Raw genomic sequence first — 144,179 nt, 5'->3', positions numbered from 1 at the left:
ATAAATATTAGTCTGTTACACGACTGTAATGAATTCAGTGATGGTCATAAGACACTCACTATTATTAAAAAAACAACTTATACTCATGTGATGTGGCTTATTGATCATAGTTTGGTTGGTGTTGAGTGTTAAATTGCTGAAATGTCCTGCTTGAACACCAGATTCAAAGTTCTGATAAATTAAATAGTAAAACAGTGAATTTAAATATTCCTCGTCTTGCTTGCGGACCCCCTGGAGGCCTCCCCGGGGCCCCTGGACCCCACATTGCAAACCACTGATACGCTGTATATCACTCTACACAGGAGGAGAATTACTGCAAAGTGATCTTTTCCTCATTTAAAAAATAAAAACTAATCCAACAGAATGACTGGCAGCAAAAGGCTTTTTTAGAAAATGTCAATGTATTTTTGTAAATGATCAGTAATTTGGCCCCCGGTCTCCCAAAATGAGAATACTCTGATAGGCTTAATTCTCCAGTTTTTAGAGATACTGAATGATGGAGCTTCTACAAAAATAGCCCAAATATAGAGCGATGTTAAATGAAAACTCCTTGCGTATCAGCTCAGCATTTAGAGTGGTACGACCTTTATCTACCACAACTGGCAACCAGAAAGTCCAACAACACAGACAGAACTGATCTACAAGTTATTATGAATCGCAACACAGTTCTGGACAAGATATGCCCTCAAACGCTACGATATGTCAGAAAATTGCCCATTTTTCTGAAACAGCCTTGATATAACAGCCGCAAATCCCCTGACCCAACCGTAACCCCTTGTATCTCCTTCAAAACTGTTTGGGGATTCATAATAACAAGGGCTCTCCTACACCAACAATAAAGTCACATTTTCCCAACAGTGTGAAGCAAAGCAAGTTAATTAATTAGAGCGGAGAAATCCATCAGAAATATCATTAGCAGTAATATGTCACCACGCTGAATAGTGGAATATTGATACCGCCTTGTCGTTTGATTGGCTCTGAGTGCAGAACGAGGCTCTCTTTCCGCGGACTCGGAGGCTGAAATGTTTTGTGATGCCGGTCACACGGCCGTAGCTGTGCTCTCCATCAGCGGAGTCGAAAATGCCTGTTATTTCTGTTGGAAAACAGCGCGGGCCAGAAAGCAGGATGGCAACAACACAAATCTCAGCACATATCAGAGTAATCGTTGAGTAATTGGCGCTGATGAGGAACCCTTTCAGTATTACAGTCCTTTGCTGATATTGTGGCCATTTTGTGCTATGGGAAAGACTGCTGTGTGTGTGTGTTTCTGTGTGTGTGTGAGTGTGTGTGAGTCTGCTGACAAAATGATCTGTATTGCTCCCTCTCCCTCATCACACTGCCAGTCCCGCCTGGCCACATAACAGGCTGTGGTCACACACAATTTACACACCAGAGGCAAGAGCTCTCCTCTCTCTAGAGCAGAGCCCAAACAATTCACACACACACACACACACACACACACACACACACACACACAGTAATGTTTCCATCACTTCAGAGGACTTTACACTGACTTACATTCATTTCCTGGAGACTTATCCTAACCTTAACCCTAACCGCCACTTGCCTAACCCTAACCCTAACCCTAACCCTACTAACCCTTAACCCTAATCTTAACCCTTTCAGAATAAAATTTTAGAGACCTTTAATAATTCTTAAACTGGACCGAGACCAAATTAAACCCTAGACTTAACTTAACTATTTGGACACAAAATACAAAATAACTACCAGCAATATGTTTAGCTTATCGGACAGGACTTCGGGCCCTGATTTGTTGCAGCAGGTAAAGACGAAGAGGACGAGGCGATTCCATACGGACCAAGTCTGACAGCTCCTGCCACCCGGTCCCAGGAGTCAGGGGCGCCACATGGTTTCACGTTAACGTGTCGAGGCGTGTTGTCCTTCAGGGTTGTGGCAGCTAAGTCACCTTTTCTCTCCAAAACTCACCTCGCAAGCCGCCCATATTCCTGAAATTGGAAATGGGGCAGGTGTGAGATATCGACCGTAACCAAACCCTAAAGTTAGCCTACCTTTAAACCAAGTCTTCACCCTAAAATTACTGATTTCCACTAGGAGGATTTCCTTTTTGTGCCCATAAGGGAGGCGAGTGCCCACAACATGACTGTGTAGACAGATTTACATCCCCACAACATTAGTAATACCTGGTACACACACACACACACATACACAGAGACACACACACACACTAGTTCCAGTTTTGTGAGGATATTATATTGACTTCCATTCATTTTTGACAGCCGTCTACAGCCGTTCCCTAATCTTAACCTTAACCAACTCAAGCCAAGCCCTTACCCTTACCTTAACCTAAACCTAAATCTAACCTTAAGCTTAACCCCAACTAATAAGACAGAATGCCTTTGTAGTTGTGAGGAAAAAATGTCCTCACTTCCCAAAAATGTCCCCACCATGTCCTGGTCCTCACTAAGTACAGCAAACACACACACACACACACACACACACACACACAACATCACCTACTGCCTCCATTACTCTGTCCACCTCCTCACAAACAGAGCATTAAACTCTCCTCTGCAGCCTCGTGCAAAATTATCAAACCGATCGCCGAGCGCGCAGAAACAAATACCGCACCCCTCCTGTCAGATCCTGTCAAATTTATTTAGACTGTGCGCCTGTCACAACTTTCATAACAATCATATCAAGTAAATCATAAGGGAGGTCACACTCATAAATGGCATTCCTGGAGCTGTCAAAATCGTCAGGAGAGAATAATTCATCACTCCTACCCACCTTGTGGTTGGCGCTTGTTTCAAATGCCACGCCAAAAAAACTTCCTTTGTGGTTATGTCATCGATTTTAATTTGGTGAATTCCTTAACAATAAAATTCTCATGTTCCCGTTTTCTCGTCTTTGTCGCCCGTCTCTTGATGGCTTGAGGCTGATCTGAGCATTTTCTACAACCAAACGTTCAAGGACACTTATCTTGCATCAAAACAGCGGCGCGCTTTTGAATGAGGCAACGTCGCACAAGGCCGAGCGAATGAGCTCCAGCTTCAAACGGAGTCGATGAAACATTAAAGTCTCGTCGGGCCGGCCTTGTGGGACCAGAGCCTGAAGACGGAAAGCCAGATGGGTCATTACTGTAGATGTTTTTCACGTTTGACAACAACAATTACACATCAAGTGGCCACCGCTTTTCTTCCCACACGCAGAAGGAGAGAAGAGGATGACATCTAGGGTTTGGGACGTGTGCACGGTCAGAGTCTGCAGGTTGTTAGATCGATTGGTTGGTGCAAATAATCTTGTCCGATCCAAAGTCTCATTGTTCGTACAATCGCTGGTGTTACAAGATTCAAGATACTTTAACAAACAGAAGTGTATTTCATTTTCAGGGAGTCGGAAGGGATACAGCTGTCCCTCGCTATAACGCGGTTCACCTTTCGCGGTCTCGCAGTTTCGCGGATTTTTTTAGTGCAATTTTGCATGCTTTTTTTTTTTTTTTTTTTTTTTTAACAGCGCATTGTGTTCTGCGTCCTGATTGGCTAAGGGACTGTAGACCATTGTCAATCAATCTCCTCCGTGCCAGGAGGTTTTGATCTTTGGCTTCATTCTATAATACTGGACTTATTTTTCTACGAAGGTTTGAACTTTGAGAGTTTAAACAAGAGAGAAAAGTGAGAAAATGTTAACGCCTGTCTGAGAAAAGTGTATAAAGTGTGTAGTGAGGGGTTTTACAGCTTTAAAAGATCTATAATAATTGTAAAAAATAAAGCTGACTACTTCGCGGATTTCGCCTATTGCGGGTTATTTTTAGAACGTAACTCCCGCGATAAACAAGGGACCACTGTATACGCTAACCTGAAGTATTTTGGCGAGCCGCTCTCTTTAAGGTCGGAGCTGTTTTTAGATGATGTAATCGTTTTCAAGCCACATGACGGATGAAACACATCGTTTTGTGTCTTTTTGGCAGTGATCTTAGGTCGTTTGGGTTTAGCCTTAAGGCTTAAGGCTGTGGTAGAGCGGTTACCTTGAGGATGGAAAAAAATGAGAGAAGATTTAGACCCAGATTGAGATTAACATGCGATCGCTGACCTGCTAGCCAAGGCTCAGAAGGAGGAGGAGGAGGAAGAGGGGGAGGAGGAGGTGAGTTTGCTGAATTTCAAGAGGACTGGAAACAGAAAACCTAAACCCATGCTGTAGTATCACCAGAAACCAGGGGTGAATCATGTCAGTATGAAATAATCAGGTTAAAAATGGTTCAATACGTTACAGCTTCCTTATATTTGTTTGTAATTCATTTTAGGCTACCAGGTAAGCTAAAGAGGACTCAGTGCAAGATTTTCTTTGGTTGACCGCAGCCCTAGTTACTGCAGGTTGATCGGATTTACAGAGAAAACTGAAGGAGAGACACAACAAGGTGCAAAGGTGCAGTCACACACCACCTGTGCACGTCTGCTTGTCTCTTTGCTTTCCAGTAAACAGAGAGATGACATATCCTGCTGCAATTTCATCGGCCAAATCGGCTCATTGTCCTCTCTCACACTACGAGAGCAAAAAGAAAAACATGTTGGAAAATGGTCCGGACGTGATCCAGATTGTCCCGGACTGCTCTAGGAGCTCGGGGAGAGCCGTTTTTTACCCCGATCTTGACTTTTTGTTTGCAGTCGTTTAGCACTAAATCAGCTGTGATGTTGTATGGTGTGAACCTGGCCTTAACTGGCACCTGGGTATTTACTGACTTCAGCTCCAATCAGCCAAAGTGTGAGCAGCTCACCTGCTGATTTGCAGCTCGTATGGTAGGCAATCCCAACTTCAGTTTAAAACTGACCCATGAAACACAATAAATTACCATCTTGTGTACTGGACTCTGATTTCTATTCATGATGTGCGGAGAAAAAACACGGGGAAATGTCAGAAAAAACATTGTAATCTAGAGGTCAAATAACGTTGAGGACTTTTGTTCATTTAAATGAAGCCACATGCTTTTTTTAGTGTGTGGGTAAGAAAAAAAGAAACCCTGTGTAAAACCCGGCTGCTCGGTGTCATCTTAGCAAATTGAAGACGTTGGGCGTGGCAGCTCTCTTGACCTCATTATGACATGCTTAGCAGACCAAACCGTTTTCACAAAATGGCTAAAAAATTTAATTGTTGACCCCTTGCCCTATAATGGATAACTACGCTGTATGAAATTATCCACACGCATTACAATTTCTATCTAAATTTGGCCAGAAAGATATATTTTTGACAAGTTAATGGACCATTAGCGGGTCCTGGTTGTCCTCCCTGACAGTGGTCGTGCGGTGGGCCAGTAAAATCTCACTTAGTGTTAATATCTGCGCTCAACTGGAGGTTAACTGGAATTGCAGTGGCAGCTGTCTTCTGTGACGGAGTGTTGTGACTGTCTTTTGCCATGTCACTTTGCTTTTTCATCACAGCGTTGACCAAGGTCATCGTCGATCCAGGCAGATGACAGTCAGACATAAACCTGCAGCGCACTGGGGACTGAAAACCCGGCCAGACTGCTGATGACTGAGAGGACCTCAAATTACCTCAGCTCTGAACACTCGGCGGGCCCTGCCATAAAGCCGTGTGTAATCACACGATGGACCACATACTGGCTTTTCAAGGACTGCCTTTTGCTGTTGTTGGACGGCAACCAGCTATCTGCAAAAAAAAAGCCTGTTTTTTCTTTGTAGGAAGGAGGAATGGGCCTATTTCCTTCTTCATGCTCAGGCGCCTTTTCAGCAGCTGTGAAGGTCTGAAGGGATGTGAAACTTAATCTGAATCTTAACACAGGAATTCTCCATCATTTTAAAAGTATACAAAATTACCAGACTAAAAATGTATCATTATAGTTGCTTAATAATGACTGTCAACTAGGCCATATCCCTTTATAGGTGAAGATTTTTCTTATTTGTTCACAATAAATATCCATGTCAAACAACCTTTGCAACACACTTTTCCCAATTTTTATGATTTCAGATTTTTTTTTTTATGTTCATAGCTTTATTCAATTTTTACATAGTTGTGGCAACTACAATTAATAATTAATTGATTGAAAATATGTTTCCAAATACATTTTCCAGACCTTACAGACCTGTGTGGGAACGATCAAAATAATGACAGTGTGACAGTAACACCAACCTTGCAGTTATAGTTTTTTTTTTTCTTTGTGTCAGCAGCCATCTGTTTAAGTTCATTTGCCACATTTATAGTTTTCATCCAACATGCTTCCAGCTTTGAGGGAAACCTCGATAATCTCAGCGATTATTGAAAACGCGGATCGCTGGTGGCCACGGCGCTGCACTGTCACCGAGAGCCACGAGGGAAATCTCAGCACAGCAGAATGAACACGTGTAATATATCCACCATAGGCTAATACTTACAGAGGGCAAACACACACACACACACACACACACACATACACAGAAAACACTGTCGCCTCATCAACCGCGCAAGGAATCAAACCCAAAGATTTTAAAACTGTATATAAAACAGCAGACTGGACTTTTAGTTTTACACATATTTCTTTAGAGGCAGACATAATCTCATTGAACTCAATTTAAATGGGCGGAGCTTAACAGCCATAACTTTAATGAGACAAGTTTGGTAACTGGCATTAATTCTCATTCTTACTGAATAAAAGCACAGATGGGAGTGACTTCTGTCTTCAATCATTCGTGACTTTGAAAGGTCAGCAGACGCTCTCACCACTTGACTCACAGCAGATAGTTTGAAGTTACCTTTGGTGTCTTAACACAGGGCTCGGCACTTTATTGATTTTATATCAGCATCGTGATTGAAGACTAGATTTGGATTTTGTCTGGGGTTTTGGGTGTCGTGTCGTCATGATATGGAATGAGAGTTGTCATTTTCTGGTTTTAAAGGCCGCATTACAGTAAAGGGATGTAATCGTATGAACTTATTACACCGTTAGCTCTTCTGTTATCAGAATCAGAATCAGAGATACTTTATTGATCCTGAAGGGGAAACTGGGTCAGCTACAGTCGCCCAGATTCTCAAAATACATATATTTTATGTGTATGCACCTGCATGAGCATAAGTGAAATTATAAGAAATAGAAAGGAAAATAACACATAAAACTTTGTAAAAAAAAAATATGTGCAGTGTGAAAATACAAGCATTAATCCTACAATAATATCACATAAATATAAACGGAAATAAGAAACTGAGAATATATATATATATGTATTCCTATATACATCATATATGCACAGGGGTATTGCACTATTGAATTACTGTGCAGTTATACAGGTATGAAATTATTGCACAGTTAAATACCTGTTTGGTCACCACATCCATATTATTCATGGCTTTTTATTAAAATCTCTGGTGAGAATATTTTGTAAAGATATCTAAAGGCACCAATATTCATCCTCATAATATCATCACAATATCAATATGGAGATATTCAGAGATCAAAGATGCTGTAATACTTGATTTTTGACCAAATAAGCCAACATTGTCACACACACACATACACAAAAAAAAACAAACATCTTCTTTATTTCTTTTGATACAAACAGCTGTTTTAAACATTTCACAGTCACAGTCCAATCATCCTGCTGCCCATTTGGGAACAAACTGCGAGTCATCAAAACGTCCCGAGCGTTTATGCTGTAATTATCCTCCAGAAGTGAATGAAACAGCCCATGCAGCCTATTAATTAAATGGGTATAATGCCGTGTTTTGATGATTTGAGGCTCTCTTAGCACAGAGGATGGGTGTGGCAGCTCTCTTGACCTTGATAAAGCCAATCGTTTTTTATTGACCTATTACCCAATGACATAAAAAAAATTAAAACGTGTCTGGCTCTATGTGTTTTGTGAATAATATCTACATTTTCCACAAAGAGAGATTCTGAGAAAACGTCACACAAACTTTTTAAAACTCATAAACAAGAAGTAAAGAAGAAAAAGGGAAGGAGGCTACACATCGTCTTCCCGACCTCCACTCGCTCGCCCTCCAGCTCCCGACTCCTCCTCCCACATCAGTATTGTCTCCTGACTCTAATCCCCCGTCACATCAGCATCGCCTCCCCCTGCTCCCCTCCCAAGACGCATCAATATCACCTTCCTGCTGTCGGGTCCAGTTAAGTCGCATCCAGCACAAGTTTGAACTGCTTGTGACAGCTCGCTTCAGTCCCCGTACCCTTCATCTTACTCCCTCTGTGCATTTTCTCAGCTGGGTCATCAAGACTCGCTCGTGTGAAATGTGAGCAGGATCCAGAATTAACTTTTTGGCTCATCTGCTCATCTTCGGAAGGCAAAGTGAGAAAATTTACCAGCCAAGACAATTTGGCAAAGGCCATAAAACCGCATCGCGCATCATTTAAGTACTGAGCTTCATGTTTTCATCAGGATCTCAGGACACCTCTCGCAAGAAGGCCGACCTCTGAGACGTTTCTCTTTGCCTTCATTATTGCCTTGCCTTAATTTTTGGTGGTTTAAGGGAATTCTCCAATGTTTTGGCCAAAATACCCTTTTCCCGACTTGCCCAGACTAAGACAAGACGTTCAATACCATTTTCACCTCTGTACGTCCAGTGGTTTGGTTCCTGTGGGTAGCATTTTGTGTTAGCTTAGCATAAACACTTGAAGTCTATAGGAGTCATTAGCCTGGGCTCCATCAAAGTGAAAAAATAAACTTTGCAGCAGCCCTGCATCATGTGTCAGAAAGTTGTTTTTTTTACCAAAACATTGGAGTATTCCTTTAACACTGGAATATATATCACCACATCTCCCAGTTTCCTAAGCTTCTAAGCTTCTTCTTATCTCTGTTTCTTACAGCAAAAACAATGGCCAAATAGTAGCAAGCAGCTTTAATTTGATTGGCTGACATCATGATAGGTACGGTGGACGATGAGGGTCATGTTAGTCTCAGCTGGTACACAGCAATGATGTAAATGATGTAAATGATGTAAATTTGTATGATGTTGATTCCAAATGTATTTATCCAAAATTTACCCACGTTTGGTGGATAAATGGTGTTAAATTTACAACAATACTGTATGTAAGTTATAAAATCTCAAATATTTAAAGCGCTATGCACACAGATTTGAGCATCAACAATGTGCATGAGGAAGCCAAATTGACGGTCAACTCAAACTTGCAAATTTTTTTTACAATTTCATGTTATGCTCCTGCAAAATTTCATACTAACATTGCCCTGTAAGCTGTGAGTCTATCAGAAAAACACTGATTTAATTTAAACATTGTACATGTAGCAGTTGTGTACTGGCAGCATCTCAGCTTTCATTCGGGCGGTGTGTTGAGTTCACACACACACACACACACACACACGCTGAAATGTTGAGGTTGGTGTTTCAGCATCCATTCGGCAGAGCGTTATTGCTAACTTAAATAGTTGTCGGAGGGTTAACACGCAGGTTAATACACTGGAATAAGAGCGTTACAAATTGTTATCAAGATCAGATTAGACCCGATGCTCTCAAGAGATGAATCACCATGGCAACATGAAACAGCTTGTTGGCTTTGCTGTCAGATTATCATATCTGCTGATAACTGGCTCCCCGAACATCAGAGATATGGAGCGCAGATAAGAGGGAAGCCGGTCAGGCAGACAGCAGTCAAACCGAAATGTGAATTTGATTTTTTTTTTTTTTTTTTTTTTTTTTTACCTTTCTCTAGGGATGTTTCTCCGAGGACACACCGGCTCTCTGTAGATGCAGTCTGAAATAAATCAGTCAAAATCATTAAAAAAAAAAAAAAAAAAAAAAAACATTAATGGCATGACACAGACAGATGGAGAGACAGATAGATTCATCCATACGTACAAACACAGACAAAAAGGCGAGCAGACAGAAGACAAATATCCACTTAATTAAAAAGCCTCGTACTCCTACTTTATTTTCAAGAAATTGCTCTCTACAGCAAATCCCTTGTGCTGCAAAGGCCAGGGAAAACATAATAAGGTGCCAAACGGGTAAAGAACAAAAACAGCCCAATTAAAAAATAATTTAAGTATGTCTGGGGCCTGTAAACACTATTAGTCTGAAGACAAATAGCTGCTGCTGTACGGGCGACATTAAGCATATTATTACAGAGGGGGAAGTATCGGCCAAATAATGACCAATTGCGCCGCAGGACAGACGCGTAACTGAAATTTCAGACGTTTCCTTATCACTTCCAGGAGCTGAGAGTTTACATGGTCAGGGATTCATTACTAGTTTTACTGGAACCAGTGAGCAAATAAAGTTTCCCTTTTTTTTTTTTTTTTTTTTTTAACCGGTGCGCTTTTGAATTGATGTACTTTGGCAGGCTGTATGAGCCACCGGTCAAATAATAAATAAATCTTTTTCACACTTGCTTTTAATTTACAGTAATTAGGTGCCAGAGAAGGTGGATTTGGTGAATAGGATGACACCGGTGAGCGTGACAGGAGGTATTTGGGAGTTTTTGTGCTTTTCTGTGATGGATATTTTACCTGACATGACCCACCTTATGTTATGTTAATGCAAAATGTAAGTTTAATGGTATCTTGTGGTAATCAGGTCGCCTTCTATTTTTAATATGTCCTATTTTTGTAGAGATAAGTGCAAATTAGCATCTATTACGAAACACTATGATACTTGCATTAGACAGCTGTGCCCAGTTTGTCGATGTATTGGCCCCTATCATGTAAAACCATAAGAAATACAGAAATAAGCAAACACACAAGATCGTTGCAACCATCGTTTGGTGATGGTGCTGATGGATTTGAAACGATGTTAATCTGGATTACTTGTGCAAAGTGAATCATTGGTTTGAGAAAAAATAAAATAAAATTAGATAGTATGAAGTGAGATTGTATTGCTCATACTCATAGTTAAAGGAAAAATCCACTTTCTCATGCTCTCTGCTCCATCATCATCATCATCATCAAACAGCATGTTCAATGGACTCCAGGAGTTGAAAGTGTGGTTGTTGAATTTTTTTTTCTCCTCCTGTACTTCTGCCGGTCATTTCATGTATTTCCCTGCATGACTTCAGCCCTTCACTCAGAGCACAGCCTGTCCTGACACATTTTCTGCTGCACAGGTGCAAGTAGCTAATTACATTTATTCATGTTACTGTAATTAAATAGCTTTTTTTGTGCACTGGTACTTTTTTTAGTCAGTAATTTGACTTTTACTTATGTACATTTTTAAATCAGATCCAGATCCAGAGAAAAAAAAAGATCAATGACAGATTGTGGAACCTTTCACAATAAAAGCTCAGTCAGCAAAGGTGAGAAGAGGAACCTGCTTCTATTTTGTTAGTTCTACTTTTTGTCATTTGCAAATTTCACAGTAAAGTTGCACAACAAAGAACTGCAGATGGTCGATGGAGGCCATTTAGACTCAACTGGCAAAAAATGTAGAGTAAGGATGGTAAAAAAAAAAAGGAAAAATACTGAGAATCCTGAAAATTTAATCATCATATGATGTGCTTATTCCACATTGTCTCAGTTGAGTCTACAGGGTCCTCACTTCAGTTTTAGCGTAATGTCCCTTTAAAAGCATGCAGCGTGCAGCGTGTTCTCTCCTCCTTTTCTAACTGCATGGAAAAGATCCCAGCTAACACAGTTACTGTTTGGAAAAAGGAGCTCAGTCACTTTTACTGCCAGGACATTTGAAATGAGACACTTTGGACTTTTACTGCAGGAGATTTTTACTGCACGACTTCTACTTCTACTGCAGTCAGATACCAGCAGAGGAACAGTACTTCTACTTCTACTGCAGTCAAACACCAGCAGATGAACAGTACTTCTACTTCTACTGCAGTCAGATACTAGAAGAGGAACAGTACTTCTACTTCTACTGCAGTCAGATACCAGCAGAGGAACAGTACTTCTACTTCTACTGCAGTCAAACAACAGCAGATGAACAGTACTTCTACTTCTACTGCACTCAGATACCAGCAGAGGAACAGTACTTCTACTTCTACTGCAGTCAGATACCAGCAGAGTGACAGTACTTCTACTTCTACTGCAGTCAAATACCAGCAGAGGAACAGTACTTCTACTTCTACTGCAGTCAGATACTAGAAGAGGAACAGTACTTCTACTTCTACTGCAGTCAAATACCAGCAGAGGGACAGTACTTCTACTTCTACTGCAGTCAGATACCATCAGAGGAACAGTACTTCTACTTCTACTGCAGTAGCAGTTTGTAGTTACTCTCTCTGCTGGAAACATGCAGACATGATGTCACCTCGTCCACGATTGGCCCGTTTGCCACATGAATAATAAAAAGACGCTCAACATCAAAGCAATATGTACCCAGAAACGCACAGTGCATATTGTTTGTAGCATTTTCTAATCATTTCTTCCCATGGAAAAATGGAAATGTTTACAGCCCTGATATTAACTTTGCAAAACATGATTGGCGGCCCCGTGTTCGCAGCGTCGGATTAAAAGTCTGTGCGGTTGTTTTGGAATTTAATTGAGATTTGGCAAATGGATTTCATATCTTCAGTCACGGTGCATGCATGCAGAAACTGTCACAATTAGCAATGCAAAGATGGAAAAAAGAAGGAGAAGAAGCAAAAACTGGATTTTTCTTTTAAAGGTTTACTTTCTCAGGGCTTCCTGTAATTAGCCCACATCTACACTAGCATTAGAGGTTGGTTAATTGTTATTTAAACCGCTCTCTTGCTGGTTAAACAACAAACATCACGCTCTGTCCATCACCCAGAGCTGCTGGGAACAAAGAAAAATGAGTCAAAAATGACTGAAATAAATATATATATATATAATAATAAAAAAACGACATGAGTGAGGAAGGCGTGCAGATGGACAGAGGGGATGATTAATGCCAGATTGATGATTCTGAGAAATACGGGATTTATTACGGCCCTGAAGCAATGAATAAAGTGAAATTAACTTTGAATACATATTTATTGAGCTGTCAAAAAAACAAAAAAACAAAAAACAAAAACACAGCACACCTCCTGGCTGTTATTTCCTTATCTCGTATTTCTCTGTCACGCATAATCCTTGCAGAGTGGCAGGATGGTTTTGTTTCATCTTTTGTCAGGATGCTGGTTGCCAATAGTAAGGAGTGACACTAAAATAATAATAATAATAAAAAAAAGACATGACTAAGAAATACAGATGGGCATGAGAGATGACTAATAGCACATTGATGTAGATTCAGAGATATTCACGATTGCCCTGAAGCTCTGAACGGGTGAACACACATAATCTTTGTATATTTATTGGGTTGTTAAAAACTCAGTGAGCCGCTCTGCTCAGTTCTTATTTCTTTACTCGGCCTTTCTTTACTGGCCTTTACGTGATCATTTTGGAAACAAAGGCATATTGTGTTTTATTTGCTGTGTGGTTGCTGTTACCTCTAACCCATAACCCTCTGATTTATGCCCTGTTATTGTGGCGATCTGGGAGTTGAAGCTCATATTATTTTAATCTGATAAGTTAAATGCCTAAAGGGTGTCTTTTTTAATGTCTGTTACTGAGTTTGGATTTTGAAAATCAGAAAACCTGGCTCAACACACACTCTTAAGGCCTGAAAGAGAGCAAGACAGAAAAGCCAGGCGTAAAAAGAAAGACCAATACATTGCAGGCGTCTTTACTTTGACACATTAAAAAGCAGTGGAGGAAATGTAGCATTTTCTTAAAAAAAAAAAAAAAAAAAAAATCTAATTTTGCTTTCATATGCAATGAATAAAAAGGCCACTTTATCAGTAGAATGGGACAGCACACTCTGCCCGGCCGCACAATGTTAGCTCGTTTAAAACATACCTCCTGAATTCAAAATAGAGTATTTTGCAATCCACAAACGTACCACGAGGTCAAAGGATAATCGCACATACATTATCTCTGCAAATTGCATGCCATAAGAGGCTGTGGTGTTTGAATCCTTGCAGAAAGGAGAGTTGAATTCAGACACGTTTAGTTTGGAAAATTAGCAGCGGAGGATCTCAGAGTTGAAATGATTGAACTTTCACCTGTTTCTTTCCCGCCTTTGAGGTGGATAAAGTCAGAATGAGGACAAGAAGCTGTGTTTTTTTGACCAGCTGCAATGGATTTTTTCTCTCAGTGCAGACACATCATCCACAGCTAACACAGTTCATAACATCACACGTTACAGACGCAACAAGACCATATATATAATCCCATATATAATGCAAAGGGACAGTGCAGGACACGCAGAAAGAGTGTATTATAGACATTACTCTTACAAGACAGATATGACAACACAAGATGAACCTTCCCTGCTCCCAAGAGGAAACCGGGTCATTAATAATGAAACAGGGACAGAGTACAACAGGGAAGAAAAAGAAAAATAGAGGTACGGATCAAATAATAAATCCTTAAAACAATAAAAAGTATGTATAAAAGAAAGCAATAAAAGGAAGTGAATAGAATCCAACTGATTGTAAGGTTACATACATTCACACATTTCAGTCAACATATATAACTTAGACTTAGACTTGGACTTCCTTTTAGTTGTAATTTACCTTTAATTAGGAGGTAATGGTCATGGCTGGTGGCTGCTTTATCCATGTACATAGTGTTTAACTTATTAAGTAATAATTAATAACTTTGCAACTTCATTGTTACTTAATAACTTTATAACTTCACAACTTTATAACTAACGTTAAAATTTTACAACTTCATAACTACGTAATCTTACTTTACATAACAACTTATAACTAAGTAATGTTAGAATTTTATAACTTTATAACTTTAACTATAACAATTTTATAACTTTTACGAACTTTGTAACTACTTAATAACATTCCAACTTTCAACTTTGCGATTCTGTAACTACTTCCTCTATAACTAAATTGATACTTTTACAACTTTAAAGCTACTTGATAACTAAATAACTTTCAACTTTACAACTTTAGAACTACTTAATTACTTAATAACTTTACAACTTTATAACTTTATAACCACCTTATAACTTTATAATTACTTAATATCTTTGCAACTTTACAACTACTTAATAATTTTATAACTTTTAACTTTATAACTACATTATAGCTTTACAATTTTACAACTGCTTAATAACTTCATAACTGCGGGCTGCTGACCTGATTTGTTGACTCTATGTCGCTCTTGAACAGTGACTCATTCCCAGTTCAAACGGGCCAGAATCATCTTTTTCCTACAGAGAGACATGGCCTTGACCTTGGACTTGTTCACACTCCGGTCTAATCCAAATTGCTTCCCTCTTGGATGCAAACAGTCCCGGTGAATGCTGGAAGTCACAGCCTGCCGATGCCAACAGGACGGCGTCATCAGCGTAGAGAGGGGACGCCGTCCTGAGGTCACCGCTCTGGATGCCCTCCAGTCCGCAGCAGCGCCGTGAAATCCTGCATTCTCCTTCAGTTTATTTGGCCGCAATCTGATGCCACTTTTTTTTTCTGGTGGCCTTCTGCTCACCACTTGACACTTGTCCTGAATCGCTGGGGCACGGCAGCCAAGGTGTTGAAATGTGCTTTCTTTGCAATATTAAAGGGCTGTGAGTGCTAGCCTTATGCTCAAACAAGCAAAGCATGTCTTATTTAATTGGTTTTAAAGTGCTGTATTGAATTGAAAATGTAAAAAAAAAAAAAAAAAAAGGACTGGTTGGAATTTGCTGCAGTTTGGACTTTTCTGAAAGAGAAAAAAATTAAACGAATTGGGTGAAAACCTGTGGATTTTACACAATGCTCAAGGGTCAACAGCTTTGACCCAGAGTGTGTTGCCGCTTATTGAAACTCATGCTTCCCTGCATCTACTACAGCTATTTTACCTTCTCTGAATTCAGTGTAAATACTGTACATTAATAAAAAAAAAAGAAAAAGAAAAAAGAAAAGAGAAACTTGTATATCAGGGCTATTTGATTACAAAGTCAATTGGACTAGAAATGTTAGCTTTTGGTAATTACAAGCACAAATAAATGCAGTAAAAAATGGCACTTTTCTTTGTTTCACTTTTAAAATTAGGGATGAGCTGTATCTATCTATCTATCTGTATCTGTATCTGTATCTGCTTAACCATCTACATTATCCGTATCCGTATCCGTACTCAATAAAATCAAAATAATAATATACTTTGTGTGTTGAGCTAATGTATGTGTGTAAGTGGTGTGTGTGTGTTAAGACTGTGACTCTGCACCGCGTCCGGTATGAGCAAAGTTTTCCAACTTACTTTATATCAGAAACCAGCCGGTAAGAGGGAGCAGACGGTATAAAAAAAAACAAAAAAAAACGCTGTGTCGGCAGTGAGAGACGCCATGCCAGCCGCATTCAGCCCTAACCCCAACCCCTAACCCCTAACCCTAACTCTGCTCAAAAGCAGCGCGTCTGTTGTCAAGTTTAGCAGAAACTCTACTGACTATCAGTGATTACAGACCGAGAGAAGAGCGAGCTGAAAAAACCTGACCGCTACTGAAGAGAGCCGCGACGTGAGCTGTCAGACCTGAGTGAGTGACAGCCAAGACTGTCCCTGTGTGTGTGTGTGTGTGTGTGTGTGTGTGTGTGAGTGGGGCACTGCTGTACTGTGTGTGTAGGGGAGGGTCGCTGTGTGTGATTGGCCTATCACACACATATTTTTGGTCACATATCTGACCCAGACACATCACAATGTGCAGAAACAAAATTAAAAAAGAGCTACCAGTATCTCCCTGCCTCCCTCCCTCCTTCCTCTGTCTTCACGGTCTCACACACACACACACACACACACACACACACACACACATGCACACACTTCAGGCAGGCTTAAACTGATGATTTTCATTGTCAGTTCCACGTTTTTCTGGGTGGACAGAGACATATTTTTAGTAGAGCGCTTGCCTGCTTGTGACTGTCACTAGCCGGATGTTTTGAAAAGCGAGAACTCTGTCGCATCAGAAAATGTTGATTTGTGGAAGAAATCCTGATTGGCCAAATAGCTTTCTCATGCTGCTTTTCCTTCCTGACTGCTTTTAGATTTTAGACCACGCTCAAAGTGCTGTAACTATTCAGGCTTCACAATAACATTGCTATTGATTCTTTTTTTTTTTTTTTTATAAAATAATATTGCAATTAAAATTTACTACTGACATAAAGTCTAACTTAAAGGCTGACTTAAAGGCTATTTAATTCAAGCTCACTGGGCCTTAAGGAAATAGCTTCTTGGTCATATGTGGCCACCAGTTGAATGGGCCGGCCATATGTTTACATGTTCTGTCTCATCCTGTTCACTTGGTTGAATTTCCGTCCGCAGCACAAGAAGCTTCAATCACGTGCAAGGGCTTATTAGGTAGCATTAATGTAAAGTACAAAAAAGAAACCAATGAAATGACTTCCAACCAATGACTTCAGAGTTTACCATCAACCCCAATAATGGATGCAGCCACTCTCCAAACATTGTTTTTGAGATATTTGACTTTCAAATAAGAGTTTTGGAGATAAACCTTTAATGGCTAAACAACCAAGGCCACATCAAGTGAAACTGCATTTCAGGTGCTGGAAAACAAGACTAGTTTGAGTAAGGAGTTGAAAAAAAAGTTTCAACACACTGAATTTTACAGCTCACTCGCAGGCTTTGAATGGCTGTAACGAACCTCCTCAGGTAGAATTATTGTTCATGAATTTGATCAAGATGTCGGCGAAACACAGAGGCACAGAAACGCGGCTGGTTGCCGACCGTCAATGGCCGTGAAGCGATCAGGCATGACTAAATATTTTTGGCTGACAGGTTTTCTAAAGGTTGACACGTTGCTCGAATTTCCTGAGTTTACAATTTTCTGCATGACCACCTCTTTAGATCCTGGCTTACATGTAGGTATTAACAATACACTACCTGCGAAAAATTAAGCCGGGTATAGGTGTCTTTCAAACATCATAAAAATCGAAACACCGCTGCTCCTTCTACTTTGCAGCCTCACAGATTACACAGACGGCTTTATTTTCCCGCTACCAAAGCTAAATGCTTAAAAGTTGTGAGGTTCTGGAGAAAGTTGGCTTGATTGACTGTTCATGATATTGTGTTATATGGCCCATGAAATTTCTCAGTGGAACAATATTACCTGCCCCCCCTCCCCCCAATCCCCCAACCACCTTTGACAACACCATTATTTTTTGAGCCGGTATACCACAAGAATAATTATGACTCTATTTGGCTGAGACTGACTCTAAAAGCAAGGCAGTTGTTTGCTGTTTGTTTGCCGCTTGTTTTCCCGGAAGAGCCTACCGTATTTCACCAATTAATCGCCCGGCCGCAAATAGCCGCCTGGTTCTTATAAACGCCTGGGGTCTGCACGCATTTTGCGTATTAAACGCCCACCCGAATAACCGCCGGGGCGATTATTTGCATTATATGTAGGTAACCCAAAGTAAGGCTATTCACCTTATTTTTGCAGAAGTAAACAGTTAGCCGCACAATAACAGTGCGGCACCTCCGTTTTCTGTCAAAATAAGAGCGCTAGCTAACGTTAGAACAAAAGGGTGTACAGTAATATTAAATCGACCGACTGAAAATATGTTGGACAGTAGCTGTCATCACGATAATGACCTGGTGCAAAAATAAATAAAGGCCTGCAGCGAATAGCCGCCTGGTTCTTTTAAACGCCCGGGGTCCAAGTCGATTTTGCATATTAAACGCCCGGGCGATTAATTGGTGAAATACGGTACATCATCAATCAGCATAATCATTCTTTGTCTTTCTTTTGCAACAACAGAAGTGTTTTAAAACTACAAGCTCCTTTTTTTTTTTTTAGAGTTTGTGCTCTGTAAATATTTAATCTTGCCTTTACCTTTAACGCATCATTTTATCTTGTGAGTGTGATTAGCGAAGAGTCCCGCCCGAGTTTCTTTTATCTTGAATTTCAGTGATTTTGCTGAATGGTTTTAACTCGGGATGCCTTGTCACCAATGCTGCCCTCTAGATAAAGCCAACAGGCACACGGGTAAAGTTAAAGGAGCACTAAGCAATTCCCCACAAAGCCTCCTCTTTGCATTATGTTTGTGTATTTGTGCAGGGCCAGTCATGTTCATTTGATGCTGACAACGTCAATCATAATCTTTGAAGCTCAAGAACTGTCAGAGTCCAAGGTAAGTCATTTTTAAAGCAAATATGCTTTTCTCATTACCCCTGTGAGGGTCCTCTGATACACTCTGAGCTGTTAAAGCCAACATGGCGATGGACATGGCAAGAAACCTGCATTATGTACATTAAAATAGCTCATTCTAAAAGTACAAATCAATCTGAGTCTTTGATGTGAGATGTACATGATTTAAAACATGTTTATGGAAATGTAGGCCATAGTTTATATGGTAATTTTTAATGTTGTGAAAATCTATCCCATAAGGGTGTCATGCAACCTGGCACAGACATCTGATCTTGTGAGTTTATTCTGTTTTGACACACAAAATCATGCGGCCACTCTCCAGCCAAAGTGCTTGGGTGGACACAAAATCATTAATCCGCGTCTTTTGAAGGTCTACAGATGTGGCTTAGGTGATGACGACCAGAAGTGGCAGTGCACTGAATTGGAAAATTGAAACAGCATAGAAAGCCAGAGACTTTCTTTGCATAAAACAGGAAGAATCATGCACCAACATGCTAACAAGCGTGTGCCCACCAGTATGCTTTCTCACTTGCACCACAACAGTTGCTCCTGTTTGTTTAGCTCCGGTGTCGTGCCAAATGACATTTGTTTAATCGGGCGGTTACCTAATGATGGACAGATGGTTGAGCAGGTCGCATGCTATGTATTTTTGTCTTTTTTCAAAGCGGTTTGAACACAACGGACCTGTGAACAACTAATAAAAATGATTTGAGTGTGCCAGGCTACATATTAGCTGGCTCTTGGAGGACTGACTGACACAGTTACGTCTCAGTCCAACATTTAGCTGCACTAAATTTGGATCCAGCAGTGTTGTGCACACCGAACACTCCTCCTGCTCTGCCACTACATCTGAGCCTGCCTGGACGTTTAGTGAGAGGCTGAACCACTGCTCTCCTCCTCTTCCTCCCCTACATCCTGCAAGCCGCTCTGCTCCCCCAGATGACGGGGTCAGCCAGGCCCTCGCTGATCGCCCAAGTCTCCATGACAGCTCCATCTGGTTCCTCATTGGTCCAGCACATCTCCATGTGCCGCCTCAGGCCCGGGGATTTCTGCTTTCTCTCTGCTTCTGCTCTCTGCTCTTGGATTCCCCCCCCTCGCCTCCTCTGTTATTACACAGTTCACACAGTTCTGAGTGACATCAAGTTACAACAATTAAAAAAAAAAAAAAAAAGCTTCGAGATGATTTAAAGACCCCAATAAGCAATATTATGGATTCAAAACAATCGCATCATAATCACTGATGCTCATCGCTGTCCTCATTTTGGAAATATAAAATTCATGGCTCATTCATTCAGTCGCGTATCGACTGTAACAGCGGCTGTGATGGTTTGGGGATCCCGTATATGGACAGTTCCACCACTTTCCTGCTCAGAGGCCGCCTATTTAAGCAAGATGGAGCTCATCCAAATAAGTTCAGCTCTCATCTGTTGCCCATCAACATGGCCTCACTCTGCTGTCTTGTTAGTCACACTTTCCGCCTGCTGAACCTCCTGCTGTCTGATATTTGGCGAGTGTGATTCAAGATAGCCTTGATAATATCCGTGTTTCTGATATTTCTGATATTCCTAGTAAATTATAGACCCCATTATAGCTTTTCAAAGAACATTGCCACCAGGTTGCTAAGCAATCTAGCTGAGCTTCACACACCGGTGTATCAGCTCCTGCTCCTGGAAAAAAAAAAAATCTAAATCTGTAACTTCATCCAAGATCACCAGATTTAGCCTGTGGCATATGAGATCTTTGTCCAACAAAACTTTTATGGGTAATGACTTTATTTCTTCCCGCTGCATTGATTTTATGTTTTGGGATGAAATCATGAGTTTCCCTAGATAGCAGTCTGATTGAGGCTTGTTTCTATAATTTCATATTTCTAAATAAGCCTCGGTCTTTGAGTCAGGGCACATTGGCTGCTCTTGTTTTGCACAGCAATGTTAAATGAATTAAAAGACTCCAACTGTGAGCGAGTTTGACTTTGAGCTGCTCTCGTTCACGACTGTGAGCCATCCTTCTCTCTTCTGAGGACAGATTAATCATCCTCTAAAGCCTGATCACGATTTTAATCTCTAAATTATCTGACCTACTTTTTAGCGCGGCCGTGAAATATGAACAAAGTGACAAAGTGAGACGTTTGCACACACATTTCTGGATGTTATTGAACTTTTGACCGTAAACCATACGTATTTGGCTGGGGTGGGAGTAACTTTACAGTAAAGTTTGTGATCTAAATGTCAAAATTTTACCATTAAAAGAGAGGAGCTTGAACATCTTATTGGGAATGAGGAAGACCACAAGCAGCGACATTCTATTTTCTAACAAATTTACAAACAAGAGCTTTTTTTTCTCTTTTCTTTGACTTGAGTAGATTTTCTATGTAATTAAAATATCAGTAAAGTGACGATACTTGATCTGGACATTGCAGGACTTTGGTTACATGCAGCATCGTGGCCACACCCTCGATCTGGAAAAATCTTTTGGTTTTAGCTTCGACAGCAGAAAGACATGTGCACCGTATCTGTGGCTGCATCGTACCCGGGTTTAATTTCTTTTTTTTTTTCAATTCCTGGAAAATCTCTCAGGCGCCTCCAACGCTCTTGTTCTCATTACCTCTGAGGCTGCTGTCACATGCAGTCAAGTCAAGCTTGTGCTCCAACTTCACTGATCGGTGCTGCCCAGTGCAGGAACTGGTCACCAGTTTCAGTAACGTCTCAGACCCTGCAGCTCCTTGCAGACCCTTGACTAAGCTCTCTAAAAAAAACGTTCACATCAGATTGATGAACACACTCGTGTCATCGGGAGGGAATGGAGGCTGGCTGACTTGAGAGGATCTGTGCTCAGAGTTCATTTTGATTTCCTGGATCTTCTCATGAAGCAACAACACCAAAATTTTCACCAACTCACTCCAGAAGACAGTCCTATAGATTCATTTTTGCAAAGCAGTCGATTCCATTATTTGTTCTGGTCCCAGTGGACTCGCTGACTCTTCTTCTGCACATTGCAAAACATATTCGTCCCTCCTGAATAAAGGTCTGCACCGTTTGTTCCCAGATGTCCCCGTCTCCAGATGATATCAGCGCCGCCACAGCCGTCAGCTGAAAGGGCTGTATGAGCTGTTGGCATACATGGCATCCTCTTCTTCTCAATTTGATGTCATGACGACCAGATTCTTGAAAGAAGATGTCGCTTCCATTTTAGCTCGTGTCATTTTAGCAGACCGTTGTTCGGGCGTTTCTTAAAAAGTCTAATTTAGACATGGATATCACGAGCAAATATAGAGCAATTTCTGAGCTCCCATTTCTGTCTAATGTTTCTGAGGAAAATAGGCGACTGCTTTCTTAAATAACCATATGCACTAAAACATTTCAATCTGGTCTCCAAGTCCATTACGGCGCTGAAACTGCTCCGCTTAATGTTTCCAGTGACATTTGCTGAACTCTGATAGCGGGGAATGAATCTCGCGGGTATCTGAATGGGTTGTGTGTGTCTCACCAGCGATGCTATCAATCTGTCTGTATGCCTGTTCAAATTACAAGGTGATTAATTCTCACCATTTTACAACCTGTTGACCGTGGAGAGAACAAAAAATATCTAAATGCAAGCACGGCTGACATCATGACAGACTGACAGGAAACAAAACATCAAACCATTTAATGCTGGCTAATGTCCTACATTGATCACAATTATCTATTGCACATAACCACGTATGCTAATGAGGTCAAATAAGCTGGATGAGGCTAATTAATGAATTAATTAGCAATTAAATGTCAAGATACTTGTGTTTTCACAACACATGGTTGGCACTAATACACTCAGCATCTCAAAACAGTAAGGACTTCTTTTTTTCTTTTTCTTTTCTTTTTTTAAAAAATATGTTTTTTCTGCTTTAATTTGCAAATGCACACAGCAAAATGCTCCAAAATCCAATCAAATCATCCATTATATGGAGGGAGCCTGTGGAGCAAGTATGAAATTACTGTCATGTGTTTCCTTGAATTATTGTGTTCACAGGAGTGTGACTGCACACAGACATTTCGGGACCATGCCGGTGATTTTTCATGTTTTCTTTTCCAAAAGCAAGCAGTTGTATTTTAGACTCCCGCCATTGGATTCCATTCATTTAATCCAGAATCGTCACAGGCTAAAAAGTGACTTTCAAAAACACATCTTAACTTCTGATTAGTTATTTCTGGAGAGCATTCATAATGATAACCCGCCCAGATTTTTGTTTTTCTTGGGGTTTTTTTTGGCGACATCTTTGGTAAGAAGTGGCTGTTGTTTTGGCGTTTTGCATTCGGTGTAGCTGCTTGTCCTGCACAACAATTGAGACATCAGTGCAGACTGTTGCTTGTCATATTTCTTCTACTGTTTCATATTTATTACAAACAAGCTGCTGCTGTTGCTTCCATAAAAACATGAAACACATGGATTACACAGGATGTGCAGAGAAAAAGCCCCACAACTCTAATATGAGTTTATAACAGCAAATGAACGAGTACTGTATGGTCTCAATTGGCAATAAAGAACATCAAAATAGCATTAATTTATATGAAATAATTGTGGATTATTTAATTTCAAGAGCCGATGATGCTCGTAAAGCCTGGCCAGGATCTGCAGAAGTCTGGAGGAGAAACGAGATGGGATGAACGCTGTTTCTTCCCTGACAAACCGCAGTAATCTGAAGTTAAACCTGCTGCCTTGGACGTTTAATTTAAACCCTCTTTCACTGCAGGACTAACACTAATCTTTTCCCTGTAATTGAGATCATTTAAATCTAGATTAAGCTAAATCTAGGACTATTTCAATCCATGACACAGAAAGTGAATTAGAGCAGCTTAATCAGCTTAATCCCTGTGTGAGGAGGACAAATCTGTCCAAAGACAGATAGACGGACTGACACAGCTAAAGCGATAGACTGGGAATCCAACAGCTGAAATATTTCAGTAATTTGTGTTTCCTGCTTCCGTGGCCAAATTTATGCGCCTGCTGCAAGTGGAATTGGATCTCTTCTCTCTCCCCTTCAACACTTTTTTCACTCGACAAATGAAGAATTCAAAACAACACAACCGCACCTCAAAGTAGTGTTTAGATTGGGTTTACCTGTGATCTAAAAATACGGCTTGGTTGGCAATCCACGAGCGGGGCTGGGGTGCTACTGCAGTATTTTTCCCCCCCTTAATTTATTTCTTTATTTTTTCTCAGCCCCAACTCTGTGTGAGCACCCATTGAGCCCATCAAATAGCGCAGCCCAGAGATAAAAGTTGCCGGATCAAGGCGTATTTTCAGCTGGAAGCCGACTGCCATATCTTGACATTTAGTGTCCAGAATCTCAGGCTCGCTGCAATCAAACGGCAGCAGCTCTCCTGAGTGGAGCCGGCTAGATAAGCCAGAGGAGACACGCGGCTGAACCGGTCTTTATTCCAGGCCAAGAGCTGTGAAAGACCAAGGTGCCGCCATTGTGGAGCAATCGTGAATCACACAGGCGATATAAGGACCTTAAACAGCTAAGGAAATTGGTCCCTGAGGCTGTGAAGAAAAAAAAAATGCATGATTTTAAGAGTGACGGATGGGGAAAAAAAAGCCAGTATGCGGCTGATTGTTTTTCCCCCCTCCATCCAGTGACAGAAAAGGAGTTGCCGTGTAGATGTGTGTGGCTGAAACGCTCGGGCTCAATCAGCGATGTGGCGCCGGCGAGGACTCATTCAACACGCCGTTCTGCCGCCAATCCACAGCAAATGTTTTTCTCATATCAGAAACAGCACTGAGTAAACACTGTCATGACTGAATATCACCCCGGAGGTGTGAAATATGTCGGCAAAACAACATCAGATGTTGGGATCAAAGGCAAATTTGTATGTGAATTTTACTTCGGGCAGCTTGGAAGAAATGTCTCTGTGGGCCTTGCAGTTGTACAAACTTAAACTCCGAGTTACTTCACCATGTCGAGCACACAGGACATTAAAGGCTATTGACGTGTAATGCAAGGTGGATGAGTTGTGATTTATGCCATCAAAACCTTAATATTAATAATAATAAAAACCAGATTAATTCAGTCATGGGTGGTTGCCCATGAATTTTAATGTGTGAATTAGTGCAACCCGAATGATGTTATCTAATATGATATAATGTAAAAGTAGGACTCTAAAAGGTAACATAACCCCGTAATGCCAAAAGAGGCCTCTACATGATCAATGGGATGAAAATATTTTCCAGAAAAACCCAACGTACATAATCGGATACACGCCAAAGTGTACGCTGTCAGAAATTCACTTGTGGTTTTGCATGAATATTTTTATTTATGTATTTTTGTAAATTTTGAAAAAGTTATGGTGATGTGATGTAGCTTCAACACAGCAGATACAGAATATGTATGACACTGTTGTACAATAAGGAAATAAATGTCTTAGGTTTGACATTACTTGAAAATTTAAGGGAAGCTCAGAGTTTCAGGGGTTAAAAATGTTGTGTTCTGGATATTTTTGTAAAAAGAAAATTCTGTGCACAATAAATTGCAACAAATTCCAGATGTATGATATGAATTTTGGGTGCTAGCCCTGCGATCGGCATGCTGTGCCGTACGTACGTTTGCTCGGCTTAGCGTGTGGAAAATCCATCACTGGACAAGCCACTGGTTGCGTCCTGTGTGAAACATTAGCCTGTAAATGCTGCAACTCCTAACCCTGAAATCAAAATGAGTGCACATCATCATACACTCAGAGCATGGTGTGTACAGTGTGGTCAAGGATTTGCCTCATCCAGGTTAGATAGACCTCTCCAGCATGTTTTGTGTCCCATGCTTTGCTTAATTTTCTTATTAAATTGCACGCTTATTTTGTTTGTTTGTTTGTTTGTTTGTTTATTTGCACAATAAAAGCAACAAAAAAAGAGAAACAAAAAAAAGACCATTCGTGAGATTCAGGTTCACTCTCTGTAAATTCCTTTGAGATTTGCTTTTACATGCTATTTTGCCTGTAATTCAAAACCAAAAGACAAACAGTAAACATGGACGTCCTGCTGTGAAACAAGCTTTTTTAATGAATCTGGCTGGAACAAATCTTGGATGTGATGGTCACATGACAGGATGTATGTCACTCACGACAATTAAGTGACATAAAACCTGATTTTTCACCGTGTTAGGGAGATTTAAGATGTCATTATGTCGTAACTTGCAGACATGGGTAGCATTTTTTTTTTCTTTTTTTCAGATTCAGAAATATGTTTCAGAACAGAATTAAAGTGAGTTTCCAAGTAGGATATTCTTATTTTCGAATATATTCAGTAGCATATACATGCAGGGTAATTCTTCTAATACTGGCATTTTGACTGGCCTTTGTGGTATTTAAGATCTATCGTCTCCGTCATGAAACCCTCAGGAGCATTCTCTGCTGAAACACACTGGTTTTATTACCATCTTTCCCTGAATAAGTAGCTATTTCTCACATGCATTATGATTATTTTTTTGCATTGCTAGGTAAATAAAGGTAGAATACAACAACAGCAAAAACAAACAATGAATGCCGGTGTAATGCGCTCTCCAGGAAATGGAATAAACCTGTCTCGAGGACTTGACCCCTGCATTTCACTGAGTAGGCCTGGCAAGGGGCCACTGAAGTGTAACCTCAAAACCAATTTTGTCATTTTCATTATACACATGCTCTCATTTCCCTGCTTGCAACAGCGATCCCACACCCCACCCTCAGCCTGCAGCATACTGTGTGTTGTCTATCTAATAAGAAGCAGAATGAGGTCGTATCTGCAACATTATTCATATTCCACAGCCCCATTCATGTGGCGTAAGCGGACGACAATGCAAAGAAAATTACGCCCGACAGACTCAAACAAGTCATTCACTAAATGTTGCCGCTGGATGCCGGCGCCGTGAACGCAAAGAAATGCAACATGTTGAGGTATGCTTTGAATGAAAGGTGGGTCAAAAGGTCTAGTTTGTGACAAAGAGTCGTCTTTCAGGTTTACATCCAACATCGTCCGGTGAGAGCTTCACAGGCTGGTGAAACACATCCACTGAAAAGAATATCATTTGTCAATTGATCGATTTGTTCTGCGGAGGTTCACGTGGTAGAGCACGTACCTCGTATCAAGGCTGAGTCCTTGTGTGTGAATTAGGATCGGACCCTTTTGTTGCACATCATCCCCTCTCTCTATTGTCACCATTAAATAAAGCGGAAATGCCCAAATAATAATCTTTAATTCGTTTCATGCAGTCTCTCATTTATTCAGTGTTTTTACACACACCTCTGCCTGTTCAGGGTCACAGAAAGTTGGAGTCTATCCCAAGATACGCCGGGCTGAAAGCAGGCAAACACCGCACTAAGGTCGGCAATTCATCACAGGAGCTGTAAAAGCATATTATACAATCAATACCAAACACGTTGCATGAAAAACGCAGCAAAGGTAACAAGAAATCATCGCAAAACATACCACACAAGCATCAGTCGATGAGAGCCAGACAGGGAGTCAATAGCTCAGTAGAGTATAAAGTCGCTCATTAGTTCAAAACACAAATTCCTGTACGGGCAATGAGATGCGGTATCATTTCAAGTGCAAATTGAGCATTAAAACTGTAGCGGGCATAAAGGAGTCCCTGGTTGTTTTGCTGCTGAGTTCAGGTAGTGTAAAGCTGGAGATGCCCTCCAAAATGGGCCTGTGGGAGAGTCGGGCATGGCGCTGACCCCCCTCCTCTCACCGCAGGGCTCTCTCAGGCTTCGGTTATTTATGCCCTGTTCACACCGCTAACCTTACTGGCTATTTTCACCAAGCTCCTTGGCGTGTTGTTCTTGTTTAAGCTTGAGGGGTGAAACGAGGCTACTCTCCGAAAAGATTGAAGCCGACTGATAAAACAAGGTCGTCATTTCACCGCTCGTGTTACAAGAGTTCATTTTCTGTAGGAGCAACAAACACCGACCACATCTTCTTGGACGGCATCCGTTCCTGCCTCCGGGCAAAGTTCACTATCAACCTGAAATCTGTGACCATGTCCAAGCCACTCAACAGCCACTGACTTCCAGTAATGAGATTGCAAGTGATTCGGTGCTTCCGCCTTTGTTTTAAACAATGACAACTGCAGCTCAATCAGTGAAGCCTCATTAAACTCAAAGGGAAAACTCAGCCCCACTTTGAGACCTTCTTCTAGTTTTTAAAGTACGAGGCTCAACAGCGAGTGATTCAGTCCCAAATCTGTAGTTCAAGGGTTTCATTACAAAATGTTATCTCTACATTTGCTGCATCAAAATCCTCAGGTAGTATTTGAAAAAAACATAAGTGATTATGTCCTCAAACATAATGAACTTTTCTTTCAAGATGACGCATTGAGATTAATTCTAATTTCAACACTAGCCAATAAAATGCTTCACTTTCTTGCCGTCGGTCAATATGGGAATGCACCAGTGTCACCAAAACAAAGTCTTGCCAACAACTTTTTTGTGCGTGGTGAATGAAATGATTGATTGGGAACAGCATTACACCCACATGTCTCCAAAAACACTATAAAAACACTCTGCTATTAAGTGTGAATAAAAACAAAATGATAGCCTGTGTAAGGGAACAATTATACCGCTTTGGTTGTCGTCTCATATTGGCTTGATTTTTTTTTTTTTTTTTTTTTTTAGTCTTTTATCAATGCCACGCAGAGCGCCAGACTTGATTAAGCCTTTACACCAGGGAAAGTCTCTCTTCGACGGCTTCACAGCCAACCCTCCCGTCAATACTGTACTTTTAACCAGCCGTATAATTGTGAGGAATGAGGTGTGTTTGGCCGAGGACCTAAGTGGGCAAGCTGGGGGACTTGGCAGCCCCTGAAAGCTGATCCATACAATCCAAAAGGTGGCGGGGTGAGGGAACTGCTTCGTGGTGCCAGCCAACGACTTTTTCATCTCCTGCCTGTCCAGGGAAGGGCCGAGCTCTCTTTGCCTTTAAACACCTCGCACTCAGACGGCTGATGTCGGTCCATATGGAGTCTGTCTGCTCCATCCACAGGTTTCTACTGTCCTTCTACTGCTGGTCCTCTGAGCAGCCCTGCTGTGTAAGTGTAAAGTGATTAAACAGGCAATCACTGCCTGTACATGCACTTTACTAATCAGAATATTCGCCCCTTATAGACAGCTACAGATTTCTCAAACGCTGTGTAAACAAGAGAAGGTTTGCATAATTGGGTAAAGGATTAAGCAACCCTGTCTTCTAAAAATGATGCTCCTGTACAGCTAAACTGCATTCTTAATTATGTCTTAATTTTGTCACAGATTATGTTTTTTTTTTTGTTTTTTTTTTTGGATAGAAATATGTTTCTAATCAACATATCTTATAAGTCATGTTAGGTGGCATTTTAGCCAGTCTTGTTACCTTTAAAAACCTAACAGGACATCTTAATAAAAGAAGGAAGTTAATATAACCTAAGCTTGGAAAAAAAAATAAGTCACTAATTTCCCTGAATTTAACCAACTCAGACATTAATTGCTGAAGGAACAGCTGAGTTGTTTTGAGTGCACTGGAGCATTTCAAGTATTGGTGATATAATTCCAGTTTGTTCCATCGACTCATTTTCTTTTAAAAATTCTTTCAAACGTGTAAGCCCTGCTGATGGGCTGCTACATAGCCTCTAAAACTACTTGGTTAAGGTTAGGGAAAGGTTAGGTGCAGGCACAAAAATCACGTGGTTGCGTTAATGTAATGTGACGTAATGTATGTAACAAACGCAACAAACAAACACCGCTGTTGATTTATGCTGGACTCAAACTCGGGTTGGAAGTTCTTGTGACACATACCTAACATACTAACATAATCCAATTACAAAATAGGTTCCCCTTGAAACATACACTACTCACAAAAAGTTAGGGATATTTGGCTTTTGGGTGAAATTTATGGAAAATGTAAAATGTTCACACTACAGTGATATTATATCATGAAAGTAGGGCATTTAAGTAGAAGCATACACTGGTGATTTCCTCATCTCAAACAATTTCTTGAAACAAAAGCCAACAACAGTGGTGGATATACCACAACAAAAAATGTCAGTGTCAATAACTTGTCATGTGCCCTTGAGCATCAATTCCAGCTTGACAACGACGTCTCATGCTGTTCACAAGTCGACTTATTGTCTGCTGAGGCATGGCATCCCACTCTTCTTGAAGGGCGGCCCTCAGGACATTGAGGTTCTGGGGTACAGAGCTCCGAGCCTCTACACGGCCACTCAGCTGATCCCATAGGTTTTCTATGGGATGCAGGTCTGGAGAAAGTGCAGGCCACTCCATTTGAGGTACCCCAGTCTCCAGCAGCCGTTCCCTAATGATACGACCTCGATGAGCTGGAGCATCAAACACCTGATGTGAATTTTGTCGTTAAACTCCTTGTTAGAGAACAGCAACTTGTGCAAAAAGTACTGAAACATTGAACAGTTGGACATGTGCATTCAAAAGTTTACAGAAGGTCACGTTAAGTTCACCTGTAAAGGTTATAATGCATTTTAGGTTCATCCTGAAATTTCACCCGAAAGCCGAATATCCCTAACTTTTTGTGAGTAGTGTAATTAAGAATGCCGCCTAGCTGTTTGAGACAGGGCTCGATTAAGACAAATCAAGTTAAGACACGTGGATTTCTCCTGGACAAAACCTGATTACTGGGCTGTGTAAACCCTCATTTGGGTTTGTGAACAGCCATTTCGTGTGTGTGTGTGTATGTGCAGGAAAACAGAGCAGATAAGGAAAGTGAAATGATATGACTTCCCGTTCTACATATGTTGAAAAAAGCCTGATAACACTACGTCAGTGTTACTTCTGAAAACCTCTGAAAGCCTCTGAAAGGAAATGAAAACCATGTCTGCCTGCGTCCACCCTGCAGAGCAGCGGGGGGGCGGGGGGGGGCTAAGCTCGGGGAAATCCCCACAAGAGGTCGGCTGACGGGTGCTCTCCGCCAGCTGTGAGTTGATTACAGCACCACTGTCACCATGGTAACAGTCCAGAGAACATTGGGGTGTGTGTGTGTGTGTATAACTGGGGACATGCATGTGTACAGGGGTTGCACATGTAACTGATTTCTTCACAATAATCTGATTTCTGATGTGCATGTAAAATGGTATTTCTGGGGCAGTCAAGGGGCTGGACATGCTGGATTTGAAATATTAAGTGTGTGTGCATCAGATCAGATTCGGAGGCTAATATTGTGTGTGTGTGTTCATGTCACCATTCATTCGCAGGATCTGAAACTCCCTGTGCAACTATTTCCAGAGGTTTGCTGTTCTGTATCCTAACGCATTCTTAAATATTGGTCCTCTGATCCGTCTCAGATGATGATGTTTGAAGTTAATATCTGTTGTTGCTATGCGAGCACAGGCGACATATCCTATAAAACTCTCATTCATCCATCCATCCATCCTCCTGCTGGCATGACTCAGCTGTTTGCTAACCTGCCAGCTCGTTCACCTGGTAACCATGGTGTCCATTAGTGATGTTCTCTGTTTTCACGGATGACATGACGGGTTCTCTGATAGGTGATATTTGTTTGTGGCCTCTTTGCTTTGTTTGCTTGTTCCCTTACGACTTTTGCGATTTGATTTGTATTCTAGTTTGGTTCAGTTGGCTAATTTAATTTGATAATTTGCCCACTTGGGGGAGATTTTTTTTCTTGGATGTTAACGGTTAATTGCAAAGGGTTTAAATATTATGAGAGGAAGTGACATGCGTGATAATCTTTTGGTTAGGGGGAGTGAAATTAGCTCTCAGTGTGTGTACCTGAGACACATTTTAATGCCTAGACATGGGCATAGAAATAATCCAGGTACATCAGATCCAAAACACAGTCGAGACATGCATGTTAATGTCGGGTGCACAGCAGACCGCTCTGCACTCATGATGTTTTATTTTGCTGCCTGATTAGGAATCCACTCAATTATAGCCGTGCACCCCCCCCTCCCTCCTTACTGGTGTGTGTCATGTGACGAGAAAGCAGCAGGTGCTCTTGAACGAGTGCGCCCCGTTTCTCATTCACTTTCCCCGTCCTGATTCTTCCCAGTCAATCCAAAATTTGATGTGGCAGCCTTTCAGTCACAAGCCCATTTTGAGCTCCGGGCTGCCGTTGGCAACAACTTCAGCTTTGTTTGCCATGAGGACTGACATTGTTTTCCTGTATTATTACACCCACTCTGCAGCCTCGCTATGAAAAAGCAGCTGTACAGAGAGAGAGAGAGCGAGGAGCTGGAGGAGAAATCCCGCAGCCGCCCGGCCAGACAAGCAGTCCGTCGTGCACAACCCCTCTCCTGCTCCCTCCCTCGGCCCCTTTAGGAAACCTTTCTTTGAGCTGCAGAGGCAAATTGCCCCGACCACAATGCCATCAAACGACAGCTGCAGCAGCTCTTATGCAAAGAGGTTTTGTCATAGTTTGGCTGTGAGTCACGTATCGCTGCAGGAGCTGTGGGGGTCTCGTTTTTAAAGATAAACATGACTCCGCATCTGCCAATCGGTAGATACGTGAAGCGAAACAGCTGTGCGGCATGATTGGTTTTTCACAGAGTTGGGATTCAAACCCCCAAACCCTGCGTTGTGCAGTTTGTCGTCGTTTGCAGTTTGCAGTTTGTTAAGTTTTACCTCTGAACGTCCCCTCTCACCTCACAACCGTAACCTCTGATTTCGGCTGATTGACCCTGATGGGGCCCGGATGACCCCTTTCATCACTGTAGGTCTCTTTCCATCATACAGTTTTATAGCCAGTCTGTTATTTTTCCTGGTTTGACCTTTCTAAATTTCTGTTTTGGCTGATGCTGCTCTTCTTTTCCCCTCTCACCACCATCAACTTCATTTTTAGCTTCTCTGAAACCGCGCACTCTGCATGCATCCAAATTACATATAAATCGCCCAAGTGCCTCAGCCACTGCAGTCAGCGCTGCGGCAATGGAAACAGTTCACTGAAGGCAGCTTACCTTGTAGCTGAGAGTCAGCAGTTTCACCACATTTCAGAATTGAAAGTCCAAGAGAAATTAATAACGCTAACAGTGCAACTGGAGCCTCGAGAAAGTGAAATGTATTCCTGATTTCCATCCCAAAAAACACACTTAAGTTAATTTTGTAGAAGCCACTCCTTTCTATTTGCAAACTGTTTGTGCTCATGATACCCTCTAGTGGTCAGAAATCTCTTAACGCCAGATTTAATGTACGAATGAACTTTTCTAGGATAAATAATAATAATAATAATAATAATAATCAAAAGGCTTATTTCCTTTGTGGTCAACACAGACAGATTGAAAATAGCAATACATACATAAAAAATAGCACAACACTTTTGCTATTTAGGTTAATATAAACTAATTAGTATTTTGATTAAAGAATCATTGCTGCCTTTAGCCACTTGTCTGCCATATCTTTGCTGTGTTTTGAGGTAATTATCTTTGATATTTTCACATAAATAAACATCTTTTTTCTGGTAGCTGCAGCACAGGAAGCAATGCGCTTTACGTTTAGACTTTGTCAGCGATATTTTGAATAAACAGGATAAATCACCACATGAGCCACCGTGGCCAAACAGGAAAAATGGAAAAGCAGAAACTCGATCTTCAGTCAACAGAAAATCCAAGAGGACAGTCCCGCCCACACGTTTTGATTGACAGGTGAACAGGTGACACCACAGTGACGAGCACTTCGCAGCAAAGACGGAGACATAAATGAAGCAAACAAGGATCCTTTTGGATTCCCACGGTCATGTCAGCTGGTATTTTTTCAAGCAATAGTTGATAAAAAAAAAAAAAAAAAAAAAAAAAAAAAGCAGACAAAAAGGAGCATAACCCTGGCAGTGTTACAACCTTGTTCCAGCAGCTGAGCTTGACCACAATCCAAAATACAGGCAGAATACAAAATAACTCAAGACAGTGAAGGGCACCTCATGTAGTTTTTCAAGTGAGGAGGAGCAGTTTTTATCCACTTCCATCACCATGGTTTTCCAAGCCGGTCTGGGATTTGAGCCAACAACTCTTGGTCACAAGCTTTCCTCCAAGCCGACGCCGCCAGACTCTCTTTGATAAGCTTTTTTTTTTTTGCTTTACAAATGGACCCGTATCAAGAGAGAGCGCACTGATGCGGTCTGACCAGCTTTAACACTCTGACCGGCCTTCATTTTTTGTTTTTTTGTTTTTGCTCCCAGTGATTTCTCCGGTCCTGATCAATCATCGCTGCGATTCGGGCGCCAAGTGTGGATTTGCGCTGCACGTGGTAAAGAATTTATCACGATAATGCGTTTATCATGTACTCGCAGTTCATTTTTTTTTAGGTAAAGACAAAACCCACGTTAAATATGCATGGGCTTAGTCGTTTTTATCTCTCTGAAAAGTTGTGGCACTCATTTCAGCTGAGTACATCTCTGTCAGATGTTTGTGTTGCACAAAGTTTCCGGAACATTTCGTCTCTCTCAAAAACGAGTCTCAGTTCACCAGCTTCCAGACAATTGTGCAGAAAATACACTGTGATATTTTGCTTTTGTTTTAAGCAGCACAGTCTGGTTTGCTGAAATTTAATAGTGACCTTATTAAAAAACAAAAAAAAAAAAAAAAGATTTCCAGCCTTGACCTCATCTTTTCTGAAGATTTGGTTGTTTGATTTTTTTGATTCCTCATCAAATAATACTTGATTTGACCTCTTTTAAAAAAAAAATGAAGCACAAGCAAAATCATCAAGACGCCACAATAAGGACAACATGCCGGGCTTCCTGCCTTGTCTAGTAACTGAATTATTATTTTAATCATGGCGGTGTTAGCTTTTATAATGTCTTCTCTGTCTTCTCAAAGTAATGGCCTACAAAGACGGAAACTATTAAAGCCATTCATTATGCAGGCGCCGCAGCTACGTTGTTTGTTTTGTGGCTGACAATTTGCCTCTCTTTGCACCTGTGACATCTCCGCAAATGCGAGATAAAATATTCACGAGCCAAACAGGCGAGGCAGCCGCCGTGCCGTGTGGGAACACCGTGACCTTGTTTCCTAAAGTTCAAAACCCGCTCTTTATACACACATTTGATCAAAGGTGCTCAATGTTTACATTTTTTCATTTGAGGAGTTAAATGTAGATATTTTCTTAAACCTGTTCTTGTTTTACAAGTTTCACATAAAGTCCAGTAAGTGAGTTGCATCTGATTTTGGTGCTGATTCATTGAAATTATCCATCCAATCTGGCCAATCTGCAGCATTTTATTTTGAAAGAGCTGGTCAGTTTTATTGTTCAACATCTGGATGACATCTGTGCATCCTTTACTTACATTTGATTATGTTTATACACATGCATGAGGCCCACATGACCTGCACTGAAACAACTTTGTAGACTTTGATATGAAGTTAAAGAGCTGGTATTGTCAGCCAATCAGGATCCAGCACTGCGAAGGTGCTGCCTGTGAAATTCAAATCAAATCCACCAAATCCCCTCTTAATTAAACTACATTTATTTGCATTAATTTTCATCGTGAAGAACATTATTCTCGTCCCTGAGCTATATATGGAACCCTATTTCATCCTGACATTTTTGATCAAAATTCATAAAAGGTTGCTTTATAAATGCGTCTCTGGTTGAAGTTGCCTCTTTTTTTTTTCTTGGAGAATGTTTATGTAAGCGGGCAAAAATGCAAATTGAAAAAAATTCAATTAGTTTTACTCTATGGGTGTGAAAAATTGAATGCTTAACGGATCACAGATGCTGTGAGCGCAGATGATTCCCGGCTCCCAACGTGACAACAAATAGCAGACACCAAACTAAAGCAGGTTCACATTTTTTTCCCAACACACAGCATGAACCTGCGGCACGATGTTTAGTGGTAAGTTAACTCCTAAACTCCGGCGGCCCCTTCGGTGGCTTCATCATCAGGTGCACGCTGTGCGACCGAGCTTTGTTCAAACCCACGGAGCTTTATTTTAAATTCTAGCTGAGATCCTGAGGTTTCCCAAGATCCCAAACACATGGAGATATTTTCTATTTGATGTGATGCTGTGGCCAGAAAATCACAGCATCTTGGCTTTGGATATTTCACTCAGTATCAGTGTGCAAACAGCAGAGACACAACATGGATGTGATATTGGAATAAAATGTTTTACATTTCTAACTTTGAAGCCACTTAAGGGGAAATTTAAAGGAAATTCAGAGTCTGAGGGGTTGAATTGGTCCCACTTTACTTTAAGACTACACCTACCCACCTTTATGGTTAGTTTTTTAATTAGGCTGAAAGCAGGTTATAAATCATGAATAAATAAGTTACAACACAGTTTTCATCAAAGCAGGCTCACTATTTGGCAAGATCAAGTCACTGCAGCACTAAACATCTGTTCTGTTAAATCTGCTAATCACTGGTCTCACTTTACAATAAGACTATCTACATAGTGAACCTGCACTGATGTATGAAAACTATGTTATAACTGCTTTATAATGATTTACTAATGATTTTTAAAGTGGTTACAACCTAATTAATAACCCAATTTAAACCATTCATAAGTCCTTTATGAAGCGGTGTTAATTTTGTCAATGAAGACTTTAATGAAAAATGTTCGTCAGCAACCTTTTTTTTGCCACGATAAAGACGAGACAAGACGATAGATTATGGATAATAACTATGACGACGTGTGTTTGGTTTTCGTTGTTAAGATGAGACGGGACCAAAACGTTATTGGTCGACTGTCAGACAAAAAAATCCCCCCTCAGGTGTGTCTCTTGAAATATAATCTCACTGCTCATTGGTTAAAGTTCATTGTGCCGCCCTGTCATTGGCTGAATTGGTTGAATGAGGGCGGAGCCACAGCCACACAGCGCTCACTGTGATTCAAACACTCCAATCAAGAAAGAAAGAAGATCCATGTTCACACTTTCCTGATAAAGCTGCAGAAAATAAAAGACAAAGCCCAGCAGGAGCAGAGGAGCCGCCCTGTGCTGCTGTGGGACGGCCGTGTTGCTGTGATCATCTGTCGGGATTAAAATCACTGTATCATTGTATTTTGTAACATGAAGCAGCTAAATAAATCTAGACACAACAGTAAATGAAAGAAAGTTGATTTTGTTGATTTGCAGTGAAGCAGCAGTCGGTGCAGCTGCTGCTCTTCACGCTGGATCATTAAACGCATGGAGTTCAGACTGAAGTGCAGCTAAAATCATCTGTGTGCGCCTGATGAAAAGTCACTGTGCTGATTTCATTTGAAAAATCACAAAAAACACATCCGACTAAAATGAGACTAAAGCTAACAATAACTCAGATGGCTAAAATGTGACTAAAACTGATGCGCACTTTAAAAAGACTGAGACTAAATCAAAATCAGCTGCCAACCTGAACACCGTCATAAAGGTAGCCTGATTGTAAAGTGGTGCCATTAAATCGTTAAATCATTAAAGTTGCATGATTCGTATGGCTGTTGCACACACCAGTACATCCGAGGGGAGATTTTTTAATCCACGCAGACGCCGGCGCGCCCCTCACAGACGCATTAGGATTCCTGTACAAATAGGAGTGATATGTATAGGGGAGACGGGTACGCGTTGAATAATTCATCACGATAGCGCATTTATCATGTATTGGGAGTTCATCGCAGAGCTCATGACAAAACTCATGCAAAATTCAAGGCCAGGAGAGCATGCAGGTGGCGAGGGAGCAGTGCCGGGGAATGTGAATATGCTGAGTAACAGTTAGCATAGCTTAACAGTGTGTCTCTGACTCCAAACGCATTCCTCCCACTCGCTGCCAGACTCCCACTTTCCCCAGGATTTAGTTTTCTCCATCGAGGCTCACACTGTTTATTTCATTTTTGTTGTCTTTGTCACTTTACGGATCTTGTTGCTCTGTTTTCTTTCAAACAGTCTTGAATTCTGATGGTTTAGTTTCATCTTTTTTTGTTTTTGTTTTTGTTTGTTTGTTTGTTTGTTTGTTTGTTTTTGAGGGGTGGGCTTCCAAACCTCTTGATTATTTTTTTTCCCTTCTAATTCCTGTGAGTTTGTTTGGTCTTCTTCTGTGGGAAATGTAGGGTCTGTTCACTCCGACATGACAGGACAGCAGCAGCTTCTCGTAAAACCAGAGGCCCCAAAGTCACAAAGTACATTTTGTACAATTTTGAGCTACTGGCACTTGACTTGAGTATTCCCATTCTGCGAGACTTTATACTTTCACTGCACCACATTTCAGAGGGAAATCTTATACTTTTTTTTTTACTGCACTGCATTTATCTGATGGCTGCAGAATAAGGTTTTACATGCAAAATATTATCAGCTTGCAAATTATGACGCACCGTTAGAGTGTGAACCAGCCAACAGGATATGGAGCAGTTGGAGCTACAATATTAAAATACCATAAAAAACATTCTTCACAATGACTTCTCTTGCTTTTCATATTCATTTTACTGCTTATACCGCTACGCATAAAAATTCTGGACATTAAATTTGAATGAGGGACTTTTCCATCATATAGGATTGATACTTTTACTTAGGCAGCATTAACTCTGTCACACCAAATAAAAATACGTGTCTCAGTCCTCTTCTGTGAAAACCACTGTACAGTTCATTAAGTGGGAGAATGTAATCGGAGGCAGGTTCATTAAACGACGGTAAAATGCGAGGGATTGTGGGTAGAGGAAGATGGATGTTCCTCCTCACGCTCGGAAAGGCTGGCACAACAAAACGAAGCGTGGGCTGACGTTTAGCTGAAGTCACAGGGACGGGAAAGTTGGCTTTGTTTTGTTTTAAAGCACCAGGTGGCTTTTAAAGTCAGCGGTGTGGACCTACGCGAAGCAAATGAACATATGCAGCGGAGCAAACTTTTCCACTCGGGTTCAGAGCAAACAAGACCGGCGATAGGTGTGATTACACCTTTAATCACTTCAGCTGTTGGGTTTTTATCACTGCGCCAAGTAAATAAACCGATGTAGATCTCCAGCAGGGCAGATCTCATGCAGCACTTTAGCCGGGGAGGTTCACAGGTTCACAAGCCAGTCAAAGTGTCCTTGAGCAAGGCGCTGAGGCACCTGCCTGCTCTTTTCCTCGACATCACTCTTGATGAACGCATCAAAATTGCAAAATTGAAGTTCTTCAGGCTCATCTTCAGTGCTCAAATCTGGTTTTTCTTCAGTCAAGGTAAAACAAAATGTGCCAGTGGGATGAGATAATCCCTCTTGTTTCCGATGCAGTTTCACTTGTTTCAGTTTTTTTTTTTTTTTTTTCGGGGAACAAGTAAAATCAGGCAGAACTAGGCAGATCAGCTCACTAGAATCAATAAAATGAACCCGATTCAGGAAAATTATGGAAACAAGTCGATTAGCATTGGAAACAAGTGGGATTATCTCATCCCACAGGCAGATTTTTTTAAATCTTGTTTGAAGAAAAACAAAATTTGAACACTGGAGATTAGACTGAAGAACTAAAGAGGCAGATTCTTCGCTGTGGAGCTAAATGCCTCCAATGTAAATGTGAAGTGTTTCGCTGTTTGATCACTGTCACATGTGCTGTATGAGCGTGAAATATGAAGCTTTTGGCAACGAGTGGAACAAGGTCATTAAAGATGTTGTGCCGTTCTCAGAGAAACATTAAAAGGCAGCTGGTTGGAGGAGTAACGCACCAGAGGAACATCTCGGTTTAACAATTCCTCCGTGCCGTTTCTTTGGTCGGCGCGGCTAATATTTATGAACGTGAGCAAGTCTCTTTCAAGGCCAGGAACCGGAGAGCAGAACCTCACACTTGTGATTTCATCAAGAGGTGAAGATTTGCTGCCGATCCATTGAAAATAAACTTGGGAAGAAGGTATAAATGACAGGAAGAGGGTTTGGTGGGGATGTAGGAGGATATTTTCTGGCTTCAAACCAACAATTCCACTATAAAATAAAGTTCAAATGCATCTGAAAACTCTTGTGCACACAAAAAAAAGTCTGTGTATCCATGGTCTTAGATCTCCAGTTCCTGCTTTTGAAGGAGAGATGTTCACAAATTCGACAAACATCTCCAGACTATAGGAACGGCATTTCCAGAAAGTCTCCATTTTCTTCTAAATCACCCACAGCCTGGACTTTGCGAGGCCATCGGATTAGCATGTAGAGGTTCTCCTTTAACATGAATCAGAAACCGAGGCACACCGACGTGACATCTCCTCTCGGCCTTCATCTATATTCCAGACAATGTGTTTATTTGGCTTCTGTGGCATGACACATTTCCAGCAGAGCCGGTGTTGCCATGGTTTAGCAGAGCATCAAACCATGGAAACCATAATCAGGGGCCACAGTGGTCTGATCGATTTCAAAGGGAGCGAATGATATTAATTTTTGACAAAGGAATGAAAGACAATGGCGCAGTGTTTGCTTCCAATATCTCGAGATGTATTTCTCTAATGGGATGCCAAGGACATTTGACGAGTGCGTCTTTGTGTTGTCGTGCAACAATCGAGAAAATGGAGGCCAATTTCAACAGGCGAGATTTGACTTGTTATGTACTTTGAGTGCAAAATAAAATCTCCACCTTTTGAAAAAAAAAAAAAAAGATGACACCGAGCCTTACAAAAGCCTGGTGGCACAAAATTACCACGAATTATGTTTTTTTTTTTGTTTTTTTTTTGTTTTTTTTACTTTGAAAGGATCTGACTGAACGATGACATTTTGGTGCACTGCTCCCCGATATCTTTTTAGAAGATTTTTTTTTTTTTTTTTTTTTTGATATCCAAAGTGGATATTTTGTAGCAAAGCTCTTCATTTTTTAAAAGATTACACATCATACATATTCCCTAATGCAAAAGCAAAAAAAAAAAAAAAGGCTACAAGCTGTAAAACAGTGGCCAACCACTTCAGAGCAATGATAACCTCATTATACTGTATGCACATAAATATATAATCCCCTGTCCCATTTCAGAAACACGCATAAGAAATGTAGAGGAAGCGGGATGCATCTCATTAGGCTACAGTTTCAACAGCTCCCAGATCACGTCCTGCTTTGAAATCACTTATTTTCCCCCCATAGTTTCTTCCTTTTCTTTTTCTTTTTTTTTTTTCACTGATTAATTTTGGTTGGCAAGTTGCATACCTCTAATGCCATCAGCTCACATCTGTGAATTTCCAACGTTCGCAATGTTTTATCCCCTCAAAGCAGCAGAGGAGGCAGACAGGAGAGCAGATACCACAGCAGACTGCAATAATGATAAAAGAAATGTCACCACTCTCTTCGTGAAAATGTGCATGGGCATCAGCATCTTACATTAAACCAGCAATCTGTTGCTCATGTTAGTCTGCAGTGACAGCTGTAAATCAGGATTACATCACTGTAACAGAAAAATGAGTGATTAGTCTCCAGCCATAACTGTTCCCATCATCTCCAAGGAAAGTATCATAACCTCGTGATGCCATAGACCTTTTTATTAACTGTTTTTTTTTTCTTTTCTTTTCTTTTTTTCCTTTTTTTTTCAGTTTTCACAACAGCAGCAGTGCTTTGCTCTCCAATCGGGGCGGAGGACACTTGTTCCTGCAGAGCAAAGCGGTTACAGTGCATCACTTATGTGTTGCAGAAGCGTTGTACAGCAGAAGCTAATCTGGATGAAATGCGACTTCCATTGGATTGATACAGCCATCAGATGAGTTTCACATTGAGCTGATCAATACTGTACACAAAGAAGCTATTCATCACAGAACTGGAACAGGCAGAATGGGAACGTCCACTGAAATCAAGATTTGGCTCGAACGGTGAAGATGGCTGCCGGAGAGAGTTTGATAATGCTGACATGGAGGTGGAAAATTGGTTTTGGGAGCTGGCAGGTGAATAATCTGATTGAATAATCCCACAGCAGCTGTGGTAAGAGTTCAGGTTTCATGTGCCATCCACTGGGATTACACTGATTTATCAGTTTACCAGTACATTTGGCCAATATCTGCCCTTCTCTTCAGTATCAGACTGAGGAGTGACCATGTCTTCCCTCTCCAATATGACAGATTTTTTATATTTTTTGGGAGAATTTGTCTCATTTGCAATATGTTCTTTGTTGATTTGTTCACCCAAACCCATTCATTTTCATTTAAATGAGATTTACTTTTGTAATAGTGTTCCTGTTTTTTTGCATAGCGACTTTCATATTTAAAGACATGATTATCAGCAGAAAATACAGAATATCTGCATTTTCGCTTTTTTTTTTTTTTTTAAACTATAAGAATTGCTATCAGTGTCAATAAAACTCATACTGAAGAACTCTACTGTCTACATACCTCAGATGCTCATGGACATGACAAGATAAGACGAGATACTTCATCACCAAATTTCTCTGGCAGCCATCCTCCATGTATAGTGAGGGAAATAATTGCGATACACCAAGAAATGCCCCGGTTAATCTTTTATAATTCTGTCATTTCTCATTCCCTGTGCTCTGATTCCACAGCTCCTATCTGTGGCAGCCATTTTGTGTCCTCGCTAGATGAGTGCTCACTTATTTTAAGAGGACAGAGAACAATCAGAAGGTCAAAGTGGCCCTTTTGTGGTCACTTTTCCCACTTTTATTGTGCTGCTGAAGACCTGGGTTTAGCTCGTCAGCTCAGTTAAACTTCAAATTTTCAGGGTTCTTAATCATTTTTTAGATCGTTTTCTGAGTTGACCATTACTGTTACATGATATGTGCCATATGGTGCCGTTTATATGACCAGTCTGTCTATCTTTGTTCATGTTTATTGTAGGTTTCTGGGGTTTAATTTGAATGTCTAACGTCTTGTTGTGGTTGCATCAATCGCCTTGGGTCTGATTCAGCTAATAAATGTGTTACTTGGCTTATTTCTTTTGAGGGAGCAGCAGCAACCAAGCTTGACATTTAACGTGTGACTGCTTGAATAACAACAACAACAACAAAAAAAGATGATGGTCAGATAACTATAACATTTCCCAGTGACAGGATATGTCTCATCTTCAATAACTTTTCCAGGCATGGGAGGACAAAAATCCCAAATTTCACAATTTTTCCGGGACTGCCATGACCATAGGAGCCCTGCATGAGAAGGCCTGTTCAATTTTCCCAGTGGAAGTTAATAAATTTGAAGTGCTCTTTGTTCAGCCCGCGTGTAACATCAAAGCTCATGTTAACCTGATATGAAATGTAACATCAAAGCTAATGTTAACAAGTGAGAACACATCATTAACAAGCAGCCTGGTGGAGCAGATTGGTGTTTTACAGGCCCGGCTGTTGATTCTTTCAGTGATGATAACTTTGCGCTATTTTACAGTATTAATACCCATCAGGCCGCCATGTTTCGAATGAGCAAAGTGGAAGCTCATTGGAAATAAAAAGTGAAAAATCACACTGATGTTGGCATACAGATTCGCACATTTACACTCATTTTGGAGTCTTGTTGGGAGTAAACATCAGTCACAACGAGAAGAGAGAGGGGGAAAAGATTACATACACTGACCACAAGATAAAATAAAGTTTGTATCTCATGCTTATCTCCACCTGGGCCAGGCACATCTGAGGAACAAAACAAAACAGTTTTAGGCACCAGTATTTCCCCTTATTGAGTCAGGAAAAGAAAAAAAAAAAAAAGAAAAAGACAATTCCTATTCTTATTTTTTGCCCGCGGGGCGATGGCAGCTTAGTCCTAAGCTGTTTGTGCTTACCAGCCAACTGATGTTGACTGTTGAACTTGTATGGCAAAATGAGTCTGTAGGCCACAGTCCAGTGCAGCACGTACAGGCGGGGCCCCTGCATCGGGGGCTATGGGCTTTCTCCAAAGAACCAAGTCATTATATAGACTATCAATGGCAAACCAGTCACAGTGCTTCCTCCCTCGAGCTCCTAACTCCCCCTGCCATGTCTCCTTGCACCAGCAGCAGCAGCAGCAGCAGACTATCCAGAAACAGATCCAGTGGTTGTGAAATGACAGCCATTCATTAAGCAGTGTCAGAGATATTACAATGCAGACTAAACTGCACCCTTATGCAATAGCAGTGGCAGGTCAATACATTTTCACACTCATCTCCAGGACTCATCAGGCAGGAGCCCATCCTGCAGCGGCATTATCATAAACAAAATGGATTTGGACTGCTTGCCCTCTGGCATACTGGAGAATCGAAATATTTGTGCTGCACCTTGAGAGCAGGGAGGTTTGCATGGATTTGACTGATTTCTGGCATTAGAGCAGTCATTGACCAAAAGCTGCTGGGAGGCTGGGGATGCGGGGGATAGGGTAGGGTTTTATGGCTGGTAATCACAGTTCATGCCCTGCAGCATCTAAACCGTATCAGTTTGTGGAAAGCTTGCTTGAAGTCCTCGTTGGACATGGTGTAAATGATGGGGTTGATAAGCGAGTTGAGGTAACCTAACCAGGTGAAAATGTCAAATAACTCCGGGTGGAAGCAGGACTCGCAGACAGGCACTAGTAGAGTGTAAATGAAAAACGGGAGCCAGCATATGATGTAGGCTCCGAGGATTATTCCCAAAGTTTTAGTCGCCTTCCTCTCCCGGGCGGCGGAGATCCGCTTCTTCTCCAGCAGCGCGTCGGACACAGTGACTTTGACTTGGCTCACATTTGCGGACGAGATAGTGTCACAGGAGGAGGTGTCGTTCGTCCCGTAATTTAGCGACGTGTTGGACGCCACAGAACCGGGCGAGTTGGTGATCAAGTGCGCCGAGGTGAGTCTCTTCCCCGGTTTGCTGGGCGATTGCTTCAGGATGCGCTTCCTGGCTTCCACGTATATCCTCCCGTACAGGGCGATGAGGAGCAGCGTGGGGATGTAGAAAGCGCCGAAAGTGGAGTAGATAGTGTAGAAAATGTGATCGGTGTTCACGTTGCAGCTGGTCACCTCCTCCGCTTTCACCTGACGCCAAAAGAAAGGCGGTAGGGAGATGGAGATGGCGATCACCCAGGCGGTGGCGATCATGCCGGCTGCGCGCCCCGGAGTGCGCTTCTTGGAGTACTCCACCGCGTCCGTTATGGCCCAGTAGCGGTCCAGCGCAATTACGCACAGGTGAAGGATGGATGCGGTGCAACACGTTATATCCGACGAGAGCCAGATATCGCAAACGACCTGCCCTAAAGTCCAGGTTTGACTCACCGTGTACAGTGCGCTTATGGGCATCACCAAAATGGACACCAGGAGGTCCGTGACAGCCAGGGAGGCGATCAGAAAGTTGGCCGGAGTGTGTAATTTTCGGGACTGGTAAATGGTGGCGATGACAAAAGCGTTGGATAGTGTTGTGGCGAAAGTTATGAGCGATAAGGTCACGGCTAGACCCGCTTGGAAAGCCAGGTTAGTGTCCTTGGCCTCTCCTTTCGACGTGAAATTGGCATGGGTGTCGTTAGTGGAGATGTTCAACAGCTCTCCGTAGATGACAGGCGTTGGTTTGAGCTGGCTGGCATTCTCCATCCCTCCACCTTGCCCTATCATATCCCCCTGTCATTCAGCTCAAAAGCAAGCCCGGAGAAAACTCTAAAAAGATTCAAATACGCATCCATACCTTGCGCTTCTTCTCTTAATTTGTTTTTTACCCAAGATGTAAGCAGCTCCATCTCTACCGCTGTCCACCGAAAGCGCAGTAGCTCTCCAACATCAGACGAGACATGTTGCCATAATCACCATTTTTTTGCCTCCTCTTCTTCATCTTAGTCACCTCAGCAGCTACATTGCTATTAAATTAAGCAGTCATAAAAAATGGCACGCAAAACAGCATTCCCATCATCCGCCGTTCGTTTGAAGTGACTTGATTGTCATTTTCCCAATCAAATGGCCATCCAAGTGTGGAGAAAAAATGAAAATAGAACTTGTTCGTGCACACAGGCAGGTGTGTTAATCCGCTCTCAGAACCGGAGTGTGATGCGTGGCTCTTCACAAGTTCAGCCTGGTGGAGCCTGACTCTTGGTTTTATACTGGCAAGGCAGAGCACTGATACCAGTTCTCTCTCTCTCTCTCTCTCTCTCTCTCTCTCTCTCTCTCTCTCTCTCTGACACACATGCACAGGCCCTTACACACAAAAACACACACTCGCTCACTGTCTCTCCCTCCCTTTTTTCTTTTTCTCTCTGTACCTCCCCATACTACAAATATCTTCTCATTCAGCTCTTCTCTGTCGCTCTCTCTCTCTCTCTTCCTCTCTCTCCACGCACACTAGTATCTCTCTCTCTCTCTCTCTCTCTCTCTCTCTCTCTCTCTCTCTTTCTCTCTTTCAAACCCCTCTCTCAATCGAACTTCCCCTTACTCTCCCTCTCCCTTTGTTTTTTTTTTTTTACAACAACTCTCTCGCTCTCCCTCTCTCTCTCGCTCTCTCTTTCTCTCTCTCTCTCTCTCCCTCTCTCTCTCTCTCTCTTTACCTCCCCTACTGGAACCCCCCCTCTCTCTCCCTCCCCCTCTCTCTCTATCCATCTCTCCTCCACCTCCCCTACTGGAAACCTCTCTCTCTCTCTCTCTCTCTCTCTCTCTCTCTCTCTCTCTCTCTCTCTCTCTCTCTCTCTCTGAAGTACTTTCATAAAGGCCCACTGCTGGGTCATAATGCCCGAGGGGTTTTCGTCTGGCGAGAGGCTAACTAAGGCTATTATTTCTGACACAGACTAATGAATGAGGCCTGGTGTGCGGAGCGGCTTCAGCACCGCGGACAGCTCCCTGACCTGAAAAGAGCCGCGGCGGCCGGCCTCGTCGTGACAGGGAGCGCGGCGCGGAAGAGGCCGTGTTACGCACAAAAACAATCTAGTTTACCATCATAATTCTGCTGAGGGCTGTAGGTTAGAAACACAGCATCACAGCCAGAGTGCGACATTAGGAAATGCTGGTGTTTTTGATGCTTTTTTTCCTCCCACTGTGGCTGGTCGGTCTGCTCCCATACACCTGTGCCATATGTTAATATATTGGCGCAAATCAACAACCTGCTGTAAATAAGCGCTTGTTTTGGATTAATTTGGGATTCAGAGTTGCATAAAGACAGTCATTCTGGCTAATCCTGAACATTTTCAAACTAACAAAACAAAATACAAGAAAAAGTAAATAAAAGGGGGATGATTTAAAGGTGCACGGTGCAAAATTTCAGTGAAAACCTTATAAAACTAAATTGTCAAAAAATGTCCAGCTGGCCTGTTTCCACAGTTTCCCCATGCAATGTTAATATGGAGCCCCACCCAGGTATGTTAGCAATCTGCCAAAAATAAAGTGCTTGTTTTGGATGAATATCGGGTGCACTCTTGCATAAAGAAAGCGTTTCACTTCTTAAATATTTCATTTCAACAACAGAAGATTAAAGGTACACTAAGTTAAATTGCTGAGGGTTGATTTAAGTGAATACCTTAAGACTCAGTTAATAAAAAAATGTGTAATAAGCATTTTCTTTATCAACGAGTCAGCCCTATGAAAACCATTAGGACTCAACCATTAATTTATGTGCTTATTAAACATTTTTGACAGCTGACATCCATCATTATATAAATTAGACATCGTGCACCTTTAAAGCTACACTTGAAATCTAAAAAAATGAGAACTATATTGACTCAGGCGTGAGATAAATAAAAGACATGGGCCTATAGCCCATGAGACTTGGGCTGACTATGAGAACCATGTAGAGTCATTAATCTTATTAAATGCTGATTCCACACATTAGTCAGCAAAACTTGAAATTTGCTTTGGCAGGTTGATTATTGCAACTTTATGCAAAGGTATGCATGAGATATTGAATTATAATGACCATAATTCATCTGTTTTAATATAAACTGAATGGTGAGACCCTGTGCAATGAAACTTATGTAATCATATGGAAGCAGCCTATATCACATAACAATAAAGTGGCCTTAGCTTATACCAGAGACTTTAGTTTTTGCAAAAGTGTGACCTGTATGTCTTGAGGAGCCCCTTGATTTGGTTCAGGCAAACAAAAGTGAAGCTGTCAGACCTTCTCGCTGTACAGCAGGTGGTGGAAAGACTGAAACGCTCGTGGCAACATCACTTCTGACATGTTTACCTTTTTCAGTAAAGAAAAAAATATATAATAAACTTGACCAGGGAGGCAAAGATCCTCTTTGTGGCAGCAAGCAACGAGGATTAGAAGCACAAGGCGTGAGACAGAAGTTATACCATGGGCACATTTATTTACTGTAAATACATCAAGGTATTGCAATTATTCTGACAAAACTGACTTTAAATTTACCATTTAATTGTTGTTGATGTCTTCTTCTTCTTCTTTATTAATTGTTGTTGATGTGATAATAAGTTTGGGTTACATTGTTCATAATTTTAGTTGTAATTTTTTTGCTAACTCAGGTGATGGTCAGTGCTATACAAGTCAAATTATACTAAGACCTTTATTATTATTATTATTATTATTATTATTATTATTATTAATTTAATTTAATTCCTAGTTCTTTTTTTTCCCCCTTTTTTTTTCTTTGACAAAACCAAACTGTGTCATTTGGTTTTGCTTTAGGTTCAGAGTTCAGACTGAGTAATGTTGGAGTTATGGCCTGACTGTGAACATTTCTTAGCCTTTTATTTTTAAATAAAATCCAATTGTGGTAACATCATAATCACTGATATATATATATATATATATATATATATATATATATTTTTTTTTTTTTTTTTTTTTAATGTAGTTTTGTATTATATATAAAATTGCGGATATAAATATTTCAGATGTAGATTATTTTTATAAGTCACTTTGAACTACATTTTCTAAATGTATTGTTCGCTGTGGTTCATTTTCCTCCAAGGTGAAACAGCGGACTTTCTAAAAACCTCACTGTGAAGTTCTTGGAAACTCTTGTACGTTTAAAATACTGGCACATGTCATCAGGAAATAAGATGAGATCAGCCTTTATTAGTCCCACAATGGGGAAATTCACAGGAAATTTTCAAAATGTTAACAATTTCTACAAAGTCTGCCAGTTTTCAATTAATTAGGCTACCATCAGTTCAAACCATGAATAAAAATAAATGAATGCATACATAAACAAAAACAACAACAACAACAATAATAATAACAATAACAATAACAATAACAATTGTAATAAAAAAATAGCATCTTGGCTTTCTGCCCATCAGCTAGATAACTATAAAGGGGGGAAAAAATCACCATAATATTCTTGTAATACTCCTACACTCTGTGGTGCTCACTATTGAATTTATAGTGACCTTATCACACTTTATGGTATTTTATTTCTGCTATATCTGCTATTGTATCATCATTAAATTTCTATAGATAGTCCCATGTGGTAGACTGCTCAAATGTGAGTTTATGGAGACATTACCTACTGAGTGGTATTTTGTTAAATGTACTATGGTAATATAATTTGCTATGGTATTTATAGAAGCCAGTATCCTTCCAAAAGCCATTAAAATAGCTAATAGTATAGCTGAGTGTAAGCCTATCTGTACTGCTAAAATTACTTTTCCTAAGGGGTTAATTTCAACAAAATATCAAATGCTGTTTCCGTTAAATTGCCTATACCAAAGCCAGGTGTGAGTTGGTATTAATGTTAGTTATTATAAGTCCCACTGGAGTTCTGGACAAGAGATGCCTACAAGTGCTGTGACTGGTCAGAAAATCAGATGGCCTGTTGCCCATTTGCTGAAACAGAGTGAATATAAGCACTAGCCCATCCTGAATAAAAAAAAAAGGGTGTACCTAGTAAAGTTCTCACCTAGCTTTGCCATGGCTTCTTATTATACGCAACTTTGGATTCGTTTCACGGTGTTTTTCTACACCTGCTGTCCAGTTCCTATTTAAACCCATAAAAGCACAATCCCTTGCTCACACAGCGGCGCATACCGCACCCTCCCACACTCCAACTTCTGTCGCTTAACAGCTTGGCCACAGCTCTCATTACAGCCGATGGGAAAGATGCCACCAATGGGCAAAATACACATGAAAAAAATACCACAAAGACAGGGAAATAGAGGAAAAAACTGACTATACAATCTATTTCATAGAAATGTAAATAAATAATCATTCAGGACAGATGTGTAATATGTCCAACTGTTAATGAGGATGAGCAAGGCTATTTTTGGTTGTGCGTAGTCCTGGCAAAGTAAAACTTATACAGTATTAACGTTAGATGAAAGATTAATAGATCACAGTTCATTTTCCCATGAGGGCCGTGACTCCAGGAGACAGTGTTATGGTGCTGAAAAGGAAGAACGAAATCAGGCTCATTCAACTTTATTGTTGGCATTGCAAAGCACTAAGTGATGTATCTGTGGGTATCATATGATTTAGAGTTGCACAGGTGTTATGTTTTCTGTCTGTTTGCCAGCAGGAAATCTCATAAACTTATGAATGGATTTGCACAAAACTTTGTGGACAGGTTAGTCATCAACCAAGAAACAGGTGATTAATGTTTTATGCTGATTTCTCAAAAGCGGGTGTGGTAGTGGGCATTGCTGAGCACAAAAAGACATATATAACCTCCAAACTGACTCATGTAACATAGCAATATTTTATAGAAAGTTTGGTCATGGAGCAAGGAAGAGCTGAAGATGGGGCGTGGCTTTGGGATGGATGTGGGCGTGGTCGTCGTCATCTATCATGAAAAGGTGTAACTGAGGGGCCAATTCATCTCTCTCCTTTGACTTTGTGCGTTTCTCAATACTAAGTTCGTCAAGTTCACACTGGCAAACTTTTGAAGTTGGGACTTGGCGAGGTCGACTAAGGAGTACAGACTTGGAGGACGTTCGGTCATTCTGCAATTGGAACAGCAGCGACTTGATGACTTCTCCATCTCAACTGTCTTGACAATATTTAATTTAACCAGATATCTTGCAGTGTTTATAATAAAAAAAAAAGAGAAATGATATAAACACTACTCTGCCTCCTCCGTTTTCATAAATAAATTCCATTCCATTAATTTAGTTAATTTGATTTAAGTAAATTACAGCCTACAGCTCAGAGAGGTACCACTGATATTATAATAATTACTACAACTCTGCCGTTGGTTAGGGTTAGAACTCATAACTGTAAAATTTATCAATTTTATAGTTATGAGTTCTCTCCTCCGGTGTTGCTGAATTTGGACCGAACTTGGTTAGATGCGAACTTGAATTGGAACTTGGGTCGCGAGTGATGACGTTTCACAAGTACAGACAAGAACGCGAATTGAGAAACTCCATTTGTATTGTGTCAGAGAATCTCTAATATGGGGAGAAGTGCCACTCTCGTCTAACTTCCGGTTCTCGGAAACACGTCTCTGTCCATGTGAGGGTGCTCGCGGGCAAGTGCAGAATGAATGGGAGTCTATGGGGATACACCCCTAAAAATCCACTTTTCTCTGGAAATAATTTTTTGTCTAGTAATTTGAATACTGTTTGCAAAAGGGCGGGCTAAAAAATACACTCAGCTGAATACTGGATTTTTTAATTTCATCTATCTGTTCTAAAAAGCCGTTCAGAAAGTGTGATGACGTCACACATTTCATATCGTGAGAGGTGCTGCTTTACGGCAATCTCCAGAGCCCATCTAGGGAGACCAGACGGAGACACTCGAGACATTTTGGCCAGAGCCCGTCTACACTATATTAGACATTCTCTGTATACACAAATATTAACTTTGATAGAAAAGTTCTCCTTAAGAGCAGTGTTTCCAGATTCACTTGGTCTTCGGGTGCCATCAAGTGGGATCTCTGGTCGTAAACAGCCGCAAAGTCCGTCACTGACCAATCAGCATTCATTAGCAAATGCTAGCGTGTTATGGCCAACAACAGCCCAACCTGTAGGAAATCGAAAGGATATAAGTTCTCGCTAATTTCACTTTTAACCGTAACAGTATTTGCGATTTTTCAACCATAAACAGGTGTAAGAGACAAATTTAGCCTTCTAGCTCCATAGAGCCCCATTCATTCTGCACTCGCCCGCGATCACCCCCAGTGGAATTACGATGGAACTGCAACCAAGTTCGATACAATGGGGGTTAATGGAGAGTGGCAAGGCTCGTCGTAGACGGGCTCTGATTGTGTGAGGACGCCTCCTTCCTCTTCTTCTTCTTCTTCTGCTCCTCCTCCTCCTCCTCCTCCTCCTCCTCCTCCTCCTGTGCCATACCATCTACTATCTACTATCTGTATTTTTTCATTTTTCATATTTATTATTTTCATCAGTATATCTTACATTTCTTACATTTCAACACTTAAACATCTTATATTCTCAGGCCACTTTATTGTATATACTTAGCCCTTACTGTATTTAGTGTATATATTTCACATTTTTAGTCTCTATTGTATATACTTTTAATTTTAATTTTAATTTTTAATTTTATTTTTTTGTTTTTATTGATGATGCTGCTGTAACGTGTGAATTTCCCAGTCTGGGATCAATAAAGTATACCTATCTATCTATCTATCTATCTATCTATCTATCTATCTATCTATCTATCTATCTATCTCCTCCTTCTTTTGACATCCAGATTCGCGTGTTTCTTTCACAGGACCTGGCAACCCTGCCCTCACTTTAAACGGCCGTTAGTCAACGTGGGCGGGTCTTACCCAGAACTCCGGTGGGATTCACAGATAACGCCCACAAACCCAGTGGAAACCACGGCGGCGCTGCGGCGGCATTTTGACGCAGAAATTTAAATTAATCATCATCGGTGTCATCGGTTTCACTGAAGCTCATAAACCAGCGGCCAACCGGGCGACCAAGATGTCAGCCAAGCTTAATTTATAAAAAATATACGATATAAAAAAATATTTGGTAGGTTTAATTTAGGGGCTAGCTAGCTGCCCACCCAAAGTTAGCGCGCCGTTAGCTAGCGATACCTGACTGTTAATGATGGATGTTGAAGCCGAAAAGGAGCCCCAAGCAACAGAAAGTAAGCAAATATTGGCGCTACTAATCCTTATCTTTATTTGAATAGCAGTCAGATAAGTTACTCGGCGATGTAAAAGTGTCTCCAAAGCCGTTTACCCTTCGTTACTGTTTGTAAAAGGTTTGCTTATCGTGTATGCTGGTTTAACGGTCAGTTTCAATATAACGTTAGCCAAGCGGAACAACTGATTGTACCTACGGACTGTGTGTGTGTATATTCGCAAAAAATAGTATGTCTTGGTTTATTTTTCTTTATGCTGTGGATGTGGGTTCTGTTTAGGGTGCCTGAGGGTCTCGGAAAGTAATGAGGCAAGTGTGACAGGGAAGTGCCCGATAATGGAAACTTACTGACCTGGCTGCTAGTTAGCTAAACATATCATGGTATTGCATTCTGCCAGTGGTAGGTTATTTAATTTAGCTGGCTTAAGTCAATTTTATTTCGATTCATTTGACTTTTCTAACTCTCTGGAGAAGGCATATAGTTGAATGAATGAATGAATGAATGAATGAATATGTTTATTTTCGATCACAGCAGCACAACAAATTAAACATAATTAAAGCATTAAAGAGAATGAATATGGCTGGTCGAAAAGGGTTTTCGGCTGAAGCAAAAGCTTATGGCTGCCGAACCCTTGCAATCAATTTCATTTGTTTCCTCCCAAAATCCTTAATAAGAATAAACAAACAAAGCACAGATAAGATAATAATTCCACTGTTTACATTTACATGTAAGTGTGTACCTGAGTGCACATATATACATACAGTACCTGCTAGCTGTCATACAAGAAGCATTCATACCGACATAGATACAGTATCCAAAACACACACTAAACAAAAGGCCAAAACTCTCAATTTTATCAAAGAATAAATTATAAGGCATCTGTAATTTTTTTTTTTTTTTTTTATGATTTTGATCATTTGCTGTTATCAGCATTTTCTATTTTATATTTATCAAATATCTTATTTTTAAACATTGTTTTTAAATGGGCAACATTTTTACTCTCTTTGATATTATTGGGTAAGCTATTCCAAAGCTTCACTCCGCAAACAGATATGCACATACTTTTCAGTGTGGTACGAGCAAACGGCTGTTTTAACTTCCCTCTCCCTCTTAAGTTACAGCCTCCCTCTTTTTCTCCAAACATTTTTTGTATAGCCCTTGGAAGTAGGTTGTGCTTTGCTTTGTACAAAATTTGTGTAGTTTTACAATCCACAAGATCTGAAAATTTCAATACTCTTGATTTGAGAAACAATTGATTTGTATGATCATAAAACCCCACATTATGCACAATTCTTAATGCACGCTTCTGCATGATGTTTAGTTTGTTATGGTTTGTGAACAGGTCAGGTGTAATGACAGTGGTTTTTTATTAACCTGTCTAGTCAGCAAAGGCTTTTAAATTTACAGACTGGTTACAAATGACATGACCTTTCCCTGCGCTGAACGTATTCTGTTAATTCATGAGTGCAGTGTATTGAAAAAGGATGAATTTGTATGCCTTGAGCCAGTTTGTGAACTTTTACACAGAAGGTTCATTCAGTTAATCCTGTGGGAAATAACAAGGTGCACCCAAACACACACACTCACACACACACACACACATACACATACACACACACACACACACACACACACACACACACACACACGAAAGGTGGCCCGCTTGCTTCTAAAAATCGAGTGGTCTGAATAATTATATTGAAAGTTGTTGAGTTTTGAGGAGTGCCAGCCGCTGTGGTCGGTGACAAAGTCAGAGAGTTCATGAATAGTAAATTTGCTGTTCCGCTGTCACTTTATTGCATACAATACCGCATTCAGCGTGGTCCTCAAAGTCCAGAATATTGAACCCCTGAATTTTGTTTGTCGACCTCCTCTCTGCTCTGTTTTAGGAGCAGGCCAGGCGGACTGGCTTATGAAGAAAGCCAGACTGGCCCTGGCAGTGGCTGTAATAAAGAACAAGCCCCCGGGTCAGAGTGGCAGGGAGCACGCCGAGGCTTTGGCCGGCCAGCTGAGGAGCCTGGATGAAGGCTGGAGGAGCAGAGCCCAGGGGCTGCAGCAGGAGGTGCTGAGGCTGCGACAGGAGCTGCTCCTCGCCAAGATGACGCCCAGCACCAGGAGCACCAGGGAAGCAGCAGGTGGGCCCTTGTCCATTCACTTATGGTGACATTAATTGCAAAGAAGTGTTAGTAGAGATGAATGGAACAACAGTAACAACAACAGGGCTGCCGCTTTAGCTTAGACTAATACATAGATTTGCACATATTAGGGACCAATACTCACTTTTGATTAAAAATAGATTATTTGCTGGTCATGTGATTCATCTCTGATATGATGCTTCCTCTCTGACCACAGCTGCAAAGCAATCCTATAGTAAAAATGAATATTCTTTGAACTTGAATTTATTTTAATTGTTCATTTTGGGAAATGCACTCTCCATTTAAAGTTTCCTCTACCACTGAATAGATGGGGAGGGAGGAGCAGATCACCATGCTGCTCACCCTGAGAGAATTTAATTAATATGGGTTTCAGTGGAGAGTGTTCGTGTCACATCATGGACTAAATACTATTTCAGAGGGGTTTTTTTTCATCCTGAGAAGAGGACAGTTCTGGGGAGACACACTAACTTTGAAAGAGCTGATGTAGTCTGGGCTTCAGTGGAAAGTTTTAGTGTCACATGATAGTCTAAATGATTAATAATAATAGTGTCATAATTTATATAGCGCCTTTCAAACCTTAGGTTACAAAGTGCTTCACAAAGACGGGACAGAGTAAAAACAAGCGGAAGCACTGTCACATACAGTTAACAACTAAAGTGCCAAACAAAAAACAGCCATATGGTATTAAAAAAAGGGTAAATGTAATTTCATAAGCCTTTTCACTCTGAGCAGTGTGCAATTCTGGGTAGATGCACTAAATTATTTAATTCGTCATAAAAATGGAAAAATATGAAGATGCTGAATATCCGTGTAAAATGTCAGGCCATCAGCAGCTTCAGTACAAAATGCTAGTGTGAGTTTTTGCCTCCTCTAATCCACACCAACTCATTACTACCTGTGTTATTAGTAAATGTGGTAATAAATAAAAACCACCAAACATGAGGAGCGTAGGAGCTCACACACAGTGCACAACGATGTAGATTGATTAGACACACAGTTCAAGCTCGAGCAAGTGGATGTGCAACAACTTGAATAGATGATTCAGTGACTAAGAAGCACCAGGTCCAAAGCCACTGATTATGTGACCGTTACTACTTTAGATTAGATTAGATCAGATTAGATCAAATGAGATGCAAGTGTGGAGAAATGGGTCATTTCAGCGACCTAGCACAAATGTGGCATAGAACACAGCAGCAGCATGGAAAATATGTGAAATATTGAAAATAATTGAAAGAAGATTGAGGAATGTGCAGCAAATAAAGTGTTCCACCAGATTTAGTGGATGTTTGCAGTCTGCAGATGCACAACAGCACATCATGTACACCTATCCCCAGGGAGTGAAAAATGTGTATTGTTGCTCTGTATGGCATAAATAGAGCACTCTCACCAGTTCATTAATTCACAGTTTTGATAAGCAGAGAAATAATCGCTGTCCACTTGGTAAATGCTGGTAAGTTTTAAGATGTGATTTTGTTGACTCCACCAGACCAGATAACTTTGACTTCCTTTAGGTAGAGCAGTTTTCCCTCTGTAATTTTTTGCAGCTGTGAAACTTAAGGCAAAAATTTTAGTTTTGTTCTGTATCTGTCACTGTTTAAGTTCTGTGTCAGCTTGATGCTGTAGTCCAAACAGCGTTTATTTGTTTTTTAAATTATAAGCTAGGCTACCCTTACTTCTAAAACATTAGTAGCAAGACCAAACAACAATAGTTACTTTAATGTCGCTTTTACTCATGCAGTGGTGGTTATATTCTTGCTGTGCTAGTGCTCTACTCCTAAATGAGTATAGAATAGAGTTATGAAGCTTGGTTAAAGACTGATATGCAGACAAAACACAGTATATCATGATACATGGTTGACACTGTGATACTGGAGCAACAACTGCTTTAGTAAGATATGAAATTATTCATTTTATCACAGCACAATGATACAGTATCCAAAAAAAAAAAAAAAAATCAAACTTAAACTTTTTTTTGGTAATTCTTTAATTGACAGACAGTGACTAATTCATAACTGAGTTGGCTAACACTTGTTTTATAAGTATATTAATAGTAATATTGCAAAATTAAATTAAAAAAGGTTCTCAGTTTGGCTGCATTAACAGGATTCTTTCAACGTCAGATCCTAAAACACACAATGCATAACCATAACCACAAAAATTATATGAACAGAACAACTGCACCTGCTCAAATGTCCAATCAGTGAATTTGGACGTCAACTCCTAGCAGTACCGAGGCTCTGAGAGAGAGGGTGGTGGTGGTGGTGTGCTTGCTGGAAAAAACCTTTAGACATGGCCTTTTTGAAGCCAGTACCTCGTCACATATCTGTGCAAACTCTTTCAGGTGCTTAGTTTTCAGATGTTTTTTTTCAAATTAGTGGTGTAGGAGTGGCACGCTTGTTCTGAATGACATATTTTAGATACCGCTCTCTACTTTGACTGTGTTTCTGTTTCAGCTGAACAGCTGAACCACAGCACTTTTTAGATCTTCTGGAGTGACGGCTACTTTCTCTGCATATGGTTCTTACCAATTTTCCGACATTTTTTAGCACTGTGATGCTGAGCAGTCGTGTGGGTCAGTGTTTTTGTTGTGGTCAGTTAGTTTATAGCGGCAGTGTGCATATGGAGAAAAAAAGAGCAGAGTAGCAGAGAGCAGAATGCAGGGTGCAAGTCAAGATTTTCAGTGCACATTTATTATCATTCGCGCATATTATTACACATTTGAAAGTTAACTTATCAATTCAAATGATATTTTTTTTTGTCATATTGAAAAAACATTAGACTATTGAATGTAGATTTGGCAGCCTTATGATACAATACATCTTGCACTACATGGTTGGTGAAACGATGCAGTATTGGGTCATTCAAGTAAGTACATTGTTGATGCAATACTGTTTCTATTTTAGCTCAACATGTAATCTCAAATAAATACCTTTTTAAGCAGAGGTCATATCCAGAATCAAACCCCCACAGAGTAGTGATTTATTTTTCTTTAATACCTGTGACTGCCTGTCACCTGGAGAGCCTATCCAACCCACCCAGTGCAATTTCATAATTATCCAAACCCGCCCACCACCCACTCGCTACCTGAAGGTAAAAAAAAAAAAAAAAAAAAAGACAGGCAATCAGGCCATTGTTGTTTGATTTCTCTGAATGCCTGTAATACAGATGCTGTGTTGCAGAAAACAGAAAATAGGAATGGAGGAGCTTATGATGGCACTGGCAGAATAAGGAATTGGTTATGTTAATTTCTTTGGAATTTAATCTATAATGTGGTTGAGTTTTGACCTGCACCAAGCCACCAAATACTGCCCTTTTCCCTCCATCTGAACTTGCAAGTCTGCGGATAAACTTGTGTACACAGAATAGCTATATTATTCATCACATGCACCCTGAAATCAAGCAGACTCAGTAATCAGCCTAAGACACCTTTGCAGCATAATTTCAAGTAAAACCTCATTTGGAAGCAAAACTCTACTTAGTGTCAGTCCCCAGACCTTTAAACACTGTGTGCCCACCAGCGACATTTGTTCCTGGAAATACACATATGTTCCTAAATTTGCAAATTAGAGGGTGCAGGACAGAAATTTGGGAGCACACTCTATGAAAATAATCACTAATGATGATGCCCATCTGTACTTTGACTTGAGAGTTGCAACCCGATTATTTCTCGAAGTAGGATGAATCGATTTTTTTTAGAGGCACGTCCATGAAATTTTACTGCTGAAAAAGCCTGATTGGTTTTCTGTTCACTGTCACATGTTAACTCACAACCAGGCATATTCAAAAAATGGCATATGTTCTCTTGGGGTAGGAGTGTGCCTGCCATGAATGGTAATTGGCACTGCAGAATGCCCATATAGGAAGTTGGAAAGCTGTTTTCCCAGCCTAAAGTTGCATTGAACTAATGAGCCTCCCTGTCATTAATGAGGCTTGGCGTCATGAAGAAACAGGGAAACAAGGCCTTTCAAATGTGCAAAACCAATGGAGGATTTCTAGTAGGGATGGGAACGTGTACAAAAAATACTAAACGTGTACACGCGCCATTTAATTGCGTGTACACGTGTCTTCAGAGTTGGTTGATTTTTACTGCTATACAACCGCTAGAGGGCGCTGTCACCATTCAAATAACACAGTCGCAACAGCAACCGCAATTAAGTTAATTGCTTCGCTTCATGGCTTGTCACATTTTCTGGATATGAAATCCTATATGCTAACTTGCTGTTGTCGTCCTCCACTCGCACCTGCACTGACGCCGGGCTCTGTCCCCAGGCTGTTAGGGTGTTTCCACCACAGGTGGTTTAACAGTGAGCCTGTGCTGCTACCCTTAAAGGCTAAAGCGGCTTTCACATAGCACGCGGTTTGGGCCGCGCTCTGCGCTGGGTTAGTATTGGGGTTATTTAAAAATTATCAACTTGGGCACAGTGCACACAGGCGGTGGCGCCAGCCTCGCGCTGCGTTCAGCTTGGCACAGACCGGTGCGCCCTTGCGCCCCGCGATCACATACACAATGAATGGCTGCGGCGGCCGAGGTCTGCGCCGTGCGTGCTATTTGAAAACCGCATAATTCAGTGTCACACAGTGTACACTTGACAGTGTTTCCACTTACATTTCTTTGAAACAACTGCCAAACAGTGCTTCTATTTTTTGGTGGATGCCATTGCATCTCGTGAGTGAACTTAAAGTCAGGTAATAAAAAAAAAAAAAAAAAAAAAAAAAACGTACACGGTTAGTGGTTTTTTCTAAACGTTTATGATTGGCTAACCGTGTACACGTGTACACGTTTACAAGTCCCACCCCTAATTTCTAGCACTTGAGCTGAACTGTGCGAATAGCAACATAAATAATTGCAGTTTAATTATGACAGTAATTGGATGACATGAAGTTTACTCCTAATTGTACAACTTAAATCCGATTATTTTGAGGTGCGGGTGTTGAATATGTGTATACTGACTGATTTTGGTGGAGGAGAATAATTGCTGTATCTCTCAGCTAATGCAGGTTGTTCGATGTTGATGATGCTTGTTGACATAAGGCAGAGGGTTCCTTATTTATTCCTGCCAATGAGAAATGTAGTCCTAATCCCTTGACATCTGTGGATTTAGTTTGATAAGGTGTCTAAAGAAAACCATTATTTTAAAAATGGAATCATAACAGGGTTAATATGTGAGGCAGCACAGACTAATACATAACATTATAGAAGGGAGCACAATAGTTTATACAATACCAGATAGTAAGTTGGTAAAGTAACAAGGTCATTATTCATTATTTCATATTTCATTTACAAACAACAAACCAAAACCTGCAAGAGAACACAGAATTGATTGTGAGAAATATGTACGTAAATATAAAATATATGTATAGCTCTGTATCTATATGCCGCTCATTATAATTATGATTTATTTAGATTTAAGCCTTCATTGCCAATCTTTAAATGTATCTGAATGTTCGGTAATTAATAGTTACTAGGCGGGTGCACTTGCAGTAGTAGATCCCTGAAATCCCCAGGTGGTCAGGAAAGGGTTTCCATTACTTACAGAACCCATTATCTCCATTTCTCATCATAAGATGGCGTTTGGACGCCTCATAGAAAATACTTTTAAAGGCCTCCATATGTCGTTATATGACCTAGGGAGGCTTTTCCTTAATCCACTGAGACAGAACACATTTTCTTGCCAGAAGCACAAGCTTTTCAATAGAATATGCTGTCCAGGTGACAAGGGGAACCACAGGTAAGCTTAATAGAAATAGATCTGGTTCTGCTTTCACCTCCAGGTGGAAAATGAAGCTAAGCTCTTCGGATGTATTTACCAGAATCTACTTTTACAATGCCAGAAAAGATGATAATATGCCCTCATCTTTTTCTGGCATTTCACGCACAGGGCAAGGCCTGGGGATTGTCTTTAAGAAAGTAAGGCATGTGCTGCAATCTATGCAGAATCGTGAACTGTCTGCCTTTGAGCCTTTTACATAAAAATGTTTTCCCTGCAGTCTTTATGTTAGATGAAACCTCTTCTCCAGACTAGAGCCTCATGTCTCTTTCTCCCATACAATATTTTTATGAGCTTATCCATGTCAAGCAGGTAGGGGAAGTGTAGCCTTTCATAAAAAAGCAGTAGGATTTTTTTCAGAGCTATGTGATTAGTTAAAACTGAAGGGAGGAATCAGCGCTTAAGTGGTTGATTCATTGTGAAGTTGAGCTTGGATTGTATGAAGTGCCTCACCTGAAGGAAGCCAAAGAACTGACTTTGTAGAATGTTACTGTATTTGATCACTGGCCATTCTGGTCCCCAAGGTTGCTTTTTAAAATAAGGTGAATAAAACATTCCCTCTTAAGTGCCCCCGTGACCACAGGGATGATGGTGGAAATAATTAACTGTAATTATGTACTTATGTTATGACTTTGTATTAGTATGATTATCATTAATACTTTATTCTATCATAACTACCAAAATTGAAGCTATCTCGCCACCATGCCTCCCCATCTTCACATTAACAGCTGTAGTGTAAAGGTTGGTGCCCTTGTGCCCTACAGCCCTTTCTTAATTGGAGTATAACCTGATCTCATTTGAGTTTCTATCAAGGAAAACCTTTGACTGACTTGCAAGTGACCATGCCTGCATTATCAAGCAGAGGCAGTAGCCAGCTAAACTTGATGCATATTCTTTATGTTTTTCAAAAGACCTGGTATGGGCTACAGTAGTTTGAGCAAGTTGGTGTGCAAAGCAAGAGTAAATTTGGGACAGTCTTGATATGTAATGACTACCACAGGTGCAAATATTCGTTAGTGAATATAGCATTCCAAATTCTCATTTTGTCATTTTAACCTTAAACCAGCCAGAGGTGAATCTGGGCCTCTGTCTGCAGTGTTAAGTCCTCGGTTATTTTATTGATAGCTTAACATGTATAAAGTCATCAAGTAAGTCCAATTTGATCATGTCACATCTGATTTTTGTGTAATCCTGCAGGTGATGATGACAACATGAACAACTTCTCACAGGACCTGATTGGTAAAGTGAGGGAGCCATCCAGTTTAGACCTGGACTCGGGCTGCAGCACAGAGACTCTGCTTCCCACTCCAGATGCTGGTAAGCCATGCCAATATTTATATCATATTACATACCTCTATCTGCTCGGTCATCATATCTACATTACTAATGATTGTTTATTGAAAGTTTTGTCATAAGTGTCTGATGAAAAGTGTGGTCATCCCCACAGTGTCGTCACAATATCGATATCAAGGTATTCAGTCATATTGTGATATTTTGTTTTGTCCATATTTCCCATCTCCAGATGCCAGTGCACCCAGAATACGACAGCCAGTTTGTCCAGCTGATACCTCTGGCCCTCCACCGCCGTTTTCCTCCACTGAGAACCTTGGTCCTGAGGGAAAAGCCATGCTTCTCCATATGCAGTTTCTTCAGAGCCTGTGTGGCCTCCGCTGGGCAGAAGGAAAGGATGGCGGCCTGGAGGCGGCATGGCTCAGCTCTGATGAGCATGCAGGCTCAGTGCTGGTGGATTCTGTGTGCCAGCTGCTCGACTCAGTGGTGGCAGCATGTAGGGATGCCCCGCCGCTGCCCCCCAGTGCCCTCCTCCTGCAGGCCTGCCAGGTTGCAGCCCGGGCCTCTGACCTCTGTTGTTCACAGAATCAACCATCTGCCAAGTTGAAGACACATGTGGAAGAATCGCTGAGGGAACTAACTGGGATGTTGCTACACTGCGATCAGCTGAACAAGGTAATGTGACACAGGAGAGAGGGAGTTTTTATATGCACACATTATTTTTCGTAATATCCACTTAACTGCCATCCCAACTTGAAAACGCACCAAGAAGGAAAACGCATCTAGCCTTCTGTTCTCAGGTGTGTAACGAAACACACCGATACTGTGTTAGGGTTAGCATCCTTTCATATTTGTACATCTAAAAAAAGGGAGACTTATATGCTTACATCAAAGGTCCAGAACATCCAGCCTCCTGGCTTTTTCCGGTTCTGCTTGCGGTGCTTCCGTGTCCTGTTCGAGCCCAGCATCAGGGTCAAGGTCAGGACCTTGACATCTCATAACAAAAACATCAATAAAGCATGTTAATTTAACAGTTAAATTCTTCATTTTTTATATTACAATATTAATAAAATTATTCAGATACATTTTAAATTATGCATTTTGTATGGGCCTCATAGGATGTCCTAAAATTTGAAATAGGAAGTAGGAAATCTAGGACTGTCAGCCAGGTTATGCTTAAATAATGACTTTACACTAATTAAGATAATTAGTCTGAAGTCTTACATTTGCACCTCATTTAGATGTCACATAGTCCTCCTGTTATCTGTTGTATGAAATGTGCAATTCTTAATTTGTACAATTAATACCATTGTATTAAGATTTTTCCATTTCTCACTTCCTGATTTAGCAGAGCAAAACATTAAAGTACAGTAAAAATACAATCCAAATCTGCCTCTATAGATTCCACTGCTGCCTCCCAACACCCAGAGTCAGCTCTAAACAGGATTTAAAATACTGCATTGCTCAATCTGGCCAAAGCCTGTGTTTTCACTTATCCTATTTGAGTTTTGTAATTGGAAGTGGAGCTTGTCTGTGTAACTCTAAATGGCAAAATATTTCAAAATCAACTTTTTTTTTTTTTTGTTGTAAACAACAGCGTGTTATTGCTTCCTTGTTTAACACCATGGCACTGTTCAACAGCAAGCAAGCTGTGCAATGTGCCATCACAATAGATAGGGCTTAATAACTTATTACCCCATGAAATGACATTAAGAATTTTTCAGTATCCTACATCAACAGCAGCTTTAACCTTCATTCAGAGCCCACTGACACATAACAAACACTAATAAAATGGTCATTACCGTTGCACCTGATTGTGAAAGTCACTCAACCACTCACACATGTCAGTTTCATGGCATGGCATGACCACGTGGGATATGGAGATGAAAGTGAACATGGGGTAGTCTCATGTGGCTTGTACTTTAAGGTCTGAAAATGTTTTACCCAAGTAAGATGGTTGCAGTTTCCTCTCTGTGGTAAATTCCCTCTATGTTAGTCCTTATACCTGTGAAATTTTTTTTTTTAAACCAGTGTAACATGGTGTTTTATGAATGTCAGTAAAAGCGATGACAGCGCTGAATAGCCTGTAAAATAATGTAAATTTAATGAGGGAATTTCCATTAACACTGCACCAATCTGTCACTTAGAATCTTTAATGCCTCCACAGAGACGAGTTGTTCTATACCACCAGTTACTTAGCCAGACAGCCAATCACAATGATTAATATTCAGATGAGGAATGTCATCACTTGAAATCATTACTTTATCTTATCTTTATAGGGGGCATAATCACCATAATCCCATAAGTGATGAATAAAACATGCTAGAATTGTTAGCCATGTTCCATGTTCCTGACGTAAGATCAAGACAAGTGAATATATTTCTCCTCCATAGGTAGGATTTCACAGGGCTACACATGCTTTTGTTTTTTTTGTTTTTGAAGGTTTTTGAAGATTTAGCTTCGAGGATTCTTGAACTTGCTGAAATCTTTAGTTGTGTTTCAGTATAAATTTAGATGAATTAAATAACATGGCTTGACACTGACATTTCCCTGGTGGCTCAAGTGTATTTTCTCATTGCTGCAGGCTGATTTTTTTAGTATCTGGTCAGTTTGGTTTTAAAATTAAATGACCAAATAACTGTCTTGCTGGAAGATGCTTTCTTCTTGCAGTCACGATGCGGCATGATTGTTCTACTAATATAGCAACATAAATGCAGTGCTGCGTTGCTTTCATGAAAAAGAAAAAAAAAAATCACTCCAGACAGCCTGTATCTGCACTCGTCTTAGTATGGCTTTAAATACTACTACTAATTTGTTTTCATTGTCAGTGATCTGCAATATAACCCAGCTGTCAGATAAAATTTAATTTCCACATACGTTTAATGCCAGATGCCTTTTGGTGAAATCAGTCCAAAGACCATACGGACAATATTTTACTGCATATGTTAAACTTTTCAACAAAACAGTCGGCTGAGGAATAGGAGAAATGCTTAATTTTTAATGTCTGCCAGGTGTAGCTGGGGGAGATTATGTTTTCATTCCTGTGTTTCTGTGTGCCTGTCTGCAGCTCATCTCGGAAACTACCAGCTCTATCAATCTAAAACTTTCTTTGCACAGTTACGACTGTTCGATGAAAAACCTCTTGTGATTGCAGCGATTCAAAACCTTTGCAAAACATTTTTTTACTACTTCTGCTCCCTCTCTTCATTCACTGTCTAGCTCGCTTGACCACATTGCTCTCTTCCTCTCCTCTGCTTTCACATACTTCTGGGTTGCACAGCCATTCTTTCGTTTCACTCACTTTTGTCGCTTGCTCATTTATTATCCTTTTGCGGCCATTTTCACACCATGGATAGGGGAAAAATCCAGGGCATACGTTACTTTTTTTGGGTGAATTTAGATACTGCTGACAAGGACATCAACAGATCATCGAACAGACACACAGAAACAAAACCACTGTAAAATGTGTTCGAGTGCATGTTCAAATAGGTTACACAGCCTGATGATTCATGACTGTAAAAGGAAAAAAAAAAAGACGAGAACAACAGCCACCGTTGTTTCATGTGTCGGACTGGCAAATGTAATTGTCTGTTGAAATTGAAAGAATACGTAGTTAATTATCCACTTTATTTTAGTGTTTTTACTGAAACTGCTGACTTTGCTTTTCACCCAATCCCACCCTCCACACACATGGGTGTGCACTTTTCAGTTTCAGACTCTCTCTGCACACACACCGGCACCCCGCCCCACCTCTCCCTCCCTATATGTGTTTGCTCTGTTGAGTTTATTCGCCATCAGTGGAATTATAAACTTGCCCAAAAAAACAACTCGCATCTGGGATTTTATTCACCTGCGATTCTGTTTTCACAACAGCAGGTGAGCTGCGTGTTGGGAAGGCTTGTTGTTCATGACACATCGAAACCAATGTGCTATTGAATGACACTTCCTTTGTCCAATACTCTGTAGTAGTGAGGCATTCAAGGTACCATAAAGGTGTCAAATTTTGATATCCAGCTCTACTAATATGTTTAAGACTGTGTGTGTCTGGCAAACGAAAGTGTTGGTTACATGTTGACGGTGACCACAGGGTCCATCATAATCGATGGCCTGATGGCCCAGGGCCAGTAAAATTTTATGTTGAGCAAGTTGATTGACCAGTCACTTGCCCTTCCAGGCCATTGACAGCCAATCAGAGTTATGGGCAAGTCCCTTCAGACATGGCCTTTCTCGTCCTAGAGTCATTCATCCATCATTTTCAGTGCCTCCGGAACTTGGAAAAAAAAAAAGTCTGTAAAAGAAACCAAGGAGGCTACAAAAAGAAAGAGGGCCTTTCTACTTCCGTGTAAGCAAAAATACTCTACTGGGTGGAAAACAGTGACTGTGGTATCAGCTATCAAATTGTTTATATTGATCCAGTTATCACTGGAACATGAAAGTACACCAAAGAACAAAACAGTAGCCCCATATAGAAAACACATTGGCAATAACTGTTTTTTAAGTGTTATTGTTTTAGAATGGGTTTCGCACTTGATAAGATACAACTTTATAGTGTAATTACATATGAAATGAACAGTGAAAGCGCTACTGCTGTTTGTTACATGGTCCCTCCCCAACATTTCAATGTGCCTAGAGTATCTCGACAGATTAGCATAGAGATTTTTAGTTTGTAGTCCAAAATTCTGTGTGTGTCACATCTCATAAATGTCCCATGAAAGCCATAAACGTCAGCAGAATATTAATAGCTTGCTTTTTGCTTCACCTACCAGCCTTTTTGCAACTCAACAAGAGGCATCTCAATGGCTGAAAATACCCCCAAATTAAACTTGACAAGCTGCACTTTAACCTTACTGTCAACTGTGTCATTTCACATCTGACATTAAGAGCACAGAGCCAAACAACAGCATGTCACTGCCCGAATATGGGTGGATATCACTGTAGGAGTTGACCTTACATGTGTATTTTCAGAGCAACATTAAGTCATTCATGCATATTTTTACCCTTAAAGTTTCCTGCCACAGTCAGAGTTTTCCATGTAGCTAATCTACTTTTACCCATCCGTGCTCATGCCCCTCATTAAAACTTAACATCTTCCAACTCGCTGAGTAATGACACTGAGTTTGAGGCGCACCCGCTGATGAAGCCTCCATATTTCTGACATTCAGTGACCAATCGCTCTGCCAGTCAGACTGATTGTTCAAGACAATTGAGATATGGAGGCTAGGTCAGAGATGAGGGCAGTGGTAATTATAATACTGGAAAGGCGTCTGACTAAATCAAGGACTGTCAGAGAAAACCAGAGATGGTGAGATGATTCTAAAACAATTATGTAACACTGGACTAATCTATTAAACACGCTGATCAAGACCAATTTTTCTTATTTATAATGGGATGAGATTGTCTTGGATGTGGTGTCTTCATAAAAGATTGACTAGGTCCGCACTGTGGTTCCCAGTGATTGAAGATGTGAAGGAATGCACTGTTTTAGTAATATTTCAGTGAAAATGGGGTTTTCCACTGCTAAATGAAATCATACCACTATTAAAACTACTAAAATAACTCCTCCCAGTGCAACAAATACACAGTAATAATGATGACAGATGAGACATAAAATTGCTGAACTTAAATGAACATTTATTTAACAGTAATGTTATTGTCTTCTTTATCTCCGTTTGCTTACATAGATCTGCACTCTGTCTGCAGTGCACCTATTTTAAATTTGAAAAAGCATCAATTAAATGTCTAAAGTGTTTTAATGCACTTAAGAAAAGCAGATATCAGCAGACAGTGGTATCTCTTTGTTTCTGAGAGAGAACAAAAGTTTGTAAATTTACATAAAAAATAAAAAACATTGTTAGTGCCCACAGTAGCACCCAGCAGCTTCTCTTTATTTTTAGTCCCAATGAACATTTATTTAATACCAATGTATTATTCACTTGAACAAAAACATTTGAAAATTAAAAAAATGTGCATTGTCTGTGTGTACTTAATTAGATCTGTACTCTGCACTCTACTAAAAAAAAAAAAAATATCGGCCTGGTGAGCACAGACCCCGGCCAGATATCACCTGGATTATTTGGCTGAGCGATTAATCGGTCTCTCTCTACTCAGAATCTCTTCTCAAAATTGTATGACCTCTGAATAACAAGTGGTTACCTGCCAAGAGGGCTGGCGAGAAGACAAATTTTACCAGCCAAAGCCAACAACTTATCAGCGTTTGACTGGTGGCATTTTCCCAACCTGTCTAACAGGGTTCAGTTGATTTCCAAATCTAGGACATCTTGCCTGAATAATGAATAAATCAATGTGCTGCATATTGAAAACCGTAAAGTGTCTCCTCTTAAAAGCAGTTGTGTGAAATCCTGTTACTGTCAGACTAGTAGTTGTAGTGCAGTCTTGCAGCCAGAGTGGCAAACATCTTAATCATCTGACAGTAGTTGGAAAATCCCATAATTAACCAGTCAGTGCCAGTTATCAACCAATGGCATTTTAGAATTGAATAAAATGGAACAGGACTTGTGAACAATGTTTATTTACCTGCCAAAGTTGGTGGTGTGGACAAATTTAGCAGCACCAGCAACACCTCACCTGCATTTTGCTGGCCTCGGGTGGTGGTTTCCCCCCTCCGGCTTAGCTCTGGGCCTGGGAGGGTGGCTCTCATCCAGCTACAGTGCTGTCCCTAGACATCTAGGGGCCCTAGGCAAAGAAATCATTTTGGGGGCCTACGCGTTTTACCATGAATAGATTAAGGGGGGTCTGAGAGATAAAAAGACTTTATTCCACCTGCTGAACAAAATTCACTTTAGATCTTTTTATTTTTCATTTTAGTGCTTATTTTTTGGGGGGTGATTTTCTTATATTATTACTTTTATGTAGTCATGTATTTACTTATTATATTTCTGTAATGATAATATAGTTTTATGGTCATTTTTCTTACTAGTTTTGCTAATCTTCTGCTAATTTTATGGTTAATTGATTTGCTAATTTGCAGGTATTTTCTTGATAATCTGCTTGTTTCTTTTCCCCCATGTTTTGAAAGAAGTCAAGTGAATTTGAATAGGTTTTAAAGGGTTAACTGAGCTTTCAATAAATAAGTAAGTAAGTAACTAAATAAATCTGATCTGTGTGGCTATCTGTATCGAGGAAGGCAGGTTCTTAGACATTGATTCCTGATCTGTTCTTGTGGGCACTGGACAATGCAGTGTGGATATAACTGGACGACTCCGTTCAGTTATATCCACATTGAATTGCTGAGTTACAACAAGGGCTGCGCAGATTAGAGGGGAGTGTACCCATACAATAACACTGTAACTCTGTTTTACGTGACATGCCATTTTCTGGTATGAAAGTGGGAAGCCAGTCAGTCATGGGCCGACGATTTCCTGTGCACATGAATCACAGAAAATTAAGCTCTAAGTTCTGCAGGATGGGACAGCAAGATGCCGTGTCCTTGGCAGGGGTTGTATATACTGTACTGCATGTGTGTATTAAAACTCAGACGTCCCTTTATTTCTCTTTCACTGTGGCACAGTGAAGGGAGAATATATCTTAGTGGTTCCTGTTTGCTGTGCTCCCTCTCAGCAGTGTCACGCCTCAGTCAATCAATCAATCAAGTTTATTTGTCTCATGTAATCATGTAAGGAACAATCACAGTGAAATGCAAATGTGGCAGCTCCTTCGGTTTATGCATCAAAGAGTTTAAATGGGATAGTGATAGTTATAGTAATATAGTGTTTGTGTGTGATGGGGGAGGGCAGGCTCTTCCTTAGGCTCTCAGTGCTGGACGGGTGTATCCGCCAACTGCTTCCCAACCACAACACGGGAAAAAAAGGGTGTTACCCCGGTGTTAGGGATCTGTAATGCTTCTCCTAGCCTTCTTCTTGAATTGCCTGGTGTAAATCTCCTGCATAATCAACACACATTGACACCTGGGAGTTGCCCACTACAACCACACAAAGCCCAGGGACCTGAACCAACAACCCACAAGTCAAACTCGCTTCTGTGATCCTACGCTGCTGCCGCCCCCATTTTGACACAATGGTTTATGTTTTTTTTTTTTTTTTTTTTTTTTTACCTCCATTATGCATGTATGAGGAAAAACAGTTGTCTTCCACTGATGCTGTACTGATACTGCCGCTGAGTAGAAGACTTGAGTCTGGTAATGGTGCACATTCTGTCAATCTGTCAATTTGTCAGCCTTTGGATCATCTCCATGCAAATGATGTATCAGGATGCTACTCATACAGCCAGGCCAAGTGAGTGGTTTTGGTCTTCTGCACATGTTTTACAGCTTTTGACAGAGAAGCAGTTGGAGGAAATAAAGTTGTACTGTACTGATTGCTTATTGAAGTGATAGATTGGAATATCAATGATTATTTCCTTGATCACTTAAGATGCATTCTTTGATCTTGAATGGATATTTGTCCTTGTTTCACCCTTGTTTTGAATTAACTGATTAATCATTAGGTCTATAAGATGTCAACAAAAAAGAAAAAAATCTGAACCAAAGTTATCATTAGTGTCTTAAAACTGCTGAACTGCAGCCAGACAAAGAACAAAGTATTAATTTTACAATAATACAGACAGCCTTCTGATTAATCGACTAATTGTCTCAGCACTAGATGCACTGGACTGAATGAGTATTTCCCAGTTCAGTCCCCAATCACTTTCTTTGCTGAAAATTGTTCCTCTGCTCTTCCTCTTCTCTAGCTCTGCTCTTGCACACCTCATCCAGGGTTTTTCCTGGCTCAGAATGAGGCGATGGTGCTGCCTGATCGTGGGCTCACACGTGCACGTGTACAGTGCCTTCAACTGGCTCAAGCAAACATGTTTTGCAAGCAGTGTATTTTAGCAGTTCTAATTTTATGATTTTAAAAATGATAAGTATCATTTTAAAGCATGCTTTGAAAAAACTCTCAAGGACCTCTTGAGGTTCCTGGACCCCACGTTGAGAACCACAGGCCGTGCTCTGCAGCACAAATCTTAGCTGATCTGACAGGATGAGAGAGTCCACTTGTTGAACTGACCAGCAGTCAGACAAGTTGTTCAGCTCTTATTTTGGACTATATTTTTTATCTTGACACTTCTAACATTACTGCTGCCTGAATCCCCTCGACTTGACTCCTCGTCCTGCGACTGTCCTGCACTCTGACCCTCGTCCTCAACTTCTGGTTGGGTTGTATTACTTTCAGATCTGACAGATTTGCCATATCTCATCAGTAACATGAATTATTGCTTTTTCCTGCCTGTAATAACCAGACTGTCTACACTGCTTCACCTGTCTTGACTCTCCTCTCCCCACCCTCGCTTTCTAAAAATAGTTGCTGATCTTACGACTTGCTGTATATGCAAAACGGAAAAGATTAACTTATTAACTGATGGGGTAACGTTAACTTATGAAACTTTTAATGAAAATTGGACATGCTTGAATGTACAAGAAACAACATTCATCTGTTTTAGCCCAGAGGAATTAAGTTGCCACCATTGCAACCAGCAAAGTGGAAGTGGTGGCCTCCACCACATTCTCTATGCAGGAAAAAACCCACTTGTTACTGGAGAACCAATCAGCATTTAGCCCTTAATTGGATCAGGTGTGCAATAGAACACAAAAACAACTGTCAGAACAGGACGTGTTTGAGAACTGGATTGTGAAACACTGTTGTAAACTCTTTGGCACTAATCGTAACTAGGCTAGAACAACATGTTGTTTGTGTTTGCATCACTGTGGTTTTAGCCCTTTAGCAAGACACTGAACTCACTGTGAGCATGGAGTGAAAAGAAAAAATCAAATGTTAGTAAATTTCAGCAATGGCAGTGAGCTACTTTGCTCAAACAGACATTTTGGTAAGTAACCCACCATCATTTGAGGTCCTCCAGCCGGCTGATAAAATAGTGACGACGGCTAGATAAGAGTGGTCTGGTAAAGAGCATCAGTGAACTGCCTGAAACGTAACTGTGTTCCATCTCCAGAAATGATGCCGCAAGCAGCTGCAATTTACCCAGCGGCAGGGCTCAGAGCCATTCGAGTCCTGCTGGAGTGCTTTAGTCTCGTGTCTGAGTGGATCTTCTGCTCTGGCCCTCTCTTTGCGACGGCTCTGTTTCTGAGACAGACCTGGAGGAGTCTGTGTGGACTAGGAGGGAGGAGATTGGACAAGATGAAGAGCCCAGACGATGAAATTGCAGATCCTGACTCCCAAGTGGCATCACTCAAATGTCACTCTCCCGCTGTGTTCAATTGCAGGCATATTTCATGTAATAACCTTTTGGAGAGCAGTACAGTTTGGTGCGTGTGTCTGGCCTCATACAGCCTCACGCCTGCCTCGTCTTACATTGTCAGCCCTTTGTCTGTCAGAAGAACTTTTATTACCTTCTCTCATATTGCATCCAGCTCGTCTGATTTGTTTTCACTCCAAACAGAACACTCAAGTACATATTTTATCACTCTATTAAGTTTACTGACAATACTACCTTTGTCAGAGCATATGGCTGTAAACACTGAGAAAGGAGACTGGAAGCAGTTTTACAGTTCTCAGTTATCAAAACATTTTTGAGAACTTACTTAAAATCCATAAAATGGCATTTATATTACACTTTTTTTTCTTTTTTTTTTTAACCAGATATTGAAGTGGTTTTCTTGTTGTCAACAGCATAGAGGATGGAGATTTAAGTTAAAAGTTAAAACTGTATTTCAAGTCAATATCTTTATTTTTCATCTTTTTTATCTCCGTGGTTGCAAGCAGACAACCAAAACAGCTGCTCTGATCAGGCTTAAAGATCAAAAGGCAGTAGCCTCAAGGTGAGAGGGTAAGCTGTCTGCCTTTTTGAATCTGACTGCTGAAAAATCATGATGACGATGATGATGACGATGATGAATGATGGTGTGGGGAATTGAGTAAGTATTACTCTCACTCTCTTCCTCCACACAGTCACAAATCATAAAAAATATCACCTTATTCTTCGATTGGATAATCAATCAACACAATGTCAAGGGCACCTTGACGTCAAGAGCGACATTATTTGAAACATATCTCTCGTCATTCAGTGAGTCCAGCTAACCACGTAATTAGGAAAGCAGTCCAGTCAGGGTCAGGTCAAATTAAGTCAGCATAGCGTCCAAATGTAACATCACCTCAGTTTGATCAAAAAGTGATATTTTATCAGTCCAAGACAATGATTTGTCTCTGAGCAAAGATAGGTCTGCTTGTTAATTTTATTAATGCTCATTTTGCTGTGTGGTTGGACGCACAGTTGTATCCAGAGGAGGCATGTTAGCATGGTGCTTGATTCTGCCTTTGCTTTGGTTTCCGGAGAGAGAATTAAACATGCAGACACTATTCAGTCTCTTGTAACACTGTGTATTTCTGCTGCATGAATCCCAGGCATGATGCTTCACCGTGTATTTTTAAAAAGCAATGGCTTAAACCACTGAAAACACCTCAACATCTAGAGAAACTTCATTTAAGTCTATGGAGAAAGACCGAGTGCAAAGTTTGCTAAGCTCCGATTGATTAGTGGCTGGAGTTAGGATTGGTCAGTTGCAAGCATGTGACTAGAGGCCCCTGTCTACAGTTCCACGAGGCAGATATGAGAATTCCCACAGCCAAATGGGAAAGTAATATTCTCACCTTCCTGGACAGGTACTGTCAAGGTGCCCTTGAGCCAAGCACTCAATCCCTAACTGTTCAAGTGGAGTAGTAGACTGTAGTTGTCTGCGCAGCTCCCAGGTGTGGACGTGACAACTGTATGAATGTGAAACAGGATGTAACTGTAAAAAGAGCGCCATGCTCAGCAACCCCCACTGCCCAAGATAAGAAAAATTAAAACTTTTACCATCATCTCAGCACATCTTAATAGGTCTGATATGACATCCTTCTCATCCCAGGTTTTTAAGATTTGAATTTTCCAGAGGTTACCCTCTCTGAAATCACTGACTTGATGAGAGTTGTCAAAAAGTGTTTCGTTCCAGTATTGAGTTTTTATGGTAATTTATGGAAATCATGGTTATGAAAGAACAGTAAGTAACCACAGTCTTAGGGTGGCAAAATAGCAACATTTTCACAGACTGAATTCTACATTTCAGTGTAATTGCTCTTAATCATGGTTTCAAAGATTGGAATCGTTTTTTTTTTACTGCACTTTTGGCACAATAATATCAGCATCTATTCTGTTTTCAGCCACAGGGGACATTTTAAATGAAGTGTTTCACTACTGGCTGTATTAAAAAGTTATTAATTGCTTCGAAACAATTAATTGCAAGCCCAGCCTACTCTGATATTAATATGCTATTCAGTGTCTGGATCCGCTTTCCTCACAGGTCATTTCAGTGAGTAAGTCTATAAAGCATCTGTTACGAGATGGAATCCTATCATGGGTGTGCATTTAAAGCAAAATGTTATGACAGCAATATTGTTTTCTAAAAGACTTTAACTTACAGGGGTAAAAGCCTTGAACCAGAAAAAAAGCATTGAGCATTAAAAGCCTTTTTTGAAGGGAGAGATGTGTTTGGCAGTTTTCCTAATGAACTGTGAAAAAGTTTAAAGAACACCTCCACTCAAAAATGTGTTTTTTTTATGTTTATGTCCCCTAAAATGTCTGACCTTGGCTATACTGACTTATGGCTTATACAGACCTTACTGACTTATATCTGTTTGTCACTAGAGAGATGTTTTCACAATTCTCTACTGAAGGTAGACTGTGCACGCTCCTAACATTTGACATACCCTGGGCGCGCTAGAATAGGGTATTTAAGGCTATTTTAACCCCTGCTTGTTGAAATATTTTATCAACCTATAACACTTTTTTACTCTCTCCTGCATTTTTCCTGCATGAAACAAGCAGCCTCTTTTGGTCGCTGCTGTGTCTGTATAGCTACTGTGTTTGTTGATGTTTGTTAAACAGTGCACATGAGACATTCAAGGTAGATACTACTCTCCAAGTATTTGGAGAGTAGTATCTACCTATCAGGGTGATCAGGGCTTGCACCTGCTAGTACAACTTGGAGTTTGTATTCTTTTGCTGGATCCTTCTAGTTTTAAGGTTCCTGTAATAATTACATACAGGTCTATCAAACGAATCAGCACTACTAGAGTGCAGGTCGGCCCGCACTCATGCTCTTAGGCAGACAGGCCTTCTTTTTTTTGTGTTGGAACCTGACCCGAGCCTGAGATTTTGCTTGTCCTCCATCGCTAGATTACATTTAACACCTGAAATAGCCTATGTGTTGCATTCAGTGTCATTATGTTAACTCCAGGACTATACAGCAGGTTGCCTAGAACACACTGTAGGTCCATCAGTTTTCACTAAAATATCACTGACATGGGTTTGGTAAATATTTGTCCGAACCATCAGGTCCTGGCGGGTCCTGACAGGCTTGGGTCGGGTATCCACACTCTACATCCTACACAGGAGTATTAATAATTAAATAATGATTTTGACCAAAACCACAGCTCCAGTATTAATCCAGCGCAGACTGTTTACGATTTCTCTGCTCAATTTAAGATCCCTCTCTAATAAAACATTTTTTTTTTTCCAAATGATTTCATCTCTTTTGCTGATTTAGATTTTGTTTTTAACCGTACTCTGGTTACAATCAATTGAACACAGTCAGCTTGCTGAATTGTACCCTCCAGATTAGAGGCCCTGCAGACTGTTTTAGCAGACCTGGGGATTGCAGTCATGGTGGTGGCCTTGATATTGTCTATAGGAATTATTTCAAATATAATCTAATCGCTTGTAATGATCCACTCATGTTTTAAATTATCACAGAATTGCTCTTTGCAGTAATTGCAGTAAGTCTTAAGATTTGCCCTGGTTGTGGCTGTTGTCAGGATTGTCTCAGGGAGAGCATCATCCAAGATTTGTTTAGTAGGAGAAAGCTTACAGTTCTGTTTGAAAGAAAGTTTTATGTAAAATATATATGACATATTTTACATAATCTATGTTGAATTAGTTTTCTTATTTTTCCCAGTAAATGTGTACATTTTGAAAAGCATTATATTTTATGTTTGCATCTGCCAGTGGGCCTTCACAACAAGAGTAGGCTTAATAATATCTTAATTCCACTACAGGAGAGACTTGATATTCTCTGCAGTTATGTGGAAAAAACTGTGCATATACCAGTATTGGCATTGGCTATGGGCTAAAAAATTATCGGTATATCGGATATCAGCAAAAAACCCAATATTGTGCATTTCTAATTATTTCTGCCCATCAGCATAGAAACCCCCAGGTTTCTATGTAAGCCTGTCAGTCAGTTAAGTTTTTATTGCCCTTTGCTGGAAAGTGCGAGAAGTGGAATAAAAAAGACTTAGGGCCCTATCTTGCGCCAGACTCCCTAAACCCGCTATTTGCGGATTTAGGATTTAGGAAGAGGCGTTCCCCCGTAAAAGTTGCTATCTTGTGCACCTCCCGCTATCCGCAAAACACCTCCGCTACCCGCTATATTATGAATAGGCGTGTTTTGGGCGTTATGCCAGTTACACCAATCAGTGTGCCAGGTGCCATTGCCTTTAAGGGCAGGCTGCGCTATCCTAAATCCTAAATCCTAAACCCGCGATGGAGAGAGGGAGGTAGATTTTCTCAGGGCTTCTACTGAGGCTAAAGCAAGTTGGCTTTATATACATATGATATATTATATTATAGGCGAGTTAATTCGGGAGGTGGAGCCACATGTGTCCAAGTGGACGTGTCACAAGGTTGTACTGATTGAGTAAAATCCCCCGGTCACACTACACACACACAAGAGGCAGAGGTGGAACTATGTGTAAACTAATTTATTGACAAGGTAGATTGGGCAAATAAAATATTAAAAATAAAAATATAGCACAGCTGCTGGCTTATGATAAAACAATAAAACGTGCTGGCGTAAGTGTCCAATTAAAACAGTCTTTCCTCTAAACAGTCTATATGAGTAATATACTCAGTCCATTCCGGCGGCGTCCCGGTATCAGTCCGACCGTGTGTGTGGTGAGGCTCCGTCGGGGCGCGCATTGAAGCCGCCTGGGCGCGCTCTCGTAACAGCCCAAACTTTAGGGATAGCGGATAGCGGGTGGTCCTGACCACCCGCTATCCGCTATCCCTAAAGTGTGTGCGCAAGATAGCAACCTTAGGGATAGCGCATGAAACACACCCACGAACACACCTCCTGGCGCAAATGACGGAGTCGGCATAAGGATAGCGGGTAGCGGGTGGCGCAAGATACCGTTTAGGGATAGCGGAAGCTCCTAAATCCGCAATTTGCGGGTAGCGGGTAGTGGCAGCGGATAGCGGGTGGCACAAGATAGGGCCCTTAGTATTACACCCAGTCCTACCTTTTTAGATGTTGATCACCTACAGTGGGATACTTGCAGCTATTTTTCCGCTATTACTCTGCCTGAATTCCTTGAAATCATGTCTCATATGAGAGTATCCTCTGGCCCTCTTGACACAATGAAGTTTTTATTTGAAGTAATGGAGTGTATTGGGCCCCACTTGCTGTCTATTTTGAACAGCTTGCTGTTTGATGGTTATTTGCCAGATCATTTTAAAACTGCCAGTGTCCAACTAGTCCAAATAAATCAGAGCTTGCTCCTACCCTCCTAGATAATTATCGTCTGATTTCTAAACTTCCTTAGATTCTTTAAAAAAAGTGTTTGAAAGCAGCTTCTTGCTGATGTGGAAAACATTTGAAAAGGAATGTGTGCAGTTCTTGTGCTGCTTAACTTAAGTGAGGCGTTGGGCGATTGTGCATATCTGGTACTACATTAAGCTGGTCCTTATCATATTTGTCCAATAGGAAGTTTTTTGACTCTGTTAATAACTTGTTGTCGTTTCTCCCCATGTCAAGTATGGTGTACCTCAAAGGTCAATTCTAGGACCATTTTTTCCCTACCTTTTTCTGCTTCCTGTGACGTCATCTGTGGACATAGTGGTTCTTCTCACTGTTATGCAAATGACACATTACTCTACCTCCCTGTTAAGCCCACTGACCTCAGTATGTTGAGTTCTCTACAGGATTGCCTGTCTGATATAATAAAATAAAATGGAAAAAAAAATGGATGTCAATAAATTTTCTTCAGCTCAATTCTAGTAAAACAGAAATTCTTGTTATTGGGTCCCAGCATATCACAGAACAAATACTGCCATCTGGTTACGTACATACATACATAACAAGATGATTATAATAAATCTTATTGTCCTATTTGATAGCAATTTATGTTGTGAGCAACATACCACAAAGCTTGTTCAGTCATGTTTTTATCACCTCAGACATATTGCAAAAATAAGATCTGTTTCAAATTGTAGAGATGAAGAAACTGTTGTACATGCTTTCATCTCCTTGTGCCTTGACTATTGCAAGAGCCTCTTCTCTCGTCTACCCACTGTACAGAACTCAGCTACCAGGCTTTTAACTAGAACCAAAAGGTATGATCACATACCTCTTGTACTTACGGGATGCTATGACGATAATAAATGAAGTACAAAAAAATAGCCACAATGATTCAGGAGTCAGTAAAGAATTTTAAAGAAACTGAAAATAGTAAAATCTCAGTATTCTCAACCTCAGCTCCAGGTTGAAGAGAAGCTGACGGAGTGCCTGATCATCCTGGGAACCAGCGGCTTGTCGAAGTCCTTTCTCATCCGTCAAGTCCTCTCTCAGATCAGCGGCCTGGCTGACCAGCTCTGGAAGGCCTGCCAGGTAAACAGCCCAGCATCCTCACCAGACCTGCTGTTGCATTCTCATTGCTTTTTCTCCCTCTGCCTCTTTCTGTGTGTTTGGCTCTGTGTCAGTGTTGATCAGTCTCTCTCTTTCTGTTTTCTCTCTATGTCTTCCTCTCCTCTCCGTTTTTGCCATCTCATGATAATCTGCTGTTGCATTCTTTCTGTCTCTTCATGTTTTTATGCCTCTGTGCCAGTGACAACCATGGCTGGAGGCATGATTTTTGGGTTGTCTGTACATCCATCCTGTTCTCATGAACGCGATATCTCAGGAGCGCTTCAAGCGAATTTCTTCAAATTTGGCAAATACATTCACTTGGACTCAAGGTTGAACTGATTAGATTTTGGTCGTCAAATCAAGGTCACTGTGCCCTCACAAAACGCATTTTTCTAACTCAAGAATTCATACATTAAATAGATCTACAGGTGGCAATTCCAGGGTTCAAGTCAACATAGACTGTCAGAAGTTGTAGTTAAGATTCAACAGCTTAATTTAAAATATCCACTAAGTTTGGACAAATTGTCATTTATTTGTGGCCAAATTTGCACCAGGCCCCTGCATGTGTTTGGAACTGGTGGTGACCCTACTGCGTGATGTCAAAATGAGCTTTGACCTTTTATGTCCAAAAGGTCAAAGCTCAACTTCACTGTGTCATCAAAATGTTCTGCAAAAACAGTTTTCTGATGATTATTCACTGCCATAAGTCAATACTTTCTCTTCATATCTCTCCCTGGATTAACATCCAGGACTAGGGGGCTCCTGTTCTTCTGGTAGTACAGGCATATTGGTATTGATATTGAGCTTCAGGTGAATATTGTTGCACCATGTGATGAAGGTCCATATCAGTCCTCTGTACTCCTCTGTAAAAATAATCTCTAAATAAAACCAGCATGTTTCTCTCTGGAAAAAATATTTACTGGAATCGTATATGTCAAATATAGTGACTATAAATTTTCATTTTGCCAAAACGTAGAATTAATACCTTTTTATTTAATCCCTTCAGTGTCTTCACTCCATTATTCTGAGTCTGGACAGACTATAACCGCAACTTAACTGGTTGGTGGAGACATACAATCTACATTCTTGTTTGATCTTCTTTTATTTATTTTTTTTTTATCTTGCCTCTGCTGCCTCACAATAACCTGATGTTGCATTCTGTCTGTTTCTCCAGGTCACAGTTCATTTGATTTCAATTACTTTGTTGACATGACTTTTTATCAGAAACAGTATTTCCAAAGCAGTATGCAAAATGTAAAATTTCAGCAAACAACAGCTTATGCAGTCAAACCATATTGAGATGATGAATTAGTGGGTTCCTCTCTCTCTCTCGATTGTACTTTTGCTCTCAGTTTCTCTCTTCCCTCTTTATGGCCCTCTTTCTCCCATGGCCTCTGTCATGCTTTAGTCATCTCACTCTGTCTTTCTCATCCCGCGTTTTTGTTTTTTGCTTACACCCGTCTGCTTTTGTGAAAGGCTTCAGGTGTAAACAGTTGGGCTTATTGAATAGTTTCTATGGTCGCTTCTGAACTACCAAAATCAATAATGCGTCCCACTAGTTTCCTGTCTGCCATGTATTCATAAGCCTTTCTGTAGCTTTGATGACAGCCTGAGTCAGAGGCAAAGCAAGACCAGCCTTTGCCTGGCCAGCTTCCTGTGAAAGGCAGTGCTGAGTGTCAAGCCACCAGGGGTCCTACAGAATTGAAATGTGCAAAAAGGGAAAAGGAAGTAGATGATTTTACGCTGCCTCCCTCCCGTTGAGCTCCCCTCCCACTTTGCAGGGCCAGTCATGCCCACTTGCGTCTATTTTTCTCCATCCCTTTTTCAGTGAGTCTTTGTTGCGCCTCTTGATTCAAGCAAAGGCAAAAGGAGAAATTCCACTGAGATATTGATAATGTAATGCATCCAAGAACTGCCGTGTAGTCGTATCCGACACACAAGACGTAATAGACTACTGTAAGCAGGATATGAAGGATCAGTCCACCACAAACTGTCCAAGACATGTGGGCAACTGTCAGCTGCTTTGATGTATTCAGAGGACCTGTGATTGCTTACTTAATTATCAGCTTGTTGGCTCTGCCCACTCTTAATGTGATGGTTTGACATTTTAAAACCCCTGGAGAGCCATCAGTGTGCCCATGGAAACAGCTTGGATTCTCAAGTGCTCATCTTTTTTGCCCTTCTTTTTTAAAACATTTTATTATTATCATTGTTATTCTTTTGAGGTTGAAGAAGGGTCTTCCCTTCTTCAAAATTGCTTTTGAAGACTGAATTTTGAGGAGTGTTTCAAGACCCAGTCACTGGACTGTCTTATTAGCAGGTGCCTTCATTTCTGCAGCTCGTTGTGTTTCCTCATCCTCAGAACAAGAGGTCTCCTTCAGGCTGTGTTCGTGTTTTGCATCACCCCATTCTATCAAGATGTTGCATCTTTATTTTGCATTTTATCCATTTAGCTTATGCTGTTAATGAATGTAACATTAGAGCCCTCCGTTTCACCAACATTACAGGCAGCCAGTTTTGTGGTAGTCAAGAGTGACGGGTCAGAGTGCCCAGACAAGAGATGTAACAAAATACTCAGAGGATCCTCGAGTGATAAAATTTTGATGGAGACATGCTAGGTGAGACAATAAAATTCAGGGAGAGAATTTAAATAAGTTTTTTTTTTTTTTTTTTTTTACCAACTCTGAAAGATTATGTGTTCACTTGTTCAGTGCCTCAGGGCAGTATTGAACTCAGTACATCTCTCAGTCTACGTCAAAGTGTTAACAGTTTTCTCATTCCCATCTGCATTCCTTGGTCAACTCATTTCTTACTTTAAATGGGGTCATTTCTTACTGTTAGCAAGAGCCACAGCGTCCTGACAATAGATGTAACAAAATCTGACTATAGACTGATAATGTACTGTTAGGGCTAGGGGAAACATGACATCCCAATAATGTACGGATTTATTTTTTAAAGAATATCAAAACAACCCTGTGTTTCCCCTTTGAGATCAGCACAGTTTATCAGTTGATCTCTTTTTGTTTGATAAAGAAATTTAAAACATTTTATCATCATATAAGGAGGATTAGCCTAATTACCAGAAAAGTACGGTTTTGCTGGATGGTCACATTTAGGGATGAATAGTAAATTGATTAAATCAACTCACTGGAATTTGTGTTTTAAATCAATGGTAAAATCAATCATCAAAATCCAGTTCACTCATCTACACACAAAATACTTGCCAGAAACGCATACACAAATCACCCGTCACATGCAGAAGGGAAAACAAGAAAAATCTAGATTAAAATCTTGAATAAAAATCTTGAATAAAATCAAGATTTAATTTTTTGGCCACATCCCCCAGCCCTAGTTGCATTATGTACCTGTGATGATCTTTTTGCACTATCTGAGCTTAAAAATTGATTTTTCCAAACCATTTGTCATAATGAAAATGAAAATAAGTATGGAGAATTAGAACTAGCGTATGTTCGAATATGAACCAAGATATTGCAGAAAAAAAAAAAAGTTCGCTCGGTCGGTCCTCATTCAATAAATAATAGTAATCACACAGCAACAGAGCTTTTGCCAACTGTCCTGAAAGGGGATGATCTGATGAGTGAATTCCTTTGCTGTTTTATGAAGTGCAAATCAGCAGCTCACGATCCTCTGCTCACACTGGCCTTTACACAGCTGTTACATCACTGGGTTATTGCATTGTGCTTTCTCCGAACCTTAAATTATGAAAGGTCTGTCTTAAAGTTAGGTCTCTTGCTTGAGCCAGGGCTTTCCGCAATGCTTTATGGTCAAGGTCTGTCCAGACTTCACTCTTTTCAGGCACTTCATTTTATCCACCGTCCAGTTACTAGGCTACATCACCAAAAGTGACATTTCTAGCAATCAAGTGCATGTTAATTTTGAAGTGTAGCGTTGTGTAAGTGTTGTCAGATTGTTGTGATTTTATTTAAGGTTAGCTCCACCCTGTATAAATATTAATATCTCAAATCCTCTTCTTCATGCCATGGAAAACCTCCATCTGAAAAAGAGAAGATTGTTATTTCTGTTAAATCAGATTTACTGACAAAAGAAACCTGCTTCTCTTGTACACTTGGTTGCATTCTGCGGCCAGCTTGATGGCTGGATTTGTTGCAGAATAGAAGGGGAGGGAACCAGACAAAAAATTGCTGTAATGCTGTAATCCGATGAGAAGACATCCACTAACCTTTACTAGACAGATCTACACATTGACCCCTTGGATCGAGTACAACCACAGTCGACAGACACAGGCCACTGAACAGCTGTACTGAACTACTGGGGATTAAATGCTTGGCTTAAGGGCACATCATCAGTCATTGAGGGAGGGGAGTGTGTTTCTTAATGACTTTGCTTTGTCTGATTTTCCCAGCCAGTTTAGGAAATCAGCCAACGACCTCCTGGTCATAAGCTCGCTTCTCTGAACTCCGAGCCAACAGGCGCTCAAACAGTTTTACAGACATGAGGCCAGGCACTCAGTGCTTGATGAAAGTGGCTGTTGTTGATTTATCACTGAATTGTGTAACTTTCTGCACCACATATCAGGAGATATTAGTGGTGAGAGTCAAACATGTGACTACAATGTTACAATTTTGCCCGTGCTCTTGGCACTTTCAGTCAGTCATTTGGATATTAAAGTAATTTACTGAGGGATTTGATAATCCAGCAATACACCACATTTTAGTGCAAATAACTCTTCTTTATCTCTTTCACAAACATGCAACTTATTCCTTGCTCTATGTTCTTGTTGACTTCTCCCGGTCACACAAACTTACACAAAAGGCAGGCCAAATTAAATTTATTGCCGATGTGTGATCAGTAGCTAGAGTTATTTTTAAGTGGTCACTCTAGGAAAGTAGGGAGAGAGAACGCTCACCAATGTTGTAGAGGTACTGACCATGGTGAAAATGCAAATATGCAAGAAGGCAGTTGCGCACTCGTAGCCATGATGCAAAAATAAATTTACTGCAATAGCTCTGTATTTATGCATTTCTGCAGTGTTGACTAATCTCATTCATAAAAATAAATAAATGAATAAAATAATAGCACACAAAAACGGCATTAAATCAGCACTGTATTGACAATAATGCCATACTTTATATTGCCAACCAAATTATCGCAAGTATATGCTAAATATCCACGATATACCTCAGCCTTACATAGAACTCATACACTGCGGTATTAAATGGAGGCAAGGAGCATGGTACTTCTGTCTGGATTTTCTGAAAATTGACAAGTTAGGTTGATTGTTGTTTTCAAAGGTGAGTGAGTCTAGGCAGGGGATTTGGTGTGCAGTCTATTCTGTGTTGAATTTGAGGTGGGTAGTCCAGTTGTTAAGTAGCATGTGAAATTCCATTAGGTTTCAGTGCTGTCATCCAACAGGATGAAAGTATTGTCAGTGTATCTCAGCCACGGCCTGATATGTGGTGGAAATGGATTAACCCCGTGGTTGTGTGCAAAATCAGCTTTTAAGGCTCCAGCATGCAAATTAGCATTTCTGGGGGCTGCTTCACAACCCAGCGCCTTGCCTGCAGTGTGTAGGTAGTCTGTATCTCCTCAATACTGGGAAAAAAGGTTAATAAAGGCCTGATGTCATTGTATGTATGTGGTAATTGGCAAACTTGGAGAGTGGTTCCAGTATGGAGTTGTTGCCTGATGCTATGGAGGAAACAGGGCACTGTGCTTCTGTTTTCAGAAATTTTATGAAATAGGTTCAAAACTATATTTGTATAATGTTTTCAACACTATATCTGATCTCTGTGCCTGGATCGGTTCTTTCATAAGTGGTGTTGTCACTTAGCTGTCTCAGTGCTTCTGTGCGGTGGTTTGTGTAATAGGCTATGCACACAGCTCCACATGTATCCAGGGTTCTGACAACAGAGGAGTCATTTTCCAACTCTACAGGGGCTTTCCTTTCAGTGTGTGTAGTGCTTCTGACAAATGAAATATGGTGATGAAGCTTTCAATATCCTGGTACAGTAATTCACTATAGGTATCTATAGCAGAGTCAGCATTTCCTGGTTGTAGGAATGTTGAGGGTGGCAGAATATGTCAGAAGCGGGTTTTCTTGAGACATTCAAGGTGTGCATTAGCTCCTGTGTGAGGCTGGAAGGACAAGATATTCCCTCCATGGTTTTTTATCCTCACTGAAGCTGCAAATTGCAGCAATTGCAGCTTATTACAGAAACATCCTATCTTGCATTTTACATTTTAAGTTAAGATGGAATAGTCCAAAATAGATCCCCCCCCCAATTTTGTATTATAGAAGCAAATCCTACAGGTTGCAGGCAAGACTTTGCTAGTTGCTCTTGCCACGTCAGTTAAATTGTATGACATAGCAGGCTGAAATATTTTTGCTACGTCAGCCATGTTACTTTGAAAATCTCTTATTGCATTATTTAGAAAATGCAGTATTCTAACAACCGGACCAGAGAGACTGTATCTATTAGTGAGCATTTTGTATTACCTTGTTTAAGCCTTTGGTGAATGAGTTATGCATGTTGACATTTTCTTATTTATGTAAAAACAATGAAAGAGCAGCCATACAGACTAAACAATGTATTTTTTTTAAGATTTTGGAAAGTAAGTAATACACTTTTAGTATTTGAAGTGATAGGAACATTTTTTTTTTTTTTTTTTAATCTATGTAGACTATTTTCCTAAATCAGGTCCTAACCTTAATTACCATGGTTAACAAACAGTTAAAATAAAATTTACAAGTTAGGACATTTCTGTAATATGGCCCCTGGAGTCCTCTGGCTCCACTGATTCCTCTCTGTTGAGTATGTATTCATTGGAAGAATCCCTTAAGGCCACTTTTTCCTTGGGTCACAGGGAGATGTTCTTCTAGTAGTCTGCTGGTTTTTCTTAAATTTTGATGCTTTCATATCATCCTTGTGCTCATCTGTGATCTTCTAAATGGATAAAGTTTGGTTCTGGAATTTGTCCAAGGAAAAAATATACCTTTAATTGAAAGTAATTCCCCCCCAGTTTAGTTCTCATTTTTGATGATTTGGCATTTGACTTTAATTTTTTCCCCCCATCAATAGGACCATTAGCTAACTGAATACATTCTGATTAAAAAGAACTCTGGTATGAAAAGAACATACTTTCAAAAGAGATTAATGCTCCATTATTAGTTTATTCGGAAACATTTTGAACTTCTTTTTGCTACAGTAGGCATTTCTGATCTCATCACTGACTTCACTTTCAGAATACCACATGACAGGTGACCTTGTTGCTTACTTGAATCAGTTCATGGACCAACATGCCTCCAGCTGCCTTACAGCATAGCACCTGTGGGCGTAGGAATAAGTTGTAGAGCTGTTCAAAAGATAATATATAATATATGATCACATACAAGATAAATTGAATTGTTCAAACAATAAATCAGCAGTTCCAGTAGCTGACCTTGACCTCTGACCTCCCTGTGGAGTGAGGGAAGAATAAAAAGAGAATTTTCAACTCAAGGATCAAGAATATGCCATGATAACAGCAATCTGCCAGAATCAGATCACTCTAAATATGGAATGGGTGTTTGGATAATCTTTGATCAAAATACACTGATACACAGCTGTTATTCTGTGAAGTAGAGAATGTAAGCACACATTATTTTATGGATGCCCGATGACAAACAGCTGCGTTCCATTTTGCTGCTAGTCAAAGACATTTATCACATCTGTTAATACAGAGTGTAACTTCTTGTGTTCTAGGTTTAAAATGATGATGAATCCATAAAGAATTATGATGAGAAGTCTTAGTTTGAAGTTGCTTTGGCAGATTTCATGTAGTGCAGTCATTTAGCTCTATTCACAATGTCTTCTCAAAAATCTGGAAAATGCAGCATTTGCCACTTTTGCAATACCTCTCTGATAATTACACGCTGTGTTTGATTGAGGCATTCTGTTTTATAGCCTAGCTGTACTGAGGCAGGTGAGCATATGTGTGGATGTGCATCAGATGGCATTGGCAAATAATTTTTATCTTTTGTTTTAGTCTGTGGGGGAGCCAAACAAATGGGAATTTAGTCAGTAACAGGAAGTACTTGGAAGAGATTTTATGTTGTTCTGTGTTTTACCACTTTTTCTGTCTTTCTGTGTTAGATCACGTTTTTATGAATTGTTGCTTCTGTATGCCATGCATACCTGATGCCATCTTGGCCTTTTAGGAATGCATTTTGATGACTTTTGTGTGTTTTATCCTCAATTGTTTTTAAGTAAGAGCATTAAGATGTATGCACATTGTGACTTATGAACAATCCACTAAATCAAATGAAAAAAAACAAAAAACAAAAAAAAAACATAACCGGAAACTGTCTTAATTGCACTGATATGATAAACCCAACCCATCTGGTCTTACCACAAGGTTGAAGCCAACGTTAAGACTTATTTATATCTACAGCGTGCTTTGCCAAGGCAAACTTCTATGTGTTTCAGTTTGCACTTACACACTGTGCCTTCTCCTGTGTCAGTCTGCCTGCACTGGCATCAGCCGTGTAAGCCAGGTGCTGTGCTGTATATTTTTAGTGTTTCGTTGTCAGTGAGTTATGTGGGCATTTAGATTCAGTTAACCCTTCACACCTGCTTGTAATAGAAACATATGGCTTGTTACTTAGCCTCTCTGGCCTCTTGTACGCCCATCAAGGAAGAGCACCAAAGGGTTTGCCCTTCAGGATAGAGGATTGCGGGCTTTTTGTGGTTGATTTAAAGCTGCATTAGGCAGGGCTTGTATGTATAAAGTGCATTAGCAACAGAAAAGACTGTCCTGTCCCTCATAATCGAGACCTTATAGGTTTGCCTTTTTTGCTCAATTGTAATTCTGGTGTCATTTATGGAAACAGCTGCAGGAAGTGATGACAGACATGAGGATGTGCTCTCACAGACAGCTGGACTAACTAATGTTGAATCCTATGACTCTTTTGTGTATTTTTTTGTTCGTGATCACAGAGTCATCGGGGTTGGTTTAGCATGCAGTGTACAGTTTACTGACATCATGTCATGATTTCTGGGTATTAGTTTGAATAGTTAAATAGTTTAATAGCTTTTTCATGGTTTTCAATTGTTCATTTTCGCTGCCATTTAGATACACAGACATACTCAGTGCAGCTTAAGTGTTTTAGTGTCTTAAAAGAAGCATTTAAGTAAGCATTTAAGTTTCTAGATTTCCTTTTCCTTGCTTTGGCTTTTTTGAATCACTTCATTGAGTTCACCATGCTCCTCCATTTCTAATGGGTATGTCTGCTCATCAAAACCCTCTTTACCCCTGACCAAAGCTTGCCACAGTGGACTAACCAAAACTTTTTTAATGTCAAGGGAAACACTATGGGAGTGGCTAAGTATTTTTAATATTACATTTACTTAATTAGACTTGATGATCGCCTTGATGATTGATTGATCACAAAAACAAATTTGAATTTCTTAGGTCATAAACATAGCAGTAGACGAACTTGCCAACATTTCTGTAGTAGTAAATGGCAGAGATGGTTTCACCAAACGTTCCTGTCCAGCTGGTGGTTAAGAGAGCACAGTACTTCCATCTGTCGTGGGACCCTCGCTAGCTGACTCAAGCCTTTCCTGGCCAGAGGTTGTGAGGACACAGAGTCATGGTTGAAGGGCTCTTTATTGAGTTCACACATCATCAGTTTTCCCATATCTGTCATATTGTAGCAGTCTGTCTGAGTTTTTATTTGTCTGGAAATACTCATCCCAGTTAAGGAGCTAAAACCTAAATAGAATTTATCTCTGCAGACCCTATGGATGTTTTAAAACTGAATGTCAATTTAAAGTCTTAAATACAAATAAATATAATTGGTATAAAGCCTCATATAGCCATTGTAAAGGCCAGGTTCTGTCAGTTGCATTTTATTATGACTTGCAAAACCATCTGGCCATGCGAAACCAAGGCATTAAGAACTACAGGCATGACTTAAGGCGTGATGTCAGCAAGCAGCTGACATCACGCTGCTGATCTGGATAAAAGAAACTACAGGACCAGACTGAGGTAGAATTATTAAAGGAGATGGCACACTTCATCAGTTTATAGTTGAAAATTTTGAAATGCTAAAGATGATGTCCACATAAGGTGCAGCCAGCACACTTTCAGAGTGTGAGTGGCTGTACAACTTCGATATTTATGACAGATCTAACGGACAACAACACTGCATGCCCAAACAAGCCCAGACTAGACAACACTGCAGAATTAATACAGGTAAAAATGTAACTGCATGCCTTTTCAAAACAATCTCTAGCAAAACTGTGCGCTTGTTATTGTGAAGGAATTTTCTCTGTAGCTGTAGGTCACATTAGGTTCCGTTTAGCTGTATTGATCAGATGTACTGTCACCATGCCACCAAGGCCAGATATAGTGAGACAAGACCAGACAGATTGATGTTTTTCACGAACACAGATCTGCTGACCTCTAGCATACTCAGGTAAAGATACCTCCGTGAAAATAAGGCATGCTGATGGGAAATCCTCAGAATTGGTGTGGCACTACACAGTGTTCGCACTTGAAGTCCTCATACTCTGTTCTCCTCAGCTGAGCATTAGTAAACATCCTTTGCATAAGACATCACAGTCTCCTGAGATCTCCTTCACTCTGAGAGTTGACCAGAACTTTGCTCTTTTCCATCACAGTTATGACTGGTTGCAGTTAGCATGGCATTAACATGGGCTGCTGCAATGTAGAATGGCATCATAAAGATGTGTGCATAGTGCAGTGTATCAGTATTGGTGAGTGAAAACTATTGTTATACTCACAGGGTTTCCCATAAGGCCAGACGGCTAGACATTAAAAAAATCATAGCCGAATACTCTCTGTGAACTGTTATTTTTATTTTATTTTTATAGTGAGTTGCTTCTTGCCCTATTCATATAAGGTACTTTGCATCCAACCAAGCTCAGCCTACGACATGAAAGTGGGGGCTAATCTGTCACTCACTGCTTCTTAGTGTGTAGGCTATGTGCCTGTCAGTCACATGAGTGGTAGGCAGGACAAGTAAGCCACAAATGGGCCAGATGATTTTTTCCTTCTTTCCTTCCAAAAAAATAGGCATGGCTTTTTGTTATTGGGAGCTGCTTTTCACTCTAATTGTATCTCTCTGAGCATAGAGCCCTATGATTTCCACAATGTTGTAAACACGGAAGCATTTGCAAATTTTGATAATAAAAACTGCAAATCTATAAAAAATCAACAGTAAAACGTGGAATATATTTGACAAATTGTTGATGAAGTTCATAAAAATCAGCTGCTGCAGCCTCTGCACTCTGACTGCACTGAGGGCAGGGCTCATACCCTTTTACGCACACACGCACACACACACATACACACACACACACACACACACACACCCCCCCAAACCCACACACACTGAGACAGCACATTGGCAAGAAGAGCTTATCACTTCAACAAACTTTCTGCAGTGCAATCACATCAGCAGTTTAATAAAAATAGTGCAGTGTTATGTCACAGATTCATAGATATTCATTAATTTAATATGTTCGTATTGAATTGTTAAAGTTTTATTCGTCCATCACATGTTAAGACACCTTGATGTAGGCCCACAGAGGTCTGTTCTCCTTCATCCCACTCTTTATGCAATGAGAGGGATGAAGCAGAAGACCTCTGCAAAAAAAACAAGATAATCACTGCACTGTAAATCCAGCATGGCTGTGGCATGTTTATATTTACAAATGAATGAAATCCACTGTTAAAAAGACACGTTTAAAAGTTCAGTAAATCCAAAGTCAATAAGAAATGTTGTATAGTGAAGTAGCAGCCCCACTACCTCCCCCAACTCCCATTTCCCCAGCTGGCTACTATTGTCAGCCAGCTGGACATTGCATGCACAAGTGGAAAACAGTCAGTGTTGTACATGATTTGACAGAGTCCCTAAATATGGAAAGCAAATGACAACACATCAGCCAGAATGCTGGATATAGGCAGCACCCCATTCAAAGAAACAGGGCTCTGGTCTTGGTTGTGAATCAGTGCTTCTGGGTGCTTCAGTGGTGCAGAATGTGCCATCTCCTTTTATAACTCTTAACTATCTCTGACAGGCCATAGTGTAGATTTTCCTCAGAAAAACAATAACAATCATATACCAACATGTTAACAAGGTATGATGACATGGGGTATAGGATGCTATTCTTTGTTGCTACCCAGCATTCCTCAGACTCAAACTTCAGTGCTGGCCATATGTTTCTCTGGAAGCAAATAGGGTTTCAAATATAAGAATTACATCTACCCATAAATTTAAGCAGTTGCTGGAGCTATAAGGTAACTTCAGCCATTTTAGTGCAAACAGAACAGTCAAGCCAGTAATCAGAGAGTATAGGTTTCTGTAATGATGCACTGCAGGCTATACCTCAAGCAAGGCAATAAACTATGAATTAACGTGAACCCTTAGGTCTCAAAGCTGTTGGCGGGAATTGCCTGTAGAATAACTGTTTCAGGGGGCACTATTTCAAGGGCATGACTAGTAGTCAGCCAAGGTGTTAAAGTCATGAGTATTCTATCAGAGGGCACAGTGGCTGAGGCCAGTGTGCCTGTCTGACATGCATCCTCAGAGCTGCTGTAGCCTGGTGCCACTGTCCTTGAAGCAGCGCGGCATACAGATAAGCTGTGCCATCTGGTCACCGCGTTGTTCTGTCACAGGGCGTGACAGTCAGTGGCATACGCCAACAGCCGCAGCCCCTCAGGACGAAGCCACCGTGAAAACCCAGCAGTAACACCAAACCACCAGGCATTATAAATGCCACTCTGCTGCTATTACTATGCGCCCTCAGTTATCACCATCCCAGTGTCTGTATTTTATGCAAACTGCGGTTGGTCTATGGCAGACTGTCTCATCTCAACCTGCATTTTTTCCCGTTTTATTGGAGAGACTTCTAGGGAAATAGAGGTCTATAGAGTTCTCTGTGGAAAGCCACAGAATCTCAACAGGATGGCTGGTGTGGGATCCCATGAATTGACTCTGTATTACTGTCACATTAGACCACTCCAGCAGAGTCACTACTTTAGCCAGGGAATGTCAGGGATCATTGTGCTTAATGATACCAAGTTTGTCTTGGGGATGATGAATGAGTTTTCAGACATGCTTGGCTCAGCAGTGGTGTTGAAGCCAGAGGAGATGAGCATCACAGCTAATGCTTTTAAAAGGCCAGTGCCAGCTCCATTTGTACTCTTTGCTCCGGAGCCCATGGCAAACTCTGTGAGAATTTCTTTGCTGGATCAGAGGTTATGAGAATGTTTATGTCCATCTGAGGATGGTGGCCATTTAGTTTCAAATGCATTCTCAGCCCCCTTTTTTTTTTTTTTTTTTTTTTTTTTTTTGGAGCTGGCTTCATAAAGTCGCTTTTTTGGTCATCCACTGCTTGATAGTGATCTTTGACTTAGATAAGGTGAAGGATTCACTCTCAAAAGTTGGAAGCTTAATGCTATTCCATTTTCAGTGGAAGCTGTATGCTATTTTGAGGACATCATAGGAGATATGGGATGAGCTGCAGTGTACTTGGATGACATTTCCAAGCAACAGCTCATGTACCCCTGATAGTGTTCTTATGTGCATCATTATGGAAGCCTACAGGCCTGGTTATGCACGGGACACTACCAGAGGCACATACCAACTGTCTGAGTAATGAAACTGAGAAAATGTCATCCTTCCCTCATATCAATTGGTGAAAAAACTGTCCCGCCTGAAGTCTAGTTTTAGGCACTAAAGAATGTCAAATTGCATCGCGAGGAAAGTGTGTCCAGTTGCACTGGGAATTATTAATGCCTGTTTTGACCAAATCCTCCTGCTCTTTGCCACACTAGTTAGATTACAGAGTAGAATTTAGTGTTGTTTTTTTTTAATTATTTATTTTTTAGATACATTCAAACAGTGATAGTACAGAGTTAAGCCCTACATTTACATCCTCCATTATTAGAAATCTCAGGTCTCAGTTCAGGGCAGGCCACATTAACTCACTCAGCCAGGAAAAGACACAAAAGGTGAAGCACAAAAGGCACCTGATTATTCCAGCAACAGCTTTGGTGTTGACTTCAATGCAGGAAATAATTTATGGCGTGAAGGAGGGGGCAAAGTGGTGCAGGCACATTGAACTGAAAATTAGGAGACATATAAGCAACTTTAAATGCCACCCGCCAAACAAGATCACTGCCTGGCAGGAAGGGAAAACAGATAAGCAAAAGTTTCCACATGGCAACAGTTGTTAGCTGGAGACTCGACATGCAAAAAGAGAGTGAAAAAGTAAAATCGGTTTATAGCTAAGAACCTTGTTATTGCTCTGTAATATTTGCACACATTTACTTTGAGAAGCACATTTTGCCCACCTGTGGCCTGAGCTGAGCAAAATGCCATATCAGTGTATCTCTACTTCTTTGTCTTTCCCCTACACACACACACACACACACACACACACACACACACACACACACACACACAGTTCTCTGTGCCTCAAGGGGAAAGAAAAAGACACTTTTGTAGGGAAACAAGTGATGAGGTCATCACTTTAGCTTTCTTGCCACTGTGTTGCTTTGTCTGAACCACAGGGCAGGCAGGTGGGGAGGGTTGCTGGCGTGTTGAGTTGAGTCAGCGGTAAACTGATAAGTGGAGATAGCCTTTCCCTATACAGAGAGAGCAGTTATAGTCAGTGCACAACTGCATGCTGTTACCACTGCAGAGTCAATGTAGCAAAAATCTGTCTGGGAACTGTACTAACCTGCAGGACCATACCTTCACTACATGTGCTTTTTATTGCAGTAACAATCAAGTTAAGAAGCAAACATCTTTCAGCACCAGATGTACTAGCTGTGTAGCTACACATGACCTCATTATATGGTTATTTGAATGTTTTGCTTATTAAATTCATTGCTAAACTTTCAACAAGCATTTCAAATAACAAAGCCTGTGCTTAATACTCAGTAGTCTTCATCTTCTTCTGTAGCAGTGGTGGTATTTCTCTTGATGTTATGACCCACCACTGCTGAAAATAGAAAAGATGAACCATAATATACTCAGCCATACTCAAGGTTCACAAACCAGATGGCCTCAGGATTATGACTGACCATTGTCCCTCTCCACACCAGTGCTCTCAGTAGTAGCAGAGTAGCAGATATTTTATTTGCTTTAGAAACTGTTTTGTAGAAAAATAGGGGTGTTAAAGGATGGTGCCGATGATTCAACATCTGTAGGGTAATGTCTTCAAAATGCCTGTGTTTCATAGAATTTTCGAAGACGCTTTGGGGGCCGGACTTTCCAAGTACAAAAATGTAATTTTTTTTAGACCTAATTAGCCTATTATTGTGCATTATTTTTGCCTTCTCATAAAATTAATTGTATTTTTATTAGTCTATGTCAGTGTGAACAAACTCATGAAAAACATGGGAAATCCATAATAATGACTAGATTCTCAACTAGAAAATGCTGTAAGACAATGACCTCCACCAAGACAGCAGATCATTGAGGAATAATGGTTCAAATGTGTAATTCTGGAAACAGAATTGCAGAATGCAGTCCAGATTGGCAGGAAATATTGGTCAACTTTAACTGATTTGACGCTATTATGCAGTGTCCTAATTGTTGGAAATGATTGCAGGAAGAAAAGCCTGATGAATTGTTTTTCAGGCAAGCAAAAGCCAAAATGTCTTTCAATTAAGAGCATGCAAAACAAACAAACACAAAAATTTCTGCGATATATTCTGTGAGCTGGATGTGAACCATGTGCCGCCTGTTGACAATCACTGCGCTACAGTATGAAATTTAACATCAGCATTCCATCACCATAATATTGTCATCCACATTTGTTTTCCTAAAAGCAGCAGCGTTGTTTTGATGACTTGAAATTGGGCAGTGTGAAATGTTCCCTCCGCCAGGGAATATAATCCTTGGGCATTATTTTAAAGCATTTGCTTTACACAGCCAATTATCAGTTCTGTGTTTTATGAGTGGCAACTACTTTTTAGCTGTAGAAGCGCAACATTGTAAGGTGAGTGTAAAAATTGAAGGATTTTTGAGTATATGTTGTGAAATCTTGAGTACCCCATTATCATCTGCAAAATGGTTTGTTGCACTGTAAAATGTAGGTAAATTGTCATAAATGGGCCAAAAATTCAAAATCGCTGGTATGTGCCATTTAAAAACAGGTACAGTGTAGTATCTTGGTCCTTGTTTTCTTTACATGACATTTTTTTTTGTTAAATAAGAATATTCTAGGAATGTGTATTATAACTCTTTGGCAAGGCAGTGTGGCTGTGAACTTTGCGTTCAACACCATAATTACTTGTATTGCCAGTCTAGGAGTTCGTTTTATTCTTGTAGTATGTGTAAGTCACTCAGGATAAAAGGAGGAGGTTAATGCCTACAGTGTAAAATATAAAACTGACAAGTCCAGGCATTGTATTTTTTTTATTATGCAGGGCCTACATGTAGATTGTACAAGTGATTGTTTGCATTGTGTCTTCGTATGTGATTGTACTCACGTACATCTGCTTTACTGCATGTTTTGAAATTCGCACTTTGTTAACTTGGTAACTTTGGAAAAGGGTTTTATCAGAGAACTTGAACTTGAGGATGTGCGTGATTTTCTAACAAATAAAATAAGTACTGATTCTGCAGTCATTCTATAAGATGTACTTGAATTGTAAATATAAAATCAATGTCCGAATCTAATTCTTTCTGATACATTTCTTGATGATGGTGCACAGATTTAATTAATTAGCATTCTCTGGTGTCTTAGCCGTATTTATCTTTATCTCTCATCTGCCAGGCAAATGCAGTGCCCACAGTGCTGTATTTGCCTGTCTCAGCTGTCACTTGGCTCTTAACATGCTACCAATGCATCCACTTACTCTACTTAATGATCTCTGATATCGCATGTGTCTTTTGTATATGAATAGGTGGTATGGGATATGTACTTGCATTGCATAAAATTGCAACAGCATAGGTGGAGAGTATGTGCTTTCAGTACCATTGTGGTCTCCCTGGCATGTGATGCAGGTGTGTGTCTGTAGACAGTACAGCTCACATAGGCTATATATTTTTTAATTCATGCTCTCTTCACTTCTTAATGGACAAAAGCATTATTTAATGTCATCTGCTATCGGTTAATCGTGCCCCGCGTAAATGCACGCCTGTCGTTTTGCGAGGCAACTTGAATAATGGCTTCCAGCACTTCACAGTCATAATCATTATGGCTTTGGCATTTCGGGGTGAGCTATTATCTGACTTGCCTACAAATCCACTAAGAACCAACCTATATCATAGTCAGCACTGTCCTGGGACGTCTATATCAAGTGCTTTTTTTCAGCTGTATATTGTGACTGCAAAGGGGCAGAACATGGGCTGTCACTGCTGGAGAAATAGTGAAATTAATTGAACTCATATTTAGAGCAGTCAGAGTCAGAATCATTGCCAAGTACAGTAAGGATGAGGAGAAAGCAGCAGTTAGGTTTAAAATCATATAGTTATCAAGTGTGAGACAGCATACAGGTACAATTATTTATACTCATTCAGTATATTCTTCCCAAAATCATCATTTGAAAATGAGTAGAATTAACATCCTGGAGAAACGAAATTCCTACTTTTTTTCAAAAGACAAGGGAGTAACAAGTCAGATAGTAAGGGACAGTGATCGAGCAGCAGAGGTGGGAAGTAACGAAGTACAAATACTTCGTTACCGTACTTAAGTAGATTTTTCAAGTATCTCTACTTGAGTATTTAATTTTCTGCCGACTTTTTACTTTTACTCCCTACATTTGAACACAAATATCTGTACTTTTTACTCCTTACATTGTCAAAACAGGCTCGTTACTTCTCTCTCCCTCTCTCTCTCTTTTTGGTGGGGGCGGGCGGGCTCCTTACCACCAAGAAAAAACATTACAACAACTGCACCGACACCGTACGAGTCCAAAAGGCAGAGAAACTTTCCAGGCTACAGCAGCGCACTGACATAGATTGTGTAACAAAGTGAAGAGTCGCCACTCCGAAATATTTTCACTGGCTAACAGCAGCAAACTGGCTTAGCTTGTCTATTCATAGAAGAGGTATCACTTCGGCTTATTTTTCATTCTGTGTTATCACATGCATACTACTGCTCATTCACTGGTAGTTGAATTGTCAGGTCTGTTTGATAAGTAATTTACATTTTTAAAACAAATAATAATTTAACATATTGTTAAATTATTGGAGTCAAGCTTACTGGTAAACATCTACTCCTTCAAGATAATTTATTATGTTCTACAACTCATAAACATACACTAACACTACATACTGAGTGTTTGAGCAGCATATCTCCTCTGTGCTACAAAAGATCCGTGGTAAAAATTATTAAGATTAACGCTGAAGCCCTCCCCCACAGTTTCCAAAAATCCTGGAGGAAACCCTGCACAGAGAGGGAAAGGGAGAGAGGGCGCGGGGCGTGAGAGCAGTTAAGAAAAAGAAAACCATAAAGAGAAATCTGGAGACATGGAGGAAGACAGTTGCCAGGGAAGATAACGTTAGCCGACAAAAAAACAGTCGGAGAAGCAAGAAAAAATCTCTTAAAAGTCATATATGTTAGGTATAGTGTTGAGAGTACCAAAGCTATTATCAAGGTACTCATTCAAGACCTCTGGGCAGTTCAGTCTTGATTATTGTGTGAAAGTGGGCTTGCAGCAAAACTGTACTAGCACTTTGCAGGTTGTTAATAAAAGAGGAAAAGTTCCTGTTTTGTGTGCCCTGAACTTTTTTCGTCAAAAAGTTATCGAAAAGGTATATGTATCATTAATGGTAAAAAAAATCATTTTACTTTTTACTTTTGTACTTAAGTACATTTCAGAGCCTGTACTTTCTTACTTTTACTTGAGTAAAGAAGTTGAAGTGGTACTTCTACTTTTACCAGAGTCTTTTCTCACACAAGTATCTTTACTTCTACTTAAGTACAGAATGTCAGTACTTTTGCCACCTCTGTCGAGCAGTAAGCTGCTCCAAAAGCATCTTGTATCTTGATGCATATGAACTCCTCAGTGGATTGACATTGTAACAGCAGACCAAACTGATTGTTTTTCTGCCACACACTTATTGATCACCTTAGAGGTGGAATCATCACACATATCTGCAGTCTTGCTACAGAGACAGAAGACTGTTAGTCTAGTTGTCTGTGATGCTCTGAAGGAGACTGTTAAGTTGCTAAAGGCAGAATAAGTAGGATTTGTCATTGAGGTTTGTGGTTATCAAGAAAACTTACCTATGGCTGGAAAGGCTGGACTGAAAGACAGAGGCGCTGATCATGGCAGCATAAGATCCATAAAAGCTGGGATCTACCATACCAGGCAGGGCCCCAGGTGCAGGCTGTGCAAAGATGCCCCTGAGACAGTACAGCACATCACAGCAGGGTGCAATATGCTGGCAGGTACAGCATACAGCCCCATAACCAAGTGGCTGGCATAGTGTACAGGAACATCTGCACCAAATTGGGGCTGGAAGTTCTCAAAGATTCTTAAAGGTGGTTGAGAACGACAGAGCCAAGATCCTGTGGGACTTCCAGATCCTGACTGATTAGCTTGTGGTGGCTAATCAACCGTACAATGGCGTGAGTGGGAAATTTATATGTATTTATAATATGATTGAATTTATATTTTTTGAATCAGTCACTTGTTAGAAAAGAAAACAAAACGTCTCACACCTTGACACTAACAAGCTGAGAATGGGCAAAGGTCGTTTTAACCCTAAGTGGGAGCAGAATCCAAATTATGAGTGGGTTAAGCCTATTCTTGTATCAAGTGACGCTCATTGACACACACTCACTGCACAGCAAGAGTGGATTATTGCACTCTCTGATCCAAATCTGTTGTGTACTATACCTCTTTTTTTTTTTTTTTTTTTTTTTTACCTGATTAGCTACAGTTCATACTGGAACGTTTGTGACCAGAAAAACATATATATAGATACATTGATAGATAGATAGTTAAGATAATATGAAGAATGGCTTCATAGTGAGCTGCCAGTTTTTTGAGAACCATGAAGCTGAGTAACAAGTCATGAGTGGCACCTGTATCCTGTTATTCAACAAGGGGCACTCAGTCAGTCAGTCAGTCAGTGACTGATGAACATCCACTCTTAAAGGCTGGCCCCAAATGGTCTGGAAAAAAATATGTTAGGGAAACATTGATTTTGTTCTTCTGTGTGGGTGTTAACATGGCACATTTTAGTTTTTCAAAATTGCTGAAGATGGACCTCCTCTTGGTGATGTGAGTATATCTCAGCAGTGCTATATCCCCCCAGACTCTTCCACTTTTGACTGATTTGAAGAACGATCAGATTAAGAAGAAAGACAGAAGCTGGTGGACAATTAGCTGGGGATCAAAGTCGTCCTTTCTCCTCAGAGCACACAGCTCTCATTAGCAGTCTAACCAACAGGGAAAATGAGGCTGTTTGATCAAAGTCACGTTTTAAGACTAAACCTGGAAGTCCCTGTGGAGTTAGTGACATCGTCTCTCGTCAAACATTGATGGCCGTCAAATGCACAAGCTCCAAGTCATGCATAAATGCACAAACACTCTGATGTTCACACATGGAACCTGCTTCTAAGATGCTCTAGGTCCATTTGGGATTTTTTTAATTAAAAAAAAACTAAGAGAATACAACATATTCTGTTTTAAAGAGATGTGAAGTCCTTACCTTTGGGTGAAATTCAGTGTTTTGAGATCAAAACAGGTTACCTGTGAGATTTGTGTGTGTGTGTGTGTGTGTGAGAGAGAGAGAGAGAGAGAGAGAGAGAGAGAGAGAGTGTGTGTTCCTGCAGCTCTTAATTTTTTGTCTGTGTGGCTTTTGTTAGTCTCGTTCAGGTGAAGTGGCTTTCACAATCGCTTGTAGTCTCTCACTGGACGCTGGTAGCTAATGCAGCATGTTGATTCACTCAGCTTCCTTATCAGCAGGGCCTCTGGTCTCCTGCCCTGTGCAGTTTGCCCAGCTCAGTGTGTTATCCAGTAGTAAATGCCTTTGGTGTGTTTTATGTAGGGTTGTTTCACCCCATAATGGCTGTCAGAATTACTTTTCAGGCACATTCAAATATACTTAAAAACAACTAGAAATCAGCATATAAAGCAACTATCTGTCAAAATGTTCCCCTGGGGAGCTTTCCCCTGAACCTCCGTAGTTGTGGCAGGCTTTCTCTATCCAGGCAGTGTTCTTACCTTATTTACCCGTTAATTTTGTGGTTTCAGTCATTCTGTGTGAGATGTCACTTCTTTGAGGTTGTGAATCTGTCTTGGAGCGTGGAGCTAGCTAACAGTTGATGTCAGGCGCTGACAACTTGCAGGGTACGGGCGCACATGTTGGAATGGAGTGGGGAATCTTTGATCTTGCCCCCTTTTCTGTACCTCCACTCAGCTGTGGAAAATTAGATTTCTTTTTTCTTTATTAAAGAGCTCATACAGTGGTCCCCTGGAAACGACAGCACTGTGTGGTGTTGATAAATGTAGTAGAGAATAGAGCAAGGGAGAATGGAATAGGATTGGAATCCATCCTTACGTGTTCCAAAAGCAATATTTAATTCTAGTTAATTTTGTTGCATTTTATTTTGTTTTATTGTTGCCATGATACTTTTTTTGGCGTGATTTTTTTTTTTTCACTTCATGCTGTATTTGAACCATCACAACTCTAACCATTGCATCTCTGGTGCCTGGTTTGTCAGAGTAGAGCCTAGTAGTGCCAGAATAGTGATATTTTTAGGATCATTCCTATTGATTTGGCAGGTGAAATAGCGACAGTAATTGAGATTTTGAAATTCATCAGTCTTGGTGGCCATGAATCAAACAACATGTTGACCTCCAGCTACCAGCAAAATGCAGGTAAGTAGTACTGTTGAGGAGATCCACTTCAAATCTAAAAAAAAAATGAAATTCATCTCTAAAATTCTCTCTGAAAGTAAAATCTAACTGGTAGGTAAAAACTTGTTACTTATTTGCTTTTGTGGAAGTTTCCTGCTTTGGAAGGCTGCCCCATTTTAAGTGAATTTTGGGGGCAGGGCGGTAAGACAGTAGTCAAAGCAGAGCCAAGGATGGCTTGATGACAGAACAAAAGAAAAAGAGGACTTTGGGTTGTCAGGGCAAAGGTACGGTTGTGTAGCCGTTGGCATTTCTACTCTTTCAAGTGTCTCCAAGTGGTGGAACATTCTAAATATTGCGGTTTGCTCCGTAGGGGAAATTGTGGCAAAACTCTCTGAACTCAGCTGTCATATCAGCCATCTCAAGCCGACGGATGTGGCAGAGCTGGCATTCTGTCTTTCTCTCTGAAGCCTGGCTCTGTCCTATCAGTCAAAGCCATGTGAGACTGTTTCACAAAGAATGGAAAATAATTGTTCAACCCAATGGATTTTTTCTACAGTTGTTGATACCGAGATGAATTTAAAGAAAACTCGGTGATGTAGTATTTTTTGAATGTGTGCGTGTGTGAAACAGACGAAACAAAACTATGTTCTCCCACCTCCTCAGGCAGTAAAGATGTCAAGATATGAGCTGAGAGAATGCCGACTTAGATGAGATTGGATCGATTTTCTGTCTGTTGAATCAGTGGATTGTCAGAAGACAGAGGGGGAAAAAAATCAATTCCAGCGCTTGTTTTCTGCTGTGGGCTAGCTGGTAGGGAATGCTGTGTGTGGTCACGTTGCATGTAAGCCTGAAGTACATGCTGTAGTCATGCTCAGTCCAGTGGGGAGCCACCACAAAGGATGAGATGCACCCTGCGCTCTAGATGAATGCTGTACCATCAATGTACACAACACATGGTTGCAACAAGCCAGGGCTCAAAACATGCAATTTTTATTTCTTATTTTTGATGTTATTCCTGAAGAGAGAATTGATCCGGAGACTGCTGAGATTTCTTTTCTTAAAGTACTAATCCCACACCAAAACACCCTCAGTCTTGTTTTTTTTACCTTCTTAAAATGATAAACCCACATGTAGCTCTTTCTGTCCTGTCTCTTACATATATGGACTGTATGTTCCATTATTATAGCCTCTGTTATATTTACTGCTTACTTACTCACTTTTGTGCATTTTTTCTGAAACACTTTTTCACCCATCAGAACAAATTCTAGGTTGAGCCAAAGGCCTATTTCCCCAGATTTTTCTGTACTTAGGAATTTCTGCTGTGTGGCTGAATGTTTGACTGTTGGGGTATTGTTATTACCTTCTGGAAACTTTTTCATATTGATCCAAAAATGCCAAGACCAATAGTTCTTGCAATATCAGATAAACCATTTGCGAAGCATGCTCTCCATGCCATCTACACCAGCAAACTATATTCAGCCAGCCTTTTAAACCAACTGCCTCCATTTCAAAAACTATCAGGATTTAATGTTCGAGCCTAGCTCCTGCCGTCAGGGATAAGATACAGTACTGTTTATTGTACCAAGGGAAATTCAATTGCTAGGCCAGCACAGAAAATTGTCTTTATTACAGAGCAGTGGACAACGTGCAACACATTCATCAGTGGACTAGCGAGGCTGAATGCATGCACATTGTGTTCTCATACATACGTGACCTGAATAAGGATAGAAACGTAAAAGACAATAAAAACATAAACTGCTTAACTTGTAGATTGCCCCTTGCTCTGACGCTGCTGAGTGTGATATCCTTATATTAGATGTCACGTTATTAATATGAGGGTGAAAAATCAAAATGCACAGTGGGAGTTGTTCTTATTCTTTTCCTACTTGAATTGGAAAGTAGATCCAGCAGGTAGCATCTGCAGAAAAGATTTGCAGTGTAGCCTTATGCAAAGAAGAAACGACCTGATTGTTCTTTCACAAATAAGTGTAACTAATGAAAGAAAAAAAAGGGCACTGAGGCTTGTTGGTTTTTTTATACTGGCATAATTCACTTTGTGTTTGTTTATGTACTTTTGTTTTGCCGCACTATGGAAGGGAATATCATATTCAATTAATCATTTAATTTATATATTTAAATTTCGTTGCATTATTATACGTATATGATTGTGCAATGACAATAAAAATCTATCTATCTATCTATCTATCTATCTATCTATCTATCTATCTAAATGAATGAAAAATGCCTATCATATGTTCCCTGGAGCCCACAGTGATGTCTTCAAGTTGCCTCCTTTGTCTGATCAGGAGGCAGAAGGGAAAAACCCTAATTTTTTTTATTTTGTGAAAGAACAGAGAACACAATTGAGGAAGCCAAGTAATTCTTAGAAATTGTCATAGCAATGTTATGTCAATTTTATGCTTGTGACTTTGCAAATCAGTAAAAGTAATTTGTAAAATGGTAACCGGGTAGGGCACCTATTCACGTCACTGAACGTTTGTAGTTTGAATCCCCAGACTGGATTAGAAACTAAAGGAAAGTGGGAATGTGAATGAGGAGTCATCATCACCCAACAGCTTAAGCAAGACACCCCAGGGTGTTCCAGTGGCCACAGAGGAAGATTGTGGTTGTCTTAACAGGAATAAATGTCTGCAGCTACATGAACGGGAAACAGGGTGCCTCTGAAAAAAGAGCATGCCTTCTCAGCAAACCTTCCCTGGATAAATAAAGGTTAAAAAAAACACAGGTGTCACAGGTGAAGTCGATATGGTGAATTGTTCGCTCTGTGGGCTGCAGATCTTGTGGAATTCCAGCCCTGCCTTAATATTTAACATTCTCCTCAAAGTAGTGTGTGTCACAGGAGCACAAAATGAGAGTGGGAGCCGGCAGTACCAGTGGACAGACCTTGGTGAAGTTATGGTCTGGGGCAGTGCGGGCTCAGACTGTTTGCATTTAGATGAAAATACTGGGCAGGCTAACTGACGGTATTGTTGTTGGGAGAATGAGTGGAGTTGCATGAGGGTTCTCAGTCACGCTGTGGGCTTTCTCCTCCGCTCTGGCGACAAATCAATCTCTGTCCTTGATCAGTGAATTACCGCCCTTCACTCTCAGAGCCAGGCACAGCTTCATTATGTACTCTTTGTCAGCCTCCCTCTCATTTTTTTTCCTCTCATACTCTCCCTCTCTCTCTCTGTCTATTTGCCTCCGCCATGCGTCCTTTCTCTCTTCCCACCTATTCGTCTCTCACTTCCAATTCTTTATCTGTTTCTCCTACTCCTGTTTCCTGTATTTCTAGCATTCTGTCTGTCTGACTCTCTCTCCTTCTCTCTATGTCAATCTGTTCTCTGTCTCTCTTTCTTTGTTATTCCCCCTATTTGCATCCCTCATTTGTTGTCCATCTCCTCTGTTTTGGCATTTTGCTCATTCATTTCCTCTGCATCTGTCTCACTTTCTCTATACAGTGGTCTGTCTGCGTACCTGCCTTTCACTTGTACTAATTCTCTTTCTGCCTTTCTCCCTCTGTGTGCCACTGACTCTCCCTCCGTCAGATTCAGGCTGTTGGTTTGCCTGAGGCTCAGCCAGAACAGTAACGAGCTCCAGGCCTAATCAAATGGACGATTAAATCCCATTCAGGGCACTGCTTTATAATCTCAGGGCGGCTGATGTTATCTGGGTTGCGGCGCTTCAGGCTCCCAGGCTGCATACAGATCCAGGAGTTGCCTCTGTAGCACAGTGGAGGTCCTCAGCCACCTCACTGCCAAGTCTGTGGCCTTGCACGTTCCCAAATCCCCGGAAAATGAGCTGATCCCTTTTCAGGTTGTGGAGTTTGGGAAGGGAAAAAAAAGGTTGGAAGATTGTGGAGAAAGTACAGATTGTGTCCAGTCTGACGACACTTTCTTGGCAACGCTAATAGCCCTAATTAGTTCTCAGTTTCTTTGAATGTGATCTCGGCTCTCTGGCTCCCTAGTTGACCAGCTGCCGTCATTCTTCTATGGAGAATACAATAATGTAGGGCTGCAACTAATGATTATTTTCATTGCCATTTAATCTGTTGATTGTTTTTTGATTAACCAATGAAGCGTTTTTGTCTATAAAGTGGAAAAACAAGTTACCAGAGCCGAAAGTGATGTCTTAAAATGTTTACTTACCAGCATCGAAAAACTGGTATTTTTACTTAATAAATGACTGAAATGATCAATTAATCAATTATCAGAATTACAGTTGGTTCATTTTCAGACAGTTGGTTCATCAGTGAATTGAGTAATTATTTCAGCCCTACTATAATGCTCACAAGCTGTCCATAGTATATTTTACATGCTGACAGAGGAAGTGCTGAAGCTACTGTTAGATATAAATTTCAAAACAAGTTAAACATACATGATAGAAGCCTTAGGCCACAAGATGGTTAAATTATCGTCGCTACGAGGTAGATAGGCACATGCTCACACACGTGCACATACATATACGGTCCAATTGACAGTCCATTGTCCCTCTGCCAATTATTGCATGATTAGGAAAACAACCTTGAACAAATCACTTAATTACTGTACTCTAATTACTGTACAAATGATTTACACCACGGCAAGATTCGTGTGTAGTAGAGGATTTTGAATTGCATCAGTGGCACATCAGTGTATGTTTTGATTGTTATTTATTTATTTATTTATTTAAATTTTACATCACTAACAACAATTTCTCCTGATATTTCAATCATGGAGATCAGCTGATTATTATATCTGATTAAACAGTTTATTACAATAGTTTACCACAGCTCTCTACTTTCCCAATACAGTAGCAATACAAGTAACTCATTTGACTGTAAAATCCAACACATTGCCGGTAAAATATAGGGATAGACGGTAATAAAGGCACATCATCAGTATCAGTCGGCCCGAAATGAGCATTTCTGCTGATATGATTTGCTGATAGGGGAAATAGATCAAATCTGCCCTGGTTGTGTCACATAAGCTGAAGTAGTTTTCTTATTTTGCCCAGTGAATGTGTACATTTTGAAAAGCGTTGTGCATCTGCCAGTGGGCTTTCACAGTAAGAGCAGACATAATAAAATTTGAATTCCACCACAGCAATTAGGTGGAAAAAAATATGTACATATATCTGTATCAGTATTGGCATTGGCCAAAAGAGTTGTAAGTTATTGGATATCGGCAAGAAATCCAATATTCTGCATCCCTCGAAAAATATATACATGCCTAATTGTGTGTGTGTGTGTGTGTGTGTGTGTGTGTGTGTGTGTGTGTCTCATAACTAGTAACTAGCGTGCACTAGGGCATATCAAAACTACCATATGCCGTTGATTCCGTCACAAAAAGATATAGTTTCACATGCAGTTCAACATTGGCAGCAATGCGTTCGAGAACTCATGTATGTGTTCCTGTTATGTTGTGCCATCTTAACTTATTTGCATGAGCATAGCCTGTTGCGAATTGCAGCCGACATGGATAGATTTTTAGTTACATTTTCGAAATAACTTTAACTTTCATCAATTCGATGAATATCAATCAATAACAGAGTGACTAGGTTTAATAATTCCCAGCTAAAGAGCAGTTTCACTCTGTCGAGCTTGCCTTATACACTTTTGAACCACTGTAAAAATAAGTAAATGTCCAGTTTATAAAGCTGAATTTGTGTTATCTGTCAATAATGTCAGAACTGAATTAGGCAAAGCATGTACCCTCCTGCTCTCTTTGGTCCGTCTTGGTGATTTAGATCAAGAATCTTGTAGCAGAGGCAATAAGCAGCTGACTTTGCTTTGTTTGGTCAACACTTACAAAAGATCTGTCTGTGAGCTTGCTGGACTGCTGCACTGTTGGAGCATTAGAAAAAGCAGAAAATTGGCTTTGCTTTCTCATTTATGTAGCACATTATTATGCCATTCTTTTCCAACTTCTGTGTTTACCTGATGCAGTTTTTTCTCCTGCCAATTTTCCCTTGAATATACACTAGCGTACAAACAAAACAAACAAAACAAAATGTTATTAGGGATATATCTAATAATGACTTGCCCCCCTTTTGTCCCTCAGAAGAGCCTTGGTTTACAGGGGCTTTGACTCAATAAGTTGTTGAAAGTTTGTTGGTCTGTGCTGATTCCAGGGCTTTCCACTGTTATGCTAAGTTGGCTGGCAGTAGATATCCATTTCCATCTCATTCCACAGAAGTCCAGGAGGATGAAGATCTGGTGACCATCTGTCACAGAATGGCACCATGAACACGACAAATGACGAGCCTGAGCTTTGTCACAATGTGAGTGTTATCTTGCTGAAAAAAAAAAAAATCCAATAATTCAGATGGATTTTTCTGAATGGATCCACTCCACTGGCAGTGATGGTCAGATATCCTCTTCAAGTATCGCTTCACTTTTATCAAAGGACCAAATGTGTGCCATGAAAACACCCCCTAGCTCAGCACAAACCTACCTACCCTGCAGTATTGTCACGTGGCATAGTGGACAAAAGATTCAGGTGGTTTTCCCCAAACCATAGCCCTCCAATGTGTGTGAAACAGCAGGAAATATGATTAGTCACAGCAGGCAATATTTTTACAGTCTTGTAGAGTCCAGTATTTTTGTTCTTTAGCCCACTGCAGATGCTGCTTCTCATTTCTCTGTCGCTCTGCCTTTATTTTTTTCCTTACTGAAAGACGTGTAACTGCACGGTTGTTAGTTGCCATACCCCACTTGTGTCAAGATGCATTAAGCTGTGTATTCCTTTATTGGTCTTTTGCCACCAGTTTTGTAGTGGATTGTCAGTTTACTAGCATTGGATTGTTTGTTGCTCTACAGAATTTGTGTCAGCCTCCTTTGACCTCTTTCATCAATGGCCTATTTTCTACCACTAGCCTTTTGTTGGCTGGATGCGCTTTTTGGGTGATACACATTGGACACTGCTGAGCTTCAGAAAACCCAGCAGGACTCAAGTTCTTGACTCAAACCAGCACGCCTGGCGCCTACTTTCCTGTTCAAAGGCGCTTTTTTTTATCTTACCCAGTCTCCCTCCCACAGGCTACACAATGCATGTCTCAGTTGTCTTAAAGGATTAAAAATCCTCTGTTAACCTCTCTCCTCCCCTTTATCTACAGTGATTGAATTGGATTAAGGTAAGTACCTTTCCAAACTGGGGTGACAAAGTTCTTCACAAAATCGAAGAGCAGTAAATGAAAATTAAAGCTTAACAGAAATCAAAAGGAAAGTGACATGGTGGACATTAACAGCGACGGAAACCAAGTATAATGTTTAACAGTTGAAATCAATCCAGGGGTTATGGCTTTCAGCAGGTTTTACCTGGTAAGTGTGTCAAAGGAACAGGTGAGCCAAATGTTTTGTACATAGGGTTTCCAAGTTTTTTTATTTTTATTTATTTATTTATTTATTTATTTTTATATAGTTGTATTGCATATTGAACAACACTGACAGTGAATGAAGTGAGAGTGGCATAGCAATCCAGTATAATGCAAAGTAGAGAGAGAGTGAGAGAGAACAACAATGGCCAAGCAAGGTTCATCCAGTAGTGTGCAGAGAGAGAGAGAGAGGGAGAGAACAGTGGTGGTTGATTGAGCTAGACAGTGAATGAACAGAGTCACATGAATGAAACATTTTTCAAAGGTTTTGAATTACCGCAACCACCTGAGCTTCATCGTACTGTCATAACTGCACAAAAAAGTCAGGCCGATCAGTCAGGCCCAGTAGTTTATGAGATTAGCCGCATATATACACACACACGCACACACACACACACACACACACAAACACACACACACACACACACACACACACACACACAATCAAATGCATGATCTCCTCCAGGCTGCCACCTGGTGGGCATAATAATGGATCTCCCATTTAATGACAAAATATTTTTTCTTTACTGACATTGCATCGCAGCTCTTTAGTTGAAGGGTTTTAAAATATAACTGGGAAAATTAGAATTTCCAATTGTTAAAAAGTTAAAACTGAGAATCGTTAAATGTAATGTTACAACAGTTAAAAATTCAGCACACAGTTTGTTCAAACTATGCTTTATTGAAACTATGCTGTTATGATACTGGAACTGGACAGAAGTTGTGTATTGCTTGCCATTTAAAAAAACATTCTTATTTTGTCCTCAAAAACATCTCCATTTGAGCTCTAAAGCAGTCTGTCAGACCTCCCAGTATAATCAAATTGGTGGCACATAATGTAAAATGCACTGTAAAGAAGGCACTGTGTGCTAAATGTAACACCTTGCTTGAAATAAAATGTCATTCTCACTGCATAAAAAATACATGATGCTTGATGGATTAAGAAATGTAATCAAATCAATCTTGTAGAATCAAGGAAATAATCAGAAAACCAGGGTATATTTAAATTTCTTCTGTATTTATTTATTTACTAAAACTAAAGGAAAAAAGTGGTACATGAATTTACTTCCAAAAAGTCTGACCATAACAGCAGCCACAGTGTCTCAGTGCTATCTAGGCTTTGACTTCTCTTTGTACAGTGTGAAAAAAGTTAATTTGTTTTGCCAGACCAGTTTCTCACAACACCGCTACCTGTGCCAGGATTGTTGTCTGTGTCAGGAAGTTCAGGCTGCGGTTGACTGAGATAGACCCAGAAAGATGTTGTCTAAGGGCGTTTTCACACCTGAAAGTCCGAACCAAGGTCCGAACCAAACTCCGCGATTCTGTTACATTGTAATACATTTGGTCCGGTTGGTTTGGTTTCACACTGCAAATAGAGTAACAGACTTTACAAGACAAACATACATGGGAAATTTATTCTTCTCATTAGAGGACGCATCAACTCCCCATGCACTTCCGCGGCTCATTTTGCTTTGGTTACGCTGAGTTGTTGGGCTGGCCGGCCGGCATCTGACATCAGTATTACTTCCTGTTTACAGAAAATGAATCGAGCGAGCCAGAGCCGGCTTTTGGCATAGGCCTAGGGCGCCATCTGTTGGAGGGGCGCCGCTAGCGTACGGAGGGGCGCCGGCAGCGGTTGTTTACCGGAGGGATACCCGCAGGATTTTATCGGCGTCATAGGTAGAGTCGTCGGCGACATAGGTAAAGCTGGCACTGGAGCGAGCCATCTTTTTCCCATTCTAATACTTTTGTTGGTATATTGCTACCAGCAGCATCAAGTTAATGAGCAATACATCAGAGTAATTGCTATTCGCAAGATGAGCCTCCTCATCATGCGAAAACTTTATCGAGAGGAGGAGAAAACGGCATACAGTCCTGCAAGTTATGGCAATGTGTATTCCGGAGAGAAGGTGAGTGTGGGAATATTTTTTAAAAAGATGAGCTGTCAGTAGTGATGTATTAACTTGTCTCTATAGTGCTATACATTTTACCGTGCGACACTTTTCATTCAGCATAATAACGGACACGAGTCGACTAACGTTGCGCCTTGCGTGTCACAACAACGTTTAACGTTAGCAGCTAAAGTTAGCATGCTGTCGGAGACGCATAACCATGGTAACCAGCTGGTTAGCGTGACGTAACTTCCTGTACCGTAATTAAATCGAGAGCAGCAGAAGAAAAAAACTTCCTGTCATTGATACGAAGGTCCGAACCATACAAACAGTTGTTTTCACACTGCAGAAGGTCCGAACCATGGTTCGTTTGGTCCGGACCGAGACCACCTCTTTTGGTCAGACCAAATTTTGGTCCTTGGTGCGGACTGTGGTCCGCGGCACCTTTCACACCTGTAATTTAGGTTCGGATCAAACTGAAAAGTCCGAAAGTCCGGATCAAACGAGATGTGAAAATGTCCTAAGCTGTCTGAGCATTTAATATACTAAGAGTAAGAGTAAGAGTTTGTACACCAAGCATGTTTGGAGCAGTTCATTAAAATGTTGCCATTTTTATTCGGTGAAATTTTGTTTGCCCATTTAAGAACAATGCCATTTGAATGCTGGTGGTGCTGTCTAATTGCATCTAGGCACATAAAACTTTAACTCTCTATTATTTGAGTCACCTTTTCCGAGTGATCTGTGTTGGTTTCATTAGCACTGAGAACTATCTGAGCCAACTGAACGAATTAGACTGGCGAGTGTTTTATAATGGGCTTGGGCGGGTAACCAGTGTTACTAGTGTAAATCATGCAGTGCATGACTTACTGTCTATAACAGGTTTTCCCATTAGCGTGGAGGATGTTAATGAGGGGGACTGTGCATTGAATTGGAGGTTGCTGTCTTCAGTTTTCTTGTTTGTTGAGAAAACTTTTTTTTTTTTTTTTTTTTTGCAATATAGCTTTAAACAAATTAAAAGATTAGTTCCAGCACAGTATTTGCAGGCTGTCTGAAATAAGCAGCATTGCCAAGGTTCAATACCACTGCCATTTAGAGTTAGGCATTTACAATAGTTACAAGTTACATAAATTAAAACTCAGAATTCTTGTATAAATGCTTTCTTCAACGATTTGTGACTGTTTGAAAGTGATGGGTCTTTGTTTGTGAAGATACAATGCAATACATTGATTTCTGCCTACGCAAAATTGAGCTTGCAGCAGTTACGTCGCGATCATTGACAGCGGTTTGGTAATTTACAGAAGCCATTTGTTTCAGCACATCAGTTTGAGACAGCTTGGCTTGCTAAGCGCTGTGTTGTGAGTTGGTTAGTGTGGGAAAGGCACCTCCGAGCGGGAGACTTTGCCTAGTGTCTGTCATTGCAAATTCTGTGAAGTCCTACAGTTGTTAGTTCAAAATGATTCAAAAGAGACATGGAGGGAGTGAACAGGAGGCGAGGGTAAATGCCATCTTTGTGTATGGCCTAAAAATGCATGTGCTGTGTAAACCAGAAATGGTTAATACATTTCAAGAAAGGCAATTCCATCTTACTTAGACAGAGCATCTGGGACAGGAATTGTGTTTGTTTTGACTCACCACTCTCCACCCAAATCTCTATTTTAAATACATGACAGATTACAAAAACTCTGCAGCTATATCCCAGTCCATGCCACTTTTCTTTATAATCTCTTGTTCATTTGTAATTGGGCAGGTATGGTGGCATCCCAGGTTTGTGACCGCCTCAATTATAACAGAAAACATCAGCTACTGTAATTCTATTACACTGTAATATGCACATGTACCTATTTCAGATTACTCCGCCAAGAGCCGCCTAACCGATAAATGTTCAGCTGCTTATCATTTTAACACTTGCTCCTGATGCACCATTCCTCATTGTGCTTTCAAACCACCATAATGAGAATTTGAGTAATGACAGTTCAGCGTGGGAGAATAGGTACTGATGATGAAGGTTGATGATGAAATTACATAGTGACCCAACTGACCCTGCTTAATATTAGATTCTGTTGGATGCTAGAATATTTGAATCTGATTCATTGCTTTACTCAGTGGCTTTGATTTAATTTAATTTAAACTTGTTAAGGTAAAGCATCTTCATTAATTCATATTTGTGTAAAAAACATATTTGACTTGTTTGTCCAAACATGCTGTCTGGCATTTATTATATTATATTATATTATATTATATACAACACCTGCAGTGACTACATGCAGACAGTACATAACTGCTATTTGTGTTTGCACATTCTGCTGCTAGGATTGAAAAAAAGTGGTACAGTTAATAGTTTGTTCTCTGGTGACATAAATCTTCTGGTACTGAATTGGTACTTACTATTGCTTTGTGGGGGGGCATTGTTTTAGGACCAGTAATCTCTTTCTCTTACAGGGCCAACCTTCTGCAGATAATCAAAGACTTGTCCTCTTGCCAAGCCGCAAAAGCCAGAGCTGTTCATCAAGCCCACCAGGAAAGTTGATTATAGACCTAACCCTCACCTTAACCCCAACCCCGATGTAAACCTCATGTCCTGCCCTCAGCTTAGAATCAGCAGTTTTCAAAGATGAAGGGAATTTTGACTTTGTGGTTTGTTCACACAGTGGGGACCTATCCAGTACAGTGCACAGGGAGGATGCAGTTTATGAGGATTATTTAAAGGCAGTAGCCAGGCCTGTCGCTGTCAGCCAGCCAGACCCCTAAGGAGAGCTAACGAGCCAACAACTCAATCAGTCTCTCCTGCTGCTTCGTCCTCTCACGTAGAATGGGACTCTTGTTAGGCTGCATGCAGATGGCCCTGCCATCTCATCTTATGCTGTCATCTTCATCACATTGGCCATTCTGCTCTGTTCTGTTTTATTAGTGTTTGGTTTGTTCTCCTGTGCCCTGTTCTGTGGGCTAGATTTCACAAGGGCTCAAACGGAAGGGGATTTGAAAGTAGGATGCTGAGTTTGTATGTACCTTATACATGAGCGGCCACTGTGTAAGACCCCTGTTTGTGCATTTTTCCTGTATCGATCCTGCATTGGCTCAGCTGGCAATTCTTTCTTGAAAGTTATCGGCCTATAAACAAACTAAATTTGCATTTCGTAGCACAAGACAATAATATCTCGCAACAAGTCAGCAAACAGTTCTTTGCATGTGTGGAAAAGAGAGAAGTAAGAGAGAGTCGAGCAAACCTACAGTCATGGTCCAAAATTACACTCGCTTGTCACCAAATGTGGGTAAATTTAGTCTCAGATGAGTAAATTATGGAGACCACCCGCCATTTTGGCCAGTAGAAAAAGATGAATTTTGTAGAGGGACTGAAGAGAGCTGTTGATTTGCTGTCATTTTTATCTGATAGATCTGCTGAGCTGCAGGTGTCATCTGTAGTATGTAATTTTGTCAGTCATCAAGCCATGCAGTTTTTTTGTTACTGTACATGAGGCACCTGTCATCCAGGCAGTTGAAACAAACCCACCAATGTGGAAATTTATTGTGGACGTAGAGCCCCCAAGAAAGACAAAGAAAACAGGATTTAGTTGTTATTATTAATACTTTTATGATTGTTACACTCCCCATACGAATAATGATGCTGCTTGTACTTACAGACAAATACCACTGAATTTATTAATGCAAATGCATTTATTAATGCAAATGTGTTACACTAGTGTTGAAACAGTTTAATTAACATTTCTGCATACAGCTAAAGTTACTGCTATTACTGCACACTACTGTAATATTGATTGAGACCTGCATATGAGACCAAGAAGACATGCTAAATAGTAATAATGGGAAAACAAAATCTGTCTGGCCGGTAATTTTTTTCCATCTACGAGCCACATTGGCAGGTAAGCCAAAAAGTTAATTTTGGACTCCGCCTGCAGCAAAAGTTCGGACTTAAGCAATAGCTACATCTGTAGCTACACAGGCACCAAATTCTGAAAACAGTCCTCTGCTGTTAAAGGAAAAACAAACCTAAACAGTTTTCTACCTCTTATCCCTGACTCTGGTCTCCCCACTCCTCTTTCCTGTTCACTTCTGTATTGTACGTGAATTGGGCCATTGCAATCTGTTAAGTTTATACTACATTTATTATAACCTTAAGTTGTTCAAGGCTATGTATTCATCATAAGTCACTGTGGGGGTCATTGTGAGTTCATGTCTTGTATTGTCCTTTCATATCGAAACAGCAGCAGCAGCAGAAACCTTTTTTGTTAGGAGGGAGATAGACTAGTCTGCACTGCACCCACCACTTTAACTCACTGAGTGGTGGGCAGTTTCAAGCTTTTTCAAACTCCATTGTCATTCATCGCAAGTTTGGAGCAAATTGTTGAGTTTGAAGTTTCACTTTCATTTTTGTTTTCACAGTTTAGACAGCATTAATCTGTGACAGAACATAATGTAATGCGAGAGATCATTTGCAGCAAATTTTCTAATCTATATATGGACTGCACATTGGGACGTGTGTGTGTGTGTGTGTGTGTGGCAGCAGGGAGGAGTGGCAGCCTGGTGCATGCAGGAAAAATAGTCATAAGGCAGTGAAGACTGCTACAACAATCTTAACAGCAATAATAACAACATTATATTCTTCTGTTCTCAAGTTTGAAGCCTGGCTGCTGTGGCAAGGACTTAGCCTCAATGAGTGGTACACGCTCAAGCAGGTGAGCTGCCGGGGCGCCCAATGACATTATTTTTTCAACAATGTGAAACTGTGGTGGTAGAAATTGTCAAAACCTAGACTGCCTAGGTGTATATCAACCCACAAGGTAGCCTGGTGTGGGTGAACTAGAGGAACGGAAGTGGTAAGCCACCTCACATTTTCACAGCTTTTACACATTTGTTTAAAAAAACAAAAACAATATTCAAACTAATCACATTTTGGCGCTGTGGGACCTTTAATTTCTCATTTTCTGTTCTAGTGTTGGTAGTGTTGTTGTTCTGACAGTGAACTGCTACTGAATGAATCCAGAGGAGGAAACAGTGTATTATTATGTACGTGTTAGAAACACAAGTGCCTACATTGTCTACTCAGTGTAATTCTCATTTTGCAGTTGTTGACTGAATACTTGTGTGCTCATAATTCTTTCACCAGCAGAAACGTAGCCTAAGCATATTATGCAAGTGATGATTATTTGTTTTGGAGGGTTGCCCTGTAATTGGATTGCTCAACTCATTAAATAGACTGGTGGGTGCTAAAAGCAGGATACTGGGGGGGTTCAGCTTGAAACCGTTTCAGGGAGCACAGCCACGCACTGAAATAGGCACCACATTGTACTTAATCTCTCTCTCTCTCTCTCTCTCTCTCTGAAGTGAATGTGTATTCCATTCTATAAGTCCATGAATAAGTTCTTGTCTGGGTGATCCTTATTTAGTAGTTTAGAAAAGGCGGTCCTTGTACATTTTCAGAATTTTATTTTCTCCCATGGACTCTCACCTCATCATTTGACACAGAACTGAACAACTGCTAGGAGCAGAGACGAGACACACATGCATACAGGCCTGATAAATACACCCAATGCCCACTTCATTAGGCACATCAAGCCAGTACCAGATGGGAGCCCCTTTTGCTTTTCCGAAAAGTCTGAATTCTTCGAGGCATGGATTCAACAAGTCACTGAAATGTTCCACAGGGATTTTGGTCCATGCAAACTCAAAAATGCAGTCACACAGCTCCAGATTTTTTTTGTCAGTGCCTTCATGCTGCCAGCATCCCGTTCTATCTCATCCCGAAGGTCTCTGTTTGGGTGAGTTCTGAGGACTGCATCACGGTCATGTTCCTGAAAAATTGTGAGATAATGTATGCTTCGCAACACAGTATATTCCTGGAAGTATCCTTTCAATTAAGGGTAGTCCTTCTGCTCAACACCATCAGTTTGGTATGTTCCGGCATTCAAATGACAGTCCATTGGTAGTCAGGGACTTAACGTGTGCCAACAAGACATTTCCCACACCATTATACCGCCTGGCCTGTTGCTATCAGGCATGGTGGATCCATGGATTCATGTTTTTTATGCCAAATTCTCACCACAACAGAAACCAGGCTTTGTCAGGCCATGGAGCATTTTTCATTCTTCAGTCATCCATTTTTGTTGAGGATATGGCCTTTCTTTCACACTTGGCTGACATGAGTGGGAAACAGCACTGACTTGCCAATCTGCTTCAAAAATTCTACAAGTTGTGTGTTCTCAGATGTCCTTCTGCACATTATTATTTTATTTACTTATTTTACTCCTGTCTAACATGTTCCCCTTTCTAGTTTCCTTCCCATCTTTTTTTCTGCCAATGTGGAAACATGTCAGAATCGCTCATTTTCATGTGCAATACTGCAATTTGTATTGATGACCATTGTATTGATGTTTCAGAAAACATAGCCACATTCATACAGGGATAACAGGACTTTACACCCACCACAAACAAAAATACAGTTATCATATGAAACTATGGTTTGCCTGATTGAGTCCTTGCCTTAAAGAAATAGTTCACCCATTTTGAAAAAGTGGGTATTATTTCTCTTTCCCCCTACTGCTGTGATGTAGCACAGTGGTGGTGCTACATTCTTCTTATTGTTTCTGAGTGCAGGATACTGGCTGGGTGCTCCAAGTGCTCACTGTTAGCCTCCTCTTGCATCGTGATATAAAGGCATGAGTGGCCTAAGACAAAGGCCTAAAATGTTCAGTACCCAGGGATTCGTATTTAAATTCATATGCAAATCAATGCCTTCCACCTTCTTATTATGTTGTGTATTCTTGCTCAAAATTAATTCCGTTGGTACATTCCTTCTCTCACACAGCAAAAGCCCTGCAATATGTGTAACAGTACGCTTTTATTCACACAGCTTTATCTCACACGCAAGCTGGTTGGGTTTTCAAGGGATCATCAAAAGGGAGTAGCAGGGTACATAGAGGTTGACAAAAAAAAAAAAAAAAAAAAAGAAAATTTATCACGTGCTGGGTTTAATAAACATCCTGTGCATCCAGCATCTGCACATGGACAGGGCTTGGATCGTCTTCTGAGTGATGATTCGCTGAGCCAGATCGTGCTGCAGACAGCCTCCCCCCCCACACATGTTAATCCAGACAAAAATTCGTCCTTTCCACCCTGGAGGAGACGGGGGAATACCTCAGAACACTGTGGCAAGTTCAAAATAAAAAACAATGCACCATATATAGGTCTTAACGTGCAAATTTGGGGTTATAAAAAATAAAAATTCATTTTATTGGCAAAAATTCAGAATGGCTTAATTGATTTTAGATTTTGTATCTTATTGTCTTTCTTTCACATTCATGTGTCACGCATTGCCAGTTTCATCATTGTGCATGATCATCCAAAACAACAATGTCTCACTGGAAAGACATGAAAAGGAGAAAGTTTATTTCTGCCAAAAAGGTTTGAATAAAGCTAAATATAGAGTAAGCAGTGTATTATTCCACATCACCCTCACCACAGTAGAGCTGCAAAGATTCCTCTACGTCATTAGGCATACCCCGATGCCCCCATGCTTGAAAAAGTATCACTAAAGTGCCCTCAAGTGCCACAATCGAGAGGAAGTGCCCCGTTGTCTGCCCTTCACACGGGGAAAAAAAAAGATTGCATGCCCTCTAGAGTGCCCCGTCATGCAGTAAATAAACAATAATAATAATAGATGATAATAAATGAGGTGCTCCTCTAATGGAGAAGCGCCCCTCGAGTGGATAAAATATGATGCAGTGCTGTAAAGGGGGTCCCTACATGCGTGAGAATGTGGGAAGTTTCCTAATGGATGAGCCTCCAGTGGAGAAAATGTGATGTGATGCTTTTGGACAGCTGCCCTTACAATGAGTGTGTACCCTGTGTGTTTCCTCGGTGTTTTACTTTTAACTTGGATCTCCTAATAACGATATTAATCTTAATCATGGACAAAGACTATTTCAGTTATTTTGAGTCGACATTTATGCCATTCACCATATTAAAGTATCTAAAATTCCTCACAATATCGAGTGTCATATCACAATGTTGATATAGTATTGACATTATATATTGCTCAGCCTTATTTGCGGGGCATGTTTTCAGCAGCAGTGAGGCCACTGAAAGACAAGAAATACTCTTGGACCACTATAGGCAGCAGTGTATCTATATGTGCTCTGTCTCTGTCTGTAACTACATGTTATTTCACTCTTTGATCATGACGGTGCATCTTGGCAGCAATTAGCCACATTAGCATTTAGCAGAGCAGGTTGTGATCTCACCACGATGGGCCAACCACAGTAGCATGTAGGGGAAACACTGCACTCAGCCCTTTCCCAATGTAGACAGTTTATTCTATATTGACATGGTAATAGCAGCTGCCCCCACCCTATTCCCAACATCCCTAACCAAAAAATAACCAGTAGATTAATTGATTTTTTTTTTTTTTTTTTAAATTAATTAGCTACAGCTGTACTCCATATACACTTCTGAGTGCACGCTACTCTGTATGTTCATTAGCAATGTATGGTAATGAGTAAGGAATAGGCCCCTAAGGAATTTTAGCAAAGAAATGAATTCATCCAGCACTGAATCCTCATTAGAATCTATTTTTCACCTGGTTTGACTTGCTCAGTGCATGCATTGTATTAATTATTGATTGATTTATTGTAGTAATTACGGGGGTTACTATGTTAATCTCTCCCCTTGGACCTCTTCTTTGCTAAAAAAAACGGTGCAAACGTAGTGGGAAACGATATTTTTATTTAAGGCAAAGAGGAACTGCTCTGTCGTGCTGGTTATGTCATACATTGCTTCATTGTCACCTGGGAAATCCTGTCTTGGAAAGGTTAGTAAAGCTTTAAACTGCGCAGTCACTGGAGAGAAGAGAGCACTGGGAAAGTTGGAGGAAGTTTTGAAGCAGGCAAAAGTGAATTGTGAGATTAAGAGAATAGTGTTCTAGTTTTCTAGAGCAGAATGCTAAATGACCTACCCTACCCAGGAGGTCTGAGTGGTGTGTGTGTGTGTGTGTGTGTGTGTGTGTGTGTGTGTGTGTGTGTGCGTGTGTGTGTGTGTGTGTGTGTGTGTGTGTGTGTGTGTGCACGCGCACGTGTGGGTGTGTGCAAGAGGTGAGGGGTGTTGTTGTCACATTCTGTCAGCTCTCTGAAGGTCTTAGCCTGGAGGAATACCTGACAGCCATCTGGCTCCTGTTTTCTTTGTGGCAGCTCTTTCACTCACACACACACACACACACACACACACACACACAAACACACATTTTTACATACAGAAAGAGTAGCGTGTGTCCACACACAGAGGCACATCGAAACAGCTTGAAAGAAATGCTCTAACTCATGTTTATTTAAATAACAAGGCTTTGGTTTTGAGTGTATTGTGTTGTATGTCTTGTTGCATATCAGATTTCCCCATCAGGGACAATAAAATGTGACCTTGAACTTGAACTAATACCACCTGCAAACAATCAAGTCAACAATCAAGTTATTTATTCAGCACTTTTCTAGTCTGCCGATGTTTCCAGTTGCTTTACGACGTCTGCCTCTCATTGACACACATAAATGCACTAAATGTGCCAATCTGCTCAGCAGGAGCAGTTAGAGGTTCAGTGTCTTGCTCAGTGACACTTTGATACGCTCTGTGGATGAGCGACAGATCATGCCAGGAACCCTCCAAATACTAAACAACTACTCCACCTCCTGAGCCACTCCGCGCCAGTCCATCTTACAAAGCCATTTTGTGTTTGCTTGCAACAAGTTGCAGCATTTTCTTGCATTTTCCTGCATTTTCAGCTGTTGCCTGACCGTTGTTCTCCCCTTGTATGACTTATAAACTATTTAAAAAAGGCACAGAGAAAATGAGGACATCTGCTGCCAGTTCTGAAGATTTAGCTTGTTTGTTGGCCTGGGATTCTGAGATGCACCAGAACACCATGCATTATTTTTTGATGTGGAAATTTTAAGTTTGTGTTGTCCATCCATCCATCCAGTCGTTCATTTTCTATCCGCCTACCTGGATTGGTGTCTTGAATGTGGAAAATGGATGGAAGGATTTTCACTCTTACATTTTTCAAGAGATTATGGAGCCCTAATGTCATTGTTTTTGTTGTTTTTTTCCACAGGAGGGGAGCACAGGGCCTCAGAAGTTTGCTGTGAACCAGTATGAGAACTCGTTCCACTTGTTCTGGATCCTGGAGCAGCTCCTACAGAAGTCAGAGGTACCGGGCAGGCGGCAGATGGGGTCAGGGGTCATGAAACATTGCCGTTTTCCAGAGCAGGAAGCATTCCTGGGTCAGCTTGAACACCATATCCTGCACTTGTCCAACGAGTTCCCCCTGTTCGCCCTCTACATGTGGAGGATAGGGGGTCTGCTCTCCACTTCTGCCACTGCCTAGATCCAAGATCCCCTGTGGACATACCACCCACATCTGCAAAATCATTTTCAAGGCTTCTGCATCCAAGCAGGGTTTCTTCACAAGTCTGAATAGTCTAACAACATACATCGAAAATATATCTGATAGCTTTTTGGTCTTACAGCTTTGGAATTGCACTAAATGTCCTGAAAAACTAAGAAATAAATTGTTCAACCTGAATATATAAAAGCCAACACATTTTAGCAGACCCACTGTTACTCACATACTGTGATATCTTTTAATGTGAAGAGTATGAGTGGGTTATGCCTAGGCAAATTATCCAGCCACAGAATACATTATTTTGAACACAGACTGTACACTACACAAACAGTTATAGTGCGTAACAATGTGGGATTTTAAACTGGAAACTGTCTAAGACCTTGTAAGACAGAAATGCAGATTTGACTGATTTCTGTCTTAGATGTCGTGCTTTTCCATTTGAAACAGTTGAAAAGTGGCTTTGAAGAGGGCGCACAGTCAAACGAAACTTGTGAAGATGATTTTTTTGGGGCCCTGCAGGGTCTTCAAACACAGTCGATCCTGCTGACGTTTCTAGGAAATTTGGTATTCTGAAGAAAAATCTTCAGTTATTGAGTGTTAAGGGCCTAGCTGACAGGGAATGCCAGCCACTGTCAACGTACATCACATGTGTCATCGACTCAAATTTTCAAATCTTGTCAAGAAATTTTAGTCTGGGAAAAGCAATGAATGCAGAAGAAGAGGCTGTGTAGGAATCCTGTCAGAGGGCTGCCACTGAAGTTTCCACTTGCATTGCACCAAAACTCGACTGACACTAAAAACGTCAAGACTAAGCAAGACTGAAGAATGCCAATGAGATGACCGTGTGCTTTATTCAAAGTTATGTCAGCATATCATCTGACACTGCCTTGGCTTAACTTTGAGACAACACTCAACCAAACATTGTTCATTGAGATACAGGGGAGACAGTGGGAGTGTTGGACATGACCAACACTGGGCAATAGCTTTTTAATGAGAATTTTAATATTTACATAGGTAAAGCAGAGCTAATGTTCACAGTACAGAAAAAACACTGCCACTAAGACGTATGTGAAATGTATTAGGCACTTATAACTAAATTAGGCACTTATGCTTTTATTTATTGATTGTATTACCAGTGAAAAACTCAGTGAAACAAGAAATTAAAACTTTTTCTCCTCCAATAGCTGTCTGATTGCTGTCTGAAATTGAGTAATTAGAAGTAGCTGTGTTTCACAAGTCTAACCAAAATAAGCAGTTCAACTGAAACCTCTGTCCCTTGACAGTGACTTGGCTGACTGACTTGAGTGAATTCCTGTTTTGAGTAATGAGGACTGTCTCATAGGGCTCTAGTTTCGCAGACCTGGCGAGGCGGGGGCGTAGCGCAGATGCGCTTCGCCAACTGGGTGTGGCCAGGCGGATTTTCCAAGTTTGGCACGCCATGCTCGGTGGCGCAAGTACTCCACCGTCCCTCCTACCGGCGCAAGGGAGGAGAGAAGGCGTGGAGTGGGTTTGACACAGCCGATTCACATTTAACCAATCAAATGAGCCCCTGTCCTCGCCTTTAAAATGCGCTGCGCGAAGGCGTAATGAAAGTTTACACAGCTGACAAGGAGGTCTATTGCCGCAGGCGGAGCGGAGCCCAGGAGACAGGCGCGGAGCGGAGACCGGCGAGCAGTGCGGACACGTCACCAAAACCTCACAGGCAGGCTTCTGGAATGTCAGGCACATTAACGATGCAATAAATACCGAAAAAAACACTATTCAATGCTACGATCACAATCAGCACATACATATATCTCCATATCAACTGTCCCGTCACAGCTGATGTCAGATCAAAGGAGATTGGCACCGTTTGTGCTGATTGTGAGGTTTTGGTGATGTGCGCCAGGCAGCCAAACTTCCACTGCGCCGGCTCCGCTCCGCCTTGCGCGGAAAGTAGACGTGGTTTCAGATGGCGAGCTTTTGGCGCACCTCGGCGAAGCCTTTTGGCACGAAACTGTCACTGCGCCAAGTTGAATCTGTTGACACCTCCCCCCGCTGCGCCGCCACTCCCATCTCCGCGCAAGTCCGTCTGCGAAACTTGGACACTGTCCGCCTCTCCCGCTTCGCTGGTCGAAACTAGCTCTGCGCGGGGTTCGCCTCACTGCGCCACCCCGCGCTGCGCCGGGAAACTAGAGCCCATAATAGTAAGGAGAAAAAAACTCAACAGATACCCCTGAAATTTTAGTTGAATACTTTGAGCACTAATTGTTTTGATTCTCTCTTGAATTCCCTTCTGTAATGGAGCAATGGAGAGTGTCTGCAAATGTAGACAAACGTGATGCCAACTGTAATTTAAGATATAGGCACTGCAATTGTGTGTATGGAAGATGTCTGTTGTCAGTTTCTTGCAGTGATCCAACACAATTCTTGAAAACGTGTAATTGCGTGTTTAGTATGAAAAATTAATTTAACTGCAGCTTTTGAGTAGTTTTGGAAACGTGCTAAAAGTCTATAAAAGCGTGGGGAAAAGTATTGTTCAGCCCTGACTTCATATAACAACATAATAATGAAAAATGCTTAACTATTAAAGAAGAACAAATAAAAGAAAATAACTCCAAAAAGCAGTGGAGGAAATAAAAACACATGCACACATAATAAAACAGAATTTAGTTTAAAATAAGGATGACATCATTAATAAAAAAAAAAAATGAACATAAAAATTGAAGTGGGCCTGCACCTGAACCAAAGACAACCATAATAAATATACCATAATAAATAAAAGCAAGACACTAAAAACAAGGTGCTAAAAACAAAATAAAATACTAAAAAATACATGATAAAACAATTACTTCAAAATAAAATTACTTTTATGCATATACAGAGTAAAAGTAAGTACAACTTAAGCAAATACAAGAAAGCAAGTTTCTAAAAGCATGTTTTATGTAATGATTTCAAAGGAGATACTGACTCAGCAAGCCTGAGTTATATGACAATGCATACATACAAGCCACTTCTGTGCAATGTCACTTCTAAATAAATAAGTGAATTTTCATTTGTATTTAGGTCAAAGAATTATCAAAGACTCAGAGTTATTTTGTATATAATTTTTTTTTTTATTCAGATGTACAGAAAACATACTATATCATCATTTATGCCATTTTCCAGATGTGAAATTATCTGTATCATGATAGAAGATTTTGTCCATATCACACAGCCAGCCTGAGTTGCAACCATTTGTTTGTGGTAAATGTCTGCCTTTGGTTTCTTGATGATCTGAACTTATCACCCACCTCTCTGCTTCTGTCGGTCATTTGTGTGTTCAATAATGGTTGAGGCATGAGCTCAAATGGCTGCAGCGCTAAATAAGTTTCCTGATGCGTCATGAATTACCAAAGGCTCACGGGTCCCGGCTGCTCAGATAGCCATCGCTCCTATTGTGTCTACTCTGGGTTTCTGCCCCTCTCTGTCTGTGATCTCCTCATCTTTCATATCCTGTCGAGAGCAAAGCAAAGAGAGACCTGCTGGTAAAATAAAACCGGACTACCTTTACGTGCATAGATGGATAATGTGCCCTCGGTGGTGAGGAGAATCCATCTCACCGTGCACGGGAGTGACAGGGACAAACACGGCGGCTTGCGTCATTGGCAGAGTACCTCGATGCTCTTGGCCTTTGTGCAAAAGCCCTCTGTTTCATTAGCAAGTGAAGTGTACTGTGTGGCCAAAAAAAAAAAAAAAACTGCACACAGAAGATAGGTTGACAACAAACATCATTCAGAATTTTTAATCCTGTCGCTGGTATCTTAAAGATTCCTTCAACAATGATATGTGTTTACTCCACAGGTGCCACATAGAAATGCACTGTCACTATCTGATACTGCATTTACACCCAGTGTCCACTTTATTAGATCCGCCTGTACAGTCTAATGCAGTTCTGCCATAAACAGTTCTGCCATAAATTCTACCTTTTAAGAAACTTTCTAATGTTCAGTTTGTGTTGACATTGTGGAGAATGTGTAAAGTTAATTCCATGTTTATTGTTGAGGTTGTGGTTTGCAGAGGACTTGTACTGGACTATATTACACTGAGAGGTGTAAATTGACAGAAGTATCAATCACAAAGATTACCAGTTTGACTAGTCTCACTTTTTACTGTGGCACACACTGCGGTAACTCAATTATCTTTATTTCCTTTTGCACAAAAATCTTGCTCAACAAAAACTAGAAAAAAATACTGAAAAGATTAGGATGTCAATTCACATATTTTTTGTGTGAGAGATGAACCACATTATGGAGTCACCCCACCTGCCTGCTGTCCACTGCAGCACAGAGGCTGACCCTGTCAGACCTGCTGGAATAGTTACATAATCTGAGCTCAATGGTGTTCAAATTGGAAATGGCAAACTCTAAAAGTTACAAGTCAGCTGGGTAAGTGCTAAAGTCCCAGGAAAGAGAACAGGAAGTGACAGGACAACAGGAAGGTGCCTTTCGCTAGCAGGGAAGGAGGAAAAGCTGCCCCCTGCTCAATAGTTTGTCAGCAAGCAGTGAGTTAGATAACCTGATGCATCAAATTTGAATGTTTGCTGTAATGTGGCTTCTAATAGGGACTGGCTTTTAAATGTCAAAATGTGTAGTCGTACCTGGCCAGTAAAACTCGGCTTCTAATTGAAGTATTACGGTATTTAGGTGGTAGATTCAGTAGCTTTGTGCTCATCATAACATCTTGGTGGGACGGCTGGTTCTGAAGAACCTCCTCGATCAGGATTCATGTGGTCGCCTTGCACGATTCAGCTGGCCTGCAAATCTGGGACATCAATGGATTTAATTGAGAAGTTGATGGAGGGGAGTAGTCATTGTTACTTTTTATCTGCTATTTAAATAGTATTTGCAGTGTTTAATTTACATTAAAGTGTCCAATAAAAAAGTCTGTAGAAGATCAAATTGTGTCTAGATTAAAATAAGTTTTTGAAAATCTCATCACCCTCACCCTTGTTTCTTCCCTTCTAAGGCCATTTCTCCAAAGATCCTCTCATCCTTGGTGACTGCCCTCCACCTGTGTCCTCCTTCTTCTTCTTCTTTTGTTCTGTCACTCCCTTCTGGCATCCACTTTAAGATCAAAATACTTTATTCCCCCTATTTCCGCCACTGTGTGCACCTCAGGGACAGTGTTCATTGCCTCAGCTGTTGCAGCCCAGGCTGCTTTCTTCACTCCAGAGGAGATGCCACAAAAAGAGGCCTCTTCTGGCTTCAACTTCTGGGGAAAAAAAAATCACTTCCATTTCAAAACCAGTAAATTAAGAAAAAAAAACTTTTGAGGCGATTCTCCACTTCTCCATCTGACCATATGAAAGAGTCTTTGATATACAGAGAAGTTAGGCTGATTCAGTTGTGAGCATGCACTGGCCGAGTGGAAATGATGGCATTCACCAACATGTGCCCGTGAGTTGGAGCAAAACTGTCTTGTCTACACCTCTCCTGATTCTGGTACTAATTTTCATATCACCCTTTTCTTCACACAAACTAGCATCATTTTTATATACATATAGTCAATGACCTCTGCTGTGAGCAGATTTAGTAAATAGGTCTTGACTAAGGGATATGAAGGCATTTCCATGAGGACTGAATGATTTATGAGCTGTAATGACTCTGCAAACCCACTTGACCTTGACTGACGCAAAAAATTATTTAACTTTGATGCTCTTCCATATGCGTAGTCGCTGGTGTTATAGATCACTGGCTTTTCTGACAGCTGATTCAGAAATTAGCCAAGAGTTGCTAAGAGTTGCACAAAGTCTTGAAAATCAGTTTGATCATTTCCATGTTTATAAACAGTTTGGAAATACAGTATGGAAAAAGTAATTTTTTTCAAGTCTACATATGAACCGGCTATGACAGCTTGATGGAGTAGCAGCGGTTAACAACAAATTGGCGGGGCTTAGCCAAGGGTGAATTGTCCCCCCTCCTGATTAAAATGCCTATGGTGGGTGTATAAGCATATAGATGTGGGCATGCATGAACATACTGTGCACCTAAGGATACCGGTTTGGGGGGTTGAAAATATGGTCACCCTGTGCTAGGGAAGAATGTATTTATGTTTACATTTAGTTTGTTTGGTTATTTGTGTTACTTTCCGTTTTGCACAAGGCAGAAAACTTAAATTTAGATAAGTTTAAATTTCACAGATACACAAGTTAGTTAAAGTGAAAAATTACTAAAACACCAACAGGTTGGTAAGCTTCACTAAATAGTCGTCATCATCAAATGGGATGAACTGAACTAAATTGGTGTGCAGTAACAGTAGGAGTGGTTGCAAGCCCTGATCAATATTTTCTCCACCTGTTATATTTCCCTGCTTTTTTGTCTTTTGCTGATCACATGACTACAGCGTACATAGCTCAGGCTGGGTTGGACAGAAGTGTTTTATGCTTGATATCTTGTGATAGCATAAATCATGACTGTTTTAAAGGAAACACTTTAAACCTACCTATTCAGGTTTATATTTGGTTAATGAGCCCTTCAGTAAATGAGCTGGCCTCACAGGGCTGGCCAACCTTGATGATAGGAGCCTCTTGGACACCCCTTTCTATGAGAATCTTTTTCTCTATGGACCCTTTATCTGGATTTCTGAGAAGGAAAAGAGCTCAGGAGAAGAAGGATCTCGCCTTGATCCTGCCACGAGGTACTGCTCGCAGTTGTGCCCTGTGGCAACTGAGCAGAATCGACTGGCCAGCAATTCAATTGAGATTCATCTGCTGCAGAGATCCTGACTGAAAGAGACAAGCAGGCCTTGCTTTTTTTCCCTTGACAGCGTCCCTCATCCTGCAGAAGCATGCATCCTGTTCCCCTTTAAGAAGATAAACAAAAAATGGAGAAATAAGCAATTTCCACCAAACAGTACGGTGTGGTTTTGACATAGATCTATGCCTAACAGCTTCCTATGTTGTCTTCACTGGAGTACCGGCTTGACGGTGCATCCAGAACCGAGCCAAGCCGACCCAAGGGAGCTCCACCATGTCCGAACCGCCGACCTGCTCTCAGCCCACCATGACAGAACACCTGGCCATCAGCCAGCGCACCTGCAGGCCACCTGTTCACGAGAGGTGTTATCTGTGCACTCCTCGGTGTTGTTCATCTTTAAGTCTGAGTTCATCCTCAAAGTCAGAATTATTCCATCTGTGTTGCCTCAGTCACTGATCAGATATCTTGCTCTCTCACCAATTTTGATTCTGAGCGTTTCCCACCATATGCTGACTTCCATCAGTGAGGATGTCCGTGGTATCTTTACTCCAGTCCAATATACTGTGTTTTATTCAGAGCATGTAATGTTGAATGCTTTTACATGAGAAGTTGTTCGTTGTTTGCAGTTAACACATTTCTTTGACACAGTGGTCACTAAAGATCCCCAAGAATCAAAGGGTATTGAATGAGTTTGGTACTGTAAATTTCCTTTAAGCATCGGAGTGATATGGCCTAGCTGACTCATATATTGCCCAGTGTGAAATACTTCATTGAGTTTATGAAGTTAAAAAACTTTTAGATCACAGAAATATTGCAAAAGTGAGTTTATAACCTTTGCATGTCATCTATTTTGTCAAGATAAAAAGAAAACAGTTTTATTTATTTATTTATTTTCTTTTGTTGTTTTAGACCTGACCTTAATTTGTCTTTGTGATTGCATCATTTTCCTCATTGATGTGATATCCATACTGGTAAAATTCCAGCTCCATTAAAACAGTTTGATTTGATGTAGCCTCTCCTTTTCTCTTTCAGTCAGAACAAGCCTGCCAAACTACTGGGAAATACTGCAGTTGCTTAAACAGTTGTTTTTTCACAGGCAAAGAAACATTCATTAAATATTAAACCTTTTTCAAATTGCTTGGGTCTTCTAGTAAATTTGCCATATATATATATGATAACCATCACAATAAAATGTTGATTCTAACAGTGCTCCACAGCAAAGCCCCACTGAATTTCTCAGAACAAGGCAATATTAAACGTATAGATTTGTGTTCTGGAGGTTAACATGTTTTCTCTCAAAAAATAGAGCTAAAGTGAACAGCGTGCATGAGAGAGAGGCATGTAGTGGAGTTCACTGAGTTTGTATGAGCCACACAAGAGCGCTAAACCTTTTTATGTGCATGTACTTTGAATTCAAAAAGGGATGTTCAGAGTTTTCATTTCATCCGTTGGGACTGGATGATGTATGAGCTATTTGATCTGATAAAGATGACTTCCTGAACCACTTTGACCTTGATTGATATGAAAACTAATTTAACTTTGATGCTCTTCCAGATGCTTAGTCTCTGATGTTCTAGATCACTGGCCTTATTTGACAGCTGTTTCAGAAATTAGCTGTAACGACAGCTAATGATTTTATTACCAGAGAGCAATTAGCACTCAGAGTTGGAGCTTTGAAAATATATGCGTGGTGGGTCAGGGACGGGCTTATTAACACAAGAGAACGTCAGATAAACTTTTTTCAAAGATTTTTCTCATGGTGTTTCTTGCTATGTTTGAATAAAACCCAGACAACACATAAATGAAATGAAACGTTTAAGTTAGAGACAACAAAAAGTATGAACACTTCAGCTGCAAACTCACAGCCTCTCTCTAGAGAAATGGATCTTGGGCCAACATTAAAATTGTAGTCGGTACTTCCAAGGATTGATGTAACTATCAGTGTGAAGCAGGGCAGGCAGTTTCTCTTGGGTAAATAAAAACGTTTAGAAGACCCACTTATAATCCCTATTCAGACGGGACAGATGGGATTAGTTTCCCAAACGACGTTGGACTTTTAATTATTAACATGGGATGTTTGTAATTTCATGCACCCCTTTGGACGGGATTAGAACATCTGTAATTTTTACCAGTACTGTATTACAAAGATGGGACTGTCTACCTGAAGTTGTCAGTTCAGTCAAATAAATTACCGTATTTCACCAATTAATCGCTGCAAATAGCTGCTTGGTTCTTTTAAACGCCTGGGGTCTGCACCCATTTTGCATATTAAACGGCCACCCGAATAACCGCCGGGGCGATTATTTGCAGTATATTGAGGTAACCCAAAATAAGGCTATTCACCTTATTTTTGCAGAAGTAAACAGTTAGCTGCACAATAACTGTGCGGCACTTCCGTTTTCTGTCAAAATAAGAGAGCTAGCTAACGTTAGAAAAAAGGGTGTACTGTAATCTTAAATCGACTGACTGTAAATATGTTGGACAGTAACTGTCATCACAATAATGGCCTGGTGCAGGTCTGTGTAAAAATAAATAAAGGCCTGCAGCGAATAGCCGCCTGGTTCTTTTAAACGCATGGCGTCCAAGTTGTCCATAAAAATACAGACTCGGTTGATTGTAATTGGACCAAAATCACTGAGGAGGTCTGTGATTCACAACATTACCTAATGCTCCCTTGTAAGACTAATCCTAATACAGTTACAGTCTAAAGCTGTGTGGAAATCTGACAGGTTCTTTACAGCTGCAAGTTCAGCGGTGTTCAAATTTCCATAGCCAACAAGCTTGTTGACTGTCCTCACACTGGCAAAGTCGCCCAGGTTGCCCAGCTCCGTAGGAAATGAAAGCACCTGTAGTGACTAATTGGTGCTGCTTGTGATGTTAATGCATGGTTAGAGGAAACCCAAACAAGCTCCTCGTTTTCAGGAAATACAGAAACACCAAGGACGCTTTTTGTGCTCTGTGGAACTGTTGATGTTTTTTTTTAATTGCAATGAACATTTTGTTAACCCCTCCTTTGTTTCTTCAACATCAGCCAAATAACCTCCAAGGGAGCATCTCATATAATTCAAGTGGAAAAAGACATTCTCTGCCCCCTCTCATCCACTCGGTTGCTCTAATACAGTATGTGCGTGCAATCAGGGTGATGAATGTAATCTACTTTGGCAAGCTGTAAATTGAGGTAGGCTTCTGCTCATTCGTCTTAATTTTACAGAGTTTTGCATCCCTGGGAGATGACAGCATTATTTTTTCCTCAGCTACATTAAGTTGAAATATTGCTTCTTAGCATAAGGGTGAATATAAAGGAGAAGGGGAAGAGAAATTGGCTGTAGTTGGGGCACTGAGCAGCTACACATGTCGATCGGTCTCAATTTAGGAAATGAGAGCCGTTTTCAGAAACACACGCTCCACTGGGTGACACTGGGGTCATGTAAGGTTTTATGCTTAAAGTTAGTGAACAGCACACATTGCTAATTCCTCCTTTTTACCATAATTTGCCAAGAAGTTGTGCAAAATGCCAAGTGTTTTTTTTTTTTTTTTTTAAAGGACCACCCACCCTCAGATATTTAACATTTTATGAGCCAAAACAGTCTAGTCAAATGAAACCTGAACATTAAAACTCACATCAGTAAAGCTGCTAAAAGCACTACTTGATTATGAAGACACTGACAAATGTATTTTGGGGCTCTGGAAGGTTTAATCACATTGCAATGACTGTAAACTACAGTAACCATGGCCCCGATTTTGAGTTATATGATGGTTTAAGGAAGGGGAAAAAAAACTTCATTTAGCATAGTTTCCATATCAAATACAGTGTATTCCTTGTTAAAGTTTAAAATACTTCAATAAAACAAACATCAGGAATCAACCAGGTGTGTGTGAAGTTGTGTGCTGCTGACTGCGGTTCACTGCTGTTTGAGAACCCCAACATTTAGACAGTCCAATAAAAGCCTGATTGTATCTTTAATTCAGAGTAATTTGACAGCCAACCACGGTCCTCCAGGGCTTCCCGCTGGCTGCTTCTTTGGGCCGAGCTTTCCAGCGACTGATTGCGACCATCAGTACCAGGTGCTCTGTGCTGCTCATTAGTGGCATTCATTTGTCAAGAACACAAGCGGAAATGGATGCGTGTTGTCAGTTATGTGGCCAGCAGGGAACAGCGCTGGGGACGCCAGTTCTACCTTAGCAGCTTAGCTCCGTGTTTGCTTTCGAAGCCTCCTCCCCCGTCCCCCCTCCTCAATCCCTTGACCTTGTCACCAGTCTGAAAAATTTTCAACTGACGCCTGAAAGTGAATGATGGGCTCTCAAAGCCAATTGACTTGCCAAACGAAACAGACCAAGCCGCACATCCCTGCCTCGATTCCCCCACCGCACACCTGAACCTCGTTTAGAGCTGGCTCCCGAGGTGCTCAAAAGAACTGGGTGTCGCTGTTATGCCGCCATCGTGTCATATTGCAACACACGGAGGAACGGGAAAATATATTGTTTCTGCGGCTTTCAAATATTCACATGTTGAACTGTCGTTAACAAGTTACTTTGAAATCATCCATTAAATGCAGCAGATGTCACTTGATTTTTGTCATTTCAAAGGGATAGTTCACCCGTTTGGAAAAATGTGATATTATTTCACTTCCTTCATAGCTGTTGTATAGGATGGTAGTGGTGCTATCTTACCTAATCGTTACCTGAGTGCTGGTTACCGGCTTGATGCTCCAAATGCTAACCTGCCATTAAGGTGGACTTCCCCCCCAGCTAACATACTTAAAAATATCCGCCTCAATCCACTCAAATTGTTGAATAAATAACGTTTGAGTTTGATGTGTAGCAACAGTTTTGCAGCCCGAAATGGCGAACAAAATGTTGACCATTCATCTAAAAAAATGTTCAATAGTAGGGTTTTTTTTCCTTGTGGTTTTAAGCTCTCTGTGCTGGTCCTCAGTTACAACAGGGGCTCGCAGGTGACTGAAAGATACATAAATCGTGCGCATTACAGGGGAGCGGAGGAAAATAAGCTAGCCACGTCATTACTTGCCAGCTATGTTTTAGTTCTCCAGGGAAGGCTGTTATTTTTGCCCTCCAACATGCCTACATGTGTTAACTGAAGAAAACAAAAGACAGCAAACTCAAGCATCTCTCCCATCTCTGTGGTGGCTACTGCTCCTCTGGTGTGGAGTAAGAGAGGAAGTGCAGAAGACACATGGAACAGCATGCATATGAGGGATATTTGAAGTAGCCAAAACTCCATATTGTAAGGTGACTAAATGGTCCAAACTCTAAAGGGGAAAAAAAAAAGAAAGTGCGAGAGGGAGAGATGAGGGATGCTACAAACAGAACAACCATCACGGATCAGGGAAAGGTAGACAGAATAAGAGACAGAATAATCAAATCATGTCTCCTCCTGACGTTTGTGCACAAAAGGCCTCTCTGGATGATTCTTCCCAGCCCTAATGAAACAGACCATATTGTAATCAGCTGAATGGTGTGCGACATAATCTGTCCTCCACCAAAATATATGCAAAGTGTATTGTAGCATGCATTTTAATTCTGTTGTCTGTGAAAGAATGGTGGCAGTTTTTCCTGACAATTAACAGCCAGTGGTGGTGTGTGAAAACAATCCTGCCAATCATGAATGTTGCAAAGTTACACAAAGTACACACATTTCGAACTGTGTGTGTCTTAAGATTTGGCTTTACAACACATATTATTGTGCCAGGGTACATTGTTATTAACTTAGGAAAGCGTTACACCAATGTGACTCTTCCTTTTCATGAAAGTGCTTCCGGAGCTCTGTATTCTAGTTGACTGAAGCAAAATGACTTCCACTGACTCCCGAGATTGTCAGTAAATTACCCCAACCCTGAATGGCCATGATTAGGTTTTTTCTTTAGCAAGGCATGACATGAAATGCTGAAATTCACTTTCAATCTATCTAGGGCAATTTTGGCCTTTGCTTTGCGTGTCAAGCCCTGTGGGAATTTCTTAATAAGCAGTGGGGGCAAAGTGAAATGGTGAGGACCCTCATTTTCTTGTGTTACTGGCTGGTTTGATCTTACTTCTGTCAGCCTCTTCTTAATTCACTCAAGAGTGAAATTTTCATTACTTCCCCCCTTGCCATGCTGCCTTGTGAAATATTCAACAAATAAGCTATGGCTGTAATAGAAGCTGCGGTCTCTTCAGATTGTCTCTATATCTTCGTCAAGAGTGCTGCTGAGCATGTATGTCTCCATACATCATAAGAAGATCCTCTTTATATCTTTTGTGATGCTTCGGTGATCCCCAAGGGCAAACTTGTCTTTTCACCTAAGAGCAAGGTCAGATTCACAGAGCAGCAGCACTGACGGTGGCAAGAATTCAGTGTCTTATTTGGGGGGAAATTAGCAAGCTGGGCACTTTAGCGGTCAGGAGTGCAATACTAGGTGTCCTGTTGGTTAGAAAAATCATGTCACAGCCTTCATAACAGCAAGACGTGTCCATCAGCAAACATTTTTTCCTGTCAAGGTCCTGTTTAACAAGACACTGAACCTTCCGTTAACCTCCTCAACTCTGCTGTTCCCACAGGCAAGTTTGCTATTGCTGTGTGGCTGAGCCTTTTTCAAACTCACAGGACTTAATTTTAAATTCTAGCAGAGATCCCAAGGTTTCTAAAGATACCAAATGTTTCCTGCTGCATTACAGGGAAATGTGTATAAAATGATGCACAAGACATCTAGATATCTCGTGTTTGATGTAGCGGCACAGCCAGAAAACAGTGGCATCTTGGCTTTGACTGTTTCACTCGATATAAATGTAATGTGACTTCAATGAAGCGCTACAGCCAGCATGTACACAATATGGATGTTGCCATATAATATGGAAAAAAAGCTAGTTCAGGAGAGATTTAATGAAAAGGGGTTTATGTTAAGGGGTTTAGTAAGTCACTACTCAGGATGATATCCACACAGCAGTTTCTCTCCATTTTGGCCTGCTGTCCACATAAAAATACAACTTTGGGGAAAACAGTCACCTGAATGGAATTTTCTTTTTTTCCTTATTTTCCTTTTGCTGTGACGGCAGTGAAAATAGTGCAGTTCGATAACAGTGACATCATTGTTACAAGTTTGGCTCTCAGTGGAGCTGCAGCTTTCAACATTTTCTGTTATTTTGAACATCTTTTATTCATTCTAACAGCGGGAGCGCTACCTTGTATGTTGTTTTTCCGTGTAAATGAGTCACTCTTGTTTTTGATGTCTGGCTTTGTTTTCATCTCAGTTTGGACATTATTAGGACATTTTTAACTATGTTTGTGTTTGTGTTTACACTTGAAACTTGGTGATGTCAACCACCCACTCTTGTCACTCCTCAGCTTCTTTTCACATGCTCATATCGAGGAGCCTTGTGTGTTTTTGCTTTTATCCAATATCCATGTCCACATAGACAGAGAATGGGTAAGATACTATTAGGCAACATGCACAGATTGGGGTTGCAGATTGGCTCCAGGGTGTCCTGTTGGATGTTCGGGGTCGTCCCGGGGTTCATCCAGCAGCCTCCTCTCAGAGTCACAGTGGGTCTCTGTGTCACAATAGCAGGGAAAAGGCACTTGAGTGAAGCAGCAGCGGTATCAGCTGTCTGTGAGCTCACCACGCTGTTGGTCCTGGCTCTTTCTGAGGCTGCTGTAATGAGCCCGAAATCGGCTGCAGCTGTGGCTCCACAAAGTGGCTGAAGTGGGGTCAGGTGTGGATGATTAGGATTCTCTGCGTTTTTGACAGAAAATGTTTTTTGTTCTTTGTTCTTTCAATCTTGTATCATCCATGACTGACATGATGACTATGTAGTGTCTGAAGTGTTAGTCCAAAATGAAATAACACTGAGGACAAATAAAGATAACAGACATTCTCCCATTAACTCGGCATACATCGGATTGGGACCCAGCATTATAGAAAGAGGGGGAAATCCCAAGCCAGGATAATGCATCCCATCCATACAGCCTTGCAGTACAAAGCCAGTTGAAGCTGCTGTGATAAGGAACATCTGTGTGTCTTCATCGATGGTGTGATGTCAAGCACGGAGCCCAGGTCAAACTGTAAACACGCTCTCTGTTCTTGTGAAGTTTATTCTTTAGAGACAACGTGGGAAGAACATTCACTCTCCACGAACATGATTTCTGTATTCTTGGACTTGATAATCACCCACTGCCTTGTTCTGTGTGTTTTTGTGTGGGTGACTGCCGTCCACGGTCATGTTTCTGAGCTCTCAGGTGTTGTTAGTGCTTCCCACCACAGGATCAATACTGATTGCCAGTCCCACGTAAGCAGAGGCACTCTGTATGATACTGATCAATGTAGCAATGAGGATGTAAGGAACTCATCGCAAAATGACAGTAACACTATGTAAAGCCTTGGATTGCTGATGCACATTGCATTTCTGGTGCAATTATGCTTTGGGTAACACTTTATTTAAAGGAAAGGAAAGCTGTTTGTGTTACTAAGAAACACCTAATACTGTGTCAAGATTAGGCTGGCACAAGAGCGCACTATTGGGACCAAATTCTGAGTAATACAGATTTACTTGTATTTAACTGGATACAATTCACATCTATACTTCTGTGTTTAATCAGACCCCAAGTAAGATGATTAATTAAGCGTTAGCACAGGAGAGTAAATTCCCTCATCAAGGACCTATAATCAAAGTGTTAAAATTTAATCATAACTTCTTTATAAATCATAGAAGAGGGAGATCACACTTCATTCTCCAGTTTAGCCCCACTGTAGCTGCAGCTGCTCTCTGCTGTGCATCGCTTTTGGCGAGATTACCGACAGAAAAACAGAATCACTCTCTCACAAAAACCAGAAACACAAACAAAAGTCACCTGTGCCTGTGGTATTGGGTGGAGTTTTCCTTTAATCTCCGATGCCTAGGCATACAGTTTGGCACAAAGCTTTTTCGTCCTAGAATAAAAGGCAATAACATGCAAGACAGTTGAGCTACGGCCTAATTGAAAGCAGCTTTCTGTGACTGGCTTAGAGCCTCTATGGCAATATGTAGAAGATTTGTCTTTTAAAAAAGATTTGTCTTTTTGTTTGTTTGTTTGTTTTTTGTCACTATTAAAAACTGACAGAGTGGCGATAACATTTTCGCCTAACCGTGAGATGCTTGTCTCACATGCGGGGCCAGCACTTGTTTAAGACACAGCCTTTATAAATGAGCTTAAATGGATTAAAGAATGAAACAAGGTACACAGTGAAAATAGGAGCGTTTGCTTTTGAAGGAGACGTAGCGGTGATGAAGCCTGTGATCTGGCAGCTCTGTGTTTGAGAAAGACTCCTGCATGTGGTTGTATTGATTCAGTCATCAGTCAGACTGAGGCAGGCACACCTCCTCCAGGCTTCGTCTCAAAATACTGCTGCTGTTGTGGAGAAAAACATGACAGAAATGGACTGAAAATGCCATAATTCAGACATCGTACTCTTATTCTTTTCTTTACTGAAACAAAAAGCACAAACAACATACGATAGAGGACGGATTACATGGCCAAACCCCCCCCTGACTGCAGTCTACACACACCATGGGACTGACGTGTCATGACCAAAATAACCCATCTGATTCCTAAATATTATAACATACACACACATAGATGCATACATCACATGCAGCTACACAGATAATCTACATAATGCTTACACACACACACACACACACACACACACACACACACACTTATTCACACACAAATATAGTTGATTAAATCAGAAAATGTACACTTTGGATGCAGTTCCCTTGCATGTGTTCTATCATGTGAAGCTTTTTTTTAAAATGTGAAATCACAGAATTTGCATGGTTGGAGCCGGCGTGGGCTTTTGGTTCACGACAAATCAGATTATTTCCGGGTGGTTCCCGTTGCCGTGGCAACAGCCGTAGTTGTCAACTGATGTCACCATGTCTGCAGAAGAGTTTGTTTACTTCGAACTGATACACGGCTTTTGATTCAATTTTTAAAAAAACAACAAAAATGAACATCAGTTTTGGGAGGAGTTGAGTCTTACCTGGTGGGTTGTTAGAGGCTTTGCCAGATTAGGATTAGGATTAATTTAGCTCTCACCTAACGTGAATTAGCTAATAATAGCATTAGCCCGAGATAGGCTGTGAATTAGTTTCCAGTAGTACTTTAAATAACTTAAGGAGCACGTTGATGAGTTTAATTAATTTTGTACCTCATCTTTAACTCTCTGCTTTGTTACTGCGAGCTGCGACACAGAGATCCACCCAATAGCCAGGCGCCTGTTTCGTCACAATGGAAGTTTCAATAAAGTCATTCAAACAAACTCCTGTGGCGATGCGATAACATCAGAGAATGCTGCAGCTGTTGCCTCGACAAGGTGAACCACCCGGAAATACTCTGATCTGGTGAACCGAGGGCCCACAGAGGCCCGCGCTGGTTCCACCCATTTCAGTTTCTGTTTGAAAATAAAAATGTTGCTGATTTGACCAGGACTCTCTGGAAGAAGGCACCTTGCTGGCTAAATAAACAATAAAAAATAAATAAATAAATTAAAAAAAAAACAGGTAGCGTTTAGGCTTACCTGCGGCCTGCCTTTTCCCCACAGCCCCCCACAGCCGAGCGTAGCACATTGGTTATGTATACCTGAGATTACACCTGTGCATACACAATCAGTCAACACAGAGACAGCAACGCTTCCTAACAGCCCCCCGGTCCTCCATGACCTTATCGTCTGCAGCACGATGCCTACAGAGGGCAGGGAAGGATAGCACAAGCCATTTTATTTTGTTTTTGTCAGTTCCTAACCTTCCCCGAGGTTTAGCTGTTCCCACCCCTTTAGGAATTTCAAGGTTTGTAGTTTTCTTTTACATGTTTATCTGACTAGCATCCAGTCTGCTTTGAAATCTGATATTTGAAGCTGTGTGCATATTTTCTGCTCGATTACAAAGGTTTTGCCAAACAGGATTACAATATTTCTGATATCTGATTTGCTGCCACCTAAGTCCTCTAAAAATACACTTTATAAATGGATAGTATATTTATGTTTTTTTATTATTATAGTTCAGTATCCACTTGTGGACTTGATAGACAGAGATAGATAGGGAGTCATACATTTTCCAGTCCAGGGAAATAGATAGAGTTTTTCTGTTTTCTCAAGTTTACATTCAAAATGTGTTTTTGTAATATTGCTCAGCTTTTCCAAGATACACACCCAAGATTTTGACTGGTCCGTTTGTCCATCTGATAGGAAAATTGATTGGTAATTGTATATTTTCTGGAGATTCAAAACACCTGATTGTGCATTGGTCATATTTTGGTTTAAAGTCTGAGTCAAAGTCAGTTTTTATTTGATTTTTGGTACGTTTAAAGCATTTATATAGCTTGCAGTAACTTGAATTCCCTAAAACTCGAATTTACATGATTTATTTGGTATCAGAAGGATGTTTGCAACAGAAGAAATCTGATTTATTTGGTGCCACAAGACTGAATGTGCACTAGAGCATCAGGCATGAACAGACTAACCCATGGAAAGCTGCATAAACACTTTGGGGGAGCTGTATAATGCTGTTTCATGTTGTAAGAGGTATATAAACCACTTACCCATTTTTTTATGGGTTTTCAGGAATTGATTAATCAGGATGCACAATATTGTGCTTATTGATTATTTTGACAGGTACTGTGATTCCGATAATATTTGTGATTTTATGTTTCATTTTTTTTTAACATGCAGAATATGATTTGTAGGCCTTGGCATCTCTGTAGCTTGTACACACACATCTACTATGCATGTGCAGTGTTTTTCAGCCACCTGGAACAATACTGCATGAACTGATTCCTGAACTTTTTGGCTCCATTTTTGGTCTTGTTCTTTTTCTACTTGAAGTGAAAGCTGAAATTCTCTTTTATGAAGCGAGTTATCTTCATTAACATGGAGGCCACGAAAACCATTTAAACGCCTTGATTTAATTTCACAAATGCATGGGCATCAGTGGAAAAAATCAACCTGTTTTTTTTTCTAGTTCTTAAAACTTATTGGGGATACAAGGATTTCATATGACAGGAGATTTATGATAAATACAAAATGTCATATACATTATTATTATTCCAGTCATATTGTAGCCTACTGATAAAATAAATTAGTCTCTGAATGTAGAGTTGATATTTTTCGTACTGTATGCTGCAAGGCTGATAAAGGTTTCTGTTTGATTGGCACTAATGGCTAAATCTGTTCCCATAGAACATAATTTTCTAGTATCATTGTGCACATCAAGATCCTCCAACTCCCACACTTAGTCCTCTTGTGCAGCTCTGCTTTAAAACAGTCTGACAATTGTTTTTGGGCTGTAAACTGTCAAAAACACATTTTCTTAGATTGTGAAAATGTCTCACTTTGAACCACCCAGGCTCCGCTTTTGGAAACAAATCTTTTTCTAATTTGCCAAGCACCCTACATTTGCTTAACCTTTATTTATCTAGCGCTGATTTGCTGCCCGACCATGCTGTTTTTAGTTACACCCTGCTTCACTTTAACACGGTTTCACTCATTAACGCCTCGGAACTGTACAAACAGTCCTTTGCTGTTTGTGCTGTTACTGAGTACTTATATTAGAGAAGTTTGTTGGGGTTAAGTGCCTCGCCTAATAGGAACTGCAATATTTTTTCTTGTTCAAATTGTTCATGCAGCTGTACTTAAGCAGAAGATGCGCTTACAGAGCAATTTCAGGTTTATTCTAAGAGTTAGGGGCTGCTCTGAAAGCTGGGAAGACTGTGGTTGCACTGGGTAGCTCCCAGTGTAATGAGAACGTGTGGAAAAAAAAAACAAAAAAAAAAAAACAAAAAAAAAACATGCACATCCAAAAAGGTATCAGTCAGGTGCAGGACATAAGGACATCAAAAACTGGAGACCAGAGTAGAATCTGAACACTGAACATGAACTCCCATTGAAATATTTAATCAAACAAGTGACATTTCAGCAGGGCAGGTCTTCGTCAGGGTGTAAAAGGCCTAATCACCTGGTCAAGTGGCACAATTTTAAAGTGACAAAGTAAAGTCAAGCAAATTCATACATGATTGTTCAGTGAAAACAAGGCATCTCCCAGAGCCATCATGATTTTAATTTGAAAACTGTGCCTATTACAGCAAAATCTCTGTTTTGAAGAGGTTATCTAACCCTCTGCTAATGTAGAAATAGCCAAACCATGAATAAGCAGGTAAAACTCTGGCAGCAACATGAAGTTTCCAGTGGACAACGACAATGTTCATTTATCCCTCCTCCTCCTTATTTTATTAGTTTTGTGGCATATGTATTTTTTCACCTTCTGTCTTTTGCATATTGTCATTGTCCACTGGAAACTTAATGTTGTCGCTCGATCTGAAGTAGAAGTGGGAGCTCATGTTCTGTGTACGGATTCTACTTTTTTCCCCTGGTGCTGGGAAAAAAAGCTCAAAAATGCATGCTTAACCTGTCCATCCAAGATGAAAAGGTTTATAAAAAAAAAAAAAAAGTAAAAAAAGTAAAAATTATTGTTGCTTCACTATCAAATGATTTCATTGCAATTCAAGAGTCGCGAGAGCTTTCCAGCCCGGTGAGCAATTTGAGCAAACATGTGAGCCTGTCAAAGTTTTCAGCTTAGTAAGCAGGGAGGGAAGATTCACACCGATAGCGACTCTCGGCTCATACCTACCTCGTGAGTAACGTTGCTATGGTTGCATTGTCAGAATCAACATTGTTAGCATTCAGATGAGGAGCAAATCCTTTTTTTTTTTTTCTTTTTTTTCACCTTACCAATTCTGCACAGTTGCTGGAGAGTTGTGAAAAACACTAAAGTCAGAGTCAGAATAAATTTATTTGCCAAACAGAGTGAATGTGCTGGGGCCTTGGTGACACCGGCGCAGACACATGACAACTTACAGAGGTCCACAGTACATGCTAACAAGGTGCAAGGACAACACGGCTCAATGCAAAGGGACAGGCCAATACACACTCTGCATATAAATGTATTGAATATTCAATATTTTCCTTTGCAATCAAGTGACACCACGTTTGACTGCAACTGTTGAAGAAGTGTAGTGAACTCACCAAGCCCTTAAATATCCATCAAGAAGTTACGAGACCTTAGACATTGGCTGCTAGCGGCTATTAAGATATTGATTTGTCCCGTTAAGTATTGGCAACTTAATCCCGGTTGAGGATGAGATCTGGAAAGTTGCCTTTCCCCCCCAGTGCTGACCAAGGTCGGCAATAAAGAAGCAGTCTGTGTCAGCAGTGGATGAGTGCAGTGTCTCGGGGTGCTTTTCTTTATAACCTTTGTTTGAACAGGCAAAGTTTGCTGAGCACGTATGTTATTCCTTAGCGCCGCCCTGCTTCACGCTTGGGCAGGCTGCATTGAGCACTTACTCAATGCAGACAGAAGTTGCTAAGGGAAGGTGAAGTTTTACTCATTCAGTTTCCCCCTCATCTCTGCACAGATTGCCCAAGATGGTGCGGGGATCCAAACCTGTCACCTAACAGTCTCAGTCTTTGTTCTCTGAGCTGCCGCCACGCCCGGCAAGCTGCTGCTGCCAGCTGCGTGCGGCGTAATCCTTTTATGTCTCAAGGAAATGGCATTTCAGTGGTGTGTTACTGTAAATGGACTCATTTCCAGATGAGGCAGGATGTTGGTGCAGGACATAATGCGGGGAGGGACTGCTCGAAAGTGGGAGGGTTGAACCAGAACGTACAAAAGCATTGTCACTCACTGCATATCCTCTGTGTGTTTGGTGCAGCAGTGCGCCATGAGCTGCTTTGGGCATGAGTTTGAACTGTCACAAATTACAGATTTTTGAATAATTTCCAGTCACTGGAGTGCAGCCTTGTGAAAGGGGGTATTCAAATGTGAATACTTGAGTTTATAGTGCAGGAAAGGAACTTTACATTTTCTTTTTCTTTTACCACCAGTGCTACAGCGTTAATTCAGATTTTTCCATTTGTTCTTTAAAGAAGTCCATGGATTTGCAGAGCCTTTGCTTAGCGTCTGTACATCCAAATATTTGAGATGAGGGAATGTCTTGATTTCTTCATCTGTCCACCTGTACCTATTGACAGTTATCATCAAGCCACGACCACAGCTCTGAGGTCAGATCTTAAAGAGCAGCTGGTCATGTGATCAAATCCCATGCATATGTCTTTTTGGCAATTTTGCTTTTTTCCCACCACTAAATATTGCATCTCTTTTTATCAAATAAAACGTCTGTCCACCTCATGTGAATGTTAAAATTTTAGTCATGTTTTTGTGATTTTATTAACATTTGCCATTTCAGGTATTTTTCTTCAATATGGAAAAAGTGTGTAAAAAAGGTTGATTGAAGCACAATATTACAGGTGACTGCAGGATTACACCCTGGATTCTGTCAGTTTTAAAGGGCCTAAAGGTCATGAAACTCACTCTGCACATAAATGTCTGTGTAAGTCTCCAATCTGAGTAAGAAAAATAAAAACAGGAAGACTCAAGTTATCTGTCTGTTTCCCACAACAACAATGAATAAACCACCTGGAGTCCTGAGCAAAAATGTAATAGAAATCCTTTTTGGATTCACCAGCAGTGGTCCACTCTGACTCGACCCCAGTTTCACTTTGCCTTTCAGGCGGCTCATCAGCCGACTAAACGAGGACCTGGACTTTGCAATCAAACTATAGCTTCAGGGAAAGAGGAATAAACACTGTATAATTAAAATGATTTGCATGCTATTAGTATTCCCTGACACTGTCAGCAATGACCCTGGAGGCTGAGGGAGCAACAACAATGTTCGCAGATACATAAATTAGACTTTCAGAATAAAAACAGCTGCTTGGGAGAGGAACACAAGAGTACGTGTGAGAGCCCTGTGACAGCAAGTGGGACTGTGCCTCCTGGGGGGTAAAAGGTCATCAGATTGCTAAATGAGGTTGGCAATTGCACCAAAACTCATTTGTTGTGTTTAGGTTGGAAATACAGAATTGGATTCTAACAACTTATAAGGTGTCGCTGTTTCCTTTTTTCAGGCGTTCACAAGAACGAGACCTTCTTAATTAGATTGTAATCAGGTGCCTTTTCCTTTTTCTTTTCTCTCTTTTTTTTTAATAAATGTTTATTCATTCAGGAAATTGGTTTGGAAAAAAATAACTTTTAGGCACCATCCTGCTCCACATTTTGTTTTTACTTAACCTTTACTGAAGCAGTAATCCTGCTGAAATTTTTTGAGACCTGGCTAAGACAGCAGAATCAGAGCAATTAAAAATAAAACTTGCGGGCAGCAAACAGCAGTGTACAAAAGCAAAAACCCAATTAAAGATGCTTGAAAGAACGAGGATAGTAAAATTTCTAGAGGAGCTCCAAAAGACGACCAAAGAAGAAGACCAAACCCGTTTCCTTTTTTTTCCTTTCTTTCTTTAGTCAGTCTGCCACCAGATCCCTCATTACCACGATCAGATTATCGTTATCGTTTGAAACTCACCAAGAGAGACCGGCTCTTCCAGCTTCAAATTTGATTCACACCGTTTTCACCGTCTTCTGCTGTCAGTGACTGATGGTATCCACTGGAATAGCTGCATAAAAAACTCAAAATGGACTACCCACAGCTTAATATGGTCATGGCTAATTTCCCAGTCTCCTACTTGAACGCGAATTACGCCATGCTGTCCCATCCCTCAGCAGTCACCGAGTCGTCAATCTGTGGTTAAAAAACAAATACCAGTGCCAGCTCAGCTACAACATCCTTAGACAAATAAAGCTCGCAGGAAAAGAAATCATCATAACATTAAAGACTATGATGGCAAAAATATCCTCTGTGTGGAGTGTCAGCTACAACAAGGCCTTAATTATTTCTTTGACACACACCCTGGAAGCTGCTGCAGTCGTCGCACTGAGTCACCCACTCGTAATTTCTCTGACATTTTTTTGGGTGATGAAAATCAGGAGTCGGAGCAGTTGATTGACTCGGTGATATTTCTTACATCTCATCTAGACTGACGTGTTTTGTTCATGGAGATGCATGCTTAATCAAAACCTGGAGTCAAACGGCACTCCTGTGGCACCTTCATCTCAGCTGGACCAAAATGAATAAAACCAAAAAAAATGTCCTTATGTGTGATTTTGGCGTTGAGCAAGGTCTCAGCTTGATTGGATTTAAATAGTAATCACAGTAGCATATGAATGGCCACTGTAATTGACCACAGCAGCAGCAGTTTCACACAATAGATTGACTGTGACAAAGAGATTGGGCATTGTAGACTTTACAGCCTAGTTAAGGACATTATTACCACCGGACTCTGAAGCAGACCTATGTAATACAATCATGAATTCCTCCATGTGCCATTTCTGTCACAGACATCGACTCATATGT

General features: G+C 40.6%; 2 protein-coding genes across 2 annotated transcripts; one reads left to right on the top strand and one right to left on the bottom strand.

The window, feature by feature from the left end:
• Nucleotides 1–44,198: 44,198 nt before the first annotated feature.
• LOC115356241 (5-hydroxytryptamine receptor 1B-like) lies at nucleotides 44,199–45,359 on the bottom strand. The gene has a single exon (XM_030047328.1). It carries the CDS (start codon nucleotides 45,357–45,359, stop codon nucleotides 44,208–44,210), a length of 1,152 nt encoding a protein of 383 aa, XP_029903188.1. The 3' UTR covers nucleotides 44,199–44,207.
• A 7,365-nt stretch (nucleotides 45,360–52,724) lies between these two features.
• Nucleotides 52,725–120,113, top strand: mei4 (meiosis-specific, MEI4 homolog (S. cerevisiae)). Its single transcript, XM_030047826.1, has 7 exons — nucleotides 52,725–52,764; nucleotides 54,651–54,896; nucleotides 61,883–62,002; nucleotides 62,208–62,650; nucleotides 62,870–62,953; nucleotides 78,522–78,647; nucleotides 119,841–120,113. The coding sequence occupies exons 1-7, from the start codon at nucleotides 52,725–52,727 to the stop codon at nucleotides 120,111–120,113; spliced, it is 1,332 nt and encodes a 443-aa protein (XP_029903686.1).
• Nucleotides 120,114–144,179: the final 24,066 nt, after the last annotated feature.

The sequence above is a fragment of the Myripristis murdjan genome, chromosome 24, assembly GCF_902150065.1.
Source record: "Myripristis murdjan chromosome 24, fMyrMur1.1, whole genome shotgun sequence".
Taxonomy (NCBI): Eukaryota; Metazoa; Chordata; class Actinopteri; order Holocentriformes; family Holocentridae; genus Myripristis; species Myripristis murdjan.
Note: the sequence above shows the minus strand (reverse complement) of the source record. Positions and strands in the feature narration are given on the sequence as shown.

Coding starts and splice junctions, on each gene's coding strand:
- LOC115356241 (XM_030047328.1), bottom strand. CDS start 45,359: ATGGAGAATGCCAGCCAGCTCAAACCAACGCCTGTCATCTACGGAGAG.
- mei4 (XM_030047826.1), top strand. CDS start 52,725: ATGGATGTTGAAGCCGAAAAGGAGCCCCAAGCAACAGAAA. Junction 54,897..61,882: donor GAGCACCAGGGAAGCAGCAG/GTGGGCCCTTGT, acceptor GTAATCCTGCAG/GTGATGATGACAACATGAAC. Junction 78,648..119,840: donor AGCTCTGGAAGGCCTGCCAG/GTAAACAGCCCA, acceptor TTTTTTCCACAG/GAGGGGAGCACAGGGCCTCA.